The 105,099-nt window shown below is 48.1% G+C and overlaps 3 protein-coding genes across 5 annotated transcripts; 2 read left to right on the forward strand and 1 right to left on the reverse strand.

Annotated features, from left to right (window-relative positions):
* The first annotated feature begins 31,221 nt into the window (after positions 1-31,221).
* On the forward strand, positions 31,222-35,525 carry LOC101869465 (transmembrane protein 45B-like). Its single transcript, XM_034069513.1, has 5 exons — positions 31,222-31,411; positions 31,738-31,950; positions 32,875-33,059; positions 33,776-33,921; positions 34,839-35,525. Exons 1-5 carry the CDS (start codon positions 31,228-31,230, stop codon positions 34,954-34,956), a joined length of 846 nt encoding a protein of 281 aa, XP_033925404.1. The 5' UTR covers positions 31,222-31,227; the 3' UTR covers positions 34,957-35,525.
* A 3,796-nt stretch (positions 35,526-39,321) lies between these two features.
* LOC101869626 (transmembrane protein 45B-like) lies at positions 39,322-44,404 on the forward strand. Its single transcript, XM_005141211.4, has 6 exons — positions 39,322-39,472; positions 41,449-41,650; positions 41,797-42,009; positions 42,466-42,650; positions 43,500-43,645; positions 43,827-44,404. Exons 2-6 carry the CDS (start codon positions 41,467-41,469, stop codon positions 43,954-43,956), a joined length of 858 nt encoding a protein of 285 aa, XP_005141268.2. The 5' UTR covers positions 39,322-39,472; positions 41,449-41,466; the 3' UTR covers positions 43,957-44,404.
* Positions 44,405-47,685: 3,281 nt separating this feature from the next.
* Positions 47,686-90,755, reverse strand: APLP2 (amyloid beta precursor like protein 2). 3 transcript variants are annotated; one of them, XM_034069510.1, is made up of 17 exons: positions 90,627-90,755; positions 71,493-71,666; positions 70,230-70,359; positions 66,801-66,913; positions 65,275-65,450; positions 64,530-64,747; positions 62,575-62,742; positions 60,460-60,575; positions 60,080-60,154; positions 58,751-58,909; positions 58,358-58,486; positions 55,988-56,087; positions 54,828-54,998; positions 51,486-51,565; positions 50,593-50,667; positions 50,023-50,178; positions 47,686-49,283 (listed from the first exon to the last, which is right to left on the reverse strand). In XM_034069510.1, exons 1-17 carry the CDS (start codon positions 90,705-90,707, stop codon positions 49,182-49,184), a joined length of 2,223 nt encoding a protein of 740 aa, XP_033925401.1. In that variant the 5' UTR covers positions 90,708-90,755; the 3' UTR covers positions 47,686-49,181. The 3 variants fall into 3 exon arrangements, with proteins under 3 accessions (XP_033925401.1, XP_033925400.1, XP_033925402.1); XM_034069509.1 differs by having other exon boundaries at positions 51,483-51,565; XM_034069511.1 differs by lacking the exon at positions 62,575-62,742 and having other exon boundaries at positions 51,483-51,565.
* Positions 90,756-105,099: the final 14,344 nt, after the last annotated feature.

Consider the following 105,099-nt stretch of genomic DNA (forward strand, 5'->3'; position numbering starts at 1 on the left):
CTCCTTGATTTATGATGCTGGAGCTGGATGCTGTGATTGACACTCAATAGGTGCAGAGAATATAGGGCTCGGAGAAATAAGTTTCAGGTTCTTCCCTGGATTCCTGCTGCTCCCTCTGGAATCCCGGACAAATTCCTCGCATTCTGTTTTTCATGGGCACAAAGGACTGGGAAATAACTGTGAGCAATAGCTGCCTGTCTCCTTTCATTTCCTTGCACATGGGAAGGCCGCTGCTCCCTACATGCCTGCTCTCTGAAGGGAGGTTTGCTTGCTTGGGTCTGTATTTCCTTAGTGCTGGGCACAAGGGGTCTATGAGCAAAACCTCCTACAACCTGAGAGCTCTGCCTGAAGGTGGCAGGAGATGGGGTGTCACGCATCACCCCCTTAACAGTTAATAACATGCTCAACAACAGGTTGCAATAAGCCAATCCTCGGGATGTTCTCTGTATTGCAACAGAGGCTTCTGTCCCTGAGCCAAAGTATTAACTTGGGGGTGATGGAAGCAGCAGCCTGAGGTCCCCTCTGGGTCGGGCACGACGTGTCCCCTGTGCATGTGTCACACCTCCCCTCTGCTTCCCCACTTCAGTCTCTAGGGCTGGATGAAACAGCTCACAGAGCTTAATTGTTCTTCCACAGCACTAAGTAATTTACACCCCAGGGCTTAATTGTTCCTTTGCTCTGATTCCCGGTTGCACTCCAGGGCTTCCTGTGGATTTCGCTCATGGAAACGGAGGAGCAGGGACAGACAGGGCAGGAGTGAGTGACGTCCCCCCCTCCCTTCCCACTTCCCAAGCCCTCCTCTCTCCAGGCACGCATGTTGAGACAGTTCGCAATGATCTGGGTGAGAAGCTGGCAGGGCAGAAGCTTCAATCTCAATTACCTTCCTCCTTGTCCGTTTGCACAGGATCCTTATCTCCCTCTGTGTAACTCTCCGTATTTAATTATAGGCAGTGATAATCCTTCACACACTAAGCGCATTATTAAGCAATTCCCAAGATAAGTAGTTTTCTGGATGCCCGATTATGATTAGATATTGGCAATGGAGCTGTCTTCTATGCTCCCTCCTGGGCCCAGCCTGCCAAAAACTGTCTTGTTTGGGTAGGTGAGACATGAGACCCGTGTGGGAAGATGCCTTGCTAGGAGAAATTAAGGCAAGAGACTGGGTCAAAGAGACCTATGGCCATGCAGGCCTCCATGCAGCTGGTTCAGATGTTGACTTGGAGGGCTGCTTTGCTGTCCTGGCTGGCCAGATGCAGCAGTTCCACATCCTAATCCATCCCTGGAGTCATGGAGGACACAGAGATGCTGCAGCTCTTAGATATTTGTGGTTCCCTTCTCAATCAATGCATGGATGTCTTGTTGCAGCCCATGGGTCCGTGGCTGCAAGGGACATCATTGCTTCACTACAAAGGCCAAGGCATTACGGGGATCCCTCCTAATTCCATGCAGGACAATGACCCTCCAAAGGTCACAATTGTCCCCTCCTTCAGTATTGGTGCATATCAAAGGTAAAGGTTGGACTTGGTGATCTTAAAGGTTTTTCCTGCCTAGCTGGCTCTGTGGTTCTATGTGTGTATTGGTGTACATGTGCCTGTGTATTGCTAAGGGTGCTTCCATCCACTCTCTGAGTATTCCTGGTGAAAGTCATGGTTGTAGCTCCTGGGAAACCTTTACTCTGTGCAAGATTTGTGCTCCTATGAATTGCACAAGGACAGGTTCTCTGGCAGTGTAAAGGAGAACGTAGATGCTCAGTGCAGCTGAACATCACCTTGTACAGTGTATGGATATTCAGCCAGGATTAGCTGAATCCCTATGGTTTCTGCTATAACATAAGAGTCTCCTGCCCTGCATGGAACAGGATGAGCTTGAAGGTCCCTTGCAACCCAAACCAGTCTGGGACTCTGTGATTTATCCTGCCGCCAAGGCCAGATCCTACCACGCATCTGAGCTTGCAGCTCTCCCCTCTTGCACACCCAACACAACGTGTGAGCTCCGTGCCCCAGCACCACCCTCCCTCAGTGCCCTCATGCAGCTCCATCATTACCTCCCTTAATGAAAGAGCAGTTTGCTGGCATGCAAATCACCAGGTTAAGCACCCTGCTTCCCTTCAGGAGGAGCAACAGTTGTGAAACAGCACGGAAGGTAAGCAGATAGCAAGCAAAGAGCTTTGCTAATGCTCCCGCTGTGCCAACAATAATACCTTTTCTGCAGCAATACCTGGTGTTCTGCTCGCACATTCCATCGTGGCCCTCATGGAGCTCTGCAAGCGTTCATTAATTGCACTCATTACATCCCTGTTAGATCCATTTATTTATTTATGAAGAACTTTCCATCCCCCAGCACTCTGGAATCTGTGCATCACCTGCAGGCAAACAGTGTGCCCGGAGAGACGGGATCCGCTGTGAAAACACTGGGGATAAACACAAAGAAGCTCTTGTGAGCAAGGCTCTGGGTTGTGATTCCAATCGGGATTTGATCCCTGCTTCTGTCACGTGTTCCTGCAAACCAGGTCACTGGAATCCGGCTGTGCTGTAAGCAGGCATGGGTTTTCCGGAGCGAGGTGTAGAGGATGAAGATGCTCTGTCCTAATCTGGAGGATGCTTTCCTAATCTGCTTTGCTGTAATAACCAGGCTGGTTTAAACCACAGCGGGGAGAGTGACTCCCTGAGCATCTGCCTCTGGCTTAGACTTGGTGTGACAGTGGGTGTAAAAACATCCCTTTCTTCCTCCTTCTCTTTCCTATTCGCACTGCAAGACCTTTGGGATGGGAAATGAGCTGTTTCCTATTCTGTGCTTGCACAACTTGCACAATAGGTTTGGGTTTTGTTTCTCCTTGCAGCTTTAATCTACCAGCTTTGAGCACTGGAGCTTTGGAACACCAGAGGGAGAAATAGTGGCTGAGAGTGAGCAACAAGCCAAGCAGAAATAACAGCAGGTATTATGGCATCTCCTCACCATGGGAGTTTTAATACCCATGTCAGCAGGCAGGAGCAGGGTTTGGTGAGCTGCACCTTATAGCTACAACTCCAGACTACAAAATACCCCCTGACTATCAGTCTGAGCATCACTTCTGCTTTGGGAATACGGTTACCATCCCGCTTGTATCCACTTGAATCAGGATCCTTTGGGAAGTAGCCAACCTGGTAGTGCCCTCAGACCTTTGCTGCCCACTGCCCAAGAGACAGGATCATTAGCTTGCTGAATTCCTCTGCTCCAGGATCCCTGGAGAGAAGAGCAAGCTGGAGATGCTGGGATAAAGCCAGCTTCACACCTGGAAGCTTGTTTCCAGCCGGGGCAGGTACCGAGGGCTGCCCCCAGGCCTTGGCAGAGCAAAGGGTCCATCCATGCCCATCACCCGCTCTCACCTCCAGGCCTGGTTCTCTTCCAGCACTAACAGGTCCATACGCTAAGAGGCACCACGCAGGAGCAATTAGCTCCCATGAAACTTTCCACCATTAGGAACAATGGCTGGCTCCATTCTCATCTGATGGAATTAACGATATTCCAACAAGTGACGGTTTTTCCCTTTTGAGTTCTCTCATTTGGAAGGAATTGCTCCTCATAAATTACACTTATAAAAATTAGGCTGGTGTTTCGTATTGTTTACAACAAGCACTTCGGGGTTATGGATGTTACTCATTGATTTATAATGTTTAATTCTTCTCTCCCCACCTCAGCCCCCCCCGTCCAAGCTGTTCATAAATCAAGCAGAGATGTCAACCCTGTGTCAACATTTCACTTAGCCAGCAAGTTGCAGGCAAGTTGGGACAGCAGATCTGATGGAGAAGGTTGACTCTGCTCCTTCACTGTCTTTCCCATTTTGATGAAACAATAAGAAGGTGAGGCTGGCACTTGTCAGCTATTTCTGAGTCACTTTTCATTAGGCTTTTTTCAAGCACTCCGGAGAACAATGTTGGAGGCAAGAGATCCAAACAGCTCATGTTCCCGCTTGTGCACTTGTGGGTTAGGGGAGCAGCTGCCGTGGAATTACACTGGGAGGCTCAGCAGGTGTCTGATGGTCCTGGACCGCATCCGGATGATGTCAAGCAGCTCCCATCCTGCCAAGCTCCTCTTCCCCCTGATCCCAGCGAGCTCCTGGGGTCATCGTCTCGAAAGCCTCAAGAAGTTGTTGGGTTTGGTTGGTTTCTTTCTAAAGGGTTTCCCCAAGAAGGGATGGGGTTTCCAGGAGTGTCTGAAGAGAGCTGGATGCAGCTGGATAGAGTCTGTGCCTGACCCACACTTGGTACTTGGGTAAACCCTAAAAGAAGGAGGGTTTAAGGGCTTTTGGTGAGCAACACTTGCAGCATAAGGGGCTTAGTTTTCAGTGAAATCGGTGGGAATTGGGGACTGAATGATGATTCCTTTGTTAGCAGCTTGTTTAGTCACAGGGTAAACCAGCTCCTTTGGAAAACCAGGAAGAAAAACTTCCTTTCCTCAAAGATTTTGTGAAGAAACACCATAGCTCTGGAGAAGAATACCCAAAGATGTGGGTGGATTGTAAGGTTTCAGGTCAAAACTGAGCATTTTTGGCCTTTTATTGCTGCTGACCCCTCAGCATCACTCTGCCATCATGGGGATGCCCAGCACCTGACCTGCAGCAGTCACAAGATTGGGGATGATGCCCATGAAATCCATCCTATAGGGCTGAATGTACACGTTGATGGAAACGAAGTCTTAGATTTTGCTTGGGTCGAACTTAAAACGAGCAGTTAAGTCACTAGGGGAAGGAGTCCTCCATTTCTGCCACCTATCTCCTCCATACAACATCACCATCAGGCGCTTTAGGAGGAGCCAGGCTTCACGTTGGAACCAAAGTGCCTGGTGGATGCAGGTATGTGTGTGTGGGGCTCTCTGGTGTAATTCCTGCCTACACCATGCCCACACTAGGCGGTTTTCTCAGCCTGCCACTTTCCTAAGCACCAGGGCTCGCCCTGCTGTAATAACAAAGGTAAATAAACACATTTTAATGAGCCCATGCCGGTAATGAAGAACGCTGAAAACCAGATGTCCTGAAAGAGCTCAGGAGGCAGCCGCTTGCATAAGCTGGCCCATGATGTGGATGGGAGTCGCTTATTAAAAGAAAACATTTAGCAAATGCAGAAAGAGGATATTCATCTGCTATTACATAAGGGTAATAAGCAATTGGATTTAAGCCGTGATACAGCCTTCCAGCCCTTACTGAATGCCGAGTGAAGTGTATTTATGGCCTCCGATGTGAAATAGTCCTCCTTGTTTTTCCAAGACGAGGAGAGATCTTTCAAGAGATACTAAATAAAATAGACTCCGGTTGCTTTAACATGAAGCAAGATGAGTCCTCTGGATTAGTTTGGATTAGTCTGTTGCTGGTGGCACGGAGGTTTGGCGCCCGGCCACGTATTCACCTAGAGTACGTACAGCTAATTGGAAAAGCACCTGCGATGAGATGTAGCTCACCACCTGCACTTAGCTGAAATAAAATAAGCCTACATAATTGACTACATTACCTATTAGTGTTATGAAATCACCCCCAGGCACTTTTATTATTATTATTATTATTATTATTACTATCATCATCTCCTCCTCCCCCAATTCCTTCCCCAAGATTTATGAATCAAACTTTTGTCTCCTGCGTTTTCCTTGGAAGCCCCAGGATTGTGCCACTGGATCATTGCTCTGACTGACTCGCTGCTCTCCCTGCAGGGGAAACCCAGGAGGTTAATCCTTCTTGGTAAGAGGAAGAAATAGTCTGACATTTACCACCTTGTTCTCAGGCAACACAGCCTCTTCCCAGTCTCTCCCCTTTCCTACCTAAAGACCAGTGGGAGTCTTCTGACTGCCCCATGTGGCTGTTGGGGTAACCTGGAGGAGCCTTATGATGACAAAGCCCCTTCTTGTTGGCTTTTGCTGTTGACCATGGCAAACTGCATGGGGTGGACTCTGCCCAGACATCATTAGCAGAAGACATTTGGAGCTTGGCATGGTCGGTTTGGAGATGTGACACCTTTGACAATACATTGGTCACGTCATTCCTTGCTGGAATGTGCTATGGATTGCAAACGTTAGGTTCAATGGATGGTGACAGGCAGGTGGCATCAGGGACTTGCCTGCTCAAAAAACCTCACACGAAAGCCTCTGTTGGGGCATCATTGCTAGGGAAATGAAGACAAAGATAGGAATATTCATGGAGAAGAGCCATAGGAAATTCCTCCTGTTTTATCTTCTCCCGCTCCACCCCTCCTAGCAACTTTGCCGCTAACTTGAACCGAGCTCAAACCAAACCATCTCTGTGTGGCTCCAAAAACACACATTAAGAGTTTCAGGGCATTTGTTTGGTTTTGCACATCCTGATTGGAGAGGAAAGAAACCCTAAGCTCCTGTGGTCAGAGGCACCATGCCAAAATATGGGCTTGGTTTCCAAAGGGAGTGGCAGAAAGGGGCATCAAATGCAAGAGTCAGGTTTGTTCCCAAGTTAGCCAACGTGTTTAGCTTTACCCCAAACCTTCATCCTCAGCATCAGCAGCTGGAGATGCTGTGGGCTCAAACAGGCAAACCCAGTTGTTCTTCACCACTTCAAATCACAAGGGGAAAGTGCATAGTTATTGTGCCTGGGTTTATAATTGCTGATGTTGTGTATTGATAATGACTGATGTGACTCCACAAGTGATTGCATGGCTTTCGGATTAAATGGCCCTGTTAAAACCATCTGATGTGCCATAAATGATCGGGGTCAATGGAAGAATCAGTTAAGCCCTTTTAGGCACTAAAAGAGCAGTAGACCCCATGGCAATGGGGTGGGCAGAGCTGAGGATGGGGAGGTTGACAAGTGAGGGAGGATGCAAAGGTTGGGATTTGGGGCTGAAAATCTAGTAAATGGGTCTCAGCTGAGACCTGAGCTCTTTTGAGCACTGAGATTGCTCAAGTGGCCCCACTGGGGGCCCAGACAAGGAAATGTGGAAGTTTTCCTGTCTTGCAGTAGGAAAAATGTTCTCTCCTATTCAGTTATTCATCTATGAGCCTTGGATATTGAACTTGGCCAAGGGACTATTCTCTCATGGGATGCAACCATACAAAGTCCCGTCCATTGACTCTCTGCTTGAGCCAAAGTGGTAACTTTAGTCTGGCCATTGGAGGCTGAGTAAGCAACACCCTGGAGCTCAGCAACCATCCCAGATCAGGCTGTGCTCCAAGAGCCTCCTAAACCAAGGAGGAACTTGCAGCCAGAAGCAATGGAGCCTGGCCCCAAGGGCTGGGGGTAAAGCCAGAGCTGTGCCACCCAGAGGGTGTTGGGATTCAGGAATCTAGTTGAGCGATGGATGGAGACAGCTCTGGAATACCATTGCCAATCAAACTCATGGGCTGAACACACTGCAGGACATCCCTTTCACTTCCCAAGGCTTAAGTTCAGGCCCAGCTTTAAGTGATGGAGCCGCGATTTCCCATTGGGGCATCACTTCCATCCCAGTGGGGAAAAGCCTCCAAATCCACCAGCTACCTGCATAACAGAGATCTTGCCACATCCCCTGGGAGGCCCCAGTGGGTGAGGGCCCCTCTGCAGATGAAATGTGCTTGGGTGCGCTCACTGGAGACCTGTATGGGCTTGCTGCTCACTCCTGTCTTGTTCCAGTCGCTGCCGTGACAGCCCCAGCTTGGCTCTGCTGCTCTGCCTCCTCTGGACAGGGCTGCTCATGGGAGATGCTCCATCATTGATGGAGCTCGGAGGTCACCTTGTTCCCTGGGCATGCATGCATATGGCAAACTCCACTTTGAAGCAGCATCAAAACGTGTTCTGCTTCTCATGTCCTTCCAAGTTTGCTTTTGGAGGGCTGCACCTGGATATCCCAGGGGCAAGGACACCAACCAGATCCCAAAGGACCAACTAATCCTGACCTAGATGCTTAAGCAGGATTCATTTGGTGATCCTGGACTTCAACCCTTGTGGGATGAGAGACAAGGGCTGTAAGCTCAGGATTTGCAAAGCATCCCACAGGGGACCAGGAGGTCCCTCTGCTCCCACAGCAAGAGCCTTGTTGTCCTGAATGGCTCCAGCTAAAGCCTCATTCAGTTACAGCACTCGGTTCCCAGCCTCTCTGCCTGCTCAGATTCATTCCTTGGGGTTTTCTGTGCTTTCCAGGCAAAACAGGAAGCATTAGTTTAGTTTGAGTGTCCTTGTTTTGAGTGCAGTGCAGTGTGTGTGTGTATGCATGTGAGGGAGATGAGGTGCACCTCAAGGACATTGAAGCTAAATACAAGTTTCCCACAACCAAAGAACATGAGAAATGCAAGTTCTTGCCCAGTGGTGAGACCCTGTGTGTGTCAAGAACAGGTCTGTAGCATGATCCAGAGGTGATCATGTTTTTGCAGTGCTGAATTATGGTGCTTTAGGGCATCACCAGCTGATGGCTGGTGGTTTGCTAAGCTGCTGTAGCTTTTCCCTATCACTGATGCTTGGAGCTCTCCTGCATCTCAGTTCCATGGCAAAAATCAATGCACTTTACACACCCAATGATGGCAATGCTGGGGTGACTAGGACCAAGGAGCCAAGTATTCAGTAACTCTGTTATTTGGGATGGTTTTCTTCTTCCTGAAGCATTTTCCCTCTTATTCTTTCAATTGACCTCTGAGAAAAGAGCAGTGTCAAAACAGGAGCTCAGATTACCAGCGTTAGTTATTACCCCGCTGTGTACAATGAGTGATTCTTTTATAGCTATAGATATGTGTAAACTCTCCTTTTTTTCCCCCGCAAAGGCAGCAGTTCAATAAATAATTAATGTTTCTTAATCCTGTAGCTATTTCTCTTGCTGTAAAAAATTAATTGGTTTTCCATCATCTGTTTCCCTCTGACCTGGAGGTATCTGGCACAGCATCCGTGCCCCTGCTTAAACATGCTCCTTGGAAGCTTTGTCATGCCCATGGTACAGAATCTGAGGGATAAACAAACTCATCAGAGATATCAGAGGCACCTCCAGGAAGATTTAGTCATCGCAGCACTTTGCGCTTATGCAGCATCCATCCGTCTGGGAATAATTAAGCTCTCAACCCCTGATGAGGTAAATGCTGTGCTCCTTGGTGTGTAGACTGGTACATAGAGTCACAGAGAGGTTACACAGCTGGCCCCAGACCACACAGTGAGACGGTGGCACTGCCAGAAAGGGGGAATGTCCCCATTTGTGTCTCTGAGGACACTTCACCTCCATGGACATGATGAACACAGAAGGGGCTGCAGTTTGCTCCCCAATTCCAAGGACCTGGACAAGCCTGTGAGGAATTAAGGACTTGTTTCTGCTCTGTTGTCATGTACCAGTGACCGGAACTACAGCGTGTCCATGGGGACACAACTAGGGACACACGGGCCCATCTGGGATAGCATGACCAGCCCAAACCTCCCTGTGGATATCAGGGCTAATCTATACATGTCACATAACCTAAACCCCCTCACAAGCCCCAGCAGGAACCTGCAGCCTATTTGGGCTTCACATCTGCAGCCAATTGCTGCTTAATTTGCCCACTCTCAACCCTAGTCTACATCACAGCAACCCTATGCATGCTCTGATGGTACCAGATCCATCACCAAGGAGGAACACTGGCAAGAAGGTAAAATTTGCTCAATAATAAGCATCTTTTAGATAAATGTTAGAGAAAAGGGTGTTTTAGGAGGAAAAAGGGCTTTTCTCTCACTGTCTACCAACTTATTTGATGCTCCAGTGCTATGCTGGTTCCAGCCCCTTTATACATGCTGTAGCTTTATTGATCTTCTGTATCGTAAGCTCATATAATAGAAAGGGTTGGAAAGAACCTTAAGGTCCTCCAGTTCCAACCCCCCTCCACCTTTCACTCTTTTTGCCCTGGACTTTGCTGGTTGGTGAGGGCAATGGGAGGCCCTTAAAGCTTCCCTGACACCCCTCAAGTGTTGGCTGCAGGTGGCTTTGAGACACAGTGTTTCCTCCCAGCTTAGTTTTCCTCTCGGCTATGTGCGGATGCTGAGCATCCCATTCACCAGCAGAGTACATGGCATTCAGAAACCATCCCCCAGTGCTCCTTTATCCCTCACAACAGCAACGCTTTGCCTGAAGCTTGTGCTTTCACCTTGGGAACATGCTTGCAGGTCCCAATGACTGCAGCTTGCTGGAGCAATGAGCTCCTTCTCCTTTTTAATGGGGGGAAAAGTGGAAAACTGGAGGGAGAAACTAAGTGGAAGCTGGAAAACGTGACTTTTGCACCTAATAGTTCATGTCCTGGCTGGTTTCCATGGACTAGAGAGAGACAGGCTTTTGGCATTGAGTGCCTCCTATGTTTTAGCCATTGGTGGTGGCTGCAATGGCCATTGCTGCTGTTGCTTTCCCAAAGTCCCAGAGCTGAAAGTGGCCTCAAAGCTGCTATTTCAGGCTCCTGTTGGCTTGCATTAACTGGTGTTGCTCTCATTTTGCTTGCTTCGGTTTGCTGGCTTGGGGTGGGGGGGATTCAGTGGGTGTTTGTGCACAGATTGTACCTGAAAGAGTTAACTGATGGGGAAAGAAGAGCCAGTTCAGCCTAAGGGAGATAGCAAGTACAAGCACTTTCCTAATATGAAGCTTTGTTTAATTATGTCTGATGAAGGCTTCAGTGGGAACCATCACTGCCATTGCACGTTCTGGAGCAAATTCATTCCCTTTTGACTCCTAATCTGCTATAACATCCCCACCAGCCAACCTTGTACAAACAGCCCCACAGGCTGTTGCCATTCCCCTTGTCCTGTCCCTACAGGCCCTTGTCCAAAGCCCCTCTCCAGGTTTCCTGCAGCCCCTTTGGGAGCTGCTCTGAGGTCTCCCCTTTGTGCAGTAGAGTGGGAACATCCTCTCCCTGATTTGCTGTTCATGCTCTGGGGGTGCAGCCACATTGGGGGGTTCTGGGCTCGAACACGCATTGCAGCCAGGTCATGAGGAGCATCTCATCACCCCCAAGTCCTTCTCCTCAGGGATGCTCTCAACTTCTATCACATAGGATGAATTCAAGTCCTCATCGTGCAGCAGGGATATGTTAGGAGGGCAAAAAGGGTGAAAGCAGTCACAGGAAACTTGTCTGGAGAGCTGGCAAAATACCTTTCACTAAGTGAACTCTTGATCCAGTGGTTCAAGATAATTACTTTATCTCTTACCACTTACATCTTACTGCTAATCCTGCTTCTTTCTGTGTCCTCAAGAGGCTCGGGTTGTGATCCCGCACCACATAGCACACAGAGATGGCAGCATTTCCCGGTAGGAGCTGAGAGATCACAGCATCATTCCCCATGGGAAAGCAGGTCTAGGAAGCTTCTCTGAGACACAGACTTCATAGCATCACCGTGGGTGTATTTATATATTAAAACATAGAAGAAATGACACATGCTAACATAAATAACTGCATTTACTCTTGCTTTGCTTCTTCTGTTATACAACAGGAGCAATAGGAGTTGTAGCAGTAAAACCATCAAGCATCCATCTAATTACATCTCAATTTAACTACCGCCCTTCTTCCTGCCTCCATCCCACTGAGGTCCTCAGGTTGCTACAGCTGACAATGAACTGGCTGTAGAGGTGTAATCTGCTCTAACCCTGATCAAGAGCCATTCAAGGCAGAGACCAGAGAGGGCCCATTGCAAGGGTGCAGCCTCCCTCTTTCTGCCTTGCACACAATCCCTCCGGATTGTGAAATCCCTGTTGGAAAGGCAGAGACAGAAAGGAAACAGCCACAGGGCACTGGGCTTGGTGGATGGGTTCCAGCACCATTAGCTCATAGATAATCTTCCCCCCCCCCCCCCCAAAATACACTCAGGCACTTTGCCAGCAATTACCAAAAGTCACTTTGTATAGCGAGGGTGTCTTCTGCAGCACAGCTCTCCAGATTTCCTCCATTGCCTTCGTTCTCACCCAATTTCAAAGCTTTTCTTCCTTTCACATGAAGGTAGAATGGGTCTCGAGGCAGAGGCTCCTCTTTGCCTCCAAATCACCCCAGTGTAAACCAAACCGAGCATCCCTAAGGTCAGGTTATGTCTATCAGGGCAATTTGTCCTGCCTGGAATAGAGCAGAGGCCTTGCTATGTTTGCCTGACTTGTTTTCTGTTGACATCCTAAAGGTTAAATAGCAGGGAGGTTCCTGCTCCCTGTCCTTTAAGTAATTATTCCCTGGAAGAACACAGACCCCATTAACAGCCACTGCAACACAACCATGGAATTCACCCATGGTTCATTACCACCCTGTGCAAATCTATTGCAAATGCAGAGCTAGGACATTACTTTGAGCCCAGATAGTGTTCCTAAAGTGCTGCCTGGCCCATACCTGTGCTATGCTTTATAATGCACCCCCAACCTGGAGAGGGGGCAAAGTGAAGTGGTTTTACAAGGGCCATAGGAATCAGTGGCAGAATGTGGGGGGAACCCACCAATAACAGAGTCATTGACAGCCCCAGAGAGCCTTTGTGTGGCACCACAGACTCAATGATCTTGTCTTGGTGTGTGGGAGCAGCAACCTCATCTCCTGGCTGCTCATGAAGCATCCCATCCCTAATGGGTGCGATGCGAATGGCAGGGTGAGCTCATTCATCTCGAATAAGAACTCAAGTATAGAGGCCAAACACATCACTGCATGTCTGCTATTTAGGTCATTTGGTTTCAGAACTTCTTCTACAGTCAAGTAAAGATTTGGGGCCAGAGCCAATGTAACCAAGTCTTAATCCTAACCCTTACTCCTAAGCAGCACTCCTACCACGTTATCCTAACTTAATGACTGGTTAAAAGACAGAGGAGGCTGCTCATGTACTGTTTGTCAGTGACTTCACGTTGTGAGATCAGCACACCAGTTGAGTACATGTCTGGCTATAAACATCCATCTCGGTCCCAGTATTGACAGTGTTGTACCCAAATAATTACTAGCAAGGGATGGAGAGCAACCTTGGAACACCATCTAACCTACCTGCCCCATCAAGGGGAAAAGGCAGAGACAACTCTGCCTAATCCATGTTGGACACTTGTCTATCCTGGCCTTAAAACCCACCAATGACTCCAATTCCGTATTTCCATAAGGAATCTCTGCTGGGTTTTCATTATATTTAGATGTTTCCTACAGGTCAGCCTGAAACATTTTGTTCCCCTTCATTCCTTACTCATCCTATTGAGAGTGAGCAGAGGCTATTTCACTGCCTCACTTAAATATGTTTGCATGGCTTTAATTACTCTGCCCTCCCCTGTGGTTGTCCTCAATCCACAAACTGAAATTCATTTCAATCTAAGCAGATAATTGAAGCTTACTGGATCAATATCAGGTGATGATCTAATATATTGACTAGAGATCTCTGTCTGAGTAGTAATGGGTTAGTCATCAATACCTGCATAAGTGACAGAGCATCTGTGGCCAGATTCAACCTGGACTTACAACATCTGTATCCAGGTCATCTTCATATGCAATTTGGGCTCCCTTTGAGTCTGCAAGCACTTGCCCAATGACCAGACCCTGGCAAATCCCCTTGAATCTCCACAGTTTGAACTAGAGACCCAGTCACGGAGCAATGTCATCCATCATGGGAGACTGTCATAGGGAATGAGCAGTAAAAGCTGTGGATTCTCCCATGGTTTATGCAGGGCTCAGCCTTTAAAAGCTGTTCTTTTGCAGCCACCAAATACAGACTGCTGTTGCCAAACATGATCAGGGTAGTTTGAATTACCTCCTCTCTGTCTGATGTCTATAAAGACAGCCTAAGCCCTGAGGTTAAGCAGGATGAATTGGGTACCGGTGCATGCTATAGGAATATGGGAATGCTTTCATACCCAGGAAAAATCTTCCCCAAAATCCCTGCTGCTTCCATCCCTAGTCCAGGCTGAGTTAAGTTCATTGAGCACCAAGAAAAGTTGTATTGCATGCTTAGAACATCCAAATTCAGGAGTTCAGGAGCCACAGGGTATCTTCTGCCACTGTAAGTACATAGGGAGCCATGGGAATCTGAACACAACCCAAATAGCCTGATAGTCTTATCCATGACGTGGATTTAAAAGAAGAAGAAGGGGGAGAAAAAAGATATTAGCACACAAAATATTAAGTCATTCATATTTTCTGCAATTAATTTATCTGTCATCAATAGGCTCATAAACTATTTGACTCTATGACAGCTTGGAAAGAGAAGATGCCAACTTTTCCTGCAGGTGTGCATCTGGTTGGGAAGACATCAGCAATTGTACGTGCAGGGAGGGAGGATGATAGGAGGGAGACAGAGGGGTTGTGAAATGAGATGGGAATGAAAGGGCTGGCAAAAGGGCTGGCTAGCTGCATTTGTCCTCCTTAGAGGTGGGAAGAAAGGTTTGCAGAGCCCTGGCTTCAAGCACAAGTAGGTGGAGAGCTCTTTACTGCACACTTTATTGAGCTGGCTTCAGGTAATGGACCCATAAAAAGAGCCCAGGGCACTATAGGAATGGTTCAGCACATTTCCTATAGTCAGTTGTGATACTTAAAAGTATGCATTCAGGGCCAGCTCTCAGGTGCTTACATGCCTGTGTGATCATAAATCCCACTGACTTCACTAGGAGGTAGTTTCCTTTATGGTTTTTGCATATTTGCTCTTTAGAGCTTCACCCTTGGCACTTGTGTGGTATTTCCATGCTGAGCCTGTGCAATGGCCAGCGCTTTGGGGCTTGGGAGCTTTGGAATGGCAATGGGATCTTAGCCAAGACAGATCTGGTGGGTCCTGGCACAGGTAGCATCATGAGCGAACCTCCTGTCTCCTATCAGTCTGGACACTTAGGAACTAATCCCAGGATAGTGGGGCTGGTTTAGTAGATCTCCAGGGTTTTCCCTAAGCCAGTGGCTTCATGGGGATGGGAATACATGACTTGGAAGCTGGTAGGCAACTAGCTGTGTCCCTGCCCTGGTGCAAAGAGCACAGTGAGGGGATGGAGAAGACCTCTGGGGAGCCAGGGGCTACAAAAGGAGCCCCACTTTGCAGGGATGCAGCTCCTCCTGCTCCCTCATCCCTAGTGGGCAAATTGTGGGGTTGTGACAATTTTGCACCATAAAGTTCCAGATAAATGGATTTCTATGGGCTTTTTTAGTGAAACCGGTGCTTGGATGAAGCTGATGCCCACAGGATTGAGCTGTGTTTGCATTCAAATGGTACAAAGCTGTGCTGTGCTCCCCCTGAGCAAAAAAGGGGAAAAGTGAAGCCAGTACAGCTGCAGGAGCAAGCAAATGGTGTGGAATGTGGAAAAGTCCTGATTTGAAACTCAGACAAGAGGAAATGCAGGTAATGAGTATGAAGGACTAAGGGAAAATGAGTAGTGAGTTGAGTCCTGGCTCCCTTTTTGCCTGTTTTTAGGCAGAAAACAAAGGGGAAAGGTAAAAGCAAGGGGCACCACTGTGGTTTGGGTGCCACAATGAGAAGGCAGGAAATATTCACTGTGAGAAACACGGAAAATGAGGTTTGGGGTTGTTAAAGAGTGAGGATGCTTCATTTCTATTGAGTCCGACGCAAAGATGAGGATGCTTCAAACCGAGCCATAGAAGCACAGGCTGGTTTGGGTTGGAAGGGAGCTCTCCTGCAGCACGCAGAGACATCTAATGGCCCCATCATATACTGCAGACAGTGCTATTGCAATGCAGGACATGATGCCAGCGTGCCTGAGTGGTGACCTGGAGGAGCACCGGCAATTGCAGCCTACGGCCGGTGTGTCCTGGGAATTGCAGCCTGGCTGTGCAAACAAGGTGTGAGCCTCCATGCCGAGCTCCTCGGTGACTGATAACAGGTTTGTCACTGGTATACCCACCTCGAAACTCGGCACACAAACAGCTCTGGGGTTGCAGAGGCTCCAGATCAACCCCCTGTAGATGGTGTCTCTTCGTTGTGGTTTGGAGTCTTGTCTGAATCCAGCTCAGTGGTAGGTGAGAGGGGAGATGTAGAGATGCCCACAGTGGGTCTAGAGGTATATCCTCAATGCTGTAGGCAAAACCCCATGTGGGATGTGCTGCCAGAGGGGAGACTGGGATGAGCTCTTAGGCAGAAGCTCTTCAGGGTGCCCAGAGAAGCTGGGGCTGCCCCATCCCTGGCAGTGCTCAAGGCCAGGTTGGATGGGGCATGGAGCAGCTGCTCCAGTGGAAGGGGTCCCTGCCTGTGGTTGGGACTGGATGAGCTTTAAGGTCCCTTCCAACCCAAACCAGTCTGGGTTTCTATGTTCCTCTGTGTGAGCATTTCCCCTTGACCACAGAAAACCTCAGCTTCATTCGGCCCTCTTAGCTCCAGCATCACATCCCCCCCAAAAAAAGAGGGATTAAATGAAATCTGGGAGAAAGGGGGGAAAGTGAAGGACCAACACAAGGAATGTCTCTCCACAAATAGGGAAACGACTTGAACGTGCCACTGGCGTGTTGCTGCAGACAGCTTAAGCCGAGAGAGAATTCTTTGGCAGTGACATCAATTCGGTGCTAAGCAATGCATTTTCTAGGGCTGAGATTCAATTTAAGGTCTCTCCAGTGAGTGGAATGATTGAATGGTACTTAGAGAAACAAATAAAACAACCCCCCGACAAATGAGGTTCCTTTCTTGTCAGCCCATCCTTTACAATGGGGGTTTTCACCCTGTTTTCCACTCGAACTGTGGTTTATGTCCTGGAGTCTGCTAGAACTGCCTTGTGCTTGGCTTTCTCCAGCCATCACCCCCCATCCACCAAAGGGAGAAGCTGGCAATGATGTCTTAAGATGCTGACTGACTCATCCAAGGCTCTGGGGAGCTTTAGTCCCTTCACCCCTTCTGTGTACAAGCTGGGACCCAGCCAAAAGCACAGATTCACTCACCACCAGAGATGGAGACCAAGAAAAGGACCATTTTGAGCTGTTCATCCTCAAAAAACACAGCGCAGACCAATCTTTCCTTTTGGGGTAAACTGTGTAGCTTTCAGCAGTCGGTGTTTTATAACCTCCCTAAGCAGAAACCTGCCTGCAAACCAGTGCCTTTAATAACCCCCAGCAAACCTCTCCTCCAGAAATGGTTCCTACAATAAAAACTGGTTGGAATTGCTGTAGTTTGACAGGGAACTCTCCTTGCCCATGAATTTAAACCTAGCCTGGATAATGCTCTGCTGAAAAGGCAATAAAGAACAGTTTTGTACCAGCAAGGGAAGGGCTTAAACGTTTATTTCCTTGCTGAGTGAGTGGAGTTAGGCAAAGCCCATCCCTGAAGGTTTCATTGCTGGTGATGCAGCTGCAGGGATTGCCAAATGCATACTCAACAGAGGACGAGTTGGCTAAAAATAGGGGTTAGATCCTTAACTCTTGATCCAAACTAAGTCTAAGGGCAGATCTGGAGCTGGTGTGAAGGGAAGGAAGGGAGGGTGCTGCTGAGCTTAGGGCTTTCTACCACCTCTGTCCTCCCTTCTGCTGGTTTCCTATGAGGAAACATGTGCTGAGCAGTGTGTTGGTACCACCAGGCCTTTAGATATAGCATGGTTTTGGCTAAGGCACTGTTCCACACTGGGGGGAAGATGGGGGAACCTCAAACTTGGGATGATTGGGGGTGAAAACATGTCTATGGGGTTGGTGATGGGTTTGCTGTGCTTGGCCATGTGGTGACCAGAGTTTGCCTCTTGCTGGAAAAGGGGTTTTATCTCCTGTGGCCATTTAAAATGAGATGTTAAATCAAAGCTGGTTGCCTTGATTCTGCAGCAAAGGGAGGGAGAGGGAGGCCAAGCCAGCAACCCAACCTGGCTCTTATAGACACGTCTGTCCAGCTGGGGTGAGCTCATCCCTAGTGATGCTCATTGGGTTTCACTCCTTAGTGGGTGTCTGTGGGTGCATTGAGATGGTTTGGAGGTGTTTTGGGAGGAGGTACAGCAGATGCTGGAGGATTCCTTGAGCATCCCCAGCCCCACAGAGCCACCTCTGTGTTACCTTGTTCTAAGCAATGTGAGTCCTGGCTTCTGAAGGCCTTGGCCTTGCAAACACCCCCAGGAAAAGGTGTAAAACATGTCTGAGCAGGAGCCAGTGGCTCTGCAGAGGGGTTTTAGGAGCTTCAGAGGCAGTGTGACATCTGCCTTTTGGGATGGGAGGTACATGGCATAGCCAGGATGATCTCTCAGACATGATCCTTCAAGTTGAGGTTGGAGCACTCCATGGGAGAAGACACAGATGCTCAGCTGCATCCCATAGGAAGGCACCTTATCTTCATCTCTAACTGTACCTATTCACATGCAATCAAAAGCCCAGGGGGTTGGGATCAGATCTGCTTTGTCCCAGGGCAAAACAGCAGCTGGGTGTAGAGTGTTTGTTTTGGGTGTTTGGGCCATGGCAGAGGAAGAAGAGGCTGGTTTCAAGGTAAAGCACAGCCCAGCTTCAGGATGTGGTGCAGCTTTGCTTGACAAGTTGTCTCTATTGCCCCCTTGTCTTGCTGGTGGCTGTTATGAGCCTAAAACCTCACACATACATGAAAATGATGGGAAATTTATAATACTGATTAGATTGACATAAACCAGCAAACCCCCATTTAGCAAACAATTCATCTCTCTCACAACCCCTGTTATTCCTTGTGCTTCAACAGCTTTAACTGGTTTGTTCATGGGGTAGTTTGGGTAGGCAGGGGGGAAGGAGGGGAGGGAGACAAGTATCTTCAGAAGTAAGTCAAAGGCTCCAACATGTGTTCTTGGCCGCTTGGATTCAAGAGGAAGGTTTTAGGCTTCCCGTGGGAGTTCCCTTTCACAGCTCTCCCCTAATCCCTGGAAATCGCCTGTTCCCTACAGCTGTTGATGGGAGCTATGTGTTCATCATTCCTGGCCGCACTGATGGGGCTGCCTCAAAGGCTCCGGCTCCATCCCTCGGCCCACTTCAATCGCCTTCGGAGGAGCCCCAGCCCGTTTGAAGCCCACCGGCCTCCTCCCAAGACGGTCTCCACTCCATCCCGTTCCATCATTCCATGCCACCCCCGTTCGGGATGGGTTGGGAGGCTCAATCATGGGAGCGATTACGAATGAAAGCGAGATTAAGCAGAAGCTGTTGTGACAAATGCTGCCGAAATGGTTTTGGGAGCAACCAGCTGCAGCTGCCAGCCCTATGGCAATGGGGAGAACCACGGGGCCCGGTGGGACCATGGCATGAAAGCCGGAGCCGCATCCATGGGATGATGGACCGGGGCAGCTTCGTGTCACACGAATGGCTCACAATTAACACAATTTGGGGGGTTTTGGACATTTGTCTGTCTCCATCCCCCTGGCTTGGCTTGTGCTGGAGTGTTCCAGCCCATCTAATGGATGGCTGGCAGCTGCTGAAAGGTGGCTCTTGCCTGGAGCTGGGAATCACTCTGTGTTCACCTTGCTCAGGCCATGCAATTCCTAAAGGGTTTGCCCTGTTTCAGTTGGCCAGCTCAGCCAAAACACATCCTGGTTACCTGGCTGTGTCTGTGGTATAGGACATGTGAAAACCCCTTGATGGTCCTTACATGGGATGTTAAATAGTTGGTTATTCATGGAAGGAGGAGAGATGGGGTTTGGGATGTCATTCCCACTGCACGCAGAGCTGAGAGATGCCTGTGCATCTGCCCGTGCATGGCTTGGCCCCTCTGGGTGGGTATTGCTGATGGAGCTGAGGTGTGAGACGGATGATGTCTGCACTGCAAGGGGTGTGATGACATTCCATGTTCCTAATCACACCTTCCTTAACCACATCAATATGGAGGAGCAGGCTCATCCTTGTGTGTAACCCCTGTCCTGCGCAGGCATCAGGTGAGCCATGAGAGCTGTAAGCAATGGCAATGCCCAATTCATCAGCATCCTGAGTAGGGTTTTCCCCCCAAATCAATGGAAGTTCAGGTGTACCTGGTGCCCTGGGAAAGGGAGGGGAGGAACAAGCACATGGACAAGTGGGCCTGTTGTATATTGGGCTGTTCACCTCCTGGGGTGATTGAGTTTGGGGATGGATTCACCCTGATGGCCAAGGCAGGGGGACATAGACATGGGAGGTCACTGGGATGGATATGCTGCTGGGAATCCCTGGCAAGCTAAATGTGGGAAGTGTGCAAGGCAATGGGCTTTAGTGGCTCACAGGGAAATGAATCAAACCAAAGCAGAGGGCTGGATGCTAAGTCTGGAAGAGAGGAGCATCCCCTTTTCAGCAGACTCAGCAATAGGTGACCATCAGGGAGGAGGCCAATCCTGCTTGCATGCTGACAGAGCAAGAGTGCAAGCAAGAGGCCAAGATGAAGGCAGCATCCTTGTCTTCTCTCAGACATCCAGCTTCATGCAAAGGGAATAACAGGTTAGGTTCTGCTTAGGGCTGGCATCAGCTCTTACATTACAGGCAACATAAAAAGTACTGGCTTTTGGCCTGCAGCTATAGGGAAGCCCTTCCTTGATGACCAAGGCATGGCCAAAGCTTGGTAGTCCTGCAGGATTATCATAGAACCATGGAATGGTTTGGGTTGGAAAGGAGCTTAAAGCTCTTCCAGCTCCAACCCCTGCTATGGGCAGGGACACCTTCCACTGGAGCAGCTGCTCCAAGCCCCTGTGTCCAACCTGGCCCTGAACACTGCCAGGGATGGGGCATTACTGACCATACTACACACATGATGAGATGTTAGTGCTTCCCTTTCCCTTCACACTGCAGGTTTGTCCCGGTGGGAGCAGACAACAGCCACATCACTGTCAGAAGTGGTAAAAGACAAGAAGAAATAATGCGGTGAGATGTGCTTCCCTTTGGGCTCATCTCTATGCCTGGGGCTTTGCAGCATCCCTCTGCTTTGGCTTCCCCCCCCCCCCCAATCCCTAATGTCAAAGGGATGTACAACCTTGCCACATCTGCATCCCTCTTCCAACCTCCCTTTCCCCCCCTCCCATCCTCCTTCCATCACCCCCAGGTCCCTTCCAGCTGCTCCCTCCATCTCCCTCTTTGAAGCATCACGTCAAAACACCATTAGCTCGTCCCTGGGCAGCCTGGCTCCCTTTCCCAGCCAAGGCATCCTGCTTGGGGCTTTGAAGCACCGGCAGGGACAGCTGGGCCCTGCCACAATCCCCTCGGCCCTTTGGGCTAAGCTGGGTGTTTTAAAATAGCCCCCCCTTCCCCTGCCCAACGGTGACAACTGCTCCATTATTTTAGATGCTGCTCATGGACCCGCATGTAACCGGAGCCAGGGGAGGAATGGGAAGTGATGGGCAAAGGGGGCTGGGGATGGGGTGCGTTCATCCTTGTTTCTCACAAGGAAAACTCCTCTTTGGATGTGAATGCTGCAGCACCAAGGGGATGTGGGGCTGGGAAGCAGGCACGTTGCTGCAGTCCTGGTTTAAGGGTGGGTTTGAAGCCCTTCAGAACCAGGTTGGACACAGGGGCTTGGAGCATCCTGCTCCAGTGGAAGGGGTCCCTGCCCATGGCAGGGGTTGGAGCTGGAGGAGCTTTAAGGTCCCTTCCACCCAAACCATTCTGGGATTTGATGGTGTAGGGTTGCCCAAAGGCAATGGTGCCTCCTCATGGGTGATGCCAGCTGGGTTGGGACAGTGGGTGAGAACAGAACACCTCACATTGTGCCTCAGTTTCCCCATTTGTAAAACAGGGATGTGACGTGCGGTGCAACCCCAGGGAAGGATGGGGGAGGAACCAGTTTAGACCTGGCCTCGCTAAAACCTCTTTAGCAGGGAGAGGGCTGTGGCAGAGCAACACAAGGAGCTTCTCACCAGCAGCGTGGGGTCTGGTCCTCCAAGGCCTGCATCCCTGAGCATCCCTCGGTGCAGCCTCGGAGCCTTTCTGCGAGCCCTCAGCACCACCTAGTGTTCCGAATTACCCAGGGCTCCATTTCTACACACCCAAGATGTGTCCGGCTGCACCGTGTGATGGCTGGTACCCAAGCATCCTGCAGCCATAAGGACCCCGACCCCAATTCCTGCCTCTTCTCCCATTAAACCACACAAATCCCTTGTGCCAGCTCTCTGGTGTGAAGGCTGCTCCCCAAACCCCAGCACCTACTTCCCACAGCCTAACCCTAACCCCAAAGCTTTCCTCTTCATGATGGATTTACAGGGCAGGCTGGAATGCTTCAGCAGCCCCGAGCTTGGGGAGATGCTGGTTTGTTGCACACTGGGGCTATATCTCCACTGCTAAAGGTCAGTAAATATCAGGGTCTGAACTGGCTCCTCTCCCCATAGGTTTTTGATGGATTTTGGGATTGACTGGGATGCTGAAAAGTAGTGGAAATAATCAATGTTTGCTTAGGAAAGAGGCTTGGAGCTGGAGTGCTTGGGAGGAGGAGAACAGGCACAAACGAAGGGTGATAAATATGGGAAGGAGGAAAACCAACCATCATTAACAGCAACACTTCCCAAACCCAATTTAAACAGCAGAGAGCTCAGTGTTAACATGTCAAGATGGTGATCTTATTTTCCCTCTTTTCAGATGGATCTGCCATCCGTGTCTGATGCTGCTGGTTCCTCACAATTCCATGTCCCGGATGACCTCAGCACCATCTACAGGCATTTCTTCCAGCTCCAGGTGCTGAAGATCGACCAATAATTGTTCTTTACCCCCAGTAAACCCCATTTGTTTTAACGGGTGACAAGGGTACGTACATCAGGAGGGAGGCGATTCCTCCCTCTGCCACCGAGATGTGCCCTTGCTCCACTCATTGCTCGCTGGGAATCCCATGCAGGATGGAGCTGGTTTCATGGCATCGTTTCCTACCTGCTTTTCTTGCTCTTGCATCAGCTCTAAATTCCATTTCCATGGAGTTTTGCCCACTTTGTGCTCATTTTTGGGTGCGATCACTTCAATCTTTACTCTCCACCTCTTCTCCTTGTGTCTCCCTTTCTGTTGCTTTTCACTGTTTTCTTGCTCTCTGCCTTTGCTGTCTCTTACATTGCCTTTCTCTGGTCACACTATTCCCTTTCTAGTGATCTTCTATCCCTTATTACTGCTATTCCCTTGTCCAGGCACGCTGCAGGGCTGGCATCCAGCTGGGACTGATGCAGTTTCAATCCCATCGTGGCCAATCTCTCCTTTGCTTTCATCTAATTCCAGTCCCCTCTCGCCTGTTTCCACCCAGACAAGGTCTCAATCTGTTCAGGGGGGGCTGTAATAGAAACCTTTGGGGTGGTTTCTTCCCTTGTGCTGCCTTTCTTTGCCAAGTTCTGCCCCAGAATGATCCCTTTTTGGTCCAGCTGTGCACGGATGCTGTTTGCTCTGTGCAGCTGTACCAGATTGATTCATCTCCTCATTTTGCCATCTGGAAACCTCATTCCTCGATGTCTTTACAAAGGAACAGGGTGTTTGCAAGGATAAGGCCACATTTTGAGCAGAGTTCAATGAGTCCTTCTCCATCTCCTTTGCTAATTCCCAGTTTGTGCCTACTCGGGGCTCTTTTCACCCCCCATTGCACCCTCTTTGGAGCTTAAAGCTGCCCACAGGGAGCAGTAAATGGTGCTGGTGGTAGCTTGGAGGTAGCTGCAGATCTCTGCCTCTTCCCCTGCTGCAAGGTAGCTCATCATCACTGCAAATCAGGGTTGGATATGACAGGTAAGGGCTCAGCTGATGGGGGGATGCTTTGAAGGGATGTTTCCCTGGGTACCAGGAAGGATGATGGGACAGAGCTGTTGCATCTATGGGAGGATGAGGCATGCACCCATATTCCCACAGATATATTGCCTGTGGTGGGTGCTACATTGAGCACCCACTTATCTGGACAGGTTTCATATGCTCCCAGGCATGGGTGCAGGATGGGGGGAAAGGAAACCGAAGTGTAATTCATTATCTTGGCTGGAAAGCACATTGATATCCCAGTGAGGGACCATATACATCTCTGTGCCTGGGTGAGTGTGCCAGGCAGCTCTCCAGTTGCAGGCAACCTGTGCAGCTCCTGGCTCTTTCCTCCATCCTCCCTTCCAGCACATGAGAACAAGGGAACTGATTTCCTGCCTCTGACATTCCATCATTCCTCCCTTTTCTCTGAGCGATCAAATCAGAGCAATTCCCAATCACAATCACACATAGCTCTGTCCCATCCTCCTGCATCCTCCAGCCTGTATCTAATGCTGCATCCTTGCAGACTGCAGGTACCAAAGGACATACTCTCTTTCCAGAGGGAATCCCTAGATGTTTCCAGAGCAGCAAACTCCTGTTTTCCTGCTCACTGCATTGGCATGTCAGCGTGAGGATGCTGCAGGCTGCTGTTTGCTGTCAGGGGTCCTATGGGCAGGTTTAGGGGCTGCAATTCCACATGGGATACGCAGGGAGAAAATAGACACTAAGAGGTGGGAAATAGAGATGGGTTGGATGCAAAACAGCTTTTTGAGGCCTCAGCATTCCCAGAAACAGGAACTGTGGGTGTTTTCCAGGACTGCTCTGATGCAATAAGACATAGAAAAGGTGATGAGCAGGACTTGAGCCCTGTGTTGGTTGTTGTGGCTGGGGTGCAGTGCAAGCGTGGTGACCCATCTCCAATGGTAGCCCAGTGCCCGTGGCTGGTGAGAAGCCAAACCCTGGACACAGGTTAGGTGAGTTATAGGCTTTACATCTGATTTCCAGGCTGCTTAAGCAATTGCAAGGGCTTAAAGTGAAGATGTAGCTATAGAGACCGCTTTGGTTATCGGTGTGTTATTCCCAATACGGGACATGGTTGCTCTGAAGCATGGGAAGTGAGATACGTTGCTGAGGCTGGTTTCTGTTTACCCCCAGCTCAGGGATGGGCTTTCCTACAATGAATAGACGTGGAGAGCTGCTTTGTTTCCTTATAGTAAGATCCATGCCCCACACACACACACGTACACACACACCCTGTGGTTTGGTTCTGCAAATATTTGATGGTGCAGATTTCCTGGTACACCCCAAGCAGAGCCCTTGGTGGCAGCAAACTCCCATTTCAGAGTCAGGCTTAGCTAAAAAGAGCAGTTTTCAGCCCAAATCTCAACCTTTGCTGGTGAGAGGAGCTCTGGGGTTTGAGTACCAGGACCCGCAAGTAATGGCTGAGATTTCGGGATGGTGTTTTTGGGGTTTCCTTTGTGTTTGTGTTTTCCATGGGCTTGCACAGGGAGGCAGCAACTCCTCAGTTAAATAAATCCCCATTTCCCTTCATCTCACCGCTTGTTTTCCTTCCATTTATCTCTCAATCTCAGCTTCAGGTATAGAGCCTTGTGTGGGTAAAGCCTCTGATGTAAGCACCCAATGCATTCCAGGGCTTATGGGACACAGGTTGAAATGTCAACAGGCTCTCAGTACCAACTGAGTGGAGGAGCTGCCTGACCAGAGAAACGGAATGTCTGCAGCTTGGCTTTTGTCTATGGAATACTGGAATCACCCCACCTGAATAAACACGCAACCAACCCCATAACATCAGCGACGAGGGGATGCCTTTGGGATGCTTATTCCTTTCCACCTCTTGGGAAGGATATATTAATGGATAACTGTTTTTACAGGAAGGCACCTGTTTAAACAGGACAAAGCTTTGATTTTAGTACATCAGAATACCAATAGCAAGGAAAGATTGCCAAACAGCTTCTGCCCATGGGGTCACTTACAAACCAGGATGGATGCACATGTAACATCCAAGTTCAGCTTCCTCACTACCATTCCCTGCTGCAGGTGTGGTTGTTCTAAGGGGTGTAAGTAGTTGCTCTGTGAAAGTGAGTTAAACCAGGGCTATTGCACAGAGGGCTCTGCCTTACAAAGAGTGATGATAACGCTTACCTCTGTCCCAAGGGGACAATTAGGGGTTAATTATTTAACATCATAAAGCACTTGCAGGGCTGGGGATGAAAGCAGGAAGTATTCTTAGGAATGAACTACATTTGGTCCAAGAATTCCTGGTTGGAATAGGGGGGATGAGCAGGGGATCCCCGGAGGAGCATCCATTGCATCCATCATGACCTGGGGAGCACAGAAAATGAAGCGTTTTGGGGAAATTAATGTGTTTTGCAGGGTTTTGTGGCTGGGGATGTGCCGAGGGATGTGGGGTGGGGGTGATGCCCCATACAGCCTGCAGGAGGTGGATGATGGGGCAGTCGATAGAAAGGGATTGAATCATTGCAATGAAATGGGAGAAAATAATGATATTTGAGGGGGAAATGACAGTTTTTCAGGTCAGGGCTGAGTTTTGGGGCAGAAAACTGCAAATCAAAGCCCCCGGTGCACGCAGGGATGTGGGTTATTGATGTGTCCAGGGTGACCCTTCCCATCCGTGTGAGGCTGCGAGCACCCAGGGCGGGCAGGAGGAGGCAGGTCTTGCAGGCAGGGGAGGAGCACAGCTCACCTGGGCGCAGGTGCTGCAGTGGGATCAGCGGCACAGGTAAGGCTCCATTGGCCAGCACTGGTGTGGGGAGGGGGTTTCATGTTGGGAAGGGGCTGGGAAAAGGGGGAGAAAGTCACCTCGAGCCATAGGAAGCACTCCTTATAGCTGGGAATGGAGGGGACCCCCCTGCCTGCCCTTTGGGTGGGTAAGGATGGGGGACCCCAAAAGCAGGCATCCTGTCCCCATAGAGAAGGAGGAGAGGGGTTGGGGTGGGTGAGCCTGCACCCATTCCCATAGGAAAGCAAACTGGGGGGGTCATGGGGAGCGGGCTCTGTTCTCCTGGACCCACCACAATGGGGTGTCCCAGTGCCTTGGGGTCCCCATAGGATGGGGCACAGGGGGGTTGCTGCTGTCCCATGCAGCAATGGGACGCGATGGGGCAGCCCCGTGAGTGTGCAGCAGCATTGCCAAGGAGGAAGTGGAAAAACAAACACTGTGGGGCTTGAAGCTGAGCTCAAATCACTGCTGTGGGCACCCAACCGGCAACAAACCCCCTGTAGAGCTGCCCACAAAGCTCTCATTTAATGCCGCAGAATGAAGAGTCCCAGGGTGCTGTAGGGGAAGGCTCTTTCCTCCGTCCTACCTCCTGGTTGTTGTTACAACGAGTAGTAACCTCTCACTCGTGTGGCACACGATGCATGCACTGAGGCATGGGACGCATGCAGAGGGTTATGGCTGGCAGCCACATCTACCTATTAAACACAGGGGTAGCTGCAGTACTCCACAGTGTGTTGAAGCTGAGCAATTGGATATATCTGGGATAGGTTGCAATGGAAAAGGGTTCTTTAGTTGTTTGTCATGGGCAGTTTCCCTTGAGGGATGGCGAAGGCAGTTGGGAGGGACGCATTGTGTTGCAAATAGGGTTTTAGGCTGAGACCTCGAACAATGCCCATTTTTGCTGCATTGCTGGTGATGGTAATGCCAGTTTTGAGTCACTGCTTCGTGTCGGGACTTGTGAGGTAATAGGGGTTGGAGGAGTCAGGGCTATTCCATCACTGCACATCGTGGCTTGCTGAGTCCCATGGCAGCCACCACCTCTAGAAAGCCCTTTAATCCCTCAGGCACCACACAGAGGCAAAGAGAAATGGCTCTAAAGGTGGTAATGCTCATTTCCCAAACCAGATCAGTTTTAGTCAGACCTCATTGCCTTAAAACCACAACTAAAGGAACACAGGTCTTAAAGGGAAGCCAAAGGGTGACCAAGTGTCTGTTCCGAGCTCCTGTAATGGAGATGGCTTTGGGCAATTTGTTTTGTTTCTCAGCTTTCCCTGCTGGGCTGTAACTCAGAGCTGCTTTTTGCTGCTTCCCTGATGGGGAGGCTCAGTGCAGGGGGAAGGATGGAGAGACCAAAGCAGGGACTTATAAAACAGAGGGATGAAAGAGCAGAGCGGCAGCAGGCAGAGATCAATATAACCTTCCTATCACCAGCTTTCCGGTCTCTTTTCCAGTGGGTCCATTGTGCCTATTAAATAGACCTCAGGTCTAACATCCCAAATGTGAGGCTTTAGTCCCAGGTTGAACTCCCACGTTGATTTCATCCCATGGCCTTTGTTTTTGAGTTAGCTGTGTCGGGACCTGATGGTCCTTCAGATATCCCCCAGCAATTGAGCCTAATGGGCTCCAATAGTGATGATTGATGGTTTTTAACCCAGGTCTAAAACCCCTTTAGAGGCAGAAAAGCTGCTCTGCTGCTTTTGCAGACATGGTTGGGCTTGCAGGCGTTAGCAAAGAGGCCCATGATTGCTCAGTGTCACCATGAGTGCTCCCCAGTGCAGATGGAGGCAGTGATAGAAGGAAAAACAATGATAATGGGATGAAATGGTTCAGAGAGGGGTTTTAGCCTGACATTAATGCATTAGGGATCCAGCTCCCAAGGGAGATAATGGAAGTGCTGCTATGATGACAAGCCCCTCTGCAGACAAGGAAGACAGTGCTGGTAATGGAGTGCAGCAGTGGCAACAGGAGCCAATGCTTCTCCTGACACCTCCTGGGTATCTCCTCTGCCATCGTTCTGCCCATAGAGATGTAGTTATCCCCCCTCTCCATTCAGCCCCCCAGGTAGAGTATTGAGGCTGTGGGGTTATGAGCAGACCCAAACCACATCTACAAGGTTGGAAATCACTTCCTTATTTCCAGCTCCACACCTCGGTGCATTCCCCAGCTCAGCCTTTGTCCTTATTGCAAGCCAAGGCACTTCCCTTCTCTGCTGAGTCAGCATTCCCATGGGGAGCATCCCTGTCACCCCAGAGCCAGGCAGCAGCAGGTCCCACGGTGAGCAAACCAGGTCTGATGGGGCTGAACTGCCTCATCTGCAGGGGTTGAAGGGCAGAGTTAACAGCAGGAGCTGTTTTCAATGGTGAACTTTCAACCATGATTTCCAGGCTGGAATCCCTGACATTATCGCTACTCTAATAAAACCTTTCCAAAAAGCCCCTATTGAAGCCAATGTGACCTTTGGAAAACTCAAAGAGACCAGGGTTTAGGTGGAAACAGGTTATACAGTAGGGCAAAAGGAGGTGAAAGCCTAATCGGGCTCCTCTCCATCCTCCCTGCTGCTCCAAACCCTTCCCCGGGTGGTTGGGTGCATGAGCTATAAACCAAGAAGGACCCAGCTCCTTTGGGAGGTGATAAGAGCAGATGAAAGAGTAAATCATTAAGCCAGTGCAGTGCACAGCACTGTAATAACCAGGGGGCAAAGTGCACTAATTACAAGCCAGCAGGGAGGTGGGTATGTTATTAAACACAGGTTGGATGAGGAGGGAAGGGAAAGTCAGGCTGCGCAGGGATGCTCTGTGATGGTGGCTGCTGCTCTCAAGCCACAGCATCAGCTGGACCTTCAGCTTTTTCTTTTTCCCAGTGTAATTGATGGCAGCCAAAGTCTTGTTGCATTTGGAGCAGGGATATGGAATGGATTGGATTGGAAGGGGCCTTAAAGCTCATTCAGCTCCATCCAGCAAGAACCCTTCCACTGGAGCAGCTGCTCCAAGCCCCTGTGTCCAACCTGGCCTTGAGCACTGCCAGGGATGGGGCAGCCACAGCTTCTCTGGGCACCCTGTGCCAGCGCCTCAGCACCCTCACAGGGAACAGCTTCTGCCTCAGAGCTCAGCTCAGTCTCCCCTCGGGCAGGTTCAAGCCATTCCCATTGTCCTGTCCCTGCATCCCTTGTCCCAAGCCCCTCTCCAGGTTTCCTGCAGCCCCTTTAGGCACTGGAGCTGCTCTAAGGTCTCCCCTTAAGGAACCCTCTTGTTTGCTCCAGGGCACTCATAGTTGAAACCAGAACAGTTTCCTTTGGGTTTTCCCCCTGTGCTCACCTCTTGCATGTTTCCAGAGGAGGAAGAGAAGCAGCAGAAATAGTTTTGCTGGTCACACGTCCCAGATAAGCCTCCCTGCTTCCTGCTGCTGAGCCATTGGGCAGGACAGGCGGCAGCAACCCCAGAACAGGTCCTGCTGTTGCACTGAGCTCACCCCATCTCACATCAACCAGGGTATTCCTTCTGCGTGTAAGTGACCTTCAGGTTTCTCTGCTTTGATAGGTCAATGTGTCATAGATGGGTTGGGGTTGGAAAGGACCTTATCCTTTAGATCGTCCTATTTTGACTGCATCAATCTCATGTGGGAAACTACCAGGTCCCATTCAATATAGCTTAAAAATAAAACTGCTGGAGCTAGGTCATGGAGTTACATATATAACTAAGTATTGTTGTGGTAGTGTTAGTATTATGGCATTAATATGGCTTGATATGGCTGCAGTGTTTCTTTGGTATTCTAGGATGGGTTTAGTTGTGCTTTCAGTCTTTATCCTGATGTTACACCAATGTGTATGTGATGGGATTCTCTGCTCACCCAGAAACATTCCAGCCATCTCCCTGGCTCATGTATGCTGCTCCCTTCTCCGCAGGGATACAGGTGGATGCTCTGATTCCCTGCTTGTTTCTTTCCAAGTTCTAAACAGCCTATTGTGTTAATGCACTGGACTGTGCTGGCACTGCTGGTGACCGGTGTCTTGCTTTGAGTCTGTGTTTAACTACCCAGTATCAATCTCTCCCTTTAAATCCCACCTGCAAAGCTGCTAGAGAGACAATAACATTTCCATGCAGAGATTTTTCCCTCCTGGATTAAATCCCCTCCTAAATGTATTGGCATGAAACCCACCGGGATAACTCACTGGTATACTGGGACCAGCCCTGTGTAAGCCACAAGGACATCATCCCTGTCTGCATGTCACTGCATGCAGCGGGGTGGTGTTTGCATGGGGAGGCAATGTTTGCTCACCGTGAGCTGTTGAATGAGGTGGCTTGGTGAAACCAGTTCAATTCAGGCAGGTTGGCTCCTCTAGCAGGTCTGATCTAAGCCAGCCCATTTACCTGCCCAGGGATAGCTTCCTTTGGGAGATGCTATCTGCACACAGGCGAGCTCTGGGGCTTCAAAGGGAGAAACAAGGTGTCCCTGGGACAACCTGACCTCAAAGCAAAGCCTCTCGAAGGCCAGCAGCACAAGCCATGTTTCCTTGTGCCCCAATTGTCCTTTATGGAGGAGGCAACAGCAAGATAAGTGGTGGAGAGGCACTGGCAAAGAGAAGCCATGGCGTTGCTAAATGGAGAAGGAAGTCCTAGTCCTTTGCTATCAATTAAAACATCCTAATTGAGCAGCCTGACACAAGTGACCTGTGAGGGCATCAAGGCAGGTGCCCAAAGATACACTGGAGCCTGCATGACAGAGCTAATAGCTTCTCTACCTCCTTAAGCAAAGCAGCAAATGGCAAACAGGAGCTGGCTGGGTTAGAATTGCTCTAATTCCCCTAGGAAACGGGTCCCTGGTTCTCCTGCCTAGCTTGGGTGTGATCCTGGGCTCCGCATGGGGCAAATCCCAGCTCAGTGATGCTCCATGGAGAGAAGGGATGGGAGGAGGTGCTAAAAAGCCCACCCTGGAAGGGAGCCCCCATTGCTATGGCAAAGAACTGGTGTAAGTTGTGTCATGATATGGCTCTTCCTTTGCCTTGCAGACAGAGGATGGCAAACTTCAAGGGTCATGCGCTTCCAGGCAGTTTCTTCCTGCTCTTTGGGCTCTGGTGGTCGGTGAAATACCCTCTGCAGTATCTCAGCCAGAAAGTAACCAAGAAATCCCATAGGACTTACTGCTTCCAGCGTGTGGATGCCATCGAAGGGGGACTCAAGATCGTCTTTGCTGTCACAGGTAAGGGTTATATTTGACTGGCTATGCTGGTAACCTCCCAGCCAGGAGTGATGCCTGAACTGGAGCCCTTACTCATAGAAACTACATGTGGAAGGACGAGTCTTTGATGTTCATCTTGTCCTGATCTCTAGTACAGTTTGATGTGAGAAGGCAGTTTCATGTCCCTCTTCAAACTGAGCTACCACTAATAAAGCCAGCCCTGATTTTGATATCCAGTCCTTTCTCCTTCATGCAAACCCATCCCTTCTTGCTTCAGAGCCACCCCATGAGTCAACCATCATTGCAAACAAGGCATGAGGACCACATGCTCTCATGTGTCCATGCAGGGATGCTGGCAGAGCAGTTCGTCCCGGATGGTCCTCACTTGTACCTCTACAGTGGGGAGAACCGTGACTGGGTGAAGCTGATGAACTGGCAGCACACCACCATGTACCTCTTCTATGGCCTCTCTGGGGTGGTGGATGTCTTCACCTACCTGTCCCCAGTGGTGCCACGGGGTCTGGATCGCCTCATGATGTCTGTGGCTGTGTTTGTTGAAGGTTGGTACAAGGAGATGCTTTATCTGGGGAGGGATGCTGAAGGGTGAGACAGAAAGGGACCAGAATTTGCCAGTCTGAGATATTGCCCTGAGGATAGGACATACTGTAGGGGATGTATTATGAGAGCAAGATGGGAAATACAAGCATCAATAGGTCCTGGCTTTGCTTGGTTTGGGGTTTCTGGGGTGGCAGTGGCACAAAGCATCAGGCTGAGTTTCCTCACCATGATAAATGGCCAGAGGATGCTGCATTTATCTTCCATCTACAGAGCTGTTTGCGTGCCTGTGTTCTCCCTCGAGAGCCATTAATTGCACTGCAGGCATCATCACCCTCATCTGTTTGCATTGCACGTGGCAAACTCAAGTGACTTATGCCAGCTTCAGCACATCACAGATATCATTTTGTCTTCAGGCTGTCTTGCAAGTCACGAGCCAGGATTTCAGGCCCCTCTTGGAGTACGCAGGCAAAAGGCACTGGGAGATGCAGGTCTTGCTTATGCAGAAAACCCATTAAGGAAGGCACTGCTCTTGTTATTTTCCCTTCCCTCATCCCTGTGGTTTTCCAAGCAGCAAGGGCAGTTCAACAGGCACCATTTGGTACATAAGAAAAGGAAATCTGTGTCTACAGCTCTCAGGAGCATGATGAGGTTTTAGCAGCAGGAAATCAGGACACAGCAGGAACCTGAGCATGAGGAAAGGCTGATCTGAAGAGGTGGAGAAAACCACCTCTGTTCTCTGGTTTTGGTCCCCATGTGGCTCAGATCCTCCTACCCCAAGGTTGGGCATCACAACCCTCAAGGATGGTGGGATGCCAGGAGACCCAAAGGGATGGTGCTATGTGGAGTGCCAGTTTGCCAGGTGATTCTCCCTGCCAGGGCTCCCTGGCCATGGTTGGTGTCACTAACTCTAACCTGGTGTTTTGCAGGTTGCCTCTTCTATTACCACGTCCTTCACCGCCCTATGCTGGACCAGCACATCCACTCCCTGCTCCTCATTGCCATCTTCGCAGGGGCCTGCAGCACCATGCTGGAGGTCTTCCTGCGGGATAACATTGTCCTGGAGATGTTCAGAGCCGGTGTCACCATCGTCCAGGGAACGTGGTTCTGGCAGGTGAGCTCTCCTATGGAGCAGGGCAGGCAAAGAGGAGCAGAATCCACACATCACACATCAATCACACGTCTCTGAGGGATGGTTTGTGCCAGGCTCGCTTCATAAATAGATCATAACCCTCGATGCAAATGTGCTTATCCCTGGTCATCCCTGATGGCTGCTGCTGCTGAAGCTGCTGTTTGTCCTGGCTTATGGCTTCTCGGGGGGGAAGAGCCCATGCGAGCGCTCCCAGGGAGCAAACAGGATCTAACAACCAAGTCCTAATTGCTTAATGCACCTAATGCACCCTGCTGCACTGCCTCTGGTTTAGTGGCAAGATGCAAACCCCACCGAGCCATAAAACACAACCAACTGCTTGCTTTGGTAGGAGGTGGAGAGGCGAAGAGGTCAGGGAGAGCACTCCCAATGCTGAGGAGCCAAAGAGAAATGTGAGCTCCATCCTCTTTGCAGCTGCCCTAACTCAAACCAGGCTTTATTCAGGTTTTAAAGGAAGGATAGGGATCTGCAATGCAGTGGGACAACAGGGGAGTGGGTACTGTACAGAATAAGAGATCACAGGTGCAGACTTGCTTTGTGTGGTCTCTCATTGCAAGGCTGGACATCCACTGTCCACTATCCTCGGTCACCATGAATCATGGTGATGATAAAGATGGATGCAGAGCACATACATTGATTTCCTTCCCCCCTCAAGGTAATACATTGCTTGTTCCACCCAGATCGGTGTCGTGCTGTTCCAGCCATGGGGAGGCCCAATGTGGGATGAGAAGGATCACAGCAACATCATGTTCCTCACCATGTGCTTCTTCTGGCACTGGGCAGCCACTGTGGCCATCCTGGCTATAAACTACACTCTCGCTTACTGGTATGACTGGGGCAGGGATTTGGGCAGGAAGGGATGCGGATGGCTGGGGTGGGATGTGGATGTAGTCCAGCCCATCCTGGAGGACAAAGAGCTGAATAAGCAGCTCCTCACTACAGCAAGTTCCAGGGCCCAGTCCCAAGGATGCATGTGATGTGTTGAGTGTACAGAATGCAAACTGGTGTCAGCAAGAAGCATGGGCATTAAACATGGAGAAGTCAATAACAGAGACCCCGAAGCTGGGCCTGGGAATCCCACTGTGTTTGTGCTATGCACCGAGTGCTGGAAGTCAAACTCTGATTCAATAGAGCAAGCAAAGCCTTACCAGGGCTCCCTGACACTTTGTCCCCTCCTTTGCAAGGGTTTGAAGGCTGCTGACAGTCATTGAGAGCTACAACAGCACTGTCTGATGGCTATAATAGCACCAGCCCCCAGCATGGCTTTTCCAAGCGGATGGGAAGGGGACATTATCCCACTTTCAGGGGTTTTCCTATGGCTAATGGACCTCTAAGGGATGCTGCATGACTTGTTGAGATATGGTTGGACTTGATCTTTGGGGTCTTTTCCAACTTAGTTATGGCTGCCCCATCACTATCAGTGCTCAGGGCCTGGCTGGATGGGGCTTGGAGCATCCTGTTCCAGTGGAAGGTGTCCCTGCCCGTGGCCATGGAACTGGATGAGCTTTAAGGTCCCTTCCAACCCAAAGCACTCCATGATTCCATGGGTGACACATGGGACAGTCTATGCAAGCAAATAGAACAGAGTTAAACCCCCTCAATTCCCACCCAAACAGCATTTTGGGAGCTGTATCCTGGTTTCTTCTGTATTCAGTACAAGTGCACTGGGCTCCCTTGAGCATCCCAGTGAGTGGCAGCGGTTCAGGGTTCTGCTAACAGTGATGTATTGCTCGTGTGTTCCAGCTGCATCCAGAGGTGCAGGGGAGGCAGTGGGGAGCCCTACATCAGCCTCGGAGTGCGGCAGCAGAAGAGTGACCCGAGCTCCCAAGCCACCTTCTTAAGCGGATCTGATGAAGAGTGAAGAGGAGGAACCTCCTGCTCCAGATGCATGAGGAATCTGCTTTCTAGAGACAAAAACCAGCGCTAATGGGAGATTCCTGCTTTGGGAGAGCAAGGAGAGGTGGCACCATTCTGCTGCTGGAAAGCACATTGAGCATGCATTGAGCTGCCCTCCATCCATACCCCAATATTGCCCTTTCTAAGCCAGCACTGAGTTTTAGCCACAACATTAGGCATGGGAATGCGATGTGACAAGATTGCTTCATCCTATGGGTACCCATGTGTGTTCCTGTAGTGATGGAGGGCACCCTTTCACCTGACTTTTCCAAGGGCAGGGAGGCTTTGACCTGCTGTCCTTGGAGTCAGGGACACCCCAGGTTGGGATCATGTACCTCTGGAGCAAGGCATCACCCCAAGGAGGAAGAGAAAGGGTGTTGGGTGTAAGCTGATGTCAGGTTTGCACCACTGCTATGGCTCTATTGTGCACAAAGCAGGTTTCATTATGGAAGCACTGAACTATTGAACATTGAGCTCTTTATGGTTTTCCTTCACTTACAGGCTGAAAGAGCGAATAAATGGGAAACAAAAATCCCCCCTGAGCTGATATCCTTACATTTAAGGCTGATAAATTATAGAGTGTGTGATAATAGCTCTGACAAACCCATCTCAGACCTGCAGAGCCTGAAGGGCTGTAAGATACACGGCTAAGCAGCAGGCATCCACAAACCCTCCCCGTTTTCCATTGGGAATAACGCAATGTGGGAGGAAACAGGCACACATTTTGGTTTGAGCCTTCCAAGCTAATTTCTTGCAATGAAAGGGACTGGAACTGTCCTCTATAGGAGGAAAAGATGCAAAGCTCATCTCTGAGCATCCTTTCCCTTGTGCAGAGCCTCTTGCAGAATAAGGGGGCTGTAACCTGGGTTTTATTGCTTGTTAGCAGTGCTATAAACCCTATCTGGCTCTCCTTGCACCCCAGCTTCCCTCTATTCTCACCACTGACATGGTTCCTTTTGCAGGGCAGGATCCCTGCGTTATTTTCCCCCTGGAAAACACTCCCGACATCCCTATTCCCATTCAATAGCCACATGAGGGCAGCACCAGGCAAGGCTCCTTCCCCATGCTTCGGGCTGGCTGAGGTTGCCGTCCCCATGCAGCCACCCTTGCTGAAAGCAGAGGTTATTCCCACCGCAGGGAGCACAGATGAAGGCTGACCTTGCCTTTGGAAAGCATCCCCTGCTTGTGAAGGTGGGAGGAGGTTTATCCAACCTTTCCCTGCTCTTTTGGCTGCTCCTAATGGAGCTGCTGCCTCCTTTCACCCCAAGGTTTCCTTTGTCTCTTGTCACTGCAGGGCTTTTTCCCTCTGTCTGGAATAGTTTCTGCCTGCCTCATTAACCCCTGCTCTGCAAACACCCCAGCACTGTCAGGATAACGCTTCCTAATGTGTTTTCCAGCTCTCGGGCACATTCTTTCCCAAGGTATGAAGGTCAGCCAAGGAGGAGGGATGCAGCCTATGGTTAAGTGGGAGAACACAGGTGATAATGACTTCTGGGGCAGGAATAAGCATTTTCCTTCTAGCTAGAAGAAAACCACACTTGTAAATAGCTCAGGTTTTGGGGCCAGTTGTCCTGAATCCTGATTTTCACTATATAAACTGAGTTATGACCTGGTGTCTTTGTACTGAACCCACTGGAGGGGAATGGGGTGTATTTGGAGTCAAATGTAGCTCTGGGTTCAAAAGGCCTCATAACAGGGGCATGAAGGTTGCTGGGTGTATGGTGAGTGGTCCAGAGATGCTTTATTATATAGCAAGGTGCCCCCACAAGCCACTGTCACACTGAGTTCTTATGTGTGATGGTATAGATGCTAAAGGGAGCATTGCTTTGAACCAGGACAGTACTAAAGAGAGTATTGCTTTTAACACAGCCTTAGCATCACCCATGAGATGCTGTGTTTCTCCATATGAACTGAGTTACCAGCCAGCCCTTGTACTGAACCCATTGGGTTGAATAGGGGGTATATTCATAGCCACATCCAAAGCTGGTTTTAAAAGGCCTCATTTCCCTGGCAGAGATAGGATCTGCTGCTGCCACCCTTCCTGGCCACGTTTATGTAAGGCTGAAACGACAGTGTAGGCAGCAGAACAAGCCCTGCCTATGCTGTTACCACCTGCTTCACCTCCTCTGGTGCCTGTTTATGAGAGGCAGTGCTCGCATTCGTCATAACAATAATAACACTCTGCACTTCCCAAACACCCATCCATCTGCAGCACTGGGCTGCTGGCGAGCCTGTAATTAGATTGTGCCTCCCACCACCCCCGGGAAGCAGGCACACATTATCCCATCTTCCCATTAGCAGCGGGGCTGGATGGGGAAGCTGCAGGGAGAGGATGCTGCACTCCCAGCTGAGGAGAAGGGGAAAGAGGAAGGCAGTAATGAAATGCACTTTGGGGGTTGGCTTGAGATTGTTAAAGGGGCTGGAATGAGATCATTAGAGGGGTAGGAGCAGCTCAGGTGCAGATCTGCATCCCTCTGTGTCTCCCTGGGAGGAAGAGGAGATCAGGCTCATAGGTTGGGTTGGAAAGGACCTAAAGATCATCCAGTTCCAACCCTCTGCCATGGATACCTCTCATATCCTTAGGGATACTCCACATCCCTAAGGAACTGTGATGGAGCTGCATCCGTTGGTGTCTGCAGTGATTTTTAGCCCATGCAGTGTGTGAGTGACCTGCTCTGTGATTTGGAGGGGACATTGCCATCCTTTCTCTGGGTACCCCATGGTGTTCCCATCCAGTTGTCATACTTGTATGCTTGTTTCCATCATGGGGATGGTTTAACAGGCTAGAAACCCCTTTTCCTCACATCACTTCATGGAGCCATAGCTTCTTTCCCTATCTGACTGTAGGGAAGTTGCCTTTTCCATAGACACCTTCCTCTATATGCTTTACTCTTTGCCGGCCCTTTAAACTCCATGGGGAATGGCACCTTCAGCCTCAGAGCATATCCCTTTCAGCTGAGCATCATTTCCTCCCCTCTCCCTGCACCTGCTGCCTTCCCAGCTTCCATTGTCCCACTTCCTGCAAGGACCTCACTCATCCTGCTTGGGAAAAGCCTTTGTGCTGATGGTTTTGTTGAGCTGGGTGCCTGGAGAAAGGAAAACTGAGCTGCAAAGAGCTCCTTGATGCTGCTGCTTTGCCATCACCAAAGGTGTGTTTCTGTTGTATGTTGGTTTTAGGGTAGGTCTGTAAGGAATTGCTCCTTTTAGGGGTGAGTTTCTCTCCCTACTTGGGTTTAATGCAGTAGCAAGCGCATGAAGTGAACCCATTGATGCCCCTTGGCTGCTCTGGGCTTCTCCCCATGGTACAGGAACCTTGTATGTGTGTGCTGAGCCCTGTGCACTGTGCCTTGCTCCTTGGGCAGGATTGGAGGTGAGCAGTGATGTGTGCACAGTGTGGCTGTGTTCCAGCATCACCGCCAGCTCCTTGTTTTCCTTCCTTCCTTCCTCCCACTGCTGATATGGAGATAAAGGGCATAAAGCAGCTCCTGGCTATGGCTTGGTGGCTTATCTGGCTGTGCTGGAGAGCAGCCCATCATTGCTCCAGTGTGTTTGCCACCCCTGGGTCTTTCCTGCCTCACGTGTGGGGCTCTTGGCTGATCCTGCAGCCTTCCTTGGGGTCACTGTGGGTTGCACGAGGAGTTGTGCACGTGTGGCTGCGACCCATAGAAACACTGGGTTGGGGATGCTCTGTGTGATGGTTAGTGCCTATTTTATACAGCAACCAAGGGCAGGTTGGACAGGGCTTGGAGCAACCTGGTCTAGTGGAAGCTGTCCCTGCCTATGGGACTAAAGAGCTTGAAAGTCCCTTCCAACCCAGACCATTCCATAGCTGGAGATCTGGGCAGTGCTGTTTCTGCACCATGAACTTGGTGTTTCAGAGGGAAATGGGGATGCTGCAGGGGTCTGTGCTGTTTGTGTCCCTCAAGGCACTTGTGTTGCTCATCTACACAACCATCGAGGTGCTAAGGCTGGGCCACTGCCCCCTTCCCCTTGGCTGCTGTGGGCTGGGAGATGGAGCTCACAAGGTCTCTGCTTTGATTTATGAGCTCCTGGCCCCAAATCTCCTGCTTTCAGGCCCTTGTTATAACCCCAGACCCCCCTACCAGGGTTATTGTGTACCTGGCATCCCAGGTTAGAGCCCTTCCATGCCAGGCGATGCCACAGCCTTACCCCCCTAAAACCCCTCAACATAAGTACTGAACATGGTTGCCATGGGGATGGGAACCGGCTGCTCATCCTGATTCCTGTGGCAAATTCCAGGAGGCTGGAATTCGGTTGTTAATGGCAGGCAGGAGGTGTTGCAGGTTGGGAAAGCCTGGTTGACTCAGCGCGCTTTGAACTGCCCTGCAGGATGCTCAGCTGCAAACATCCTGTGTGAGGGACACCTCCCCCGGTGGCTTCTGCTTTATCTGCCTCCTGTGAGTAATAACAGCTCCTTGCTGGCACATCTGGAGCGGGAGGAGGACGGGCAGGAGCCGCAGGTAAAGTCTCCTACACATAGAGAGGTTACAGGCTGTGCAATGGGATGGATGTGGCTGCTTGAGCTTGGGAAGAAGGGATGTGGGAGAGTCCATCTCTGCAAGGGAAAGGGTTAGTGTGGTGCTGGTGGAGGAGGTCTGACAGCAACCTGTGTCTTTAGCCCTGTTTTGGGGGGGATTATCAGGTTTTGGAGCAGAGGATGGGCAGGAGAGGGAGCTTGTGCCTCTTGGGTGAGTGCTGTTGGCACAAGAGATGTGCCTGGGTAGCAAAGTGGAGGAGGATGCACAAAGAGAAGCCCCTCCAAGCATCTATGGCCAGGCAATGAACTTGCCCTCTGCTTATAGGCTGAGCTGTTTGCACCCATGGAGATACTCATACATCCACATGGAAAGGCATCAGCATTGATCCCCCTGCATCAGCTAGAGCAAGGCCCCATAGGAGGCCATAGATGGTGATGGAAACAGAAAGCCTGGAAATTGGGCAGGAATGCTGTTGTTCCCGAGGCTGGGAATGCTGTGAGCGCTCAGCATGAGGCACAGTAAGGAGAAGCATGGAGCATGTGTGAGCATGGACTCAAAGGCAGGCGATGGAGAAGCAGGCGGGTGAAGGGGTACCAGGTTTGGGCTGTTTGGGTGTCCAGGGATGCTGTTCTGCACCTGCAATGTGTGAGCTGAGCGAGGGCACTGCTGCTTGGAGATGAATCTGGGTCCAAAACAGGGGCTGTCAAAAAAGGCCCTTTTCAGGCTCTTTTGAGTGGGTTTCTGCCTGGTTTGGGGCAGCTCTGCCAAGCGAGAGATGCCCCAGGGTGTGCGGTGGATGCTCAAGTGCTGTGTCCGGGTGGTGGGAAGCAAAGGGGGCTCCTGACAGTGACCAAAAGCATTGCTGAGTGGGTGCAAAGTAAAAAGGTCCTTGGCACTGTGAAGAGTGAGGTTATCTGGGAGGGGAGAGGGATGCTGGGGTAGGAGATCCCAAGGAGAGCTCTGGATTGGAGTGGTTTGGGTCTGCTGGTACCTAAAGCAAAAGGGGGGATGCCTGAAGGATGTGGGGTGATGGATCCCGTTCAATCTGTGAGCAGCCTCTGGAGCTTGGCTGTGTCCTTGCAATGTCTGAGCGCTGGGATGTCTCTGTTCTCCTCTCCTTCAGTTAAGCATGTCAAATGACAGTTGCTGATGTCTATCTCAGTCGAGGTGTGTTCCTGACTGCAGCTTCATTGTCCTCAGTCCCTGGAGGACAATGGTAGAATTTGGATATAGATGGTGCAATTGTGTGCTGCTTAAATGTGCTGTAATAGCGTTTGTCCTCAGTCAGTTCAGCATGGAGGTGTCTGTGCAGGGAAGATTTGTGCCCTGGACTTGGAATCTGGGCTATAATCAGGCTGGGGTATGAGCTAATCCTAGTGCAGGCATCCAAAATAGAGCAGGAACCAGCTCCTGGGATGGGTGTTTCTCACCTCACTGGAAAGCTGTTCAGTAACTTCCTTCCCAAAGGGAAACCTTGATGTGGTGTAAACAGGTCTGGTCCTTCCCCACCTTCCCAGTGGAGATGGAATGGGTGATGCTAACGTCCGCATCCAAACACCCGTGCACTCCAACCTGACCCAGGCCAGCAGAGCCCTCCCTCACCTCCAGCATTGCCACACCACATCCTCCCCTCGTTCTGCAGTGCCTAATTACTTTCTAGTGTGGGAGGACTAGGAGAACATGCTGGAGTTGTTCATCCAGCCTCTGCAATTCCCTTTGGTATTTATAAACACGGATGTGATGGGTGATGCAAGGGCAAGGCGGTGCGATAGCTTCAGGGTGAGTAATGCCTGTGCACACCTGAGCGGTAGGAAAGGACCAGCAAGCCTTGAGGAGGGGAAGAGAGATGCCAAATACAGTGGGAGCACCTCTGGTGTTCCCAATTGCAGCTGATGGCAGCGCCATGAGGCTCCATGGGGATGCTTTGGCTCAGCCCCAGGCACCGTCTGTCCTTGCAGGTCCAGCAAGCGAGCCCGATGCCAACGAGCTTCCTCGGCAGTGCCCTCCGGGGCACCTTCTTCCTCCTCTTTGGTCTCTGGTGGTCAGTGCGGTACCCACTGAGATACCTCAGGAGGAAAGGCAATGCCGAGAGCCAGCCCAATGGGATCCAGCGCGTGGAAGCCTTCGAAGGGGCAGTCAAAGCTCTCTTTGCTCTAGCAGGTAAGAGGTGATGATGCCCCCAGCATCCGGCACCGCATCCCATCTCCCATGAGGATCCCCCATGGGGGTGTTTGGGGTGGGAGGGCTCACAGCCATTCCAAAGGAAGGGCTCCTGCAGGCTTGTCCCTTCCTCCCCCTCTGCTCAGGGATGCTGGTGGAGCAGTTTGTCCCCCCTGGGCCCCACCTGCAGCTGTACAGCCCCGAGGTGCACAGCTGGACCGACCTCACGCGCTGGCACTACACCACCATCTACCTCTTCTTCCTGCTCTCCGGCATCGTGGATGTCGTCTCCCACTCCCGGCTCAAGCTCCCGCTCGGCTTGGACCGGCTCTCGCTGTCCATGGCTCTGCTCATTGAAGGTGAGAGCGTCGTGCATGGGAACAGGGCAGGATGGGGTAGGAGAAGGGGGTCTGAGGGCTGCACAAGGACCTATGGATGTGGGCACCTCCTGGCAAGGCTCTCTTTGGAGTTGCAAACAGGGGTTGTCCTCCCACCTTGGTTGGATGCACAGAGGGGACAGAGCCTGATACAAAGGTCCCCATCCTGTGCTCCTCCTGATGGCTCTCCAGCCCTGGCTGGGCATGGGGAACACCATAGGGTGCTCCAAGGGCAGAGCAGCCCCTGTGCTAAGGGCTGCATGGTCCTTGCAGAGCCAAGGTGATGGGAGCAGGGTGTTTGCTGGCATCGTGCTGATGTTGTGCTCTTCCCACCAGGCAGCTCATAGCCAGCCCTGGAGCACAGTCCCAGTTTGCAGGTTCAGTCTAACACCAAAACCCAGAGCATCCATCTCTCATGCAGGTTTCTCCTCTTGGCAGGTTTGCTCTTCTGCTTCTATGACTACAGTGATGCAGCTCTGGACCACCACCTCTATTCCCTGCTGGCCATGGCTGTCTTTGCTGGAGCCCTCTGTGCCCTCCTAGAGGTGTTCATCCGAGAGCACATCGTCCTGGAGGTCTTCAGGACCAGCTCCTTCCTTCTGCAGGGCTCTTGGCTTTGGCAGGTCAGTGAGTATCCAGTGCTGTCCACTGAGCTTCATACCTGTTCATTACCTGTTGGGGTTAAACTTGAGGCTGGTTGGAATATCTTAGTAAGTAAGAGGATGAAATGAGGTTTAGCACCAAAGCTGCCATCATGGAGACATGCACATGGAATGTCTATGGAGACAGGACAAGGGGTGATGGGTTTAAACTGGAACAGGGGAAGTTCAGGTTGGAAACATGGAAGAAGTTCTTCCCTGTGAGGCTGCTGAGGCGCTGGCACAGGGTGCCCAGAGAAGCTGTGGCTGCCCCATCCCTGGGAGTGTTCAAGGCCAGGTTGGACACAGGGGCTTGGAGCATCCTGGTCCGGTGGAAGGGGCCTGTGGCAGGGGTTGGAACCTAAACTATTCCATGATTCTATGGACAAACCTGCATGCTAGATGGAAATTAGGCCCCACAAGGGTGGGAAACCTCAATCATGAGCTTTTGTTCCTGTTATTATGTCCAATTTATTCCTCTCTTTGCTCCAAGTGACTGGAAATAACTGGGGATCTCACACATAACCACCCAGCTTTGGGTCTAGGGGGGAATGCACAGCCTGGCAATGTAACCTTAGGGTTGTCATCCTTCTCTAGGGCTGCACTGTGGGTCCTAAAGTTACCTGCAGAGCATCCCTGTCCTCCTGAAACACATCCCTGTGGGGAGACAAGGATATTTGGGGGATGCTGAGGACAGTGACCCAGATGTCCCTTGTGTTTATTGTGCATCTAGCCCATAGCCACTGGGCTAATACAGAGGGGGAAAGAGATGAGGGATGCGCTTAAACAGCCTGATGTGTGCTGATGCTCAACACCTCTTCTGTCTGTGACCAGATTGGGTTTGTGCTGTCCCCTCCATGGGGAGGACCAGGCTGGGATCAGACCGACCACAGCAACTTCACGTTCCTCACCATGTGCTTCTGCTGGCACTATGCAGGGGCTCTCGCTGTCTTGGCAGCAAACGCTGCTGCATCCCGCTGGTACGTGGGGGAATGGGGAATGCTGGGGGTCCCAGTGCTGTGCATGGACTGGGATGGCCAAGAGCATCACCTAGACCCATTATTACTATGGAAATCTAGTGTGTTGTGGGATAGGACATCCATGGAAAGGATGGGCTCGCTGCCTCCAACTGCCTGACCAGTGTCTCTGTCTGCCCTGCAGCTGTAATGAGTCCTGCCAGCTGAGATTTGGGGACATTGATGTGGAGCTGGACTGTGGCATGTGCATCCGCAAAGGCAACAAGGGCTCTGGTGGTCCCCTGCTGCCCGAGAGCCCCTCGGATGACAAATGAGGCTGTGCTGGGCATGGAACCGTCTCCAACACTGGTTTAGAGCTCTCAGATGAGGTTTTGGATTAGTCCTGATCAACTCCAGCGGCACTGGATGGCAGAGCATCAAAAGTGGGAGGCAGGACCCCAAAGGTGGAGTGTGATAGGGGATGGGAAACCTTTCCTTGAGCATCCCTTTCCTGCACATCCCCTATGGTGGTTGCAAGATGCTCATCCAGGAGGGAATAGTTCATGTTGTGTGTTGTGAACTGCAGGACTGGTTTGGTGGAGTCCAAGCAATGGGGCCAGTTTGTTTTAACATGATCCTTGCTTCTTCCAGCCAAACCAGTGTCCAAAGCTCCTGGTGCTGCCGCTCGCTCTGGGGTTGATGGAAGGGGTTTTGTACAAAGGTTACTGTGCACAGGGTATATGTGGTTGCCAATAAAGTACTTTAAAGAACCACCTCAATGAATCTCTTGAATCTGAAGCCTGGAGACTGAAGGGTATGGTTAAGGTGATGTTTGGCTTTGCAGTGATTGGGGGGGGTGGATGTAATATCAGAGGGATGGGACTTCCTGCAGCCAAATCTATGGCTTGATTCATCTGATGTAGATATGAGCTTGTGTTTTGGACCAGGCTCAAGTGTGGTGCTGGGGATTGCACTGTCTCTGTACAATGGATGTACAAAGTGGTGTGGTAGCAGGGAGCAACCCATGTTTAACAGAGAGCTTTAATGCTGTGTTATGTCACAGGCTAGATGCTCTGTGCTTTCTCTTGTTGCTGTGATTCAACAGGTATAAGAGAAGCTTCACGGCTAAGCCATGACTGATCCTAATTGCACCATGTCTTTAATGGGTACAAGCGATGTAATGGGTGATGGATGGATGCAGCTGAAGCCATGCACCTCTCTGCAAGCAATCAGCTCTGGCTCGAAGTCTGATCAAACAAAACACCCTATAATAATAAAGTAACATTTGATTAAAATAAAAGCAATAATAATAATAAATGTCAAGACAGAACCCAAAATTGAAGTTTATAAGGAAAAAACCAAAGCCCACCCCCCATTACCTTGCCAGCAGGGTCCTGAGCTTTCTTTACCACTAACACCAACTCTTACCCCAGAGCTTAAGTCCTTCATTGGGGAACACAAAGGCAATCCCCATTTCAGTGCTTGAAGGTTCTCTGTGTCTTCATGAAGCTATTTCAAACACACCAAGTGTTGCGTTGCTGGATGCACTCCAATCCAGTCCCACCTCCCTTACTGACATTATATATAGAGAGAGAGAAACTTGGAACATCTCAGAATCAAGTAATATCCAGTGCAAATAGGCCTGAGTGTAAAGTACAAGGACTTTTCTCATCAGTGGCTGTGTAGTTCCTGATGCAGCATCCTGACAAATGAAGGCTGCAGTGTGGTACCATCCTCTGGGGTGTGTTTGATGCTTGCCCTTCAAAACAAAGAGACAGCAGTAAGCAAAAAGCATCCCCACAACTACAAGCAGAGGAAGGCACAAAATACCCATCATCTGTACAAAAGGGGTTATTACATTAAGGAGCTTGGTCCAGTTATCACTGTGGGGGCATTAGTCCCAGCCTGGCTCTTGATTCTAAGTACTTGGACTAGCCAGACTCAGCTCTGGTGATGTGTGTCACCAGTAAGGGGTTAACATACATTTCAGCCCAGAAAATAACCTAACCACCCTCAATGCATCCCAATAGAGAACAGCTGGACCAGCGCTCTGCCTGCAGTTGAGCTCTCCAGGATGCAGATACTCATATGGCAATGAGCCCTTCCCCAAAGATGCTCTGCAATGGTCGGTGCCTTTGGGCCTGCTGAGGGTAACACAAAGGAAGAGATACTCCTAAAGAGAAAAAGGTGACACCAGGACCCTTCCCTCCACTTTAGCAGCTTATAAACCCTGCATCCCCAGTAAAGGCTGCACATAACAAATGTGTCCATTTGCCCAGTGAAGTTAGAAATGATGCATGTTTCCTGTTAGGATAAAGTAGGAATTCACCTTTAGACTTTTATGACCTCATATAATAAAACTCATGTAGTTTTTCATGCCCCAAACCCCATGTATTGGGAAGAGGACTCACTGCACAAAAAGGTTATCTCCAACCACACAGCGCCCTGATGTGACTTGGGAGGCGAGATGCCCTCCAGGAGTCCCTCCCAACCCGCATCTCTCCATCAGCCTGTCCCAGCTGCAGGATTATCCCCCCCAAAGCCAATCCATCAGGCTGGAGGCAAGGATTATAACTCACCTTGTGTTTGATGACAGTGCCAGCCCTGAGAGCATCACTCTGCTCTGTTCTTGTGCCAGTCACTGCTGCAGCAGCCCTGGTAAACATGGGAAACAACTCCCCCTTGCCAGCATAAAAGCCCCACCATGGAACACCTCTGCTCAGCCAGATGGCTTTGAAGACCACCTCTCTTTGCTCTGTGTTCAAAGGCACATCCTGGGGGCACCAAGCCCTACCCCTGGGCTGTTGGTGGGTGCTGGCTGGCCTGGTTTGGGTTAGAAGGGACCTTAAAGCTCATCCTATCCCCACACAGGGATACCTTGCACTAGACCAGGTTGCTCCAAGCCCTGTCCCAACCTGGCCCTTCATTTGCACAGCAGAGCCCAGTAACATCTGGCACCATCTTCAAGCGACTGCTTTTCAACATCCCTTTTCCAAAGCTGCAGTCAAAATGCATCATAAAGAACCCATCCTGAGTGCTTGGCAATCTGTGCCAAAGCACGGAACCAACAGACTCTGATTCCAGCCTATGTATTCATTCCGTAGGACAGACAGGATTTAGTGAAGGGAAAACCTAATTCCCAAATTCAACTCTGGAATTCAATCCCCAGCCTCTGTCCATGTTATCCTACCTGAGGGTGCAAGTCCGAGCTGCAGCTTTGGATGGAAGACAAGCTCTGGCATCCTTTGCTTTCAATACCCTGCTTAGAATCAAACTCTTCCCCGAGTAGCTGTGACAAGGCAACAGACGGCACTTTCTAGGCCAGCATCTGCTGCTTCCTGTGGTGTCTGCATAATTTAACCAGAATGTGGAAGTTCCAGTGACACCAAGGGCAGGATTTAAGGAGAAACAGGACACACGATTGCTTGATTCCTATCCCAAATGGCTAAGCCTTCATGTTCCCTCTTCATTCAGACCTATTGGGAACTGCTCAGATCAATGGGGAGGAAGATTCATTGTGTCTCTTGGCTTCCTACACCACCAATTCAATGGCAACGATTCCCTGGACACCAGAGAAGAGGAATTTGCATTCAAAGGAAGAAACCAGAAGGGGAATGGCACACAGAGCTTTACAGGCTGTGAGCTTGGGGTGTCCTGGAAGAGAAAGTCAAACCTGGATCCGCTCCTAAACCTCACTAAGGAAGCACATGAGGAACAGCTTGGTACTGCAGAGTGCTTTGGCTCCACTTGGTCCAAGGCCTTGCCAGTGGCTCCCTTCACCCAGGGAGCTCGGGATGCATTGGGACAAGCAGAGGACAACCATCAGCTCTCACTGACCTGCAGAGCGAGGACATGATGCTCATCAGGAGTCCCGGTGCTGGTTCAGTCGCGCCTCCTTCTCCCCATGAAGGTCAACAGGATCCGCCTCAATGTTCTCCATGTCATCACATTCCTTAACACTGGAGCAATGGGAATAAAGGGGGGGGCGGGTAAGATCTGCATGGGTTTGGCAAGGGATGAGAGGGAAATGGAACGAGCCCCGGAAGAAAAGAGAAGAAACACTCTGGAAGTTAAAGTGTTTATTGATGTGTTTAAACTTTGTACATTCCCCACAGACCACACGAAGGAGTTTGCAGGTAAATCTGTGCATAGTGGGAAGAGACACGGAGGGGGGGAGGGGAAAAAGGAAAAAAAAAAAGAAAAATCACAGGAAAAATAGAAAAAATACACCACAGGTTACCAGAACCTCCAGATTTAAAAAAGCCGTGAGCATTAACACCAACTATACAAGCATTACAAAGACATGATGGTGAGTGGAACGACACCCCTTTTTGTTCGTCTTCTTGGGGCCTATGCATCTCATTGCCCTTCAAGCAGGCACCTTGTCCCTCTTCCCTCCCCACTTCCCAGCGCATTCCACGTGCATCAGCTCCCAGAGGGGCTGGGATTTGTCATCGCTGGGCAAAGCCACCCAGAGCAGATGCAAAGGCTCCACAATGTGAGTCTCTCAGCTCCTTACCACGTTGGTGAGGCAGGAGACCTGGGGAGGGGGCAATTAGAAAGTAGTAGCGAGAGGGGCTGTTAATGCCAGGGGAGGACTGAAGGAAACTGGTTCTGAACGGAGGATTTCAATCCAATACCCAGGAACTTCCAACTCTAGAGCAGATCTGGCTCTGGCAGGGGATGTGCAGACCCCAGGATGCACAAACCATGTCCTAACATTCCACTAGAAGAACTATAAACAGAGATGCTAGAAGCCTTTTAACTCCTTGCCTCCAGGGAGTCTTTGATTCCTAGAGCCCAGGCTGCTAAGCAGCAGGGTGCACACCACTGGCATATGAGGATGGGAGGGGGGGGGTGGTTTCTCCTTTATTTTTTTACTCTTTTTTTCTCTTTTTCTCTTTTTTTTTGTCCTTGTTATCAGGGTTTTTTGTTAGTTTCCATTCCCAATTGCTTCCGTCTGTGTCACAGTTCCTATCCCTAACTTAATCTCTTTGCAACTCCCAGTGAAATTAAGTTGGCGAATCAAAACTCCAAAGGAAAAGCCAAATCCTGCTTTTAGATATAAAAGCCAAAAGGACTCAAGAGCCACAACTGTCTCCTTTTTACAAGGCGGGCTGGGACAAAGGACCCTCAATATGCAGGTGGTCTATCCCAAATAAAAATCCACGTTTCCCATTTTCTATATATAGAGCTTGTATCGGACATCAGAACAACAGAACTGGGATTGCCCAGATTAGTTAAAAAGAAAAAACAAACCCCAAAAAATAAACCAAAAAGAAAACTACATCTCAGTCAAATATCTGCAATAGATCCATTTTTTTCCCATTTAAGGAGATTTATATATCATAGTGTTATATTATCATTTCTTCACCCATTTAAAAGAATGGAAATTGCAACTCTACAGTAGTAATTATAGTCTTAATGATCCAGGAGTTCTGAATGTAAGATGAAGTCCTCTCGAAGCAACTGTTGGTCAGTAGTTGATCCAAAACGCTGGACCACTTTGGCCCTCCGCCCTGAGCCTTTCCCAGCCAGGGCTGCTGCATCTTCATCTCTTTTATATCTGCATCTGCTCCAGGTATTTGTAAGTGGGGTTCTCGTAGCCGTGGTTCTGCATCTTGCTCAGATGCCGCTCTTCTGGGGTAAGCATCGGGTCAACCTTTGGGGAGAACAGAGGGTTACTGCTCAAAGGAGGACCTTGAAGGCCTTATTTCACAGTACCAAGAGCTGATGGGCACACACAGCAAGCAGCAAAACCTAAACAGCTTAACAGAGTTCCCCGTTCGGGTACTATCGCCTCCTGCCTGCTCTTGCCTATCTGGAGATGCTCTGCACAAAGCTCTTCCTAAGTGAGCCAATGTTACAAGTGTGGGACCTGCTTCTCTCATTAGAGAGGTCATTATGATTTCCTGCATCAGTTGGGCAAGGGGGAAAAGCAGCTTTCTCCAGACTCCATTAAGTCATCATTAGAAATGTGCATGTTGGGAGCAGAAGGAAGGAGGAGGAACCTCGCTCCATCTTAATAGCTGTTACATTAGTCGGGAGGACAAATTGCTACCGATTGACTGACTTACTCCCCTGCTAAAGATGTTGCCTGAAAAGCCTATTTACTGCTAAATCCTACCCTGAGCCAGGCAGGGAAACCTAATTGAATTCCTTGTGATCCGGGAATACAGCTGTGAAGTGACAGATCCCACCATGGCACGATGATGACCGACACCTGCACGCTAATACATCAGTGATGAATGTGTCAGCATCTACAGAGTTAAGCCCTATCTAGCTAGGAGTGGAGCTGCTGATGGCTTGGCAGCTCCTGCCATCTTCACCCCCTACACACAACATGTGATTCCATGCTGACTATTTTCTTCCTCAGTTATGGAGCAGGAGTCGTTTCTCACCTCCACAATCCCATGGCTGATGGTCCCATACTGCCTCTTCCTCAGCATCACCAAGCTGATGACTATAACAGTAGCTATGGCAACAGCAATCACCAAAAGGCCAATGAGGGCACTGCTGCTGAAACTGAAGTCATCACGGAGGGAGTTGTCATTATCCTGGAGGGAAGAGAACAAGGGAGAAAGTGGAGGAAGAGCAGTGAGGAAGATGTGCTGCTAAACCAAAAAGGCAGCAGAAAGACCCAAAAGCTCTTTAACCATCTGTGGTATCAAGACACGACTGATTACACTGGACAGGGTAAATTATCTCACCTCTAAATACTTCACCAAAAGGATAACCAACACAAACTTGTTCCTCTGCTCAGGCAGTGACCCACACAGCTTCCCCATCCCACAAGAGACAGGTCAGGTTCTAACGTGTATTTACTGCTCACACCACTACACAGCAAAGCAGGTGCTGTGTGACCTCCCAAGAGCAGTTTCAAGGCACCAAACCCCAAATTCAGCACCAGACAGGAACCAAACCTCAGCTTTAGGAGCCTGCCCATCGTGCACTCGGGGTCACATACGTACCGGCTCGTCCACCAGCCCACCGACACGCTCTGCATTGAAAATCATCTCCTTCACATCCAGGGTTTCATCGATGACCTGAGAACAGCCACAGAAGTGCTTTATGAAGGGAGCCATACAAGACAGAAGGGATATGGAGGCATGCAAGAGACCTTTAATGAAGACTAGCGAAGACTCAGAACCATCCCTCAACTGTTCTCCAACGTCTAAAGTGAGTACTGCAGCCATCTGGACATCCAAGCTACCTCAAACTAAAGGCCCAACTGAAAACCCAGCTTTGGACACAGCACTTCTGCTGTGGAAGATCTAACCTGTGGCTTTAAAAACCCCCTTTTTGGGGGGGTCAGAACTACATGATTGTAAGGTCCTTTCCAACCCAAACCATTCTGTGATTTTATAATAACAATACTGAAATTCTCAAAAGTCAACTGCATTGGGGTTTTAACCCAGGGAACTGAGGCAAGGCTGCCACCAGAACCTCATGAATGCTGTACACTGTAGATGGAGATAATACCAACTGGCTTGCACCCCTTCAGAAGGCAGCAGGGTCTTTCTTGCCATGAGAAATAGGTGGGAAGAGAGCTGGATCACACGGTGTGGTCAGACCTAGCTCCAATCAAGCCATACAGAGGGTCTTTGCTTGGGAAAGCAGCTACTCAATCAGACCACTCTCCAGCTCAGACTGCCAGAGATCTGGATCTCTTTCCTTCCCTCACCCTCCCACCCTTCTGGTGCTAAGCAGTATTAAGAGCCTACAACAGTCAGAAAACTGACTCCCCCACACCATATGGATAAGGAATGCAGTGACATTCTGTAAGCATGGAAACCAGCCGCTGCTATTAATCAGTGTCCCCAGCAATCCCAGCTTTACAGCACAAAGGTGGAGGGCTCACCACATTTTCATCCACTTTCTTCTTGCTGTTAATCACCTTCTCTTCAGCACCGATCAGCCCATCCAGCTCAGTCATGCCAGAACCTGCACCAGAAGAGCAAGGCACAGACCATTACTCGGTGACTTTGGGAAGGGTTACCTACTCTCTGTAGAGCTGCCATGGCTAATGGGTTTAACCACATGGACCGCTGATTATTAACCTGTCTTCATGCTGTTGTGTCAGAAGGGAAGCTATGCTACAGTGACAAGTGACTGGGGAGGAGGGGGTTCTGTTAATGAGTGGGAATGAGGTGGCAATGAGAGGAGCAGACAAGACTCACCAAAACCAGGCTGAGGTGTCAATCCACAAATACCATCTACCGCTAAGTGCTGCTGTTAGAAGGCTCAAGGCTTAAGTGTTAAAGTGTGAGCGAGCAGTTCCTTTCTGCAGATGTCCCTTGGGGTCAGCACCACCTCACTGTGACCCCGTGGCTGGAGGCACGCATCTCCGTGCTGGGATAGCACATAGGGAATGCTGGCACCCATTCTTCTGCAACCAAGCGCATCAGCAAGCGCCTGGGGAATGGGAATGTCAAGGTCACCCAGCTCTGTAATGAGCTGCTGTCCCTTCTCTGGCACAAGCCCAGAAACAATAAATCCCAGGGCAAGGGAGGAGCTCAGAGCTACGCCAGCCTTTGTACCAGAACATCACTCGCCCATTTCTAGCCTGAAACTAGCATAGGATCAAGAGAGGAATATCAATTAACAGGAGGCGGCTGCTCTGCATAAACTGTTTGGATCTGAAGGGTTTATAAATAGATTGGATCAATAAGAGAAGAGTCTGATGCAAGATACAAAGACCTAACATAACGCAGCACATCAGGAGAGAGCCTAGTTCCCATTAGCTGCAGGGACAACACAACGCCCTTCACAACACCTAGACCTCCCTAATGCAAAAGCAGGACAGCAAAGCCTCAAACCTACAGCAGGGTCTCTCCAATGCAGAGCATGAGGTGGGGGCAATACTGCTACAGCACTTAACACCTTGCTAGTGACTGCATACACCTCTCCACAAGCTGCTGAGCTTGCAGCTTGCCTAAGACATTATGTCAGCCACTGCTGAAATTGGCAGTGTGCTCTTTGATGAGATGCAAGGAGAGGCTGCTTGGCTCCAAGGCAAGTTTTTACTGCCTGAAAACGTCAAGGAAACCAAGGTTTCACTGCAGCTCCTCCCAAAAGAAGCATCTCAGGCGTTTTGTGCATCCCCTTTCCCTATCCAGGTCTTTGGAGACAGTAATCAGATTCCAAACACGACCAAGGCTGCTGGTCTGACTTCTCACAGCTGCCCAAGCAGGTCATGTTATTGTGAAAGGCAATGATGGGCATTCTCTGGAGAGACCAGCCACAAATAACTTTTAGAGAACTACTGTGTCAGCTTTTGGCCTATGGCTGCTTTAGTCAATCCTCAGGAGCCAATGCAGCAGTCTCCAGGGCTGGGAGCTCTAAGCTTTGCTATTTGTCACGGTGTGCTGTACCAAATAACAGACCCAGTTCTATGTAGCTCAAAGGCACAGTTTAGATTCAATACTTCCCAGGGGAAAGAAACCCACACACAGGCACAACATCCCCCACAAACCTCCCTAGCAGCCCTCCTGAAATGCAATGTAGAGATAGGGAACAAGTGCAGATATATCTGTCCCTAAGTCATCACAAACTCTCCTATGGGGCTTGGAGTAAGATGCTCTAGTGGGAGTGTCCCTGCCTGTGGCAGGGGGTTGGATGCGGATGAGCTTTAAGGTCCTTTCCAACCCAAAGCATGCCATGATTCTAGGAAATGGGGAGCACCAGCCTATACTGATCACCTTGAAGCCAACAAAGCACTTGTCCAAAGGGGAATAATCAAACTAAAGGCTATCCTAATTCCTTCCAGAGCAGTCAGTGCACTGAATCAGCTGTATGCTGCTCCACACGAGGGATGAAGGTGACTTACATCAGTAGCGAAAGGCTGATGATGACAACAGTTCCGAGCTTTCTGGCCTTCACCATGTTACAAAACTACCTGTGTTCATTTTCAATGTTATTAGCAAAATCCCTTTGCTCTCCCTTTGAGATTCTGCACAATGTGTTTGTAACCAAAGGCACATTAAAATGCTGGGTTTGCTTCCCACACACAGCACACCCATCACTGCTCTGCAAGAGCATCTTAGCAATTAGCCTGCAATTTCCACTTTGGGAATGAGATCTGTGGTAGCAGATCAGCCATGGATAATCACACAGGACATTACCAGTATGGAGAGATGCTATGAGTGGAAAGGGGATGTTGAGGAGACCACAAAGAAGGAATCTCCTAATTCACATGTCCCAGATTAGCTGCACTCTATGGTACCTATGAGGACACTTAGCCAGGAAACACAACCCATGTCTGCTGTGGCACTGGTTCCTAGTTTAGTGCTGTCAGCAAGGATGGATTCCACAGCAGGAACAGGAGCCTCCAGACTCTTTTCCATCACCACAGTGAGCTTTGTTTTCCCCAGTGCCCAACTGAGATGCTGCAGGCAGCCTGCTAGGTTTCTTGAGGGCAAAAAAGCTATTCCAAGACACCTTGTGAGCCTGGCAGGGAGGAACACACGCACTCAATGAGATGCTCAGACTAGCTCGTATCTTTAACACTAGGCCTAAACAAGCACAGCTGAAAGTTACTGATCTAAATGAGAGCAGGGAAATGAAAATCAAGGTGAGTATGGAACTAACATGGAGCTATCAGACACACTGAGAAGGTAGGAGTGTGATTGAAAGCACTGTGAGGGAGCAGCTTAGAACCAACCTTTTTTCATTGGGTGGTACAAATCCGTCTGAGGATCTAGCAGGAGGGAAAACAAAAACAAAAATAGCAGAGAAAGGAGATTAAGAGAGAAAGGAAAAGGCTTGTGCATGATTTCTGACTCAGAGCCTGGGAAAAGCTTTTAGCCCTCAGCCTTCTTTCGGCTCAGGACTCTGTCCAAGCATTTACAAAGTCAACACACACACACACCAGCTGTCAACACCCAACCCTATAATAAAATACAGCTTTAAAGCAAGAGAGCTCCTGCAGCCCTTCAACAGGGCACAAAGACTTCATATAACATGAGAGCAATTTGCTTCCAGCCTGAAAAGTCATTGCAGAGTCGAGCCACGCAGGCGGAATGGGAAGAGATAAACCAGCTCTGCCAAGAGAAGAATGGGAAAACCAAGAGAGAAGCTCAGTGTGGATGACAAGTGGCACTGCCTCTTTCCAGGGGCAGCTGCTTTCCTCTTGGATCACCCAAAGGGATGGAGCCTCCTGTTCCACCAAGGAGAATGTGTAAAGCCAGTTTCCAGTTCCACATACCTTCACTTTCAGGCACGGCTGGGAAGGTTTTCACCTGGAATGGACGGAAGGGTTTGCCCTCCAGGGGAATCTCTTCACTCTCCTCCGAGCTCACTCTGACATCCACCTGGGATTCCGAAATGGAGGATGTGAACTGATCCATGTCTGCACGCTGCTCCTGAAGCAGCTCATCTGAAAGGAGTACAAGGAAACGTTACACAGACTGCAGGAAGCCTGGCAGGGACAGGAAGGGGCAGATGGCTTGAACAGAGCTGGGGCAGGGCTGCAGGGAATGCTGCTGAGGGCTGCCAGGTTATCTTGCATGCTCTCCCAAGTCTCATCTGGAATGCTCAAGTAAAGGTATCGCCTAGAAATACATACAAATACCAAGGGGTTTGATGTGGCAAAAGGCTTTGGCAAGATGGGATTAAACTATAGAGCAGGAAAGCATCTGCCTGTTTTTATGGATCTTTTTCATCTCCTTTTGAGAGACGACCTTGCTATTTGGAATGCTGCTGGCTTTTCTTGATGCCGACAGTGGAAGTTCTTAGGTACAAGCTGCTCTGGATGTGTTGCTCCAGCAAGTCCAGAGGAGACCATGGAGATGCTGTGAGGGCTGGAGCAGCTCTGCTCTGGAGCCAGGCTGAGAGAGCTGGGCTAGAGAAGAGAAGGCTCCTGAAGGGGAGACCTGAGAGCAGCTCCGGTGCCTAAAGGGGCTGCAGGAAACCTGGAAAGGGGCTTTGCACAGGGACCTGTAGGGACAGGCCACGGGGAATGGCTTGAACCTGCCTGAGTGGAGACTGAGCTGAGCTCTTAGGCACAAGCTGTTCCCTGTGAGGGTGCTGAGGCGCTGGCACAGGGTGCCCAGAGAAGCTGTGGCTGCCCCATCCCTGGCAGTGCTCAAGGCCAGGTTGGACACAGGGACTTGGAGCAGCTGCTCCAGTGCAAAGTGTCCCTACCTGTGACAGGTGCTGGAATTGGATGAGCTTTAAGGTCCCTTCTAACCTAATCCCATTCTGTGATTCTATGCATCTAAAACCCTGAGAGTATCTGCCCTGTGGTACCTAAGCCTAAGCCTGTTGTTGAGGGCATCCCCTCAAAGGAGCTAGCCATCTTTTTGGAGCTTGCTCTGAAAGCTTGTCTAACACAGTGATGAGCTGAGCTGGCAGAGAGACACTCACCAATCTCATCCTGGATTTCTTCAGCCACATATGGCACCTTGTAGAGCAGAGACAAGCTTTGATTCATCCGCTCCTCAATCACATGGAGATGTGTCATCACCTGCAGATGTACAAGAGTGTGTTGGAGGAGGCAAAGACTGTCAGTCACTCGACTGGTACCAGTCCTTCACTTGTTTCATTAAACATCTGCTACTGGTAATGGATCTGCCATCACAGATACCAGAATGGGACACGGGTCCTTCTAGTCCCCTTCTCTGGGTGATAGTCTCTAACACATCACTGCTGGAACTGATCATTTGTGCATGGTCCTCTTGGTGTTTTGGGAAAGGCTGGGAGCAGACAGAGATGTGGCTGACTCCTGTTGTAACCAGCTCTCCATTGGAAATGCTGGAGCTGGTATTTCCTATACACCAGACATGGTCATAATTCATTTCCTGCAGCAGCTACAAGCAAGTGCTTTATTAAATGGATTATCATTCCTGACTACTAGAAGAGATACACACAAAGGGAATAGACAATATTATTTATCAACTCTGGTTGCAGAACAAAGGTGCCTTTCAGAACAACGGTGGCATTACATTTGTCTTACACCCACTACACCCACTCCCTGCCAACAGCATTCTCCCTTCATTTGAGAAATGAATTCCAACTGCAGGCAACCTCAAATCGCTCTTCCCCAGCACATTTAATTCGCTGGTGAAGTCAAGCCTGACCTGAAGAGGGTGCTGCATAATCAGGGATCCCATAGACAACGAAACCCATGTTATCTGGCCAACCTAAGGCTGAAATAAAGGAGTGGAAAGGACCTGTTTTACAGTCTGACGTGTGCCTGACCTTTAAGAGCAAGGATGAAAGCAATTTAATTTTACATGTGGCAGCTTGTCAATCAAGGGAATCGATCGAGGTGCTTAAAGGGCCTCTGAAAAGCAAAGGGAATGGAAATTGAACTGTCCCACCCACATCCCTCCCCTGTCGATCTGTTGACACTGCAGCCTTCAGAATGAATTAAGGACTGTTTAGGTTTTAGCTTAAGAACACAGTTCACATGGGCTCTCCTGGGCTTTGGCAGCACCAGAACAAAGGGTCAGGGTGGGATGTGCTTGCTATGCTAAGCTGCCTCTGAAAACAGCAATCACGTATGCTGCACCACAAGGCAAACAGCACCTTGTAAATACCACCAGGATGGGCAGCTTGGCAAGCAGAGCAGCGGTGGCAGATAACCCGAGGGACAAGGGCTGAAGGTACACTGATAGCACCCAGGAATAACAGGAAAGCACCAGGACACCTGCAAGGGTGAGCTTTGCTTCTACAGAATCGCTGCAACATGACTCTACACCTCACTAGAGGTGACAGCAACAGGCTCCAGTCCCTGTCTTGCTCTTAAACCATGGTATTTCCATGCACTGGTTATAAAGCCAAGTAATGAGGTATTTTTTTCCTCTCTCTTCCCATTTGGATGAGTTCCACTGCCTTGTCTGCTTGCAGCTCTCCATTCTCTTCTATTCTGGCACATCTTTCAGGCATTACACAGGTTACATTCCTGAAGCTGCAACTGGACCCAGGCAGTGCTCTCTGCTACTCTCTGACCTTGTGAACGGTCATACCCTTATGAGCACATCTGTTTAACATTAACTGGACATTCTTGACTCTTACTTAGGCCTTTCAGTACATCTTCCACCTTTTTGAAGGTGGGTTGTGAAAACCAAGTGCCAGGATGTGATTCAAAGGACTTGTGGAATATCTGCAGCTCCTCTTGCAAGTACCAATGGCCAGGTTTGCCATCCACTTGAAGCAGCAGATTCACAGACACTACCCAGCACAAAGAAAATGACTTTCTGGCTCTTCAGGAGTAAAATGTATTGCAACAGCACAAAATAAACTCATCAAAAATAGGCTTTCTATTATAGCCAACAATGACGATGAAGGGCTTGGCAAGGGTTATGTATTATGCTTTGGAATCAAGGCAGCAACTCTGCAGAGGCATAAAAGATTCCCACAAACCCAAAACACAGGCATGTGAAGAAGAAGCCTGATGAAAGCAACACATAGACATGAGGTACTGGAAGAAGCGAGGCAGGTTCAAGGATGACCAAGTCCCCAGCAAATACATTGGTGTTTGACAAAAGGAAAACATAAAAATGATACCAAACTAGTTCTAACCCCCAAGACTCGTCCTTGTCACCAACAATCATTCCTGTATACACCCGGATTCCCATTCTGAGCACTGAGGAAACTTGTACAGACATCATACGATGACACAAAGATCTCTGCACAAGAATGAGAAGTTGCTATAGCACCCAGCAAACGCACAGATCCTCTGACAACCAGGCCTGGCTAACAATGCCTCCCTTGATAGAAACGTTCTTATACCTGAGATTTCATCTGTGCAGCCTTTTCTGGGTCAACTGCCAGGACGTGCTGGTAGTGGCGGATGGTGTGCAGCCGGTCCTTGTTCTCAGCACGCACATAGCGCTTCAGAGCTTGCAGGATGCGGTGGGGCTGTGGGATGGGAGGAGGGGAAGAGTTTGGATCCATTGGAGCCAATTTACAGCCCTTGAGAAAACACCCATTTTCTTTTATGTTAACTCTGTTAGAGCTATTGTGCCTTACAAACACCAAACAAAGCGGTGGGTTTCTTACCCAGGCAGAAAGGAGGAGTCTGTCTGGACTAAGCCTGCACAAACGGCCCTGCTGGAGGAAGCTTTACAGACCCTATTCCCAGCTTCTGCCTTGTTCTCACCTCACACCTGCAAGGGAACTCACCCGTGGTGGGTCAGCCTGCAGGGCTGCCAGGTAGTTCTCCAGGGCGATGCGGCGGCGATCGTTCAGCATCGCTTCCACACGAGCCAGGTGAGTCTCCACCAGCTGCTGCTTCTCGCTCGCTGCCTCCTTCTCCAGGGATTTCACCATTGCCTGGAAGTGCTGCAACAAAGAAAGGGCATGAAAGGCGCTGCAGGCATCAGGGTCACCTATTCTCACTGGTGCTGGGAACAAAGGGAGCCTGTCACACTGCCTGTCCTAGGTATTCATGGCACAGGAGAAGGGCACTGTGAACTGTTGATGCAGATTTCATCTTTGCACATTCCACAGTGACTATTTGCCTTCCAAACTGCCTTCACAAGGCATTTCTGAGGTCTGAAGGAGGTATGTGGCCTTGCAGCTAAAGCTCAGGTTGGGAGATCCACCTGTGTTGAACTTATGACTTAATATTAACTCTTTCCCTTGATCTTGCAATATGGGAACAGGATTGATCCCTTCAGCATAGAGGCAATAACCTGAACTTGCAGAAGTTCACAAAGGTATCACACGCAGGGGATGCTTCACCAGTCCTCCTTCAGACCAACCTCTATATAGCCTATTAGAAAGGTCATAACCCACATCTCCAAATGAACCAGAGAAGCCCATTAAGCATTGTTATGTTTCAACAGAGATGATGACAAACTCTTTCAGACCTGCCCCTATTTCCAAACAGTGGCTTGTGTTAAAATCTAGAGATAGAACTGTTCCAGGCTGAAATCCAAAGCAGGATCGGTCACTTCAGATGGATATCACTTTGAGGGAACTTCACACAGTTGTCCCTGCCAGAAGAGCCTGCCCCCAGCAATCCCATACTGAGAATATCCCTGATTAACTTCGCAGTCTAACTGAACATTCCTCATAAGGCAGAAGATTGGCACTTTGGCAGCAAACCAGCTTTATCTGCTGGCTAAGTGGTTTTCACTAAGTCTGCCCAAACAGGAAATGTGTGTCCAGAGAGTCAGGGCCAACGTGAACTGGGGCTCTGAGGCCCCTGGTTAGTGGGGAACAGGCCAAAAGGCTGAAGTTACCATTTGGCTCTGGTGTCGCTGCGCTTGAGGGGTGAGACAGCTTCTTACTGCTGGGTTTAGGGAAGGACCTGGCACAGCATCAGCTCATCTCCAGCTTTAAGAACAAAGCATGCGTTTGAATCAAATCTGCTCTACAAGGCAGCTGCTGACAGAACAGGAAAGCTGTTCTTCCATCTCAGCTGCCCGCTGGCTTTGAGCTCTCATTTATGGAGAAGAAGGCAGCCAAGCACCAGTAACTTCCATCTTTATGTCCTTCAGCTCTTACCTGAATGAGAGTCTGCCTTTCAGCCTTGGGCAGATTGACAGCTTGGTGTTCTGCTTCCTCCCATTCCTTTTTCACCTGGACAAGAAAAGGACAGATCCTAAATCAACACCTGATCTTTGCGAGCTTATTTGCCTTTGCACGCAGATCCCTGTACAGCCTGGCTAGGAAAACAGAGCTGCAGGGGGGTTTAAGCCTAGCACTTCAACCCACTCAGCTGCAAGCCAAGTGTCGCTATTGATTCCCTTCTCCCAAAACTCTAAGGAAATGTGAATCTAACTGCCATATTGCAAGACACATGAAAGTGCATGGAGTCCATCATCACCAGTGCACCATCAATGTATCCAAATACAGCTGATAAAGGACCAAAGCTAGATGCTCACCCGGTCCATACGGTTGTGGTGCCTGACCTCCAGCTGCTCCTTTGCCTTCTGGAAGCGGGCATGTTCATTGTCATCAGCTGGGGTCTCAAAGTAGACATCCACATCATCAGTTGGCACTGCAAAGAGAGGGTCAGGATAAGTGGTGGTGCCGAATCCCATGATCCTGGATGGCAAAGGACGGGCAGGGAGAGGAAGCTCCATTCCTGCACCATTAACAATCTGCCAGGCTGAGTTTACTGAACCACCACCTACCAGCAGTCCAGTTTGGTATCATTCAGCTGCCCATTTACTGCACATCACCAGTTAGTTCCATCATCACCGGTAATGCACTGTGGCAACCGGTCCTCCCAGTAGTTCTGGGATGAGCATTATTCAGCTCCAGCAACAGAAGGACTTGGACTGCAGAATAAAGAACTTGTTCTCTCTTCCCTTTCACATTAGCTTTGGGGAGTTTAAATGGCATTTTGTGCATTAGCAGTTTGCTGACAAGCTGGCTCCAGACACCATTAATATGATCAGGGAGCTTAAAAATAAGTCTGCACAAAACACTACATAAGATTTGACACTTCAAACCTACCTTCCCTACCAGATGCACCATGCAGGACTAACAGGCAATGATATTAGACAAGACAGCAACAGAAGGAGGCTCAGTGTGACAAGTTGGCTCATCCAATAAACTGGACTGTTGGTATCTTTTAAGACATTCAATTTTGACAAGGGGAGAAACACAATTTCAGAGCTGATAATTCCAAGCATTATCCAATAATCCACAAGGCAAACTCCACAACGGGGGCTCTGTACTCCAGAAACCGCAGTTCAGGAAATGCTGAACCACGTTTCTATGCTCGGTTTTAGAAGCTACACATCCCAAAGCCCTTTCCCAACGGATCTATGGCAAACAGGATGCTCTCCATCGCTGCCTTTCAGCAGAAGGAGGGCAGAAAAGGGAACCACATTAGTTATTTGGGTGGGAAAAGCCCTCCAACATGTCATTGAATGCTTGAGGAGAAGGATTACCTGGCATACAGTCTAGATGCACCTGAATCCACCAACCTTGACTCTAACTAGGGAAGGAAGAGTGAAGAAAATGGGAAAGGATAACTGAAATAACAGCACCATATCACACGGGCATTCCAATTGCGAGCAAGGGACACCATGAGATCGGTACCACATTCTGGGCCGGCTCATGGCATTCCTGAACCAGGCTTGGACACAGAGAAGCCTCTTTCCAGCCCAAATCCCTCTGTTACAGGACAAAGTTTCAGACAAAAAGCCCCTGATATCCACATCTTTTATTTCACCGCCTGGGTGAGATCAGCCCAATCTAAAGCACTTGCATGGAGCCCATTCTGTAAACAGGATTATGGCTGTGGAGTCAGACTGCCAAGCCCCAGATAACACAAAAAGCCTTTCAAAAGGCTTTTATGGGAGCTGAAGTGGAAGTGCTGGAGTTCAACAATAAGATTAATAAGGAGGTTAAAATGGTTTTTGGTAGTTTTATCATCTGACATAAAAGCCGCTGGAAACCGGTGCCAAAAACCTCAAGCTCTCAGAAACACTGGGATTGAGGCATGATTCATATTTCAAACCAAGCTGAAAGTGGGAATCTGAATTCCATGCTACTTCTCCAATACCTTCCCAAAATACAACAGCAAGAAAGTGTCTACTACTGGGAGAGCAGCGAGGAGCAGCCTACTCTTCAGGATGGACCAAACATATGGATGGAACACCACTGGGGCAAGTGCTTCCTTCCATACCTTTGGAATAAAAGCAAACAGAAAAGCTATGCCTTTTCCCAAGAGAGACAGCCCCTAATCCCTGCTATAGATCTGGAAGAGGACAACTACACCCTTAGTAAGAGCCGCAAGCCAACGGAGAGCACAGACACCATACATCCAGAGCCACTTTCCCTAGGAAAGCCCACCCTAAAGACTCGGAGAAGCAGAGACAAGAGGAGACTGCTGCAAAAGGACAGACAGAACTGCTGCAGACAGTGGGACCAAGAGGATAAAGCTACACACGTGTCCTCTCTTGACCTAGGCAAGGAGGAGGAGACACCAAACGCCAGACAGACAGTGGCTAGCTGCAAAAGGGCCAGTGGGAGGCAGGACTTACTCATCTTTTTACACACAGCCATACAATACTCCTCTGACTCAAAATTGTTCCTGTTGCCTCCGCAGCCTCCATATATAAAGCGAATGCATTTTCTCTTGTTAGGGTCGAAGTACCAACGAGGCATCACAGCCTGGCAGGGCCCTGTCATCGCCTCCTGGGAGCAGACAGCTGTGTGGAGACGGGTTAGAACGTGAGCACAAGCCCTGCTGAGCACTTCATGCAACACGGTGGTGGCTCTGCTTGAGACCTTCACCTGCCAAAGGGCTCCTGTCACTATTGGAGGGGGATATTCAACACTGCAAAAGCATTCACCCCAAGGTTTGTTATCTGGGGAGGTGCCTCTATGTGGTGCTTTGAAGCACCAGGTTACCCAGTGTGGAACTCTCATGTGCAGGAGGGATTTCTCCTTAGCTAGAGGCTGAAACAGCAAGGATCTGTTTGGCTGATGTCAGTGTTATGCCTCGGGCATCCCAGCATGATGGAAAGATAAAACCAACATGATGGAAGGAAAACCCATTAGGGCTGCTTAAAGCATCCCAACATGTCCTGTTGGCTGCATTCTGCCTGGATAGCCACTCCACGTCTTAAAGGTGAGGTGTAAGAGCAAGCAAAAAGGCAGGCTAAGCACAAGGAACGTGATCAGCAAGGCAATCTCAGCTGTTAGGTTTTCCAGTTTGGAAACATCTATATGTTAAACATTGAAACTCCAGGTAGCCACAGTATGTGGGCTGCTTCACAATGAGCAGGCACAGAACTGGGTTATTCTGAGGCAAGAGAACAGATACAGCGTGTGATTTAGCAACTGTTCATGGTACTTTGGGGGAAAAAAGAAGACTGTTGGACCCCCAAACCAGACACCCCAATCAGATGGTTCCAAGGCTGTTTCAACACCAGATCTGTACCAGTCCTGTACATATATGAGCTAAGCCTTGTCTCAGCAAGTAAAATTATCTGCAGCATGCTGGCATTGGACCAGGAAGATGCAAGAAGTGCTGGCAAGGATTCAGTGATCTGGAGCTAATTGAATTTCATTCCCTCTCCCCTCCCCCTTCCTCTGCAGACACTTCTACACGCAAAGGAGAGGACAGCATCTAACACTGAGGCACGACACAACCAGCAGATGCCCTCTGCAGTGGCACCTACCACTTAAGCACAGTATATAATGTTACTGCAGAAAGCCTGTGTCACCCATGCAATAAAAGCAGGCCAATTGTGCTGGCTGACTTTCTTGCAGGGGAGAGAAGGGTTTATGTAAAGGCAGCAGCAAATATGCTCCTCTTAAACAGCCAGGAAGCACCTTTATGCCACCTGGGCAGAATATGGCCCACTGCTTTTAGTTTCCTTTTGTAAACTGGTGTTGAAACACAGAATCCCAGCCTGGTTTGGGTTCGAAGGGACCTTAAAGCTCACCCAGCTCCAACCCCTGCCACAGGCAGGGACCCCTCCCACTGGAGCAGCTGCTCCAAGCCCCTGTGTCCAACCTGGCCTTGAGCACTGCCAGGGATGGGGCAGCCACAGCTCCTCTGGGCACCCTGTGCCAGCGCCTCAGCACCCTCACAGGGAAGAACTTGTGCCTAATAATCCACCAAATCCAAAATAATGGCCCTAAACCAGGATTTTACATTCAGAGTGTACCCAAAATGCCTAGGATTTTCCAAAAAGCAGCCTATGCAGGTATGGTTTTTCTGACCCAAAACTGCACCTTCATTTGCTCAATGTGCCAAACACCACACTTTCTGCCAGCAGAACTCCTGTTTACCTGCAAACATATGGCCCGTGCTCTAGAGGGTTCATTTCAACACCTGAAACACAAGCCTCATCAGTTTCTCCTCTGTCTGCTAACTCATCTGGTAAATACAATCTCCAAGTGGCATTTAGTGACTTGATCAAGAACCTGTCATCAAGGAGATGACTCTGAGGGAAGCCACAGGCCTGCAGGCTGGAGCATCTCTTACATTTCATGTCACTGCTGACTTCTTTTTCAGGAGCAGCTTTGTCATTGCTTGGCTCTGTGGGGGTCTCCTCGTTGTAATCATCCACTTTGTAGCTATCGTAATAGTAATCACGGTCTTCCACCACGTCCTCCTCCTCTTCCCCTTCATCTTCTTCATCCTCATCCTCCTCCACAGCCGTTCCTGTGATGTCTTCTACACCTGCCTCTGTAGGGAACTCACTGAAGGGACACAGGGTTTAAAGTTAAGACTAATCACTTTGCAGCCAACCTTTGATGTACCAGAGTAATGATTCTCTTTTCATCTGTTCTAGAAACACAGGAGATGGGGAGAAATTAATGGACCAGCTATTGATCAGCCCATTGACTGCAGTGATGGGACCCCCCTCACTACAGACACACCTACTGCAGGCAGAGCTTCTCCATGCCTCTGGCTTAGTGGAGGGTACTTACATTTCCTCATCAGCTTCTTTTCCCTAAGTGAAATTCTACCATCAGGGAGGTAACTGCTGTTGCAGTCAATCTTTCTGACTGTTTGAGGATGGAGTGGGGGGGACTGGTTAGCTCCTTGGCTAATAGGAGTGCTGCAGAGTCATCTGGCCTTCTGCAAGGCTCTTCCAGGCTCAGGACACTCCTTTGGGAAATTCAAAAGCACAGGAATTCTCCTGTCTATCCTCACACGGGTGAAATGGTCACTAACAGCAACTTCACGTACAGAGCTGCCACCATCTGTGTTAGTACAACCCTACCTTTTATAGAGGTCATAGTCCTCATCCTCATCTTCATCCTCTTCCTCTTTGGACAGAGCCTCATCCACAACCTTTGCCTGAGGGCAGCATACGTATTCTGTTCCATGGAACTGGTCTACTCCACAGGGCAGCAGCATGCCATAACTGTGCAGGATCATCCCTTCTGTCAGACAGGCCTGCAAGAGGAGCCCATTGGTGTCAGCTCAGCATCATGCACTTGCTTTGGATAAAGCTGAAGTTTGCCTAGCAAAGATCTTGAGATTAGTACCAAAAGTCTATACTTGGCAGCGAAAAGGACAACAGCAACATAAAACCCAAGTCTAATACCAAAGGAAAATGGATCTGAGCCTTGTAGCTGAATCAACATCTCCAGTAAAGTCCCAGATTTAAGCTGAGGATATTCTGTACCAGCTCCAGGGATGGAGCACTCCAAAGCAGCAGAGCTGCTGTCTGCATTTCTGGGCTGGCCATTTCATTAAGCTTTATTTATTACACTTTACACTGCAGTAAGTGAATAATCACTCCAATGGACTTTATGTCAAGATTATTTTAACATGCTGAAGATGAAAATCAATCCGATAATTCAAGAAAAAGCCAAATGCAAACTGTGATCAGACCTTACGTCTATGAATGTCTCATAAGCTAAGGAAACACATGGTTTTAAAAGAAAGAAGTAAGAAAGGCTTTATTATGCACATCAGAACCCTTTTGTGCTTTGCTTTGTTACAGCACAGATGGACAATGAGCCAAGTATTTCTGGAGAAGGTCTCCAACTCTGTCTAAAGCAGAGTGACTTTTAAATATGCTCAATATTAACAAGTTTATCCCCAATTAAAAGGGGATTCCTTCAGCACAGCTTGCTTTCAGTGGGGTTTTGCTCCTGGGATTTTAAAGGAACAGGTTTCACTGGTGCATCTTTAGCCTCTTTACTAGCACATCACTGATCATTGTGCTGCTGTTTCAACGCACGCATCTTGGTTTCTTTACCCCCCCAGCTCAAATGGGTGTGCACAGAATCTGCAACCTTTATGCCAGTCAGATTAAAAACCACCACACAACCCCCCTGGGCTAGATTTATTCAGAGAAGATAATCCATCTCTTATGTAAAACCTCCACTAATCAGGAACCAGGAACTCAGATTGTCCCCGAGCAAGTGCTGCCATCCAAATCCCCTGCAGCAGCAGGTACATTAAGGCATAATGTGCAAGGGAAATAGGAACCAGCCATGAACACTGTGGCTCTCTAACCTGGAAGGAAGGATGAGCCCTGGTTAAAGCAATTCCTAGCTCTATCCTAGAGCCTGGGCAAGCTCCTTTTGTGCGTGAGGAATAACTCAGCTAGCTGCAGAGGTTGTTTTAAGTCACTTGAGTGCTTTTAGCTTCCCTTTTCATTGCTGTCTGCCTCAGTCCAGAGGCTCCAATATGGGAATGACAGACCCCAGCAATGAATGCTGTGGTGCTGCAATACTACACGCATCCAAAGGGATGGATCCACAGCAAATATTCCTGCCACAGCAGGTCATTTACCTCCTTGGCCACAGTATGCCAGTGCTGATGGCTCTCACACACATCCATCCGCTCCTTGTGGAAGAACCGGCACTTCTCTGGCACCAGCAGCACGTCGCTTACAAACTCCCCCACTGAAAAACAAGAAACATCCATAGATCACATGTGTCCTAACAAACACCACAGCCACCATGAGAGCTCCATTAAAACACATGTTGCTCAAAGTGCCTTAAAAGTTCAGTATATTCTTAATGGGGACAGAAAGTCAGAGGCCAAGAGTTTCCAAGCTGGAGCAGCTGCTCCAGTGGAAGGTGTCCCTGTCCGCGTCAGGCGGTTGGAAGTGGATGAGCTTTAAGGTCCTATCCAATCCAAACCAGTCTGGGATTCTAAGAACAGGAGTAGGGGCTGAAACATCATCTGAATCCTAAGGCTGCACTGAAGGCAAAAGTTTCCAGTGCAAGTTAAATACTTGTTCATGGATGAGACAGGATTCACTGAAGGGTTTCCACACAGACCTTTGAAAACACTACATCTGCATATGGAAGTTTTCAAACCACTTAATGGCCACTTTCTAAATGTCATAGCAAAGCTACTTCATGCGCTTGGGGGCTGTAACAGCCTGGACACTTTCATATGGCACTGGTATTATCTACGTTTGCAGTATCTGAGCAAGTCTTGTTTTGTTTCCAGATGGTTTCATTCAGGATCAACTGCAGTCCATTCCCTGACTTGGCTGGTCCTGTCCTAACCAGAACACAGCAGGCTGGAAACAGCAAAGCTACACAGGCCAAAGCCCAGGGTACAAGCAGAGCCAGCAAATACACTGCATGCCATCCTTTAGATAACCACCACCTCACAGCATGATGAAGTGTTGGCACTGCCTTAAAACCAGACCGTTGCTTTTGAGGAATAAGGGAGAGCATCAGCCTGCTCTCCAGCCTCTCTATTAGTTGGACTGAGCAGCCATTTAGTCTGCATTTCCACCACAACTCCATTTAGAATCAACCAGGTTGGAAAAGACCTTTAAGATCAAGTCCAACCATTGTCCATCACTAAACCACGGTGCTGAGGGCCTCATCCACACTATTTGGGAACTCTTCTAAGTCAAAAGGCCTTTCCCCACAGAGCCTCCAGGGAGCAGAATTACTTGTCCAACAGTATCTTTGCCAAATAGATGTTATGATTTTGCATGACCACTCAGTACTGGTAGCAAAGGCTCAGGGACACTGCTCCTGGGCCCTACACAGAGGGTGTTGAGCAGAGTTTAGGGGCAGATTATGGGAGGACAATTGCAAGATAATGAAATCAACTAACACTTGAACATCACCCTTTTAACATGAGCCACACTTTAAACTAGTAAGCACAACAGAGAAATGGGTTTCCCCTGTTTCCTTATCTCAGAACAGGCCATCTGCATTTTAAACTCAACAATCCTTCCCTCTCAGGAGAGGTTTCAATGTTTCTGATAGGAAAGCTTACACTGGCCAAGCTTTAATATCCAGAGACTGAAGTTCTGGGGGCTGAAGGCAGAAGACTCAAAATGATCAAAGGTGAACAAACAGCTCTTTTGAACAACGCTGAACCCTCACACCATCACATAAAACACACCAACCCACCTAGGAACTGGGCAACCCTTATGTTAATGACACCTTCCCCACTGATGGCCACTGTCAGAAAAGCAAATCCTCTCCTTTTTCAGCTCAGAGCAGGCATAAGAAGGGTTTCCTTGTCACCTCTTCTGTTTCCATGCCACCCAGAAGCCTAGTTTGCCTCTTCACACCTCAGCAGGCTCAGCCCTGCTCCCATCATCCTATTGTTACCTTGGTTTTACAGTTCAGTGGCCGTGCTAATGGCTTCTCTTCTCCCCTCTTTACCTTTGAATGACAAAAGAGCTTTCACTGCTGGGGGGAGGCAGGAGAAGGTTCATCAGCAAGCAGCAAAATCCCACCTCGAGACAGTCTGTGCTTTAATGAAGGGAGGAAGATTCAAGCAGGAATGGGTACAAACCCCCCTTGACTACACTCGAAGTCATACAGAACACATCATCCACTTGCAACAAGCAAGCTGTGGGCTGCTGAAAACAAGAGAATGCATTTGATGTCTATGTGGACTATTGAGCTGCCACTCAGCTCTGCAAGCCAAAGCTGCCTCGCAGGCTGAGCAGCACAAGCCAGGAACACTGGGAAAGACACTAATTACAAACGTGAACAGGGAGTTTAATGCTTATCACATTTTAGGGCAGCGTCACTAAAATCAGCTTATTTTTCAGCTGGAGAATAGGCTTGGGGAAGGATTACTCCTCAACGAGATGACTCCTCCTAAAGCCAGAGATCTTGCTTTCATCCTGATTTCCATTAGGAATTCTCTGCATAAACAGCTGGGTTTGGTTGCTTCTCAAACCTGAACTGCCACATCTATACAGACAAGAGTCTTCCTCCCAGGTTGCTTCCACAACAGATTCCATTTTTATGATGTGCTTTATGATCATCTATTGGAAGGCATATGTGTGTATATGTATATATATGTATATGTGTATATATATATATATGTATATATGAAGGTATATGTATATATTCACACCCATATAGGACAAAGTACCCATACAGTTCTGCAGATTTGCTTGTGTCCTCCTATGCCAAACCATATCCTAACCTGAAATCAGGCCCCAAATAAGGAAAACTGCTTCCCACTCAATGCTCCCAGCACTCAGACTCCCCAGGATAGCACAAGACTTCTATTAAACCACCTATTTCCCAGTGGATAACTCCAAAGAGAATCAGCCAGCTGAGACCAAGCTTAGTGCTAAGAACACATGCAGTGCAGCACAGTGTCATGCACAACCTACAGGTTGCAAGGTAAAGAAACTAAACGTGTGCCTTGATTCCAGTGGATGGAATGATTCTGGAAAGGACCATGAAATCCATCAGTTTCTCTGATATTCCTTCATAGTTCAAAGTGGGGACATGGGATACAGCTGCAAGAAGCCTGTTCTCTTTGGAACAGCAAAGTTTAAATATAGTCATGGAAATAGAATAGAGATCTCTTGCCAAGACCAAAGCAGGAAGCCTGAACACACTGAGAGCATTGGAGTCTCCAAGGCAACAAAATATTAAACCTCCACAAAAATAGGATCAGAGTATTAAATCCCAATGTCTTTGTGATACTCAAGTACAATAGCCTTCAGGTTTGTATGGCAGTTGCAGAGGGAATGGGGATTTCTTTTGCATGCCAGGCACCATTATCCCACCACAGCTGCTATCAAGCTGTCGATCTGTTTGAGACAGGGAGAGTTCCATCTTGTGGAAATCAAAACGTTTAAGAGGAAGTTGGATGTGGAAATGGCAACCTGGGAGGAGAGAAGCTTTGTAGAGCTCAGTTGTTGCCTCTGTTAGAAACCAGAAGTCTTTTTGCTCCCTAGGAACACACAAACACATCCCACCACCCGCTCACCCAGGCACTTGTAGGGCACAACAATGTGAGTGTGGTCCTTGCACTGCTTCTTCCCCCTCTTGCACCAGCTGTCGATGCTGACGGGTTGGTTGGCTTCCACCACGTTCGTGATCTGCAGGTCTGGATACATCTGTTTAACGAGAAAGGACAGAGAATGGGCAAAGTGGCTCCTCACCAAAGCAGCGAGGCTGATTCTCCACACAAAACCAAGTTCCAATCCGTGCACGGACACACGTTCTCTTCTGGATCAAGCTTACAACAGCTGAAGACATAAAAAAGCTGTTTGGCACCCAGGGCTTGAGAAATGGAATGTGTTATCCATCACTTCTTTGCAGCAGGAGGAAGCCAGGTCATGAGCAAAAGCCTTTGCTGGCACTAAGCTGAGGTGTTTGGCTTTGCATGGTAATGGAGAAGGGGGATTTGGGTTTGGAGATTGCTTCATTTCATTCTGTCTGGTGCAGCCTGATACCCTCTGGAAGAGGGCAGTCACCAACAAATAGGGCTTAGTAACACCTTCAGACTCCCTTGTCACTTGTCAGGCTAATATGCACCTACCTGCTCAGGTTTCCTTATGCCTGCTCCATTTATGATGTATTCATATGATTCCTGCATCCTCCTCGAGTTCTCAAGTCCAGACACTGACTTACATTTAGGCTTTTACTACGTGAACCAGATGTAGCCCCAATTACATCAGCCTTGTAAAGCAGTTTTAAAAGTTATCCAAGTCCAGACATGGTGCATTCTATCACTTTCCTATTTAAAGGATACATTACTTAGTATTTGCCTTGCCTGTCACCTGAGAGGAGCAACTAAAGACACTTATCAAAGCCAATATGCTACAGCATACTGAAAGGACATTACATCTTTTGCAATAAACCTTGATGAAGATACTTTTCTCATGTTCTGCCTGATCTGAACATGTTGCTGAGAACAACCCAGCCACAGTTTGATGAGGACAGTGTCAGGTTCCATTATGTACAATGTGGTGGTGATGCTGATGAACCGGGTTAAGATCTGGAGATACCCCTGCAAACACCCTCTACTTAAAACACTGATCACCTTCTGTGGCAGTGCAAGCTGATGTAACCAGAGGTAGCTCCTCAATCCCACTGCAGTGTCCTCCCTGCTCTGCCAACAGGTCATGGAATCGAGCTAGTCAAAAGCAAGCTCATCTCCTGCAGGGTTAATTTGCTCCTGACCGGCTAAATGGGAATCCAGTTCCTTGGCTGCAGTGAAGATGTATGGACACCCAGGAAAACTCACCTCCTGGCAGTACTGCAGGATCTCTTCCTTTCTTCCAAAGCAGCTCTTGGTCCCAGAAGGGTCAGGCTCCCATTTCCCAGTCTGGATGTTCACGTGCATATTGAGCTTCCCACAGAACATGGCAACCTGAGGCTCTGCCACCGCGAAGCCTGCCCCAGCATTGGCTGCGAGCGCCTGTGAACACAAAGACAGGACACATTGATTGCATGGTCTGATGGAAAGCAGAACAACCCAAGGAACCAGAAGGCCTCTGCCAGCTCCTCTAGAGAGCTCCTGCTTAATCCAGAACATTGGAGGAGTTTTCCCAACCATTTTGTAATGATATTCCTTAAGGATGCTGAGCACACATCGTGTTTGCAACAGTGTTTTTCCAAACTCTGCTTTTATTACTTCAACAGTTTACCAAAACCAAGAGTAATTCATGCTTCAAGGTTGTGCCCACAAAGGTGACTGAACAACTTCAACCCATATTTGAGGATAAATAACTAATACCAGTAACTTTAGCATAAACACCTCTGTGAGGCTACCCACAGTATTGCTGCTACTGATAGAATAACTGCACACATCCCCTGGGATGTTCCCAGTTTGTGCTTCTCCCAAAATCCTCACAAATTCGGGATGGAAACACTGAAGCTTCTTGCTCTAACACATAAGCAAAGATGACTTTGCTGAATTAGAAGCTGTTGCACCCAAGTCCTCAAAGCCTGTTGTCTCTTGGTCAGTGCACTCCTATGGGTATTTGTCCTGCCTGCATTCTGATGTGTACTCTGGGCACTTCCAAGCCTGCCCTGGCAGACAAAACCCCAGCAGCCCAGCCCCAAACTGCAGACTGATCAATGCAAACAAGGTCAGGCTCCCTTTTGGCAACCTTGCTGCCTGACCCAGAGGAGAAAAAGGGGATTAAATCCAATTGCAAGCTTGGGCTTTGGCTGAAAAGACTGAGTGAAGGCTGGGAGCTGGACATGCTCCCTACACAACTACTAGCTGCTGTAAAAGAAGGGCTATGAGGCAAAGAAAACCAGACTCCTAAACTCAACACTCTTTAAGGTGTTTAAGGGGAAAGGCAGATTAGAAACAGGCTTCAGGGACCACTGCCCCATCACTTCATGATTCCTGGCCTTCATCTTTAGCTTTTTATACACTCAAAGCCACACATGTTACTGTGGGCACCATCCATCCCCACTGCCTGCAGGTCCCCATCAGCGTGTGCCACTACACGCATGCTTGAAGGAAATAAAGGGAAGAATCCAATGGGACAATCTCGGGCATCAATGTCCCACAACAAAATGCTTCCAAGTTCACTTACACATACAAGTTTAGCACTGGAATTTGTTGGGCTCTGTCCTAACAAAAATAAGACAGTTTGTACTTCAAGTACAGGATGAATACACTGATGGTAACAGGATGCAGTAACTTTGCTCCTTTAAGAATCGAACCATTTAATAGACATTCACTTCCACCAAGTGCTAACGGATGGCAGAGAGCAAACCCATGCTCTTATGCTGTAGCATTCCAGAAGAGGCAAATGCAGAATGCTCCTTCATCACTATAAACACACACATACACACACACTTTGTAAGAGGGCCTTTTTATCTCTCTCCAAACCACCACCACTTTGGTACCAAAATCACGTTCCAGAGAGCACAAGACTTGACATGCTCAAGGAAACAACAGCTTTGCCTGATGACAACAATGAAACTGCATCCAGATTCAAGCTGAACTGTGAAAAGAACAAAAGGAAGTGCAAGATGGAGCGTGCACAAGGTGTTCACCCTCACAAGAACACAGTGCATCAAAGGAGTACGAGTCTCGAATGGTCTGGAGATCTTTAGCATCACTGATGCTGGGGATCTGGTTTCTCCTAAGCATACTCCATGGATATGCAGCAAAATGAGGTAACTATAAGCAAAGGAGGCAGAAACATCCCTAAGTGATCCATTCACAGCAGCTCTTGCATGAGCAAACTCCTGTTCAAACACATACCAGCCTCCTGACATCATGCCCAGCCCCAGGCACATCCACTGTTTGTTTGTGCTGTCTCTCCTGACACCTCGCACTGTGGCAAAGGTATCACTTCTCCTCCTGGGTGGATTGCTCACATACTTTACCTATCAGAGCAGTGCTGTTGCCCCAACTACCCCCCAGTTCACAGCTGAACAAAGGAGACACCAATGCCTTGATTTCATCACTTTTAATCCAATGGAAGAAACCTTGTCTTGCATCAGGCTCTTGAGTAAGTGAATGAACTTTGATAGAGGCAAGTTGAATCTTTAACCCAGTGACCTGCAAGATAAGGGGTTTGAGTGAGAGGCTGCTCCAACCCCAGCAATTAAAACACAGCATGTTCATCTCATTCTACCTGTAATGAGAGAATAGGGCACAGCAAACTCCATCTGTACCAGTGGAAGCCACATCTTTAACACTGCTGCTTAAACAGTGAAGAAAATCACCTTTTTGGGACAAATTTTAGTTGCTACACACACAATTGCCTTTGGTGCATCAGAAATAACAGCAGATACACTGCCAGGGACAGGACATCCCCAAGCATCCCTTTGCAAAAGCAGAGCTAAGGAACATGTAAACCAGCACGAAGCTTGGGATAAAGCCATGTCCTTCGTTAAGCTCTGGAATACTGCAGAGAACTCACATTGCAGAGGGATGAGCAAGCTGACAGCACATTTTTCTTTGGGAATTTCCCAGCCATAAATGGAAGCAGCCGCCTCCTTCAGCGCTGGGGAGCAACTATTCCACCTCTTAAATAAGCAGGCTGACAGCTTAGGAGGGACAACACACACATAATGGAAGAGAGTTGATCCTGCTGTGTACCTCCTCATTGAATGTTATTTGAGGAGCTATTATCCTATTAATATATATCCATAATGTGAGACCAAGATGAATGTTATTTGGGAAACAGATTTACATAAACCATCACTTTCCTCACTGGTACTTACATTCACAAGCTGCTCTATGGTAAATTCCACTCTGCCTTTTGGTGTAATTCTGTAACCCAAGTTTGCTTTCCAAGACCAAGGAAGTACTTGATTCCATAAACACATAAATCTCTGGCCAGTTAAAGTCAGTTGAATTCCTCACCCTGTCACACAGTGCCTGATTTATGGTCCCTCAAACACTGGAATCCAAACCTCTACATCTTCCTCTCTGATGCCCAAGTGTTTTAATTCACTACTAGCCTCTCCCAGTTGTGCTGAACAGGTACATCTACCCCTCAAACACATGCAATGCACTGCAGTTCCCGTTTGGAAAGATACAACCTGAAAACCACACACATATTCCTTGCCCTTTATTTCCAGGATCTGTTAAAGCTCAACACAACAAACCTTCTTCAGCCCAGCTCCCTATCCAATGCCAGCCAGGAAAGCCTGCCTGGGGACTCCAGGATTGGAGGTTTGCTTTTGGGAAGAGTTCATCCCTGTGTTTGACACAAATGAGGTCTTAAGTACCCAAATAGCACAAAGATACCCATAAAGCAGCATCATTTAACTATGGCCTGAATCTTCGGTGAGGTCAAACACTGCAGACCTCTCACCTAACAGCCTCAGTAGCAATCTTCATTCAAGTAAAAGAAGAGTGGATGGGAGCATAGCAGGAAATCTTGATTCCCTTCTCATTCCTGCTAAAGAGCTGTTCACAAATTGCTTCCCAAGACAATCATGGAACACTCACTATGGAAAATGAGAGCCTGAGATGTACCCAGAGCCTGCAAGGAAAACTCACACTGTGCTTCCCAGCAGGTTTCCTTTGAGGCAAAACACCAGCAGCCTTGCCTGGCTAAAGCCACAGAAGATTGTTCTCCAACTGGAACTCCAGCCTGCAGGATTCATGAGGTGCTGAAACGAAGCTCTGGTTGTGAACAGCATTGACTTGGTGGCCAGAGAAGGAAACTGCACAGCCTTTTGCTGCAGAGCCTGCAGGTCCCAGCAGATTCCCTGCTGGAAGAATGACAACAATTCCCCATCTCTTTGCTGCCACGCTGACAAGGAATGCCAGGCATTACTTGGGAAGATTGCCTGTGCTGTTTGGTTTTAATTAAGCAAAGCCCCATTGAAAGCAATCCTGGTTATTAACATCAGAACGTGCGTGAAGCACAAGCTGAGGGACTTGAGAACACACTGCTCAGTGCACTCCTTACCCTGATGAACACCTCCCACCATTGCTCCATTGAAGGGAAAAGGGAAAGAAGAGGGAGGATTCTTCTCTTCATGCATTTCCACTTGTTTCTGCAGCACAAGGGTGCAGCTCCTCCTGTGTCACTGGAATAGCCACGGATATGGAGGTTATAAATTGAACTCTTTCAAGACCACTGAGGAATTCCAGCAGTCCCTTTGATACTAAAATGAGCCTTGTTACCTTTATCAGCCCTCCTGGAACCACAGTCCTCAATGCCTGCTGCTTTGAAATGCATGAATATTTCACCTTTCCACCCTTTCCTGGGCTGAAAACTGCACAGAGGACTCAGGACAGGGAGCAGGATGCTCAGAGAAGCTGCAGCTGCCCCATCCCAGACAGTGTTCAAGGCCAGGTTGGACACAGGGACTTGGAGCATCCTGCTCCAAACTTTAGGCCCAAGAACTGAGCAGAACACTGAAAATGCCCCTGCTTTGGGATTTCCAACTTGTGCATACAAGTAGAGCTTTCAAATCCTGCCTCAAATTGTGTTTCATGCTTGGTTTTCCTTCGCTCCTCTTCCTGCTTTTATCCAGCAGATAGGTGGCTGGAGCCTAATGAATGCCTGACACAGCAGGCAGTAAATCTCAGCCCTGCAGCTCATCCCAGCTTTATTGCTTTAGGGGTTTTTTTCCCATTGCTGATAATTACAATAATGCACATGGGCAGGGGGCCAAGGCAGGAAGAATTATTGTCTGCAGGCAGATCTGGTGTGAGCTGATAATACCAGCCCTGTGTTTGCCTTTGAATTTCAATGGCAGAAATCACAGTCTTTGGCTTGCTTTAACTTGCTGGAAGGGGAGGAGTTCCCATCAGCTCGTCCTTTATTGACTCTTGGGGGGGAGGATCCTGATCCTGCAGCAGTAGAACAGGGAACCACTGCTGGAGCTGCAGTGTTAGCTGGGGTGCAGATCATGCTGGATGTCTAAGCATCGATGGATCTTCATCCAGAGCATTACCCTTCCTGCAGAGGAAGGGGAGGATTTCCAAGTACCTGTGACTCCCAGGCAGCCGTTCTGCCCTTGAAGCTCCTGTTAATGAAACAGCAGGTTATTTCCTCCTCCTCCTCTAGCTTATCATGCTCCATAACCGAAGCCTACATGAGTCATTGGGCAGATAATGTGCCTGTCAGCCATCTGCACTGGGGAACTGCCATGCTCAGATAGGGAAAGCAGCACTGCAGGCAGTACTGGTGCATAGCTAGTCTCAGTGAAGCCACAGCTCAGCATAGCCTTGGCTTCCTGAAGTTGTTTGTGTAACGCAGTTGCCTTTGGCATCCTCTTTCCTACCCCAGAGGCTGAGTTCACAACAACTCACTTGGAACGTTCCCTGTACAAATGTTACTGTACCCAGACCAGTGTCCTTTAGAGAGAGATTAATTCATAGGCCTCAAGCATGCAAAACTTGTGTCTAATGGCTGGGACTGGAAGAGTTTACCATGAAAACCACTCTGAAAACAGAGAAACTCAGCACCATGATGCCTTTAGGAATGCTTACACAGTGCACAGGTAGGTCCAAATATGCTTCATCAGCCGAGCTGCCTTCCACTCCTCACAAGGATTTCAGCAGCTATTTCCATGGATGGCTGCACTTACGGCCTCTTCCTTCCCCTTTCCAGCAATACACAGCCCCAGAGCCACCTCAAGGCCCCTTTCCATGGAGAGATCCTAAGTCATATCGCAGCACATGGAGCTGGACCTATTTATTCCTGGGCTAAACTAAGGCACAAAGTCAAGTGACTTGCCTGAGGTCACCCGTCAGCAGGCTCAGCCTGGTTTAATCCTCAACTCCACGTCGCTCCAATCTGTGCCATCATTCTGTTGTGCACAGCAGGACTAATTACTGCATTCCCACTGGAATGACTTGGGCATCTGAACCACGGAGCCTCAAGATGTCTCTGTTGCCAGCCAGAGAGTGACAACTTCACTGCAAGGTTCCACATGCACTCAAAACTGGCTGGAGAGAAGGGATATGGGGTGATTTTGCCTTCCTTGGAATAAGGGAGATCCAAACCACATCGACTCCGCTTAGGGAAAGCACTTGGCTCTCCTTTTGGATTCCAGCTTCATTGTTGAGCTGTTAATATGAACCATCACTGTTCACACCATAATGGCTTCACTGACAACAGCATACATAGGGAGGAGTATTGAGATACAGAACAAGGTTGTAACTTCTCCCATGGTTTAATACAACTCCTATCTTAATGCTCTTTAGCTACATTAAGACTTAGGGAATAGAATCCCTGCGGTTACTGGGATACAGAGATTCCATAACACACAAGAAAGTACATTTCCAACATCTTCCATCACTTCAAAACAATTTGCATGGAGCAAAAATAACTTCTGCATCAAAACACATCCCAAGTCACACACACAACTTGTCCACTAGCTTTCCCAGTGGGAAAAGCTGGAAGAAAGGAGACCAGAGGAGTAACTTATTACTATTGAATCCAAGTGATTTAGCATTCCAGGGGGGAACAGACCAAAACCCTGCCCTCAAAGCAGCATGAATATTGGTTTTATCTCAGTGGGAGCATCCCAAGGAAGCCTGCAATGTAGGACCAGGCATGGAACCACTCGAATGACTCAAGACTGTGTTATTCCCTAATACACAAGTATCCTGAAAGCAAGAAGGAAACTGCAGGGTGTAACGTAACAGAGCACCAAGAATCTGGAGTGGCAAAGCAAAACGCCTGGGGGAAAAATGCAAGATAAAGGAAAGATAACAAGTGGGAATGCAGTTTGCAATGCAGCCTGGGTTTGGCTTCAAGATCAAGTCTCCCTCCCTTTATATCTGTTGTTCAGGATCACAGACTGGCTGTTTATGTGCAGACTGCAGCTGGTTTGGAACATGGAAAAACACCCATTTTGTACCTTCAAGTCCTGCAGTTGGGTAACACACCAACTTCCCTATAGCGCACAGGAGTAAGTCACTGTGCATTGCTCTCATGAAGCCCTGTGGGTCATGCTGACTGCTTTCCAGCCCAAAATTCACCATCTTCTGGGAAAGCAAAACCACCCCCAACCCAGATTTATGGGAATTCTGCTGTCCAAAAAGTCCAGCTCAAACATCAAATGGGGAAGAGAAATCCATGAGGTTTTTAGGTCTTGCCTTTCCAAACCATCTTCTGAACACAGGAAAGTCCCCACTCATCTATTTGATCCAAGGGCTGCTTTGCCAAGTGAATGCGGATCCAGAGCAAAATTAACAAGTTCCCAAAACACTATGGATGAGCTTTGTTGTTTTCAGCATCCAAACAGATGCTGGAAGTATGAATGTAACCACATTGCTACTCACGTCTTTAAAGGTCCTGGCAAAAGCACAGGTTACTGCAGTTACTGTACCTGCTGTCCCCAGATTCCTACTGGATGTTCATTCAGCTACAGCAAAAGATGTTCTTTTACCCAAAACAGAGAATTGTGACCTAAACATCACCCCAGGAAGTTTCAGTTTTCAGTCCTCACTGGCTCCAAAATAAATGCAAGAGATTTAACTTCATAAAACCACCTCAGATTCTCCCCAAAAACCAGCCTTTCATTCCCCAGCCTGCAGCTATTCTTGATCCCAGTAAACAGCAGGAAAGCCAAGGAAAGGCTCCCAGCTTCCTGCCACCAATGCTGGCAACCTGGAGAAGAAGGAGCAAGCACATAGGAGCAGGTTAAAGCACCACCTTTTGTGAGGAGCACAGAGGCTCAAGTGCAGCAGGATGGCTTGGAGCAAGCTTCCAAAAGCCCCATGGCAAAAGCTTAGCTTTAAGCTTGTTCCCCATCAGTGACCAGCTCTCTGAAGCATCCCAGTATTAAGAGCAGAATCTGGGTTCAAATCTCCCCACTTCCTTCCTCCTTCCAAAAGCAGAGGATAAAGGGTGGACTTCCATCTATTCCCTGGATTGCCAGCACCTAGATTGAGCACTCTGGCACATCAAATCACAAAGAGCTTTCTGAAGTCCCCCTCAAGCTCTGTCAGCAGTAGGGTCACTGAAAGCAAAGGAGCTCAGTAATGGCTTAATGGATTTCCATTTTTTACTCTTTAAAAGCAATCCTGCCTAATTTAGCAGCATTTTCTTTCTGAAGCATTAATTTATCAGCCAGGGTTTAATAATCACAGCATCCTATCATAGCCAGGCTAACACACAGAACCTCTAATGGCTGTATTAAACAGCTCCTTTAAGGGAAGCAACACATCTCTACTTAGAAGAGCTGCTTAAGGCTATTAGAAAATTAAGGGGTCATTTATAGCACAGATAGAGCCGGGTAAGTTGAGATCCCAGCTCAAAGCCAGCCTAGAACCCCCAACGTTTCACACTGCCCCACATTTAACTGGTGGTATATGCTGTACAAACACACCTGAGCTTTATAGCTCTTCCATCTCGATCACATTTGCAGCATTGCATGGAAATACAACAAAATGGGAGAGCTGAGTTTTATCTTGGATAAAATGAGATTCCAGCTTGTGAGCAGGAATTCTGTGTACACTGATACCTGTTTTCTTGAGGTTTCCTTTAGCATCTTCCAGGAATTACCAAGGGAGGGATGGAGAAAATGCTGCTTTCTGCTTTTCTGGCTACTTAGCTGGTGGAGGAAGCTCTATACTGCACCTGCATACATGTGATGGTCAGTTCTCTGAACTTCACCACTTCACTGTGCCTTAAACAGGCAGCACACACTGAGAACCTCCATCACCTTAAATCCTCTTCAAGGTCTCTGAAAGGTATTACTCTTCCATCTCTTTTATTGCAAACCCTTTGTCCAGGCTGTCCATCAGTGTAAAACTGGCTTTTCTTCCTAAAGAGTTCATATTCTCCAGTAAAGAAATACTACTTTGAACACAAGGATTCCAACCAACTCTTTGCTTTCCTGTTTGGAAAAGGCTATTGGGCAGAAGACAGCAACTACTGGTACTTAGAGAAGCTTTTGCTTGCTCTGATGCTCTTGTCCAGCCTGATACGCAGTTGAGTGAGAAGGACACAGAACAAGTTTTACCTTCCTTGGCCCTCCAAGCAAATAGGGACAGCAATGGAAACACTGCCTTCACATGTAAATCCCATCCCTAGGACCGTGCTTGGAAAGCAGATTGATCTGTGCATTGATGCAAAAGGCTGCTCACCATTTTCCTAGCCATAGGCTGAGTAGTTTCATTAGAGCTGTCTCTAAGTCAGAGGATGCAAATGTTGCAGTAAGGTTCTGACCCTTCAGACATGGCCTATTAAGGTGGGGTTTAACTCTAAACATGGTTATGGAGGCATCCCAACTGCAAACATTCAATAGTAAACTCACCAGAATGTGGTAAATCACTGCTGTGGATAAGCCCTATGGAATACATACAGATGTTTGACATCACAGAATAGGTAGGGTTGGAAAGGCCCCTCAGATCATCTTGTTCCAACACCCCTTCCATGGGCAGGGACACCTCACACGTAACACATCAGTACCCGAGAAGGCCATGTTGAAATCAGAGCTTAATGATGCAACAGCAGGAGACTGTATCTCAAGTTTCATATCCTTATTTTGGACATCTTAGACGAAAAATAACCATTTAGAGCCCAACTGAGCTCCTGAAAACACTGAATCTGAACTCCCTTGGAGGCTGCCTACCCCTGCACAATGTCCAGCTAGGCTGGACAACAGTGACACCCGTACGGGGTGAATTTGTGCTGTGAAGTCAGGAGCATTTAGAGGACTGAGGAGGAAGACAGGTTAGGAAACAGGCACAAAGTGAACTGATGTGTGTCAAGGTTGGCATGGCAAAACCAAAAGGCCCAGCTATTCCAGTAGAGGCTGCCTGTATCTTCATCCCTATCAATAAAGGGGATGTATTAGCCCAGAGAGGTGGGAATCATAAGGACAAAGCTTTGAGGCCACTATTCTTACAGGTATTTCTCACTAACAAAGACTGCTAAGCACATGATTTGAAGCCTCACTCAGGAGCCAAGGTGTTGCAGAGGGGACCAACTACATAGGAGACAATATGAAAGCAAGAAAGTGTGTCTGCAGACAGCACAATGAGTGCTTCATAGGCAAACTAAGTTCCAGTTTCAACTCTCTGCAGTATGAGCATCTCAAAGGTGGCTTGAGGTGATGATGTTCACATCCTGATGCATTCCAACAGACTGGACCACGGCAGCATGTGCAATCTGGATCTTTATTTTGTGCTTTACATGACATGTGGTGTATTCTGCAGCTTAATGACTATTTTAATCCTCTTCATCACTGAAGAACGTCATCCTCGATGTGATGTAGATGCACGCTGTTCAACGGGAGCTGCTTGGAGATGTATTTCAAGAGATATCCCAAGGTAAATCCTCACAAAACCAAAATCTCTGCTTTACTTGAGCTGCAGTATTTAAAGCTAGCTCTTACAAACAGTAAAAACCTTCCAGCTTCCTATTAGGGCACGAGAAGCAGCTTACAGGCAGGTTTAATCATCACACACTGTCAAATGAAATAGCAGAACAACATGAGAAAAGCTAACCTTTGGCCAAAATATTGCAATATAGCAACAGGAACCCCAAAAAGCCAAACTGAAAGCAAGGATAGCAATAAAGTGAAGTCATCTTCGCTTCTCTTCTGAAGAAAAAGGGCATTTAGAGCCTTAGAAAGCGCTTCTCTTTTACACTAGAGATGAAGCCTGCAGTTCTGTGGGTATCTTGATAGTGTTCTGCTCTGGAGCAACCAGTTTGCTGTTTGCATGCACAGGACTAAGAAGTTTGACAGTGACCATTCCAGAACAGGAATGCTCTTGAAATAGAGCAGCATCTATTACAACAGGATGCCAGTGATGCATTCTAGTCAGTGCCCTGCAGTGACATAGGGAATTAACATGCTGTAGATACCCTGTGGAAAGCCTCTATATACTATGAGAAGCATTCTCTTCATCACACCAATCCACATGGAAATCTTGCTCCATGTTGTTGCTCATGTGTTGTAGTTCCATCCTAACCTGGGAATTTCAGCCTCTACTTCACCATGCCTTTTGCCTGTATTGTGGCATTTACATGGAAGCAAATGGGGAAAGACTTCCTGCCATCCTAACGTTAGGAATCCAGCTCTTGTTAGTCTTCCTTAGAGCCTGGAGGAGAGGGAGAGAAGGCAAAAGGACTTTGCCTCTTAACCCAAGAAACGAAGACATCCTGAAGCGAGATGCATTTCAAAGGATGGATTAATCCCTATCTAAACCTCTCTGTATAGAGCACAGCACTGGGGATTCAAGCCCAGGTGATGGTTTGCAGTGTCATTAGCCAAAGTTCTCATTCCCCAGCTCCAGCAGACCTGTACACGCACACAATGAGAAGACCAACAAACACAGAAGGTGAGAGGGAGAGCCAAGCAAATCACAAGCTGTGATTCAAACCATGAAGCCAGCTCTGGCCGAGGCTGGGATACAGCAGTGCAAAGCTTCCATTGCACCAAGGCTGAGCTCTGTCAGGCCATTCATTTCCTGCCTTTGTTAGTGGTAAATTGCTTCCAAGCAGGAGGCTGTTGCCCTAAACAGAATCTCCACATACTGAGTAGCTTTGTTGCAGAGTAACTATTGATGCCATTTGAACAAGACAGCATTTATCAGGAGCAACAGGGGCAGGAACACTTCTTCCCCAAGCCTTTTGCTGGGACACGATGCTCTGTGCCAGGCCCAAGCTGCACACATACATAGGAAAACCCCAACTTCATTCCATGACCGTGATACTCAGCCTCTTCTGAGGTCTGGTTCTTGCCTAAGTCCTCAGCACCGTGTCCAAAGGCTGAGCTCTAATACACCAACACGTTGCCAACCCAAAACCCAACTTTCTTGGCTGACCACCAAGGAAAAACCCTTGTCCATTGCTTGAGGTTTTGAGGCTCTACTTTAAGACTGTGGAAAAGAAGCAGTTATTTAAAACCCTGCAACTCAGAGGAACTTCATCTTATCCCAACAGTCCAAATGGGAGCTTGTGAGCATCACAGAATAAGCCTGGGTTGGAAGGGACCTTCAAAGGTCATCTCACCCCTTGCAATGAGGCCATCACAGTGCTCAGAACCACATCCAGCCTGGCCTTGGATGTCTGCAGGGATGGATGATGCCCTATTCAAGAGTAATAATCGGACATGCAGCAGCATCAAACACATACATGAGCACTGCCACATCCTATCCTTGAGGACTCAGATCCAGGAGGACCTGGATCCTGCCACCGCTCCCTTCTTTAGTGTTTCTAAACATGTATGTGTCAAACACTGCAGACATCAAATCCAATCTCTTCAGCAAGAGCTTTGATAAATTATGCAGAGACAGCCTCACATTCAGATGCTGATACAGTCGCTGGGAGCTCAGACCACAGGCCTGAATGCACATGCTGCATTACATCTTTGGAGAGCAATACCTGGCAGATGAAAGCCCCTCTCTACTTGAGCCACAATTAGTGTACCCCTACCAGCCTAAGAAGTCCACTGGTGTTTGGGATTAGTGAATTACAGTTCATGGAGGATGGTTTTTGGCAAGTTACTAGTCCCAGTATGAATGGGAAATGATTAAACAGCAATAAAACCCCCCTATGACTTAACTTAGACCTGGCAATGTGTCATGCCAAGCCCAAAACCACACAGAGAACTTGGTGATTAAAAGCTTTATGTTGGAGGTTACCATGGGTCTAAGCAGAGCCCAGCTTCTGCTGTGAATATGCAATCCAAATCCGCTTGAAACAGGAGTGCATCGTGTTCATTGTGACAGATGGTAAAGGCAAGACTTTGCTGTCTGTTCCTGTCACTTCACACCATGCCACAGCATCAGAACTATGGGATTACCAAGCCAAAACTCCAAAGAAGAGGGACAAAGCTTTCAACAGGAACTGGAGCTAAAAATAACAGAAGGGCCTTTACAGAACAGCCCAAAGATGAAACAGAAATGCAAATGCTTGGCTTTTGATTTTAGTACTGCAGTTAGCAGAGGGCAACTGCTGGAAAACACCCAGCACTCCACCAAGGCTGTTCCATCCCTGCTACAGCATCATCAAGAGACCATTTCTGAGGTCTCCTCACTGGCTGCTTTAGTGCTTTGAGGTGGCAGATGAAAGAAGGCAAGCACAGCATCTGTGTGAGAAAACGCAAGCTCCTCTTATACAGGGTTAACAGAGGAATAATGCAAGGATTTTAACCCCCAAAACACTGATGACACCTCAGAACGCAGCAGACATCTGGAAACAGGACCTGAACAGCAAGTGTTTGTTGGGGGGGAAAAAAGGACCTAAATAAGGGAACTTTTGAGGTTCAACACTACTTCTATTTAAAAGTGATCAGTAAAATGATCCTTCTTAAATGGAACCTTCACTATCAACCTGCTGTTACAGTCAGGAGCCCCAGACATCACTGTGTCCTTGTGTCCATCTCGACCTGCACCAAGACACTTTTGACTGCTGTCATTTTGTGAGAGAGAAACTACTGCATGCAATCACTTCCATGCATCCCTGTCACCGAGCCAAAGCCTGGCATCTGAGCACTGAAGCACGCTTAGCACCCATCCTGCACCTCTGCATGGTACCAGGTTGGAGTCCCATTGCCAAGAGCAGAGCCATAACACTGATGGCTCAGTGCCTTACCTGGAGCCAAGGCACATGGGGGTTTAGTGACACTGCTGGCAAGGAACAGTCAGCTCCAACCTTCTGGGTCTCTCTTTAGGCTGCAGTTCAGTTGTGCTGATGTTTCTAAGCCCTTCCTATTTGGTGACTTGCAAAACTCAAAGTCATCATTTCATGATGCTTTCCAGCCCCAAAAGGCACCAAGGAGTTGTTGGTTGTGCCTCTTCTGTAAGTATATTTAAAGCATGCTGCGCAGGATACCAACTTCAGACCCAGCTCCATCAACTGGAGGCAGCCACAGCAACCAACCACACTGCTGACCAGGGCAAACCCCCACCAGCTGGGATAACTGGTGGGAATCTCCAGTTCAGAAGAGGAAAACCCCAAGAAGCCTACAAAGAAGATGAATTTAAGCTCTGTACTGCCACTGTTCAGCAGGCTTGAGAGCTAAGACTTAGCCCAGTTGCTACTGCAAGGGGGTTTGGAGGTAGATGAGCATTAAGGTCCCTTCCAGCCCAAACCAGGCTGGGATTCTATGAAGTGCCACCAAGAGCAGCACTTTTGACTCCTTACACTAGTTAAGAGCGACAGGCACCAAAGATATAACCCAAAAGGAAGGGCTGCCATGGCTAAACTTGTACAAGAACACAATCACAGCTGACAGCACGAAACACAACAAAACATTAGAACTAAATTTAATACATTTAAGGGCCTATCTTTCAGAACTAACACATGTATTCTCTCTCCCGCTGGCTGTACACAAAATACCCAGTGTAATACATCAAACCCAAGCGCTGGTAAGCGGCTTAGCCACATGCATTTCTGGTCAGGTGGGTCCCTGATTACATAAAGACAAGCAGGCTGGTTTGCTGCCAGAGAGATGAGTTCAACACTGTCTGCAGAACGTGAGGATTCTCATCCTTCACCCCAAGTTGGAACTTGGACAACCACACAGAGAGGTGGAATCGTGTGTTTGAAACACAGAATCACAACCTGGTTTGGAAGGGATCTTAAAGCCCATCCACTTCCAAAGGGACCCCTTCTACTGGAGCAGCTGCTCCAAGCTGCATCCAACCTGGCCTTGAGCACTGCCAGGGATGGGGCAGCCACAGCTTCTCTGGGCACCCTGTGCCAGCGCCTCAGCACCCTCACAGGGAAGAGCTTCTGCCTAAGAGCTCATCTCAGTCCCCCCTCTGGCAGGTTCAAGCCATTCCCTGCATCCCTCTCCAGCTTTCCTGCAGCCCCTTTAGGCACTGGAAGATGGGGAGAAGGTCATGAACCTAGTGCAAACCTAACGGTTAGAAATTCCTCTAAACCCAACCAAACTCTCCCTTCTGAAATGCACATTTCCTTGTGTCTGTCTCTCAGGAATTCACTTGTTTCTTTCCCCTACAGCACGCAGCCTGGAGCACAGCTTGCCCTGGTTTAGCTGAAGTTACCCTTTAGCCTGTTGTACCCAGTGAGGAGCCACCAGCCCTCCTGAACCAGAGTATGCCATTTGGTCAAGCCACAATAAAGGGAAGCCTGCCCATTCACTTCACTCACATCTTCCTTCTTGCTGCTTTATAACTTAGTAGTAAGCCTACAATAGATACATACATCTATAGAGTTCCTCTGAGGCTTTGCACAACGTTGTCAATCTGTTTCCTCTCTCCACACCCCTTATTGCAGAAAAAAAAAGCTGGAAAAGGGAAATATTGGAATGCAAATAACAAAATTAATACAGTCAAAGTGCCCTAAAGACTCCATTAAAGAGAAACAGGAAGGTAAAAGCTGTGGTAGAATAAACCATTTGCCTGCAAAGAACTATGGGCCCATAGAAAGAGCAGATAGTGGCAGATAGAATCAGCTAGGTTGGAAAAGACCTCCAAGATCATCAAGTGCAACTGCTCCCCCAAGATCGTGTATTTCTCTTCTATTTGCAACTGAAGACCAAGGTTATGGTGTAAGTATACTTGCAGAAGCAGACACCACACTCAGAATAACTTCTATAGACAACATTAAGGTCCAAATGCCTCCATAAAGAGTGAAAAACAGGTATCATTTTTACAAGCATCATCTAAGAAGCTTAAATGATGTACAGAGCACTGACACTGCATTAATCCTGCCTTGCACTGTAAGGGGCTGAAGGAGTAGCTGTATGTGATGATAACAGAGCTCGCATCCAGCTAAAGCCACCCACACAATAGGTTTGAATAGCTCTCAGGAGACACAACCAACACATTAACAACAAAACCCACCGGTAGAGATATTAATGCCCAAAACCCATTTGAGAGAGACCATAAATAATCCACATGTGAAACAAGAGGAGCTGAAGGCCTTCTCCAAAGAGCAGGGCTTACCTTGCCATGGCATTCCACAACGCAGCAGGAATTCCAGAGCCTCTGCAATAGCAGATGTCCATCTGATGGGCTTTATCCCCTTACAGCTCTGCTTCAGAGGCATCCCTTTCCTAGGAAATGCTGTTTCCTACCAGTTACTGGGAAGTGTGAGGGAAACCAAAGGCCACAGGCTCCAGGCTGGAATTTTACTGAGCTGTTTGGGACTTCAGCAGGAGTGGAAATTTCCCCTAGGTGGAGTTCTTTGTTCAATGCAGCAGGCAATTACAAGTCCCCAAGGGCTGCAGAAATGGCACAAGGCTCATTTGTGTCGGTGCGAATTGAAGCACACAGAAATGATAACACAAAACACATCCTTCTGCTGCGGAACACACTGTTGGGGGGGTTCTCACCCCAAATCCTGGTGATTTGGAACAGGCAGGTAAGCATCTGAGAGAGCTTTGGAAAGAGCCATTGGAAGCAAACCTGATTAAAGAGGAGCAATATCGAGTCTGCACCGCCTCTGATCTGATTATCCTAAAAGGTCAAGTGATAAAGAAGAAACTTTGCATCTTCAAAGGCCTCGAGGGCACCACACAAGTAGTTTATCATTGGGATACACATGCAATTAGAACAGATTTCTCCTCTTTTCCCAGTTGGCATCAATGTCGCTGTGGCAGCAGGCACCGAATCCAGCACAACCCCAAGACACACACTGCTCAAATACAACACCAACAGCTGTGCATCAGTGATTTCCCCAAGCTCTTCTATTGGGATTCATCCAGAAAAGGCACTGTTAAAGGTTATCTGCCATCAACCACAATGAGCTGAAAGGGAGACTGACTGTTCCCAGCCACCAGCCCTTGGGAACACCCTGGACAAAGGTTCAGGTACCAGTACTTCAAATGAAAAGACACATCTGCCACTCCCAGATGTGTGTTTTTGATGGCAAAGGAAGGAAGAAACACAAAGTGTAGTCCCTAAGAGGATTATTGGGTGTTCTAGGGACAGGGACTGGCGGCTGAGATCATCAAGGAAAGCAAATCCACCTAAACAGGACTATGTCAATCCAACTAAACTCATCACTGCAGCCATTGCTATAGGTTTTCCTTAACTCCATCTTCAAACATCACCTTTAGTACTGAAAATAATACATAAGCAATCTCCTATTTGTCATCCTGTTATCTGACAGCAGCAAGTATCACAGCATAAAACCCCAAACCCGTAACCATTCCGCTCCCTGAGCTCCGCATCCATGAGGAAACCTGGCAGCCACAGAGCCTGGAGAGCTGCAGTCCCCCACAGACATGGCAACGGGAGAGGATGCAGCAAAAGGAGGAATTCCAGTGTCATGTCTTGAGAGGATGCACACTGTGCTGCAGGAGAGGCAGCCAGGACAGGCTATGCACTAACACTGCCCCACACCAGCCTGCAAACCCTAACACAGGATAAGGAATGATGCTGGAAGGGTTTCATTGTCAGGGTGCTGAGGGCTCCTTTAGCCAATCCCTCTGCACATCCTGTGACTGGCAAATCCCAGGATCTGCTTCATCAGATGGACACTGGGCTTCGGGATGAAATTACAGCTCTGCTTCCCGAGCTGGCATTCCATGTCCATAGCAGCAGCTTCCCAGGGCCCGAATTAGCCTCGGATATGACAGAGGAAGTGACCTGCAGCTGGAGGAGTTCCCAAACAAGTGCAGAGCTCGGATTTAACGTGGCCACCCAAAGGCAGCCCCCTTCCACCAAGGCAAAGCCAAGCAACCGGATCTGACACCTCAGATGTCATGAGGTTATCCTTTTCCCAATGACAATCACCACCACGTTCCATTGATTTATGGAAACAGAACAGCAGGAACGGTACAAGGGAGGTGGCACGAGGTCCTCCATAGCTGTTGGGAAGTCATTGACTGCTATCATACAACACATATGCAAAGCTATCACAGAACCCCACTCATGGCCACTGCTTCAGATTTAAGAGGCAGATACTCTCCTTAACCAAACCTGTTTGATTTTACTGCAAACCAGCAAGTCAAACCATGCACAACAGCCACAAGCCCGTTCTTTATCCATACAGTAACCCAGAACCTACACAAGGCAGCTGTATCCCCAACCAACATCCATGCATTGAGTACTAAACTCTAGTGATGTGCCACCTTTCCTCTGCTCTTTTGCTTTGCTGTTTCACTTGAAAATGCAGGTTATGGGGTGAAGTTCTTCAATCAAGGTCTTTTCAGCTCAATTTTGTTGTTGAGATCGAGAAATTACACAAAGTTTTGGGGTTTAGGGGTAAAGTCGGGGTTTGCCACCCTCCAACTCCATTCATATAGAGACAAATGTAATATATATTCATGGCTATACACAGGTATTGGTGCAGATGTGTGTGTCTGGGGTACAGTTAGAATTTCCCACCCTCCAATTACTTCCATGCGGAGATATAAACGTAATATGCTCATACAGATGTGCGTGGATTCAGATGTACATATTATGATATCTAAGCCATTTTCATATTAATTGCAAGCCCTTAACCCTTGGCTGAAGCATCCCCTCCAAGAACCAAGGAAACGGCTCAAACCCGAGGGATTTATTCGGGATTTACCAAGCGGATGCAATCAAACGGATCCGTTTAACCGAGGCTTTTCCCTCCCCAACTGCCCTCTAAGACTCTCCTAAGCTTCTAGACCAATCCGGAGCTCACCGCTCCTGCACCGTGCCAAGAATGCAGAGGTCACTTCCCACAGCAAACCCCAACCCCCCGAGCATCCCGGCGGAACGAAGCCCCTAATCCAGACCCGAGGCCTGCGGTACCCGGCTGGAAGCGCTTTACCTCAGGGACACGGACCCACCACCGCTCACCCCTACAAGAAGGCAGAAGCTGCTCCAGCTCCAGCTCCCTTCAGCCCTTCGCCTTCCTCCTGCCCACCGCAGCCCGGTAACCCCCGGTAAGATGGCGAGGCAGCCCCACCGCGGCCTCCCCTCCGCCGCCAGCCAACGCCCGGCTCCCAGGCAGCCTCCCAGGGGAGCCGGCTCCCTCCGCGGGCAGCAGCGGCTCCGCGGCCCGCACAGAGCCCCTCGGGCCGTACCCACCTCGATGTACCCGGCGAGCGTGGCCGCGGGGCCGGCGAGCACCAGCAGGAGCAGGAACGGGAAGCGCAGCGCGGAGCCCATCGCCGCCGGCCGCCTCCACCGCCGCCGCCCAAGCGCTACTGCGGCCGCGGCGCCCCCTCGGAGGGAGCCGCCTCGCGAGGCCCCGCCCCCTCCACCGCCTCCTCCAATCGCGAGGAGGGAGAGGAGTGATGTCATGCAAACCCCGCCCCGCTACAGCCAATCACCGCTCCGCCGCTGGTCAGGGTGGGTGAGGAGTTCTGAGGGTAAGAGCCACGCCCCTTTTCGCGCTATCAGCCAATAGGAGACGCGCTGGGCCGTTGCCCCGCCCACGGGGGTGAGTGTCTTCTCCGCCCGAAAATGGCGGCCAGTGGAGACGGGAGAGCCTGAGGGGGACGGACCCCGGGGGGAATTCCACCCTCCTTTAGTGCTAGATATGGAATATAAACATAGACCAGCCACCAACGCCTTACATAGGGGAGTATAAAGGGGCACGGGGCCTATGGCCATGGGCCGGATGGGGGCCTGTGGACTATAAACCCTCCCTCCTTCTCCCCCCCACTGCAAAGAGAGGGGTGTAGTAATAAAAGGAAAATAAGGCAATTTCCACATCTTTTCTGATTTAAAACAATGAGTTTCCCCTTCTAAAATAAAGCTATCTCTACATCTACCCCCAAGCTCCAAGCCCTGCTTGATGTGCAATGAAAACCAACACTCTTCGTGCTTGGTAAGTTTTTATTCCTTTTTCTCCTTAAAACACAGCTGTTGGATAATAATCTTCATCCTGTCACCAACACAGAGGGCAAATAACCATTGGGGGCTACAAAGGCAGCACAACACACACCACAAGCCTGTGTAAATGCAGCAAAGCTGCATGTACATGTTAGTTAAATGGAGACTTATCTCTATGATACAGCATCATAAGCATCATCATCACAACCATCATCACCACCACCTTCTCCTCTGGTTCCTTCCCATGCAGATGCTCTGCCACAGCCAATAGCACTATTTAAGGGCACATTTCAGGCTTTAAAACCCATTGTGCCCAATTTGCACCAACATTGCTTTCATTTTACCCTATTTTCATTTCACCACATGGCTTTTATAGCAAGGAATTAAACAATCAAGCCCTTCTGAAACAAAGGGCTACCAAGCTGCTGCTACAGTCGCCCTTCCATATACTCTTCTTAGTGCCTTCTTAGCCCTTTCTTTGGCTTGAGTCACTTGTATGGAAATACACGAGGTGCTTACATGAGATGGAGAAAACACCAAACTCAAGAGATAGAAACCTCCATTCTCAACTTCTATATCCTTTATATGGCTCTTAGAAACACTATTGGCTTAAATGGGTGAAGGGAATACTGCTGAAGTGATGCAAGTAGGGGTAAATCTCTATATTAGATCAATAAGCAGCCCTGTTGTCATTAAAACAGCTGACTGGACCACTACTCGCTTATTATGGTCTTTTCTCCAGTATTTCAAACCCCTTAAATCTCTTTTACTGCAGTCCTCTGGCACATGTAATTCCCTTCTCAGCTTGGCCAAATTCAGCTGGAAAACAGGGTTTTGGCAAGGGATACATTTTGGTGCACTATAAATGCACATGTAAATAACAGGACATTGAGTTTAGCTTTTCACTTGTCTTAAAGGGGTGTATTTGCCTTTCTGCCCAGGTCAAAAGGTACAAGCTCTTTAGAAAGCTTTAGATAAGGGCTTTCATTGAAGGTTGAATTTATATAGCATTTTAAGTGCTATATAAATTAATAGACTTTTAATACTTACTATTTATGTAGTGCTTGGTGTTCATGTTCACAGCCCCTGTTAGCTAATGCGTTCTGAGGATGGCAGAAAGAGCTGCAAGGCTTTTGAATTGGGGTGATGTGAAGACTTGATCTGAGGAGCAGAACAGAAAGCAAGGTCGTGATTGCAAGAGGTGCTTAGTTACCTGCAGCTCAAGTCATCAATGTCTTAAATCCAGAGGTTTGAAAAGGATGAGGCTCCTCACGACAATGTGAATGTCCACAGCCACCTTGGATATAGCACTTTATGATAGGACACTGTTAACAACAAAACAAGTGGCATTCCCCAATGCAGGCATGACATACCAAACAGATACCAGATTCACTTGGAGTACATTCAATGAGACAGCTCCATTACAACAGTGTTATCCTCATTGAAAAACAGCAGATTCCCCTTCATACACAGATCAATCACCCCCAAAAAAGGAGGTTCTAAGCCACAGGAGCTTGTTCTTTCCTTAATGCTCATATGTAATTCAATTAAAGACTGCTGGGTAGCAGGTAGGAAGGGAAAGTGAGCTGGTCTCCAGCAACATGCAAATGTGGTCCAAGCAGGTGAGAAAATCCCACACTTGCAGCATGGAAAGGCTTTGGAAGTGGTGGCTTTCAAATGAGCACTTAATCAACATAGGAACAGCAGGTTACACTGCTGCAGGGATGCTGACACAATGGTCATGGTTAATTCAACATGTAGATATATTCCAGGTAAGAATCCACAAGGCAGTTATCTGTTGCCTCTGACAACAGCACCAGTTGGAATGAATGCTGCAATGCTGCAGCATTCCTTAGAATGCCTTTCCTCTTGGAAGCTGCCACCTACTAAACAGGGTGAACATTTACTTCCAAGAATCCCATTTTCTATGCTTAGTTCCAGGGCTTTTGGGGCCCTTTTCCCAGTACATCTGTGCTAGCAAAGCACTGAGAATGTCATGCTCACCTTTGACTGCTACTGTTTATTCTGTAAGGAGTTTCAAGTGAACATCTCTGCCCATTATCACTTGCACGACCACAACTGTGTAAATGCAAAGAGCATATTTATGACTGAAAAAACATGCCCTCTAAGGGCAACGCTGATAAAAAGGGCAAACAGACGTTGCCAAGGAATGTGTCTGGTACCATTAAAGTCACTGGGAGCTGCAACATTAGTGCTGAGATCCTGCAGAATGAGTTCAGAGAAGAGAGCAAGGCTTTGAATAGTCTCACCATTCTATTAAAACTCCACAAATTAAAGCATAAAATTGATCTAGCCTGGAAGAGCTAATGGGATGCAGCTCTTTTAATTGAAAAGCTTGATTCAAGTTGTAAAGGGCAGATAGTATCGTTCCTACTCGCTCCACGTGCCAGGTATGGACAAGTTAGAGGTTGCAGAGGAAGAACTGAGCCAGCCTTGGGTTTAGGAGGCAGAGTGCAGACAGAAATGGCCACAGCATGTGGTGGGCTTCAGTGAGGGAACTCCTTCCAGCAGAGCTCAGCAGTATAAGGAATACTGAACTTGAATGAATGATGTTCAGTTAGCTATCACAACTCATCACAAGCCACGCTGCTTGAGAACAAGGTCTCCCTCCATCAGTAAGGCTGTATGAGGGGCATAAAGCAATGCAAAACTTATTGGCCAACTATACCTTTATCCAGCATTCATCTATGGAAGTGCCTGTGGGAAATAATACTCCAAACCCCATAAACATCTGTATTTGGCTACAAGATTTCCTGGTGGGAATCTAGGGTTTCTGCTGGTTTGCAGCTCAGTCTTCCATCTGTAGGGAAACACACTACACAGAAGGGGTAGGAAGTCCAGCAGTGCTGAGATGAAGGAAACCACTGAAGTAGCTGGGTTTAAGATACAAGGCATACACAGAGGATAAAGATGTTCCATAGCAAAAGGGCAACACAAAGTGCAGAAACCTTCCAGGCCTTGAAAGATAACACAAGGCAGGCAGGAGTTTAAATAAAGGGGGTTCCTGTGGGAATACAGTGAAGGATGGGATGGAGAAAACAGATGCCTTGCAAGTGGACACAGATAGTAAAAACAGAGCTGAAAGGAGTAATTGTAGGAAACCAGCACAGCAATCTGTGAGAAGGAGTGACACAGTAAATAAGGGTGGATAAGCCTGTTTCTCCTCAAAGGCATCTTTAAAAGGGCTTGGCAGGGAAGGGAAAAGTGTTCCCTTTATCAATGAATCCTTATGTCTCCATGGCCATTCTCCTACTGCTCCTGCTACCCAAGGCAAAAGCAGCATCTCAAAGACACAAGGAATCCTTTGCTGGGATAGATTTGCACATCTGTAGGAGTCGCTATCCAGGAAATAACCTCTGATATGTAGTTCAATAAAGCACTGAGTGTGGGTTCATATTTAGGAGCCCAAAGGCCAAACTATGAGACACGAAGCACCTTTTCTAGCTATGGATCAGTTCTTTGAATATACAAACTGGGTATTTATGTTGCTCATTTTCTCTCTTCAAATGGATCCATGGCTTTGGACCTCGAGGCCTGAAGAATCATGCCTGAATCTTCTTCCAAGAGCTGTAGCAAACACTTAACCTGATGCATGGAACTTGAAGGCAAGAATCTAGAGGTCTACCAATAAGCCTTAGAGAGAAAAGCTGCATTGCAGGAAAGATTTAGTAAACCCACCTTGTTACATTGCAGTATTCCCACAATGGGCTGGAGGCATCCTCTCATCTTCATCCCTTCTAGTCCACTGCGATGGACTAGTGTCACTCAGCCTCTGTAGATGGCAGGAGCAGTCACCTGGATATCAAGGCAACCAAACCATGAGCCATAAGAGAGCTTAAGGAAAAACATAACAATTAAGAAGAATCCAACAACTGAGCATATTTTGCACAGGTATCAGCTTATTATGTCACAGATTCCTCCTGTTGTCCTTGGATAACCTTCCTCTCCTCTCCTCTCCCCTCGTCTGCTTGCCCATCTCACTCTGACAGTCTCATTGCAACAGTGTGAAAGGTGGTTCATTTTATACAAGTCTTTCACAAGAGATGAAAATTCAACTATGTTCTAATTAGCTGCCGTTCCACATAAGTCACTGTTATTGCAGCTTTTAGATTAGAACTAAATTTGTCCCACAAATGTGTGTCAAATATTACAGTGGAATGATTAACGATATCACACATAATGGAAGGATTAAGCAGTGATGCAGGAGAGTTGCTGGAGAGGAACAGTTTAAGCTTCTTTCTACTCCTAATTTTTGGCCTGGATGGTAAAAGAACCTGAAATTGAAAATAAAAAATGGGTTTTGTGACTGGCAAGCAAGGAGAGATCTGATTCACAACTGAATTCTTCATTCAGTATTCACTGGTGGATTAAAAGCCAAATCATCCTAACAAATAGCAGTGAACAACGTTGAATCTCAAAACCTCAGGGTGCTGAATAAACGCAGAATCATTTCCAGCAGCTTTGAAGATAAGTGCAATTCAACAACAGAAAACCAACCCCTCCCTCCCAATCAGGTCTGATTCAGTGCCTGCTGCATCAGGCAGCATGGAATAACCTGTGCTGACAAGCTCCTTGATGGCACACCAAAGTCACCCTTTCTTTCCCCCATCACTCGTTTGTGCTGTTACTCAGCCTGCAAGCAACAGGGTGTGTAAGGAAGTAACTTCCAACACAGGAACAGACAATAAGGAGGTTTACAGTGTCTGGATCTCCTGTGTGATACAGCATTAGCCCTGGGAACTGTTCTTTCCCACCAGTGGCACAGCAGCCTTAAGTGCCAGTGCATTTAACAGCAAAATAACTACACCAAAACTCCCTTCCTTACTCCTTGGTATCCTTGTATAACATTTCCTGTTCCAATCATCATTAGGAGGTGGCTCCCAACCTCCCAGTCATTCTTTTTATGTCAACACAGGAATATTTACTTTAGCTTCCCAGAATACACACCCTGAAGCAAGGGAGTTGGGGCCTCAGGGACCTGCAGCCCTGCCCTCCAGTGCCTGTCACCACATCTTGTGCTGATGAATAGTCTCATCTTTGATATTTACAAGGAAAAAATAGTGGGATTAGGCATTCCCAAGCACAGGAATTCACATTTTTAGACCTTGCTCTAAAACTTTAAATGTCCCAAATACAGATGGTGCCTCTCTAGTACTATTCATGAATGAATTTATTCAAGAGAATGGCTTCATATTCTTCCCTGGCTTTGTTATAACCTTTGCAACAGAGTTGTTTGGAGGGCCATAAGAAAGAGAAGTAGCAGAGCTTTGAAGCTTCTAAGGCAGCAAGAAGTTAGAATACAGGTTCTCTTGGCAATAAGAAAGAAACCATGTACTTGAAGTCTGTTCCAGTTGAATAAAGGCACCCAGCAAGATGCAGCTGAAAGGAACTGGGTCATCTGGGCAGAAGACAAATCCCAGGGTCTCCAAGGGAAGGAGTGGACCACATACAGCTTTAACCCTATGGCCCGAGGGGAGAATAACCTCCTCAATCCCGCCCCTGAATCACATTTACTCAGAGGACAAGTCAGCCCTGAGTAGTCTGTGTTTTGAATGAGAAGTTGCTCTTTTTCATTTATAACTTAGTTTTTTGCTATAATTTTCCCCTCCCGCACAGGAGAAGTGGGTATCCTGTGTTCTGCCATCCCAGTTTGCCAAAGCTTGAAGGTCCCCTTTTTATCCCCCCAAAGTCATACAATATCGAAGACACCAGTTCACAGGAGACCTTCCCACCAACACCAGCATATCCTGCATTTCATGATGCAGATTACAAGGCTTTTTCCAAGTCAGGATTTTCCTACCTTGTCTTAGGGTTGACTCCCTAAGGTCTCCAACCAGATAGAGCTGATTGGCTAAGTTATATAAAAGGAGTCTTAAGTAGAGCACTCAACTGAGGTTTGAGTTTTCCCTTTAAAATGCAAATGCCTGGTAGTTAATTCCCTTTTGGGATTTCAGAGCTGCATTTAAAATGGGAAATGATGATACAAAAATACACTTCAGAAAGCATCGCAGGATGAGTAATGAACCATTCGCCACGTGAATACAGATTTTGCTGGTCAGGAAACAACTTCATTCAGCTGTGTTTCAGGAGCTCTCTCAAAACTGCTTTTGGTTAAGTTTCTCCTCAACCTATTACCTGGTGCAGTCTCCAGGAGGGCAAAATTTCACTATTTAACATATTCCATTTACATATATCAATATTCTATCAAGTATTATAAATACCTCCCTCTTTTCTGTTAAAAGAGCCTAATGATACCTTTTCCATGCTACCTGAAACTACAGCTGGATGACAGACCTTTTGCCAGCTCCCCTGCTGACTGGAAAGGCTAAAGAGCTATCCAAGGAAGTGTCACCTTGACAAAGATCTTCAATCACTTTTCACTTCCCAGTTTCAAAAGGAGAGTCTTCCATCTCACTTTCTTTTTCCATGATTCCCAGTTTACTCCTGAGAGGAAGAAATTACAAGCATTTTATAAGGATAATTATATCCTTAGATCAAACAGTGCTTAAACACCTACATGTGCACATAAACACACCACTACAGCCTTCACAGACATGGGGATGCAAAGTGCTCTAACCTGCATTTAAAACTGTGTTCCACTCTTTGCATGACCAGGCCTCAAGGAGCTCAACTGGATTCCTTGTATTTGTTCTGTCTTCTGGAAGATATACCTTTATATAAGCCTTCAAAAGGATTCACTTCTATGCACACTGGCACATACACGTAGCCCATTTTGAATAAGCCTTATAGCAGGAAAAGATGGGGCTGTGCCATTGTGATACCAAACCCACAGAACACATGCCTAAAAGGCAAAACCTCTAGCCATCTTTTGGAAGGTCTAACCCTGTGATCTATTTGAAGAACTACAAATTACTTGCATTTGGATGCACTTGCCTAGGTGCAAAGCACGAGCTATGGCCAGGGAGAACATGCAATGGTGTGCAATAGAGCAGGCCCCAAGCCTGCTCCCCCTGGCTACCTGGTGATCCATCACTGACATCCTTGGTGTGGTCCACAATTAAGCACCATCTCAAACCCTGAAAAGCAGCAAACTACACAAGTCTTACATCAAGTTTGCCTCTGTCTCTATGAGAAAATCAACTATATCAAACAGCCAAACTTCCCCTTTCTGCCCTTCTTTTGTTTCCGTGTTTTGCTGCAAATTATCCCAGTTCCCCAGGCTCTGTGCTCCCTTTTTTTGTTAGAGACCAACTTCAATCAAACCCCAGATCTCAAAGTCCCCAAACAACCAACAAAGGCTGCATTTGAGCATGTTAAATTTGAGAAGTCACAATAAGGGCTGTGGTAGGATACTGTGAGATCACTCACAGAGCACTATTACTTCATTGTGAATGAAAACAGCATCTGGCACAGGGCAGGAAATCATCTACCAAGAAGCACAGCAATGAAGAAATCAGATTCAAATGCATTTATGGCTACACAAGCTCTTACTTTCATGTCATGGAAGGTTCTTGCATTGTTCAAAACAGGTCTTTAAAGTAGGAGAAGGAAAAACACCACACAGGTTGAGCCCTTTTTCCTCCTTCCACTCCAAAGCTTGCCAGTAGCTTTCCAACAATGGCATAATTCACTATTATTCCACAGGGAAAGGAGCCTGCATTTTTAGTGTGGATTTATGTTACCAAGCCACATGCAGACTTTAACCAGGTTTCCTTTAATAGCTGGCAAGGAGATAAACCCCCAACAGGTGCTGCAGAAATACTGACTTGTCTTTTAGTCTTCTTCACACCTTTAATGGGCTTTTGCTGTATGGCACTTGCCCTTTATTAAATTCCATCCCATTTTGTTAAGCATTGTTTCTACAGCTACTGTAAGAGAAAGAAAATAGGTCCAAATAATATGAGATAAAGGATAAACTTGGGAAGGAAAACATGAGAACAGGCAGCACCAGCAGGTTTGCTTCATGTTCTGCAGAGGATTACTAAGGAGGGGACAGGGAATGGGAGCCAGGCTCTGGAACTCATTACAAAGATGAGCAGAAGAGGTAACACCCATTTAACAGCCAGGCTTTTACATTCGGAGAGGGCCACAAGGATGTGAAGTGACACTTTCAACTTGTTAGGGTATTCCTGGATGATGCAGAACTTGCCAAGGACATGAATTCAGCTGGATCAGATTGATCTGAGGAGCATTTGAAGCATATTCCTGTCCTTTGCCTGCCTAAAGACTTCAGCGACTGCAATAACAACTTAAGACAACCTCACCACCGTAGCAAAGAGACTTCTCAGGGTAAAGAACAGCTATTGCTTAGATGAGCCTGCAGCTGGCGAGTCTCCCAAGGAAAATGACTCCAAATTTGCTGTAAGGAACACCCCTGGTCCTTTATCATTCAGGCAAATTCACTAACCAGCAAATCCAGAGCACTTTGGGAACCAGAGGGCAAATTCTGGGATCCTTTGATCAAGCTTACAAGGCAAATCCTACCTGAGCTCCCACTGGAGTACACTGGCTTTAAAGACAGCCTTCGGGAGCAAATGGATTTGAGAGCACTGGGAAATCTCCTTTCTCCTGACAGCAAAACTCCTGATACAGATCTCCAGAAGGATTCCTGCAAGACAAAGGCAGAGCAGACATACGGTGATGCAGGACACAGGAGCACTCTCATCTGGAACAGCACCAAAACACATTGGGAACTGCAGCCCCATGCTCAGGCAAGCAAACCCTGAATTCTTCCACTGTATGCAGGCTGAGGTTACAGGAGTTCAAAGCCTGTAATAACAGAGAAATGCCAAGTCCTGTCATAGCTGAGGGGGAAAGAATGCTCTCACCTTACTGTGTAAATCCACTGCTTTGAAGAAAACACCTCTGTTTTGGGTCAAACTGGCCCAGCCCCTGCGCACACCTTGACTACATCACCCTGGATGCACCTGGAAACATCACATGGGCTTTAACAACAATGATTAAGCCTACAATCAACAAAAAAGGGGGTGGGGGTGTTAAGAATTGGCTTCAAATAACAGTGTTATGTTCTGCTCACCAAAGGATTTGGGTGAGGCAGCTTGATAGCTCATTTCTCTGTAGCCTGCAGTCTATATCCCTCCTCCACTGTCATTTGAAAGACAGCAGAGGATCTGCCAGAATTCCCAGCTTTGGGCAACTCTGTTTTTCCTCTGAACAACAAATCCTCATGTTTCCCCTGTCTGTCTGGCAGCAGCAGTTTTCCATTTGTAGCCATCTGTAGTAGGGCAGAGGCTACAGCTTCAATCTTAATGCCTGTCTCAGGTGATAGCATTTCCTTTTGGTCAGCCCTAGAGACAAGGCAGACCTGAACTCACTGACAAATCTTGACACTTACCATACATTCATTTCATTTGATACCTACTGTTCCCTTAAGATGCTTGTTTTGCAAAGCCTTCAGCTATCTGCCTGTAGGTGGGTGGAATATACTTACTATTCAAACTCAGTTCCACTGCAAAACATCCCCTCTTTTAAACTAATCACTCACCACAGTAAATATTTCTCCTGCGCTGCAGCAAACATCCTCTTCAAGGACCCAGCCAAGTGCAAAGAGCTGCTCTGCAAAAGCATTTTGAACGCAATTCAGAATGACATCTAAATCAATACAGCCCCACGCTGCTGCTGGTGGCTGCTTGCATAGGGCTTGCTGCAGGGTGAGCTACTCTGAAAGCCCACAGAAGGGTTCTTAGTGACACAAAATCACCTTTGTTGGAAATAAGTTGTTTCTACTTGCCTACAGAATTCCAGGAGCCTATGAGGAAGGTTCAGTGGGGTTTTGGCTGTCAAATATTTGATTTTGGAACTGCTGTGATAGAAAAAACAGGATAAGCTTGAAAACATGGGCAGCAAAGACAGAGCTTAAAAAAGCAACACACGCAGCTTTCTCCACAATTATAAACCAATTTCTCTTGAGCTAAGCCCATAGCCTTTCAGCAAATACTGAAAATTGTACATTTAAGACAAGCTCTATAATAAACCTTAAGGAAAAAAAGCAGCAAAATCACCACAAAACAGAGCTCCTATAGACAAACCTTACCTGCAACCTTGAAGCAACACTTATAAATCTCACTGACCCTAAACAGCTTCACCTGGGGCCTCCACCCATAGGCCCAGGAGCTCTATTTAAGCCAAGCCCAGGGGCATATACTTGTTTCTAGTGCTTGTAGTGTAGTACTGGGGTTTGGTTTTGTGATAGCTATACTTAGCTATAGACTTCCAGTCTCCCATCCCAGCTTTCTCTTCAATTAGTCTCACTACTGTGGATTTAACAAGCAACCACTGGATTTTGGCTAATCCTGACTGTCCTCACTAATCTGCAGCTAATTCATGTCTGGCTCAAGCACCTGCCTCATTCTCTTTATCTTACCTGCTGACCTGGCTATTGAGATGATCCTGACTGCTGTTTCTAGGTCAGCATTGCTCACCTTGTTCAGGTGCTGAAGGATGACACTGGAGCTGGTGAGTACCTCCTCAAGTTTACAGATCCAGGCTTTTGGCTAAGAGCTAAAGATTACCCAGGGGAAGCTTTTACTCTTAGAAATCAATAAGGGCTTTAGAAAACACATTGCATAAGATAAAAGCCACTTCTTAAAAGTACTGTTGCACCACTACAGCGGAGGGGGTAGTCAGTCAGTCAGATGGGGAATGTGCTACATGGGCAAAGATGGGAGAAATTTAACTTCACTAGTCTGACAAAAGCAACTTTAGGAATAGGTATTGCTGCTGTCTATAAGTGCACACTAAGATAAAAGGCCCATGTTTAAACATTGGCAAAAGAAAGGAAAAAAGGACCTTGAGGAAGAAAAAAGCCCCTTGTCTTCAGTGATGTTTTTAGTCTCTTCTTCAAGGTTGTAAGAAGAAAAGTCTCAGTTGTTCCTAAGGGAAAGCCTGCTCAGGTTATCGACTGTGGGGGCTGTGATGGACTCCCCTGCCAACTATGAGGTCAGTGTTCTTGATTTCTGAGTGCTGGGGAAGGAGGCAGAGTGACCATCTGACAGAGAAATACCTTGGTACATGCTGGAAAGATAATACTGAGTTTTCCCAGCGCGAGGATTCGTGTTTTAATCTTCTAAAAGAAGCCCTGATAAACAGAATGCCTGTTTGGCACATCCACTAAATGAGATCATTAAATGTAACTCATGAAATGTGCCTCTAATCTGAACATCTAAGTTATAGTTATATAAGTTATAAGTTATCTAAGTTATAACTAAAGCTTTGTCCACGTTGGCTCTCTTAATCTGCTAAGCGTATCCAGAAACAGGAGGAATGTCTCTAAACTTCTCCTTTCCCAACACAGGCTGGGTAAGTGTGTCTCTTACATCATCTTATCATTGCTTTTTAAAATGCAGTTATCAAAGGGATCTGTATTAAAAATCCTTTCCTAGAGCTGCAGATGGGGAAACCTGAAATGCTTTAAATCCTGTAAAATAATGATTACTGTTTGAAGACATCATTATAATGCCTAAACATATAGAATGTTTGATCTCTAGACAACTTTCTAGTGATCTCAGATAGCAAAAGCATTGGTAATAGTTTTCTGATTCATTCCAGTTTGTTTAATGGAGAAGAAAGCCAAACAGCTTCTGTGTTGACTTTGCAGAGGTGCACAAATCACTTCCTACTCAAAACAATGCTTCTGCATAACCAGAACTGGGGAGTGGTGACACCTCAACTAGAGTGGAAAATGAGCTAACAGAGTTGAGTACATCCAGTGAAGTACTTAGGGTTGATAAGGGTTGAAAGTCCTTCTTGGGAAGAAATGGAGGTATTAACTGAAGAGTAATCCAGCTGAAGAAGCTGACCTGGATGTCAGGTTGAACTGCATGTATCCAATGTGCTTTCCTGGGAAATACTCCAATAATGAAGTGTTGTGATGGAAAGAGCAGCTCTGCTGCCCTGGTTGTACCTGCCTGTGAACTGGGCCTTGCTACTGGTACCACAACCACTTGGCTGCTTGGTTTAAGGGTCAGGACTCCAGTGGCACCAGAAGTGTGGCAAACACCTTCCTCAGCTTGCAAAAGGCTTGCAAAGAGGCAGTTTACATCTGACCTTGTGACTGGTGAACCCTCTTGGTTGATTTTTATCTCTAGACACCATCAGAAGCAGCAGGGTTACTAAATCCTGTTAGAATGGAGTCAGGGGATGCAGGTGTGAATGGTGAAGTGTTTGCCCTGCAGGCACTGTTGCACCCAGATCTCACTTTCCCTTCCATACCCCACAGCATGCCTTTACTAAATAGGTTTTTCATGGTGAGCAGCACAGCTCCCCCTTTCCAACACTTGATGCACCTCTTAGTAAATGCATAGGGGGCTATTTGGGTTGTTTCTTCACTGATTAGTGTGCTTTTTGCCTGTATTTCTTATTAACTATTGGGGGATAAATGCTATTTGAGTGGGAACAGCTCAAAAAGGAAGCCAATAGTGATAACTTCTTTAATAGCTTGTTTTTCATTTAGCTCTAAAACATTAGGTAGATGCTCTTGAGACAAACTAACCCCCAAGTTCTTGTAGTCAAACCTTTCCTTGCAGCATAAGGGGATTAATTCTACTTGTTGAAACAACTGGTTAAGCTCTTTTGGGGGGGAAGCAACACAGAGAACCAAAATGCAATTACTTTGTTGTCTTTATGTTTTACATGAGGCCACTTTAAGGCAAGCCACAGTAAATTGAATTAAAGTGGGAAACTCGCATCCCTACCTCCATGTTTTGTAGTCTCTGTGCAGGATTCAAGTAATTACATTTCAGTTGCATTATAAATTAGCAGGCTTGAACAGGAACCGAGCTGAAGCTTTTCCATCTCCTAGATTGGTGCTTTAAATCACAGCCAGCTGCTGACATGCACAAGGGAAGGTACCACAATGCAGAACCCAATTGCATGCACGGTTTAATTGGGATATCTAGGCACAAATCCCTACTTGCCATGCACAGAGGGAGTGCAAGGGGTCAGCGGGGCCAGCAAGGCATCATCTGCTTCTCTAACTCCAATGGCATTACAGCACTTGAGCATTTCTCTTTGTGGTGTTTTAATCAATGTGCTCCTCAAAATGGGATCAAGAAAATCAACTTACCCCAACAGGGAAGAGACAAGATGGGACACATGCAGCAGAGGCAGTGGAGAGATGAGGAGGTGCAGGGGTGGAGATGTGGATTTCATGACCTGGAAGGTAATAAAAGGGTTTGATGAAGAGTTACAGCACTGTTCTTAGCAATACAGGTGAATATATGTTGCTCATTTGAACTGTGACGATTAGAAATACATAAATGAATCTGATGGGAAGACTTTTCTATCTCTGCTAGGGGAAAAACAAAGCCCAGAACATCACAAACCCCATTAAATCTGGGCAGTACAATAGGCATGACATCAGGCTCCAGATACTGCAGCTGATGAATCAGACCAGCATGCTGCTGCTCCTGCATCTGGCAGCTTGCTGCTTGCACTGAATGGGGCTTTCCAAGCTATAAAGGGGGGGAAACCTGTGGAATAACTTCCAGAATAAGATCTGTGCCCCAGGGAAGGCCTTGTGCTGGTTTGTGTTCAGTAGTCCAACTGCGTGTCTGTACGAACACATGGCACAAAGCACGTATGTCAGAGCCTGTAGGTGTTGAAAGCATTAGGAAATCCCTATCTACAAAAATAAACACAAATAAAGCACTGGAAACACTTTGATTTTGTAAAGTAACACCCATAGCTGCTAAGAATTAGGAGAAATAAAGCAGCTTTGTCT

The sequence above is a fragment of the Melopsittacus undulatus genome, chromosome 15 (assembly GCF_012275295.1).
Source record: "Melopsittacus undulatus isolate bMelUnd1 chromosome 15, bMelUnd1.mat.Z, whole genome shotgun sequence".
NCBI classification, from domain to species: domain Eukaryota; kingdom Metazoa; phylum Chordata; class Aves; order Psittaciformes; family Psittaculidae; genus Melopsittacus; species Melopsittacus undulatus.

What these genes read in the sequence shown, in the direction of transcription:
- LOC101869626 (XM_005141211.4), top strand. Translation starts at nt 41,467, where the DNA reads ATGCCAACGAGCTTCCTCGGCAGTGCCCTCCGGGGCACCTTCTTCCTC. An exon ending in AGGGCTCTTGGCTTTGGCAG is followed by an intron (nt 42,651 to 43,499) that starts GTCAGTGAGTAT and finishes GTCTGTGACCAG; the next exon opens with ATTGGGTTTGTGCTGTCCCC. An exon ending in AACGCTGCTGCATCCCGCTG is followed by an intron (nt 43,646 to 43,826) that starts GTACGTGGGGGA and finishes TCTGCCCTGCAG; the next exon opens with CTGTAATGAGTCCTGCCAGC.
- LOC101869465 (XM_034069513.1), top strand. Translation starts at nt 31,228, where the DNA reads ATGGCAAACTTCAAGGGTCATGCGCTTCCAGGCAGTTTCTTCCTGCTC. An exon ending in TGTGGCTGTGTTTGTTGAAG is followed by an intron (nt 31,951 to 32,874) that starts GTTGGTACAAGG and finishes GGTGTTTTGCAG; the next exon opens with GTTGCCTCTTCTATTACCAC. An exon ending in AGGGAACGTGGTTCTGGCAG is followed by an intron (nt 33,060 to 33,775) that starts GTGAGCTCTCCT and finishes TGTTCCACCCAG; the next exon opens with ATCGGTGTCGTGCTGTTCCA.
- APLP2 (XM_034069509.1), bottom strand. Translation starts at nt 90,707, where the DNA reads ATGGGCTCCGCGCTGCGCTTCCCGTTCCTGCTCCTGCTGGTGCTCGCC. An exon ending in GACTATGACCTCTATAAAAG is followed by an intron (nt 64,748 to 65,274) that starts GTAGGGTTGTAC and finishes GTGTCCCTTCAG; the next exon opens with TGAGTTCCCTACAGAGGCAG. An exon ending in GTGGGCTGGTGGACGAGCCG is followed by an intron (nt 50,179 to 50,592) that starts GTACGTATGTGA and finishes TCTTCCCTCCAG; the next exon opens with GATAATGACAACTCCCTCCG.